This window comes from Rhinoderma darwinii, chromosome 1, assembly GCF_050947455.1.
Source record: "Rhinoderma darwinii isolate aRhiDar2 chromosome 1, aRhiDar2.hap1, whole genome shotgun sequence".
Classification (NCBI taxonomy): domain Eukaryota; kingdom Metazoa; phylum Chordata; class Amphibia; order Anura; family Rhinodermatidae; genus Rhinoderma; species Rhinoderma darwinii.
The window spans coordinates 234,499,482-234,643,660 of record NC_134687.1 but is presented as its reverse complement, the minus strand read 5'-3'; the positions used below and the strand labels follow the sequence as shown (position 1 = coordinate 234,643,660).

The following is a 144,179-nucleotide window of genomic DNA, read 5'->3' as shown; positions in this document are numbered from 1 at the left end:
GGCTGAGGACCCCATGCCTAATGCGGAACTCCACTTAGCCCATTTTCTTCGGATCCCTTCTTTGTGGCCCATACTTGAGCCGCATGGATATAGCCCTAGGCACTCCTTGCCAATAATCAAACTAGCCAGGCAGGTCTGGTCCCATGCTAAGAAAGTTCTGGAATGGGAGGACATAGTTGCAGAAATGCCACTTTGGTCTCATCAGGGTCTGTCTCATTTTGGGGGGATGCAGGATTCTGATTTTTGGATTGAATTAGGCATAACAAAGGTGCAAAACCTGATAGATGATGAGGGACATATGATATCCGCCAGAGAGATACAGGATACATTCTGGGTACCTGAGAGGGATACATTCCGATGTGTTCAGATTAGACATGCTCTACAATCCCAGTTCAGGGAAGATCAGAGATCCATTTCTTCACTTCCACTCATTGGTATTCTGAGAACACAGGGACCAAGGGGGATGGTATCGGCCCTTTATACTTACCTTCTGTCGCAGAGGGTCGCTCACGCTGAGATGTCGGTTGAGGTTGGATGGAGGGGTCTTATTCCCACATTATCCAGTGAGGACTGGGGGGAGGCCATGGGGTCTCATCTCTTGGTCTCGCCTGCAGCGAATAATAAATTGACGCAATTGTACACAGATGTTATATTACCCCTATCAGATTATATCGGATGGGAAGGGCGCCCAGCACACGATGCCCTAGATGTTCTCAAGACCAGGCTGGCTTTGATCACATGATGTGGTTATGCCCAGTCATAGCCAACTTTTGGAAAGCAGTGACGCAAATAATGTCCTCAATTATGACCAATCCAATCCCGTGTGAACCAGGTCTCTGCTTATTGGGGCTGTTGGGAGACGGGACGTGGACACACTATGAAGGTATCTTCCTGCGAGAAGTCCTGTTCTTAGCCAGAAAAGCGATAGCTATCCCGTGGATGGGGGACACTTTTCCGGATGCATCACAATGGAAAAGCCTGGTCAATGCTATTCTCCCATATGAAAATATAGTATATAAGCATAGAGGATGCCAATATAAATTCTTGAAAATTTGGGGAGAGTGGTGCTCTTCACCTCTTACTTCTTTCAGCGTGGGCGACCTTAGAGAATCCTTACCACTTCCTGTAGGGGGGAATTGAGATTTATTTGGCTAGATATTTTCTACACTAGGTGTGATACTGGAGCATGGATTTGGTAGATGATTGCGACCTGTACTTTTGCATGTTCACAAATAAGTGGGACACTGACCTGCCTGCGTGCAGTGGATATTCGGAGTCTCCTGTGACTCACCTTCATGTATAAATGTATAATGTAAAATATTGTTTCTAATGTGCATTCATGGTATGCAGGAATGTTAATGTTACTGTTTTTTTAATGATGATTTCTGTATGTACTATTACAATAAACCGAGTTAAAAAAAAAACACCCAAAAAAAAAAAAAAAAAGCTGAAACGTAAAAAAAAAGCTAATTTTTTTACTATTATTTTCAAACTTTGACAAAAAATTCTAAAATGGCAAAAAAGGTCTGTATTAAAAAAAAAAAAAAAGAAACTTGCATGGTCTACGGAAACCGTCGCAAAAATCACGTCGTTAGCCCAACAAATAAAAAAGTTAGCCATTTAACGAACACATGCTAAAAAGGGCTAAACGGTGTCTGTTCCTGAAGGCGCAAAATAGCCCAGTCCTGAACTGGTTAATTAGATGCCTTCTATGAAGGACCTTGACAGTGTTTGTAACGATCTCACCTACTGCGCTTTTTTCCCCCCTTTCTGTGAAGGTTATATGCTCTTTTATATTTTCTGGTGTTTTTAATCATGTTGAATAATAAAGTCTCTATTTGAGTTTCATGCTTAACCCGTTAGTGACCGGCCCATCGTCTTTCTACGTCGGTCACGAACGGGCTTTATTCCGATGCCATAGACTTTTTACGTCGCGGCATCGGAATAAAATAGCGCCGCCGGGGGGAGGTTTAGCTCCCTGCTCTCAGCTGCCGGAGGTAGCTGAGGGCTTGGTGCAGTGACTGGGGACCGCTGTTTGCGGTCCCCATACCGGCGACCGACGTTACAATAAATGTGCCGATGCTAATTATGATTTTATCTCCTCTCACCATGTATGTTTGGTGAGAGGAGATAAAAACAAACTGCTGCTTAGGCCCCCTGCTGCCTCCGATCGTGTCGTGTCCCCCCCCCCGTGCCCCTCCCTAACTGCCGGGAAACAAAAGAAAATAGCGCACGCATGCGCTGTGAGTCTAAGGCAGCTATTCTGCCTGTATATAGAAACTGATCAGGGACCCTGATAATTGGTCCCTGATCAGATGGTCACTGTGATATACCTATCACAGTGACCATAGTCCCATATTTACACAATACAGCACAAGATTTGTGCTCTTTCCCTCCCTCCTCTCACTGTAGTTGATCTGTGAGAGGAGAGAGAGAAATACTATAGAAATCTTGTGCTGTATTATACTCGCCAGTGTTCCGATATTGTCCGTAATCACGCCAGATTACCCGTAATCACGCCAGATTACCGGTAATTACTTGTTATCTCCGTAATTCTTTTTTTTTTTCCCGCTGAATTAGTTTTAGTTGCTGTAATTAACTGCGGTTTACCGTATTTTTTTTACGTTAGTGTTGTGTCTATATTATATTAAAAAAATAAATAAATAAATAAATAAAAAAAAAATATAAAAAAAAAAAATTTACTTGTTAGTTTAGTGTTAGAAAATAATGAACCGCAGAATGTTCTCTGCAGAGCAGGCATACGCCATGCTATGCTCTAGCGGTTCCGGCAGTGATACAGACACTGCGTCAGAAGCAGAACTTGGCTCAGAAAGCGACACAAGTTCTGCTTCTGCCACTGGACCCCCCAGCCCTATGGTGGTGGACGCAGCGGTCACCGGGGAAGCGTCAGGAGCCGGGCCTAGTACTGCAGTCCCTCCCGCAATGTGGGATCCTGCAGTTTCTTTCTCCCCCCAAATTCCGCCATTTACAGCGACTCCAGGCATCAACTCTGATGTCACAAATTTTACCCCCTATAATTTTTTTAATTTGTTTATAGGCGATCAGGTCCTGGAACTAATCGTCCAGCAGACAAATTTATACGCCAGGCAATTTGTCACCCAAAATCCCAGAGGATGGATCCCCACAACCGTCTGTGAAATGAAAAAATTTTGGGGAATTACCCTAAATATGGGGATAGTAAAAAAACCTTCTATCCGCTCTTACTAGGCTACTAGCGCTATCCATAGCACCCCTGTATTTGCTGCTGTCATGACCCGAACGCGCTATGAGACGCTAATGCACTTCTGACAACTCCCAAATCCCCCCAAGAAGTGACCCAGGCCATGATCGCCTCATCAAGTTGAGACCCCTCATCTCCCTCCTATCTGAGTCTTTTCTGAATTTGTACACCCCTGGACAAAAAATAGCGGTAGACGAGTCCCTTATGGCCTTCAAGGGCCGTCTATCGTTTCGCCAATACATCCCCTCCAAAAGAGCCCGATACGGAGTGAAACTCTATAAGGTGTGCGAGAGCACAACGGGCTACACCTGTGCCTTTTTCATTTATGAGGGCAGGGACCGCCACCTTAATCCCCCAGGATGCCCAGAGGATATTGGCATTAGTGGGAAAATTGTCTGGGAACTCATGGTGCCATTACTACAGAAAGGGTACCATGTGTACACCGACAATTATTACACCAGTGTCCCCCTGTATAAGTCCCTCCATGCTGCGAATACAGGGGCCTGTGGGACGGTACGAAAAAATAGAGTCGGCTTCCCTCAACAGCAGGCAACTAGTAAGGGGTGCGTCACTCTCATTCACCAGTGACCAGTTGCTCGCAATAAAATGGAGTGACAAAAAGGGACGTGTACATGCTCTCCACCGTGCACGCGGACACCACAGTGGCAGTGAGAGAGGGGCGCTACCTCTGATAAGAGGAAACCGGTCTGCGTGGTGGACTATAACAAGTTCATGGGGGGAGTCGATCTATTTGACCAGGTCCTACAACCGTGCCTGGTCAAGCGCAAAACTAGGGCCTGGTATAAAAAGGTAGCGATCTACCTTATCCAGATGGCCACTTACAACAGCTATGTGCTGTACAAGACCCAGGGAACGCTCAGTTTCCTCCAGTATCGGGAGAAAATTATAGAGCACCTCCTGTTTGACTCCCCCGCACCTGGAGACTCCTTTGAGTCAGAGAATGTCAAAAGGCTCACTGAGCGCCACTTCCTTCACCCCGTCCCTGCCACTGAGTAAGGAATACCCCCAAAGGAGATGCCGGGTGTGCAGTAAACACGGAAGGAGGAGCAATTCCCGGTTTTACTGCCCCATGTGCCCTTCAAATCCAGGCCTGTGCAACTACCCCTGTTTTGAGACCTACCACACCGTTTCTAATTATTAATTTTATCTATAATTTAGGGAACACCAAAAAGGGTGGGGTGGGGGGATTCTTTTTAGGGAGTAAATTTCATTTATTCATATTTTTTCATTTCTGCGCTTTCCAAGGGAGGGAGGGATTCTCACGAGGAGGTAGTAAAGTATTTATTTCAGACTGTAAAACTAAATTTCCCCTTTGATTTTTTTTATACATTTCTTGGACAATTAAATCCTGGACTTGATCACTCACAAATGAATACTGTTTATTGTGCAGGAGCCCACATCTGTCTATTCAGAACATGGACCCCACAAGTGTTCTTGAAATAAAAAATAAATGTGGGCATTGCATTTATTAGTAGATAAATCCAACACCTGCGGCCCGTGCCGCCCCTGAATTAGTGGAAGTCGTGCATTTTAGCAATGGTTACAAGAATTGGGGATATATTTCCTTTTTCTTATGACTATGTCCTGCCACATACAGCGGTTACATTCCTAATTCTGTACCGTGATACGGGCATGATATTTTTTTTTTGGAGGATCTCTAATAATCGAGCTGTTCCTTATCAATACACCATGGGCTTTGTTACGGTTCTTATGGAAATACTGACATCATTTTGGGGATTAGTGATCCTTTACTGTTCCTATAGATGGTTTTGGACACTGTTCCTTTATATATTCTGTAGGTGATTGGTTGTTTTGTGCACATAGCGGTTCCTACCTTGCCGGGCAGGGGCCTGTTATGGTGTACCACGTCACTTGGCACATTCGCCCCTCATATGGATTGATGGAGCTAAAGAGACGTTGTACAACCAGTCACTGAAGGAAAAAAAAACCCTTGTCATGACAGCCCTGCAGGTGTTCTTCTATCTAGTGAACAGACTCGAGTTTGCAACATAGTTGGATACATTTTCCTCCATTTGTTTGAAGATATTGCCCATCACTCCAGTACAGTTTATTTTTTCCTGACTGATTTTATATTAGGACAGAATTCTGTCCACAATGACATCATAATGGCACCAACTGCTTCTTCAGCAAGACAGTCATAAGTACAGGCAAATACGGCTATAGCGACATGTATCCGTTATCAATACACGGCTTCACTTCTATATGCCGCACAAATTTATTAATGTGGCATATTTCTAACAAAATAACCTTCTACCACGTCTCCTCTATTTCATGTGGAAAAGTAATAAGAGTTTGAAGAAAACATTATATACCCATAGTGTCTGAAATGAGCCATTATTTCCTCCTTTAAAAAATTTTTGGTCCGCATGCCCACTACATGAATACCTTTAGGGGTTTAGTTTTTAAAATGGTAATTTCTGCGTGTTTTTTTTTTGTTCAGGCAGCTCAATGCATGATATGGGGCCTAGAATTTATTCAATTGTGCCCTGAAAGCCAAAGGGTGCTCCCTCTCTTTTTGGCCCAGCCACACGTCTAATAAGCAGATTGGGGCAACTATGAGAGTATTTTTGAAAACAGGGTGATAGATTTGGGGTGTTTTTCTTCATTCTCATGGTCGCTTTACAAAATCAGTCTTCAAAGTGATACTTTTATGAAAAAAGTTAGATTATATTTTTTTTATGCCTGCTTTGCATGAATTCTTACAAAAAACCTGTGGGGTCAAAATACTTACAACACCCCTTAATAAATACCTTAAGGGGTGTAGTTTGCAAAGTGGGGTCACTAGTGGGGGTTTCCATCATTCTGACACCTATGAGCCTCTGAAAACCTGGCTTTGTGCAGGAAAACCAAATGTACTTCAAAATGTCTAAAATTATTACTAAACTTGCAAGTCTTCTAAATTGCTCAAAAAAATTTATTTTTCCAAAAGTGCTGCCAAAAGAGTAAAGCGATGGAAATATATATTTAATAAAGAAAAAAAAAAAAATTGTACTGTGTATATGGGACATATTGCCGTTAATAGGGAAAAGATAATTTTTACAAAAATTTTTTTTCTATTTTTTTATTAATTTCCGCAAATCGTATCAGTCTACTTTTACCACTAAAATAAAGTACAACATATGACGAAAAAACAATGTCAGAATTACTTGGATATTCAAAACTTTTGCAGAGTTATTTGCTGATAGTCACACATACCAGATTTAACAAATCTGGCTTGGTCATTAAGGCCCAAACAGGCCCAGTCATTAAGGGGTTAAAGGTAGTGTTGTCCCTCACGGTTCGGGTTTTTAAACTGCACATTGTGCCAAAAAAATAAAATCCACTATCTGGATTTGCTTCTGAGACTGGGGTATCAGTCCATTAGCACACTAGGGTTAAACATGGGATATTTCTAAACTGCAGAATCTGTGCAATAAATATTTATTTTTCTGGTTAAACCTGTGTTACAGAAAAGTCTTATACACACACAAAAATTCAATTTGTAAATTTCCCCTCTACTTTGCTTTATTTCCAGTGAAACACCGAAGGGGTTAAGAAAATTTGTTAATGCAGTTAAAGACTTTAAGGGGTGCAGTTTTTAAAATTGGCTGATTTATGGAGACTAATATAGAAAGGTCCTCAAAACCACGTCAGAACTGAACTGGTCCCTGGAAAAATATAGCCTTTGGAAAGTCTTGAAAATGAGAAATTGCTGCTAAAGTTCTAACCCTAGAGAAATGGTTTGCATGTTTTTTTTAATCTAAGAAGGAATATGGGAAACGTTAACTTGTAACTATTTTGTGCTATTACCATCTATTTTACAAGCAGACATTTAAATTTAGAAAAATGCTAATTTTAGGCAAACTATCTAAATTTATTTGTTTAACAAATAAATATTAAATTAACTGAATTTTACCACTAACCAAGCACAATGTGCTGTGAAAGGACTCAGAACCTTAGATAGGTGAAAGCATTCCAAAGTTACCACATTACTTTGCCAGATTTAAAAAAAAAATTTCTTAGAAATATATTATATATATATATATATATATATATATATATATATATATATATAGTCCACAAGGCCAAAACAGGCTGTGTCCTGAAGGGGTTAATTCCAGAGAATAGTAATGTTAATGCTACCACCTTTGTAGCAGCAGTCTGGTGAAGAACCTTTCCTTTTCTAGCATTACTGCATATCAAAAGTGTAAGCACATTGCAAGGTGTCTTCCACTTCATCTAAAGCCAGAAAAAAAAAAAAAAAAATTCACTTTGCTGAGATCGGGGAATAGAAATTCTATGGACTGATTAATTAATACATTACTTTGAGGCCGGATTTACACGCGAATGTGTTTTCCACGCGCAAAAAGGTACTGAACAGCTCCATGTGTCATAACCATATGATGCGTGGCGGCGTGATTTTTGCGCAGCTGCCATTATGACACTATGTTTGTAAACAAAAAATCACGTGGTGCTTTTCATTCACACTTTACTGCTCTTGCGCGAATCACACAGAAGTGCTTCCGTGTGATTTTCACACACCCATTGACTTCAATGGGTGCGTGATGCACGAGAAACGCACAAATATAGGACATGTTGTGAATTTTAGGCAGTGGATACCAGCTGCGTGTAAAAAACCAAAAACTAACATAGGTCCGTGCAAGGCGCGTGACAACCACGCGCGTTTCACTGATGTATAGCACGTTCGTCTAAGCCCCGAGTGTTAGGGTACCAACACAGCAATTCCTGTGGCTCAGCCACAATATGCGAGGCCAAGAGACATTTTACTGTGGTTTTACAGCTGGTACTGGTGTAGCACATTGTTCACAAAAGCCATTTTTCTGCATACGTTTAATGTAAACCAAAATACTATTTAAGCGCCAACAAGTAAAAACCACAACTGTACTGTCCAAGTGTGGTGTGAACGGAACCATTCAGACAGGCTGTGTGAGGAGTTTAGTTACTAGCCCAATGGTAGCGTAAGCCCTACCTGCAGAAGAAGCCTGGTCAGTTACACTAGAAGAAAATACAGACAAATCCAAAGTGACTGCAAAGTACATTTTATAAATTGGCATAACAGTACAAGAACAATGTGGAGTCGATACCCAAGCACTAGTTCTAAAGCAGAGCGATCAGCCAAACTGTAGAAGCCTCACAAAGACAAGTCCTACCTCAGACCAAGATTAAGTGCATACATTTGGGGCAACAGATTACTTATTGCCGCCTCTCAGGTTCTTCAGGTGTTTCTGGAAGTTCAACCAGCTGAGGGGCAAAAGGGCCTACCAGCCACGTCAAGGGAGTATTTGCCAACACATAGCTTAAAAGCTCATTCACGTGGTCATGGACTTTTGTGGCTCGTTCTCTGCTTTGTGTCAGAATTCCTGCAGAAATATCTCCAAGTGAGTGAGCAGAGGAGAAGGAAGCATGAAGGTCCTGAGCAGTTTGCCGGAGTTGTTGCATTCGGTCCTGTATGTTGGCTGGAAGACCCTGTGCCCCGGAGACCAGACTAAAGCAAGTAGTTTGTATTTGCTTGGTCAGCATACGGGTCATGGATAACACTCGAGAATCCAAAGGCTGCAAAAAATAAATAAATGGTCACCATCGTGTCTTGTACACAAACTTTGCGTAAATCAGTAGTACATGCGAATATAAGACTATGTAATTATCTCTCCACTTACTAGGCTCCTCTCATCACTCACAAGTTACTGCTTTTACCATCTCCTCAAGACAAGATGGACCATCAGCTCATTGGAGGATCATGCTGCCCATAGAGGGAGAAGATGGAGCAGGGTGAGAGCCAGAGGAACAGATGTGGCTGCAGCTTCTGGCAAGTACTACCCAACCCATTGCTGGATTCACAGCCACACGTCCTCCATGTTGCTGCAGTTTGAGGGTGTTCTGTAACCTGCTCCCCAATGTATGACAGACGTGATCGCTAGGCTCCATCCACTAGCTCAGCCAAAACATGATAATTAGCATGTGTTTTACCCATTGAACTTGATGGCGTGGGGGGGGGGGGGGGGTAAAAACCTGCAACAAACAGCAAACTGCAGCAGAAACTGCCATTTTACCACAGAACATATAATGGAAAAAAAATATATACATATTCCACACTGTCCAACCTTCAAATTCATTACCTGTTCAGGTTCAGTCTCCACATCTTCAGATGTGGTTCCCGATTGCTTGCGACTCCATTCCAGCCACAGCTGGTGCAGTTTCTCTTGGCCACCATGAACGCTCTGCTTGACTGTTTCCATCTTTGCAACAAAAAAAATATATGATATAAATCTCTTTAGAAACTACAGTAGAACAACATTTAGATTTTTCTTCTAACAATACAGAATCCTACCAGGTCAATAGTTTGGTGAAGCTGTGCTAGAGTTGCCACAGTGGTGATCTGGGCACTCCTCACCTTGCCCAGAGAATGCTGGTATGCTCGATGACGCAGACGAGAAGACAAAGAACCCAAACGAACATAGTAACTCTGCTGTTCCCTTTGTTGTTGAAGTGGAGTTACTTCAAATCCCTCTACAGTGGAGGCAAGTTGAGCTGTGGATAAATCATTCAATAGTCAGGACCTCGTGTAAAATAGGAGACTTTCCCATAGAAACAACTGTACAATGTGACGAGAGGGAGAGCGGCAATCTAATTCATTAGCATGGGCTACTGATACTTTCCATAGCCTTAGTCTTGATTGTGGTGGTTTATATCGCATTGTTAGAAGTACAGCTGCCTGGAGCAGACATGTTTGTAATGCTTGGTTTTCTGGGTTGAGGTGACATGTTAGTTACAGAATAGAGGTCAGTGTACAATGTTAGTGAGCATTATGCAGCTTCTTATGTAGAACTTACTCCACATTTGAAAACTGCAAACATTACAGGATGGGGAGAAAAAAAAAAAAAAAAATACAAAAATATATATAATTCTCAAACTAGTCCCTGATTTCCCTGCTAACAAAGATACTGCATACAAACATTACACTGCAAGCAAACAACAGAATTGGGACAAGTACGTTACACGGGAAAACCTCCAGTTACTCACACAGCTCTTCATCTGTCATAGGAAGGTAGTGATCGGCCCACTCCTCAGACTTCCCCAAGACTGTATCCAGGCTGCTGGTTACAAACTGCCCTACATGCGTGTCCATCACTGATGAGACTACAGACCGAGTCACGTCCATGCTTCCCTGTACTGCACCAGCTGCCATGCCCATTATACCAGACACTGCACTTGTGACAGTATCACGGGCACCAGTCACCGTACCAACTACAGTATCACGAGCTCCAGTCACCAGCTCCTTTGTGTCAGACACAACCTGAACAAAGACAAAGTCTCATTTAGCATATCCAGACCACTGTTGCTGAAGTTTTGATGTCGAGCGCATTGCAAGTTTAGCACTTTCTTATTGCGGTTCTGAAACCTAGAGATATCGTGGTTAAACTAGATAATAGAATGTTACTCAGATTAACCAGCCCCCCCCCCCCCCCCACTAAAGGCTAAGTTTACACTTTGTTGCATGTCAAATTTTTTTGTTTTTGATTAACTAGTTGAGGAGCATGAGTTTCTGAAAAACAAACAAACAAACAGCCACAGTAAGACAACACAAGTGTGAAGCCAGCCTAACTGACTAGTCTCCAAATAGGTCTGCTAATAGATAAATGCTTTTGTAATTACAGGAGGAGCACAAGAAGCAGTCACTGGATTGCTCACAGCATTTAAGGGGTTAAACAGGCAGAGCAATCACTGTTCCTGCCAGTTAGTCCCAGGTATCAGCTGTAATGCACAGCTGACACCCGCTGTATACAGAACAGGCTCCACAGGTGAGATCACCCCCGCACCACGACGTGCTATTATGTCGTAGTGCAGAAACACGTTAAGAACCATGCGGGAAAACAGGCCACTATAAGGCCAATTCACACATGGCAGTTTTGCCAAATCCAGGAGTTATTTCTAAGTCCACTGTGGTTGGAAAAAGCAAAACCACAATTTGGATAGTTTTTACAATGCGGTTGTAAAAATGCTGCTGCACATAAGGCACCAAATAGTGGTAAAGAAAATAAAACTGCAGTGTCAATGGACCCTAAAGGGGGGGGGGGGGGCGGAGTATAAAGAAAGTTAACTAAGTTTTTAAAACCCGCACTGTGAATATGGTTCACGACTGGTGACAAAGGGTCATTGATGCCCCTGTGGCCAGTTCAAATTTTCAATTTCAGATATGAGCTTCTTTAATGATTATATCTTTGAAACTGTTTGGAATATCACAACTATTTTTACTCTGACGACTTGAGGCTTTTAATTCTAGATTGGTTTAAACACAGTCTTCTCCCCGTCAGCCTGGATCGCTGTGACGGGAGAGTAAAGAGGGCTAGAAGGCTATATTCACACGACGTGGTAGAAAGAAAAAAACAAAATAAACTGCCATTTAGGCTGGGTTCCCTCGTAGCGTAAACTCTGCAGGATTTCTGAAGCGTTTACAGTAGCAGCAGAGTGGCTGAGATTTAGTATCACATGCCACTGCTGTGGAAACAGAAAAAAAACAAGAACTTGACTTATGGAATTTAATTCCAGAGCATGTGAATTTATGCTGATTTTACGTTGCAGGTTCTCCATTGAATTGAATGAGGATGAAAAACCTGTGACAGAAAGCCAAGCATTGCAACTTCTGCAGTGTAATCGCAGCATTTACACTGGAAAACAACACCATGCCAGAAGAATAAAACTTAGCCAGAACACCCACTTTCCTGCAGTCCGGCCTCCTGGGATGACGTTGCATCCCAATTGAATGCAGATCACAGGCTGAAGCGTCACATGGCCTGTAACGTCATCCAGGGAGGCTGGAGCGGACGTCAGAGGAGAGACGGGGTAAGCATGAAAGGCTCTTCTGTAGCAGAATTTCCATCCAAAAAAAAAGAGCTTTGTCCTAACCACCTGAAAACCCCAGAGCTGTGTAGATAGTGCCTACATAGATAGCATCGGTGTCCCCTGTTAGTGCCCATATAATGCCACAGTGAGCAAGTGCAAGGATGTGTCAGTTTTCTGCAGTTACTTTGTAACAGAAAACCTATAACCCTGAGGGCATAAGAGAATTGAGCAGTTCGCACTTACCTTCTCAGTTGGCTGGTGAAGTATAGGCAGTGTTGATTCCAGTTTGTCTAAACCTTTGCAGGCAAGTTCATTTGCAGTTGCAACTAAGAAGAAAGGCAGAGGTTTTGGCTTTATTTTTATTAATGGGGTTCTTGAAGTGGAGGTGATGTCCGATTGGACAATCCCATATCCTTACGGGGAGAAAAATAAAAAAGACCAGGGTGTTCTGCTGCCGGGATGCCACTAATGGGGACATTAAGCATTACATGGTTTCCATTGAAATTCATCAGCTGTCAGTGTAAAGCAGAGGCATGCCAGGTCCACCAAAGATCCTCGAGGGTGCTGTCCACTCCAACTAAGACACACGGCTGTAAGACTGGGTAATACCAAGAGACAGCTTTTGTTTAACGTGGATCAAAGAAATTGGTCTGTGGTTAGTGGATACTGCCACCAGCTATAGGGGCAGACTATCGGTTCAACCTCTTTCAGGGGGTAATGATTGGGCATGTGGGGTTTCAATCTGCCCTGATCCTTACTTTCCAGGAGATAAGTGGCTACGAGAAACATATCTATACACACACAAGATACCGACATAGCAGATCACAGAAAGTATTTTTATGGGGCGGGGGAGATTGTTTGGCCAACAGCTGTTGTCTGACACGGCACAATCTACTTAAAGTGGTATTCCCATCAGTTTTTCCCTGCACAGCAGTGCCCTAGCAACCCAGAATGTAGGGAAAGTGTAGAAGGAGATGCAGTTCTAAATCAGTGCTGCAGCCCCTTCATTCTCAGGATCAGTGGGGCCCCCCCAGAGGTCAGTAAGGCCCCATGCACACGACCGTATTTTTTTCCCTCCTGTAAATAGAGGTCCTTTGTCACACATTTTTAACCCGTATTTACGGACACATTTTCTCTGCTTCTCTTTATTCAAATCAGGCATGAGCCTCCAGACAGGGGAATCACCTGACGTCGCCTAGCAACGCTCCCGTAATTTAGGGTGCACACACAAAGCCACCCGTAATTACGGGAGCCCCATAGACTTCTATGGGCCTGCCTGTGCCGTAATTACGGCCTAAAATAGGACATGTTCTATATTTTGCAACGGCCCGGGCACCTTCCCGTAAGCATACGGGAAGGTACCCATGGCCGATAGAAGTCTATGGGCCCGTAATTATGGGCTTTTTTACGTTCGTGTGCATGGGGCCTTAGAGAGTGTTACTCTACAGCAGCACAACGGTAGGACAATTTCAATAGAGGTAATCACCGTTGCTTAATTTTACATATAGGTAGCACTTTTTTCTTTATTTAAAAAGTGCAAAGGGTGTTAATAGCCCATAAGACCAGGCACACGCTTAACAGGAGGGGAAAAATAAAAAGGTTTTGTTAAATATACTCACTTTGCGGCTCCAGTCGGCTTAGAAGAGGCTTTGATCCAGTTACTGCAGCATCAGTTAAGGTCTTTGCTCCTTTCTCAGCAACATCACAAACGTTGCGGATGTACGGGTGACTATCCTTAGTAGAATTGTAGGCCGCACTCACCACACTGCATGCAGAGCTGACAAGAGGTAGATGTGTAACACGTCCCACCACATTCTGCTGTAGACAAGTAGATCGTGAACACTTCTGACTAAAGGGGAAACAACCATTCCCTAGAACGCATCTCACTTATTTTATTAGAGGGAAGGGCCACTGCAGACGACCACTTGTTAGAAGGGTCCCTGACAATAAGCTGATCACAGAATGTCCACGTGTGGGCACCCCCAGAAATACAGTAATCTCTGGGCAAACTTTAAAAAGTGTTACATTTCCCTGCAGTGCCAGAGGGAAAATAAAAAGGTGTTTTCCAGCCCCTGAAAATTGATGGCCTATCCTCAAGATAGGCCATCAATAGCTGATGGGTCAGGGTCTGACTATCGGGACCCCCACCAATCAGATATTTTGAAGAGGCCGCAGCACTTGTACGAGCGCTGCTTCCCCTTAATTTCCCTTACTTGCTCACACTTCGAATCACTGACACCGCAGCCGTTCACAGTATTGCATTCCCCCATTGAACATACCGCAATACCTGGGTATCACCGCTACGTTCGTGTCAACAATTCAGTGAGTAACTAGAAATTAAAGGGAAACTGCTCGTACGAGCGCTGCAGCCCCTTCAAAACAGCTAATCGGTGGGGGTCCCAACAGCTAGACCCCAACCTATCAGCTATTGATGGCCTATCCCGAGGATAGGCTATTAATTTTTAGGGTCTGGGAAGCCCCTTTAAGCATTATACAGAATCTATCAGTGGGTCGTCTAATGCAGAACCCAGAGCAAGAGACGAGGATTCTGAACAGGGGACACAGATCACCCCAATTCTAATATCTGGAAAGGGACCTAAACTGGACAGTCCTTAACCGTAACCAGAGAGTTATATTAAAACAGGGGTCCTAATAGTTGCATCTCACCAATACCTGTTGCCAATGGCTCTTCATGCCCTGGGGGGGGGGGGGGGGCAGTTCATGCCAAGAGATACTGGAATGTGGAGTCTTGCAGTGGCACTTAGGAGGACCCCTCTCCTCAGATCAGTAAGTAATTTTATCCTCCCCCCCCCCCCCCCCCTGAAGATTTTCTTTGAACTCCTGGAGGTGTATGAATAAGTTATAAGCTGGGTGGTCTCATTGCCCTTGCCAATAGGGTGTGTGTAAAATCACTGCCCCACCGACAAGGTGAACAGCAGCTGCCACATTAGTCACATTTCCAGAAGGAATAAGAAGGCAGAGCACGATTCAGAGTAACCGGTTCTCCATCAATGACCTAATGTACACACCACAGTCTTACATAGCCCTAAGACGCAAAGGGCACGCGGTTATCGGCACAGAACATGATCACTAGTAGCGGCCAGCGGAGATAATAGAACGTCAAAGTCCAGTCACCACATGTCACCTGTTGCTCGGGAGTCTCATCCACCTGGGCAGAGGGTTCCGTTCCGTTTGTTGACATGATGCCAGGAGATTTGCAGCTGGTATTCAACCTGAGGACAGAGAGCAAGAACACGTAGAAAGTGAACGCAAGACATCAAAGCAAAGGCGCCGCTACACAGAAAACCGAACACAACGGTATATCCACCGCCATGACAGAGACACGGGGAAAACCTTCTCCACCCAGAGGCAACAAACGGAGCGGCCGCACAGGTGACCCCGTGCCCCTCAGCCCGCCCTTCACTCACCGAACAAGTGGTCCGCCTCAGTGCACTTCACCTCCCTGCACTTGGCCGCTATTTAAAGAGGCGGTGACGTCGCGCCAGCCCCATGAGGGCGGGGTTATCAGGGGGACGGACTGGGCAAACTACCACGTGCCCGGCTATGGAAAGTTTCAGTCATGAATATTTGGGAAGATTTATAAAATGTAGTTCAAGGAAAAACGCCAATCAGGTCGCACCTTATACATTGCACCAATGAGAACTGGGATTGGATTGGTTACTATTAGCAACTACTCCACTTTAGCACCAGTTTTTATATGTTACAGTTCGTCTATGACCTCCAGTCATGTTCTCCACATGAGCCCTATTTACACCAACAGATTCCACCGCACGATAATCGCTTACTGTGAATAGGTGTAGCGACTGAACGACTAGCGATAGAACGCTCCTTGAGCGTACAAATAATCGTTTATACGAACAGAAAAATAATTCTTGGTCGTTCTGACATTGTGGTTTATAAACATGAATCGTTTATTGATAGCAGATGTGTGACAGTGTTAAATAGGCGACCAAACGATACATATTAATATATATTGAGATGATAAGCTGTGTAAATACGTGTCCGTAATCGCTATATGATCGCTTACAGCAATCGTATCAAAGGTCGCTAATGCGAATATCTGCACGTGTAAATGAACCTTAAGGGCTCATGCACACGACCGTAGCCGCGTGCACGGCCGTGATTTTCGGGTCGGCCGGCTGCAGACTGTCAGCTGCGAGCCGTCCGCAAATCGCGGGACATGCACATGGCCGCGGCCATTATTTTCAATGAGCCCGGACCGCAGAACACGGCCGTAATAAGACAGGTCTGTTCTTTCTGCGGTGCGGGCTCCCGGGCCGTGCACGGACCGTAAAAACTATGGTCGTGTGCATGACCCCATAGAAATGAATGGGGCCGCAATTCACCTGGGACTATCCCTTTTAACCCCTTAACTCCAAGTAAACTATGCATGTATAGTACCAAGTCGCCATTAACTATGTTATGGTTCTGTATATATGTCCATGTTGTTAGGGCCTGTTCACATCAGTGTTTGCCTTCCGTTTGGGCTTTCTGTTCATCTGTTCCGTCAGAGGAAAAGATGAACAGATGAAAGGAAAGTATCGTTTTATTTCAATTCTATATTTTGGGTTTCAGTTTGCTTCTGTTCCGCTAGGTTTCCGTTTTTTTTCACTGAAACAATAGTGTAGTGTGCTGCGTAGGCCCTTATACAACCTACATAGGCCCCTTTCAACACATATTAGTCATACAATTAGATTTTGTTTTATTCCTTTTTCTTTGGCAAGAAAAATATGTACACTATCCTGTGCAGCAAAAACAAATGGGATTGTGGGGCATGCAGTTGAATACGTCTGCCCTTGATGTCTGTAAAAAACATATAATGTGGTGTACATGTGTATTGTTTGACAGGCAAACATAGAAAGCCATGAATTCCATAAATTATACTTCTGGATATTTTTTTTTGCTAATTATTATGCATTTCCAATCAGAAAACATTGGGGGAGATTTATTATTACTGGCATACTGTCACGGCTGTAGGGTATGTGGACCCACTCGGCAGCTCCGCCGTAGCGGAGAAGTAGCTGGCCAAACAACAGTCAATAACAGTCTCTCGGATATGAGTACCTGGGTAAATGATCAGGCAGATACTCGAAGTAGCATACACGCAGGGGTGAACCTAGCCCCTCTGCTGCCTGAGGCGAACTATAAAAAGGCGCCCCCCCCCCAATCTATCAGAGTTTTCTCATTACTACCTTTACACATCAAACACGCAATATATAAAAAAATAAATAAATAGGAAAACATTTGTTGTTTATTTGTAAAGTGCTGTTTAACTCCTTAACGCCGAAGGACGGATATATCCGTCATCAGCAGCTGCTAGTTCGCGCAGGAGGACGGATATATCCGTCCTGTGATCGCGCGGGTACTGACAGCGTACCCACGCGATCAGCGGCAGGAGCACGGCTGTTATACACAGCCTGGCTCCTGCTGCAACTGCCGTAATCGAAGCGCGCTCCGATTACGGCAGTTTAACCCATTAAATGCCGCTGTCAATAGTGACAGCGGCATTTAATGTGTTTGACAGAGGGAGGGAGCTCCCTCTGTCACCCCATCGGCGCCCCCGCAAACAAATCGCGGGTCGCCGTCGGGTTTCCATGACAGCCGGGGGTCTAACAAAGACCCCCAGGTCTGTCTTCAGCATCTGCCTGTTGGGCGATGCCGGAGGCATGACCTAATAGGTTGCCTGTCAGTTTTACACTGACAGGCAATAATGCTTTGGTATACTAAGTATACACCAAAGCATTATATATGCGATCAACAGATCGCATAGTGAAGTGTCCTGATGGGACTTAAAAAAAAAATGACAATCCGTTAAATAAAGTTTGTGAATAAAAAAAAAAAAATTACAGTCAAAGTCAAATAAAACTACTTTTTTGGCCCAAAAAGTGGTTTTATTTAGTAAAACTGTCAAAACAAATCACACATAAACATATATGGTATCCCCGCGATCGTAACAACTTGACCAATAAAATGAACACATTAATTAAACCGCCGTATGAACGGCGTCCAAAAAAACGCAAAAAACAACGGCAAAATTCTCTCTTTTCTCCCATTTCCCCCATAAAAAATAAAATAAAAGTTAATCTATAAGTCCTATATACCCCAAAATAGTACTAATGAAAACGACACATTGTCCCACAAAAATCAAGCCCCCATACGGCCACATCGACGGAAAAATACAAACGTTACGGCTCTTGGAATGCGGCGATGCAAAAACAAGTAATTTTTTTCTAAAAGGGTTTTTATTGTGCAAACGTAGGAAAAACATATAAAACCTATACATATTTGGTATCCCCGTAATCGTGCCGACCCATAGAATAAAGTTAACATGTTATTTACGCTGCATAGTAAACGGCGTAAATTTATAACGTGAAAATTAATGCTGGAATAGCTGCTTATTTTCAATTCTCTCCTAAAATAAAGTTAATAAAAGTTAATGAATATGTTATAAGCATCTAAAAATGGTGCAATTACAAATACAACTCGTCCCGCAAAAAACAAGCCCTTATACGGCTATGTTGACGGAATAAAAAAAAAGTTACGACTCTTGGAATGCGACCGTGAAAAAACAAAAAATAATCCTTGGTCATTAACGTGCAAAATGGCCCGGTCATTAAGGGGTTAATGTATAGAGAAGATTTAAAGAACTCTTTTTACTGTATTACTTTAGTATCATAGATCAGCAACGCAGCATTAACACTGAAAATGGTTTAACATCTTCTATGCCCCCTTTTTATTACCTAATTGACTTATGATTTTTAACCGAGTTCAGTGGCCCGGCGTGGTCAGCATGATGCAGTGACGTCATCGTGCCGGGCAGTTGACGTCATCAGCGTGCTCCCGATTTCTTGTAGGCCTCAGGCCTAAACCAGGCTGTGGCCTACAAGAGCAAACGGCGGAGCAGGGGTTTCTATTGTGGCAAATGAATTATTTTTTTACATTTTATACTGCTAACTTTTTTTTGGTAGGTTCCGCTGGACCGTTTGGACTACGTCGTAGATTCATTGGACTACTTCAATGATCTACTTTAAAAAAAAAAAATTGTGAAAGAGGGTTGCATGGGGGAGTTTTGATTTCAATAAAAAAAAAATCTTATGTCTGTTTTTTTTTAATACTTTATTATGGCCTTAGTAATGGCAGCGGTCTGATTCACAGCATTCAATTACTAAGGCTGGGGCTTAGCATTAGCCAGTAAAAAGGCTATCACTAACCCCTATTATTACCCCGGTTCCCACTGCCGCCAGGGATACCGGGAAGAGTCGAGTACGATTCAGTACCTGGCCATCTGAAACGACTGTTAGGCCGCAGGCTGGTATTATCAGGCTGAAAAGGGCCAAAAAAGTGGCCCTTCCCACCCTGGGGATGCTAGGCTGCAGCTGCTTTATTGTATCTGGCTGGTTATGAAAAATTGGGGAAACCCCTCGTCATTTTTTAAAAATAAATTGAAAAAAAAATTACGTGAGATCCCCTCCATTTTTCATAGCCAGCCAGATACAATAATGCAGCAGCAGCCTAGCATCACCAGGGTGGGAAGGGCCATGGTTTTTGTCCCTTCCTAGCCTGATAGTACCAGCCTGTGGCCACCCAAGTACCCTTCACTTCAGATGGTCGGGTGCTGGATCGTACCCAGCTCTTTCCGGTACTCCTGGTGGCGGTGGGTACCGGGGTAATAATAGGGGTTAGTGACGGCCTTATTACTGGCTAACACTAAGCCCCTTCTTAGTAATGGACGCTCTCGATCAGACAGCAGCCATTACTAAGGCGGTAATGAAGTATTAAAAAACAGAGACATAAAGTAATTTATTTTATTGAAATGACAACTATTCCACAAAATCCACTTTAACCATTTTATAAAAAAAAAAAAAGAAAAAAAGCTTACATCAGCGAAGTAGTCCAACGAATCTACGACGTAGTCCAAATGGTCCAGCGGAACCTGCAAAACAAAAATTAGCAGTATGAAAAATAAAAATAAAGTTGGCTGCCCCCACAGACATATGAATAAATAGCTACCTTCGGGAACATATTAAAATAATTAGAAAAATTAGGCCCATAAAATAAAACATATCAAATAAAATAAAAAAAATTATAACACCTTTCTTTTAAAGAGAACCTTTCACCTCCCCATACATGTGCAGCTGAGTGCAGCATGTAATGGGGAGGGCCGCACAAACTCTGGGGCACTTTACATATTTTTCCTAGCCACCTTCGTTATTTAGATATCGGTGCTGTAATATTTGGTGCCCGATATTTAAATAACCCCCTGAACTGTTAATGGGGAGGTAATTGGCAAGGGGGCGTGTAACATCGCTGTGACACTGTCCAATCAGCTACAGACAGTTTCAGAGCAAGAGCTGGACAGAGAGCGCGTGCGCGCGAGCGCGCAGCTCCGCCACCACTAAGGAACAGAAGAAGAGTGTGAATTCTTCTTCTTCTGTTTCATGGCATCGGAGCTGTGCGCGCACGCACGCTCTCACTCTTTAGCTCTCGGCAGACAAGGACGACAAGACTGATCTCTCACCTGAGATCACAGTCTTGTACTTGCCTGCCGAGAGCTGAAGAGTGAGAGCGTGCGTGCGCACATGCTCTCCTCTCTCCAGCTCTTGCTGTTGACATTGTCCATAGCTGATTGGACAGTGTCACAGCGATGTTACACGCCCCCTTGCCAATTACCGCCCCATTGGCAGTTCATGGGGTTATTTAAATATCGGCGCCAAACATTACGGCACCGATATCTAAGTAAGGAAAGAGGGTAGAAAAAAAAAATGTAAAGTGCCCCAGAGTTTGTGCAGCCCTCCCCATTACACGCTGCACTCAAATGCAAATCTGTGGGCAGGTGAAAGATTCTCTTTAAAGTGTAACAACTTTTTAAAAAACTTTTGACATGTCAGAAGTTTTGATCAGTGGGGTCCGAACACTGAGACCCCCCACTAGTCGCTAAAACGAAGCAACAGAAGTGCTCGGGTGAGCGGTGTGCCGCTTCAATTCTGTTTGGCTTTCCTTGGAGCAGTGTACGGGCTCAATAGAAAGTCTAGGAGTCCGTACACCGCTCACTCGGCTGAAAGTCAATCATAAATGAAGCGGCATAGCGCTCACCCGAGCACTTCTGCTGCTTCGTTTTAGCGATCGGTGGGGGCCTCAGTGCTCGGTCCCCCACCGATGAAAACTTCGGACATGTCCCTATGATATATAAAGATATCTATTACTGCGATTGGTGCAAGTTTTAATTACTTTTTATTGAAAATGATTTGTACTTTTTGAGATACAGCTGCTTTGTATCCTGTATACAGAGCAGCTGTATATAGCGCTGAGACCTGAATCCATTAGGTCGCCTATTACCGATAACATCTAAGTTATGAACTTAGATGTGATTGGTAACAGCTCGATCCTGCAGGACCCGCTGACCTGACAGATACAGGATACAGCGCTATATACATTATATAATATATTTATTTTAATTAGCGGGGGCAGGTTTATGGGGAAGGATTAGGGCCTGTTCACATCAGCGTTGGCTTTCCATTCCGGGGTTCCGTGGGAGGTTTCCGTCGGGTGAACCCCGCAACGGAAAGTCAAACTGAAACCACAGCTTTCGTAAACGTATCGATCCTCTCCCTCTGACGGAAGAGAGGTAAACGTATATTAATGCTAGTGTGAACAAAGCCCAATACAAGATATTAATATAAAAAAAAACAAAAAAAAAACCCCAGGTGGGATTTGAACCAGCAACCTTCCATGTGTAAGGCAGGCAAGCTAACCAGTACCCTATAGAAGCTGTCATAGACAATCCCTGTGAAACTGTAGTAGTTGAGGGTTTACTATTAGTCTCTCCTGTCTCTCTGCTGCGTGTGGGTGGTGTCTGGTCAGAGACTCACAGTCAGACTGGCTGCCGCAGCTGCCGCATTCAGTGTGCACTGTGAGTGACAGTGAGACTCACCAGTCACAGCCCTGTTTGTAGCTTTCCCACGCTAATTAAGCACAGGAAAGCTACAAAGCCAGGAGTATACTGCAAAGGGGGGGGGGCGTTTTACTGACAGCAGAGGGCTCCATAGGGGGGAATTATCCCCCCACCATAGAGCCCTGACTAGTTACTATACTGAAAGGTTAGGGGGGTCTGAGCATCTGACTGACTGCTCTAAAGGGGGGGGGCAGAATCCCCCCCTATAGAGCTCTCTGCAGTAAGTCAGATGCTCAGACCCTCCCCCACCCACACTAATCCTTTCATTATAGTGATGTGAGGGCTCTATGGGGTGGATTATTCCAGCCCCATAGAGCCCTCTGCTGTCGGTAAAATGCCCAAACCCCCCTTGCAGTATACTCACGTCACGGGTCCCGGTCCCAGCAAGGCAGGAATTTACCTCTGCTGCTCGTCGCTCCTCCTGCAGACTTGCTCCTCTCTGCCTGCATGTGCTGTGTGCAGCGTCAGAGGAGGAGGAGTATTACAGACGTTCGGCACGTCTCTCCCCGGTCCAGTCCGTCCCGGGCTGAAAATGCCGCCCCCCCCCCCCCATTTGGGTAGGTGGTGCCGCCTGAGGCCGTCGGCTCACCTGGCCTCATGGCAGATGCGGCACTGCATACACGTGGTAGAGCAGGCACAGATGATGCTTGGCGTAGCAGATGACACCGGACGTGGCAAATGACACCAGACGTGGCAGATGACTCCAGACGTAGCAGATGGCAACAGATGTGGCAGATGACAACAGACGTGGCAGATTGCAACAGATGTGGCAGATGGCAGCAGACGTGGCAGATTGCAACAGATGTGGCAGATGGCAACAGATGTGGCAGATGAGGCACACACCACTCCAACAATAGCCTTAGGCTCAGCAACAAACACAGCAACAGGATACGGGAACACTGGCAGCAGGATACAACTAAGGAACCATTTGCATAGACGAACACAGGAATACAAACAATGCTCAGGCAAGTTGAGGAGGGGTGGAGTCCTTTTTAAAGTCCAAGGTGTTGTTGGGTTGATTGGGAAACTTTTTAGACAGGTTCACGCTGGCCCTTTAAGGCCAGGAGTGAGCCCGCACACGCATCCTATGGGACACAGGAGAACGCAGCAGCAGTGTGTGTCGGCGTCTCTGAGGAGGGAAACGCCTACATGAAGATACAGTCCTGCGGTCATGGCTGCCGGCAAGTGGGACGTGCCAGTAGTCAGCGATCGCAGGCATAACAGTACCCCCGTTACGCCCCCTCTTCACAGGTGCAGAGTGTAAGAGTAACTTTTGGATGAGAACTGGGGCATTAATCTTCTCCTCCGGCTCCTAGGACCTCTCCTCAGGACCAAACCCTTTCTAGTCCAAAAGATAGAATGTCTTTCCTGCTACCATCTTGTAGTCCAGAATCTCATTCACGTCAAAGATGTCAGAAGAACCGCTGGGAGCAACTGCAGAATGAGGAGATTTACTGTAGGGGTTCAGAACCACAGGTTTCAGGAGGGACACATGAAATGAGTTGGGTATTCTGAGGGTAGCAGGCAGCAGAAGCTTATAGGACACAGGGTTTATTTGTTGCAAGACTTCGAAAGGTCTTAGGAACCTGGGCACAAATTTGTAAGAGGAAATTTTTAAGCGGATGTTTTTAGAAGATAACCAGACTTTGGATCCATGGGGAAACTGAGGAGGTTCTCTTCTTCACCTATCATCATTCCTCTTCATGCGGTCGACCGCCTGTAGGATAGATGACCTGGTCAGAGGCCAGATGTGAAGAAAGTCCCCAAACATTGAGTTAACTGCGGGTACCTGTGATGTAGCAGGAACTGGAAGAGGGACCGGACCTGTGGATGTTGGCTGTAAACAATGAGGAATGCAGTAGATTCACTTGTGTGGTTCTTGTAGGAGAACACTGCCCAAGGAAGACGTTACACCCAGTTGTCATGCTGAACAGAAATGAAGTGACAAAGGTAATTCTCCAATATTTGGTTAATTCTCTCGACTTGGCCGTTAGACTAAGGATGAGAGGCAGAGGAAAAGTTCAATTTAACATCAATGAGTTTACAGAGGGCTCTCCAGAATTTTGAAGTGAATTGAACCCCCCGATCGGACACGATATGGAGAGGCAAGACAAGCAGAGTAAAGATATTTTGTATGAAGAGGTTACCCAGACGAGGAGCAGAGGGAAGACCGGTTAGTGGGATGAAATGTGCCATCTTAGAAAAACTCCACCACTCAGACAGTAGTGCATCCAATTGAAGGAGGAAGGTCCATTGTAACATCTATGGCCGCGGACCGTCGTTCAGACTTACCCTCTGACGGCCCCAGCCATGGACATCTGTGTTCTCGGCGGCATCTCCCTCCAGGGAGACGCCAGCACTCACTTCCGGGTTCTGAGACTGTTTCCCGCAGGGCGCGCGCGCCCGCCCGCGCGTACAAGGCCTTAAAGGGCCAGTACGCGTCCATTTGTTAATAATCAGTAATGATCCTAGAATGCTGCTTGACTATAAAAAGGGTTCTGCCCACTTGATCCTTGCCTGAGCGTTGTTGTATACCTAAAGTTTGTCTTGCAAATGGTCTCCCAGTGTTTTCTAGTTCCCAGTGTTACCCGTACCTGCTGCCTGTACCCTGTATCCCATGCTACTGTGCCTTTGTGCCATCTACAGTGAAAGTCAAGTCGTGCCTTCTGCTGCATCTACTGTGCCATCTACAGTGAAAGTCAAGTCGTGTCTTCCGCTGCATCTACTGTGCCATCTACAGTGAAAGTCAAGTCGTGTTTTCCGCTGCATCTACTGTGCCATCTACAGTGAAAGTCAAGTCGTGTCTTCCGCTGCATCTACTGTGCCATCTACAGTGAAAGTCAAGTTGTGTCACCGCTACTGTCTACATTGCCTCAGGTACCCTTTCTGGACTATAGTCATTGTTTTGTACCAAGTTGTACCAAGTTGGCCCGCACCGTGACAGTACACTCAGGCCATGGACCCCGCTAGTCAATTCAAGGGCCTGTCACCCTCCCAAGCCATGCAGGCGGACCTGCAGGATCTACGAGCACGACTGTAAAAGATTTGCCTGACACAGCTTCTGTGTCGACGCCCGTGGTTAATCAGTCTGCATCTGTGCCTTGGTCTGGTAGAGTGACTCGATCTGCTACCATTCAGGCTGGTAGGCTCAGGAGTGGGAGAACCTATCATAGCCTGGCCAGACGGTTCTAGCTCCCGCCCTTGGTCTATGTATACCTTCATTTGCTGCTTGTCCTTTGCCTGTGATTCTCTCTGGTTCCTGGCTCTGCTGTTCCTGCTACTTACATTTGACCTGCTCCATATTGACCCTGCTTGATTTACTACTTTTCATCTGCTCTGCTTTTGTTACCACGTACTCTCCTGGTTTGACTCGGCTCGTTCACTACTCCTGTTGCTCACGGTGTTGCCGTGGGCAACTGCCCCACTTCCCTCTCTCCTGTGTACCCTGTCTTGTGTTGTCTGTCGTGCACATATTGAGTGTAGGGACCATCGCCCAGTTGTATGCCGTCGCCTAGGACGGGCCGTGCAAGTAGGCAGGGACTGGATTGTGGGTAGATTAGGGCTCACTTGTCCGTCTCCCTACTCCGTCATTACATAATCACAGGCCCAAATACCTTTTCTACCCTGGTCCCCGACACACTATGGACCCCCTTGAGGCCCTGGCTCAGAAAATGCAGGGTCTTTCCCTACAGGTCTAAGACCTGGCTCAGGGGTGCAACCAGCGTGATGCTACCCTGGTAGTGCCCCCCACCTCACCTCTAGAAACCCACCTCAAGTTGCCTGACCGGTTCTCTGGGGACCGGAAGACTTTTTTCTCCTTCCAGGAGAGTTGTAGGCTCTATTTCCGTTTAAGGCCCCACTCCTCAGTCAGCTGGTGGCCTTACGTCAGGGTAAGAGACCCATTGAGTAGTACTGTTCTGACTTTAGGAAGTGGTGTGTAGCTTCACGGTGGAATGACCCTGCCCTGAGGTGTCAGTTTAGATTGGGTCTGTCGAACGCCCTGAAAGACCTGTTAGTTAGTTATCCCTCTTCGGACTCTCTAGATCAGGTTATGGCTTTAGCAGTACGTCTTGACCGATGTCTCAGGGAACGACGACTCGAACGTCTTTGTGCCTTTTCCTCTGACTCCCCTATGATGGCTTCCACGGAAAACTCGATGCACCTATGCAACTCGGGGCCTCCGTGTCTCCCCAACAACGTAGAGAGTTCAGCAAGAAGAATGGTCTCTGCTTCTACTGTGGGGATGACAAGCATCAAGTGAACGACTGTCCTAGGCGTAAGAATAAGCAACCGGAAAACTTACGCGCCTAAGTGACCATCGGGGAGGTCGCTTGGGCGCACAGGTATTTCCCGTAAATATGAAGCCATGAGAGAATATATCCAGGAAAGCCTGGCCAAGGGTTACCACCGCCCGTCTACTTCTCCAGGGTAGGTACTGGCTTCTTCTTCGTAGGGAAGAAGGATGGTGGTCTTAGGTTATGCATCCATTACCGGAACTTGAATAAGGTCACTGTAAGGAACCAATATCCCCTTCCTTTGATTCCTGATCTCTTCAATCAGGTTCAGGGGGCCCAATGTCTCTCTAAGTTTGATCTTCGGGGGGCTTATAACCTTATCCGAATCAGGGAAGGGGATGAGTGGAAGACTGCGTTTAACACGCCCGAAGGTCATTTCTAATATCTCGCCATGCCCTTTGGGTTGTGTAATGCTCCCGCGGTCTTCCATAATTTCATAAATGAGGTTTTCAGAGACTACCTGGGGGTAGTGTACCTTGATGATATACTTGTGTTTTCCAAGGACTGGTCCTCCCACATTGAGCATGTCAGGAAGGTGCTCCAGGCCCTTAGGGAAAACAAACTCTTTGCTAAAACTGAAAAATGTGTGTTTGGGGTGCAGGAGACACCATTTTTGGGTCAAATCCTCACTCCTAACGAATTTCACATGGACCCTGCCAAGGTTCAGGCTGTGGCGGAATGGGTCCAACCTGCCTCCCTGAAGGCTTTACAGTGCTTCCTGGGGTTCGCTAATTATTACAGGAGATTTATTGCTAACTTCTCGATCATCGCTAAGCCTCTTACGGACCTTACTCGCAAGGGTGCTGATCTCCTCCACTGGCCTCCGGAGGCGGTTCAGGCTTTTGAGGTCCTTAAGAGGTGCTTTGTCTCTGCCCCAGTGCTGATTCAGCCTAACCAAATGGAGCCATTCATCGTGGAGGTTGACGCCTCCGAGGTGGGAGTGGGTGCTGTCTTGTCCCAGGATACCAGGGGTCTCACCCATCTCCGTCCCTGTGCCTACTTCTCCAGGAAGTTCTCCCCCACTGAGAGTAACTATGAAGTTGGCAACCGCAAACTCTTTTTTTTTTAAATCAATCCAATTTTATTGATACGAACACAGAAATGAAATAACACATTAACATTCACATTACAATTTTCATACATCGTATACAATAGTTACAGCATATCAGGAAATCCCCAACTTCCCCCCTTTCCCCCCTCCCCGCACAGCCCCTCACTATATCTCCGCCCTTTGTTTCTAGTACCATTCCTGGCCAGAGCACATTTCTCTTATCAAGGTTCCCCACCACCCCTTCTTTGCTCCAGACTCTATCACCCCCAGTTCCTCAGACGACTCTTGCCCTTAGTCTGCTCAGTTCAGATGACAGCACCTCAGGACAGGCCAACCATCTGCTCCATTGTTTCTCAAATTTTTTTTCCGTGCCCCTTTTAGAAAATATCTTATGCTCCATCAGGATATTATAATTCAACATTCCTACAATTTCCCTCATCCCTGGTGGCTCCGCGTCCAGCCAGTGTTTAGCAATGCATTTCCTCGTTTGATATAATATCCTGGCAATTGCCAGGCTTGCCATTCTGTCACTCTCCAATTCTCCCACCGCTCCCAACAACATAACTTTAGGGTCTGCCGCCAATTCCCGACCATACACCTGCTTTATCAGATCCAATATTTCCCCCCATAGGGTCCTCAGGGCCTCACATGACCAAAACATATGCAATATGTCCGCCTTCTCCTCCGTGCACCTAGGACATTTAGCATCCGTTCTAATACCCATCTGTTTTAATACACACGGGGTGCGGTACACTCTATGTATCAGGAAGAGTTGTGATCTCCTCTGCGCCAGACTGAGCGATAAGTGACATGTGGATGCTAATATCTCTTCCCACTCCTCCTCGGTCAATGGACCGACATCCTGTTCCCATTTCACTTTTAACAGCACCATTGGGTTTCCCAAGTGTTTGGACAGTAAGCTCCTGTACACCATTGAGATCAGGCCTTTGGTCGTGTCAGCCCGTCCCACATACTCTAGGACCCCAAGAGCACAGACCGTCAGGTCCACCACATGCGCCTGCGCCTGTAGGGCATGACGGATCTGCAAATATTGATAAAACATATTGTGCTCCAGTGGAAATAGGTCTTTCAACTGCTGAAATGATCTCAGCCCGTTGTCATCATACAGGTGTTGTAATCGCCTAACCCCTGCCGATTCCCATTTTTGCATGCCCTCTAATTGGTATAATTCCCACAAGACCGGATTATGCCATAGGGGAGTATATTTGGTACACATTCCCACTCCCAGGATCTGTTTGCATTGCCACCATATTTTATGTATCAGGAGTAACGTTGGTTTAGCACTCGCCAATCTCTTAAAGGTATGCGCTTCCAGACCCTCTAGTGGGTTAAGTCCTCCCCCCAAATATGACAATAAACGTGCACTGGAGCACCAGGTCTCTGTGTCCTCCCACCCCTTAAACTGTTGGCTCTGGGCAGCCAGGTAATATATCCAGGCATTTGGCAGCACGACCCCCCCTTCGTCTTTAGGCAATTGCAATTTCTCCAATTTAATCCTTGGAACCCCTTTTTTCCAGACCAGATGCCGAAAGAGATTGTGCAATCGTCTGAACCATTGCTTAGGTATCCATACTGGGGAGTTATGAAGAATATATAAAACTTGAGGCATAAGGATCATCTTGATTAGATTAGTCCTCCCCAGAGCAGAGAGCGGGAGCCTGTTCCAGGCATCCACCTTATGTTTCACCTTGAGCAGCAGTGGTAAAACATTCAAAGACATGTAGTCTTGGACCCTAGCCGTCACCTTAACCCCTTGGTACGTAAATTCAGAGACTATCGGAATCCGGGGTCCCACTCCAGTATCTACAATATTCACCGTGTCAAGTGGCATCAGAGCAGACTTGGTCCAGTTAATATTTAATCCCGAGAATTCCCCAAACCTTGTGATCGTATCCATTACTACCTTCAGAGTATTCTCCGTGTCCGTCATATATATTAAAATATCATCTGCATATAGTGAAATTTTTTCCTCCATTTCCCCATATTGCAAGCCTCTTATACGCTCCTCCTGTCTTATGAGGCACGCCAGTGGCTCTACGGCCAAGGCGAATAGCAATGGTGACAGTGGGCACCCCTGGCGCGTTCCCCGGGCCAGTGAAAATCTCTCGGACATTGCACCATTCACCCGTATGCGGGCTGTAGGGGCCACATACAACAACTGTATCCACTTCACGAAGTTAGGGCCGAATCCCATCTTTTCTATTACCCGCCAGAGGTACCCCAATTCTACGCAGTCGAACGCTTTTGCGGCGTCTAACGTTAGCACCGCCCTTCCTCCTTGATCATCCGGTGTCGCCTGAAGATTTAAAAACAGCCGCCTGAGGTTGACAGCCGTCGATTTGGAGGGCATGAACCCCGATTGGTCTTCATGCACAACATGCTGTACCACCCTGTTCAGCCGCAGTGCCAATATCTTTGCCAAAATCTTGACATCCGATGTCAACAAGGATATTGGTCTGTAGGACTCCGGTAATTGACTGTCTTTCCCCTCTTTTGGGAGAACCACTATCGTAGCCTCATATAGGGAGTCTGGTAGTTTACCTCTGTCAAAGCTATCCTGCAAAGTACTCAAGTATTCTGGCGCTAGTTCCGTCCCATATTCCTTATAGATTTCCCCCGGTAACCCATCTGGACCCGGGGCTTTCTCATTTGCCATATCCCTTATCGCCTGTTCCAACTCCTCCAGTGAAATAGGTGCCTCCAAGCTTTCACAGTCCTCCCGGCCCAGGGTAGGCAAATTAATGTTTCCCAAGTACTCGTCCAATTGCTGTGTGTCGTAATGCACTTTGGATGTATATAGGTCAGTATAAAACCGCTGAAATATTTGCAAGATTTGCCCCGTGTCTGTCTCCACCCTCCCCCCTAAGGCCATGAATGAAATTATTACTCCCATGCGGCTTTGCCATCCTAGCGAGTAGTCTCCCCGCTGTTTCCCCTTCTTCGTAATATTTCTGTTTAAGGAATAATCTTTTATTATCCGCCATTGTTAGTTGATGATTTTTTAAGAACGTCTGTGCCTCCACCCAATGTCTAAGTGTCTCCTCGGAGCCCTCTTCTACATGTCTCCCCTCTGTTTCTGTCACCCGATCCTCTAAACTTTCTCCCAATTGCCTAGATTTAGTTTTTATTCATTTAATATGTTGAATGAATACTCCCCTCAACCAGGCTTTCATGGCGTCCCATAACACCCCTCGCGGCGCAACCGCAAACTCTTAGCCATTAAATGGGCATTTGAAGAGTGGCGCCACTTCCTGGAGGGGGCCTAGGCACCAGGTAACGGTCCGTACCGACCACAAGAATCTGGTTTTCCTAGAATCTGCCCGGAGGCTCAACCCGAGACAAGCTCGATGGGCGTTGTTTTTTACTAGATTCAACTTTGTGGTCACCTATAGGGCTGGGTCTAAAAATATTAAAGCTGATGACGTTAAGGCCTACGTCGCCGATTGTGAAACTTGTGCTAGGTCCAAGACTCCCGACCAGTGGGCTTACTATGTTCTTTGCCCATTCCCCAGAGACCTTGGACCCATATCTCCATGGATTTTATGACCGATCTGCCTCCATCCCAAGGCAAGTCGGTGGTGTGGGTTGTAGTAGACCGCTTCAGCAAGATGTCCCACTTTGTACCCCTCAAGAAACTACCCAATGCCAAGACATTAGCTACCTTGTTTGTCAAACACATCCTGCGTCTCCATGGGGTTCCTGTCAATATTGTTTCTGACAGAGGGGTACAATTTGTTTCATTGTTTTGGAGAGCATTCTGTAAGAAGTTGGAGATTGATCTGTCCTTCTCCTCGGCCTTCCATCCTGAAACTAATGGCCAAACTGAGAGGACTAATCAGTCTCTAGAACAATATTTAAGGTGTTTTATCTCTGACTGTCAAGATGATTGGGTCTCCTTCATTCCCCTCGCCGAATTTTCCCTTAATAACCGGGTCAGTAACTTGTCGGGGGTCTCCCCCTTTTTTTGTAATTTTGGTTTTAATCCACAGTTCTCCTCCGTTTCACCTGGCGGTTCCAACAATCCCGAGGTAGATGTCGTTCATCGGGAAATGTGCACAGTCTGGGCCCAGGTTCAGAAGAACCTTGAGGCATCCCAGAGCATCCAAAAGACTCAGGCAGATAATGGACGTTCTACTAACCCCTTGTTTGTGGTCGGGGATCTGGTGTAGCTGTCTTCAAAAAATTTGCGCCTTAAAGTCCCATCCCAAAAATTTGCTCCCCGGTATATAGGGCCGTACAAGATCATTGAGGTCCTTAACCCTGTCTCCTTCCTGCCGGAGTTACCCCTGTCCTTTCAGATACACGTGTTCCATGCCTTCCTCCTGAAAAGATGCTCCCCGTCCTTGGCTACCTCGAGGAAACCTCCAGTCCCTGTTCTCACTCCTGAAGGGGTAGAATTCGAGGTGGCCAAGAGTGTGGACAGCAGGATGGTCCAAGACTCCCTCCAGTACCTGGTCCATTGGAGAGGATACGGGCCTGAGGAGAGGACTTGGGTACCCGCCCGGGATGTTGACGCCGGGTTATTGCTCAGGAAGTTCAATCTTCGGTTCCCCAACAAGCCAGGTCCACCTAGGAAGGGTCCAGTGGCCCCTCAAAAAAGGGGGGGTACTGTAAAGGATTTGCCTGACACAGCTTCTGTGTCGACGCCCGTGGTTAATCAGTCTGCATCTGTGCCTAGGTCTGGTAGAGTGACTCGATCTGCTTCCACTCAGGCTGGTAGGCTCAGGAGTGGGAGAACCTATCACTGCCTGGCCAGACGGTTATAGCTCCAGCCCTTGGTCTATGTATACCTTCATTTGCTGCTTGTCCTTTGCCTATGATTCTCTCTGGTTCCTGGCTCTGCTGTTCCTGCTACTGACATTTGACCTGCTCCATATTGACCCTGCTTGATTTACTACTATTCTTCTGCTCTGCTTTTGTTACCACGTACTCTCCTGGTTTGACTCGGCTCGTTCACTACTCCTGTTGCTCACAGTGTTGCCGTGGGCAACTGCCCCACTTCCCTCTCTCCTGTGTACCCTGTCTTGTGTTGTCTGTCGTGCACATATTGAGTGTAGGGACCGTCGCCCAGTTGTACGCCGTCGCCTAGGACGGGCCGTGCAAGTAGGCAGGGACTGGGTTGCGGGAAGATTAGGGCTCACTTGTCCGTCTCCTTACCTGTCATTACAACGACAGGATCAACTTCTTTTGGCAGTAGACTCTATGGCACAGCAGCTAGGGGCGCTAGCTACTTCCATCTCCGCTCCTCTTCAAGCTCCTCCGATCGATCCTCCTGCTAAACCTCCTAGCAGCTCCGGTTCGGATCCTCGGTTCTCGCTGCCATTGCTACCTCGGTTTCATGGAGACGCAAGTACGTGCAGGGGGTTTCTGAACCAATGCCATATCCACTTGACTCTGCATGCCCGAGCATTTCCTTCGGACGGAGCCAGGATCGCCTTCATTATGTCTCTACTTGCCGGAAAGGCGCTGGCATGGGTGAATCCAATCTGGGAACGACAGGGACCCGAGACTTCCAGGGGTTTGTGCGGTTATTCTGTTCAGGAGCTTGGACGAGTCTCGTCGGCAGCCACTGCTATCTTTAACCTTCGCCAGGAGGACGCTTCCGTGGGCGAATACACCATCCAGTTCCGGACCCTGGCAGGAAAACAGTCCTGGAACAATGAGGCCTTGGTAGCATCCTTCGGGCATGGCCTATCGCCCGAGATCAAGGACGAACTTGCTGCTCGAGATCTACCAGCTGCCTTGGACGTTGGACGACCTGATTCTACTTGCTACTCGAGTGGACATAAGACTCAGAGAGAGCTCAAGAGGTTCGACAAGAGAGACGGCTTCCTAGACTGGCCCCCAACTTCCAGCAACCCCTCTTGCCTTCTTCTACTGCTCTGCCCGAGGTTCCGATGCAGGTGGAATTGGTCCTGAAGACTAAGAAGTGGTCAGTGATAGGAGATCACTGACCAAAAACGTGGGGGGAACACAAGGAGGAAGGGTACAGGACTGGGTAGTGGATGGGATAGGTGGGATGCCGAAAAAAGTTGTTTTTTAGACTTTTTTTTATTTTTTTACTTGCTCTTCTCTCAACCGCTCTGAACGCCTCGCTATCTCCAACAGAGGCGTTCAGGGCGGGTGCGGCAGGATGTGATGTCAGGGAGAGGAAGTTTAGACGACGTCGATTGCCACTATTGGACAGTTACTCATTGATTGACCGAAAGTGGCGATCGTTGAGGTGGGACCATCGCAACAGGTCCCGGCGTATTGAGCTGTGATAGCCTGCTGTCGGAAACAGCAGCTGTCACAGCTCGTGCACGCGCCGGTGGAAAATGGCAATGCATTTTCCCTGCGACATAACATTCCATCGCTGAGCGCGAACAGGGCGGTCAGCGCGACGGAATATTACGTCGCTGAGCGTTAAAGGGTTAATGACCAGTCTATTTTAAACCTTAATGACCAAGCTATTTTTTAAGTTTTTCTATTGTCTCATTCCAAGAGCTATAACTTTTTTATTTTTTTGTCGACATACACTACCGTTCAAAAGTTTAGGGTCACTTAGAAATTTCCTTATTTTTGCAAGAAAAGCACAGTTTTTTTCAATGAAGATAACATTAAATTAGTCAGAAATACACTCTATACATTGTTAATGTGCTAAATGACTATTCTAGCTGCAAACATCTGGTTTTTAATGCAATATCTACATAGGTGTATAGAGGCCCATTTCCAGCAACCATCACTCCATTGTTCTAATGGTACATTGTGTTTGCTAACTGTGTTAGAAGGCTAATGGATGATTAGAAATCACTTGAAAACTCTTGTGCAATTATGTTAGCACCACTGTAAACAGTTTTGAGGTTTAGAGGAGCTATAAAACTGACCTTCCTTTGAGCTAGTTGAGAATCTGGAGCATTACATTTGTGGGTTCGATTAAACTCTCAAAATGGCTAGAAAAAGAGAGCTTTCATGTGAAACTCGACAGTCTATTCTTGTTCTTAGAAATGAAGGCTATTCCATGTGAGAAATTGCCAAGAAACTGAAGATTTCCTACAACGTTGTGTACTACTCCCTTCAGAGGACAGCACGAACAGGCTCTAACTGTAAAGGATCTGCCAGGCACTACGTCTGTGGATACTCCCAGGATTAATCAATCGACACCTGAGGCCGGACCTCTTAGACTGACTCCGGCTCCCACCAATCAGGGTGGCAGGCTCAGGAGTGGGAGAGCCTATCGCGGCCTGGTCAGTCGGAGTTAGCGCCGCCCCCTGTCCTTTTATACCTGCCGTTTTCTCTTCCTCATTGCTTGTGATTCTTCCTGGTTTCCTGGCCCTGCTACAGCCTTGCTCCAGTCTGCTACTGCCTTGCTTCAGCCTTGCTCCAGCTTCCGCTTATCCTGCTTCGCTCTGACCCCGGCTTGCTTCTTGCTCTGCGTTCGTATACTTCGTGCCATCCTGTTTCTGACTGGCTCGTTGACCTCTGGTTTCCTCACTGTATTCCGTGGGCTACTGCCCCTTCCCTTGCTTGTTCCCTGTTTGTATTCCCTTGCACTTAGTCAGCGTAGGGACCGCCGCCCAGTTGTACCCCGTCGCCTAGGGCGGGTCGTTGCAAGTAGGCAGGGACAGGGCGGTGGGTAGATTAGGGCTCACTTATCCCCTTCCCCTTCTTCCTGCCATAACATAGGGCTGGGTCCAAAAATATTAAGGCTGATGCACTGTCGCGTAGTTTCATGGCCAATCCTCCTTCGGAGAAGGATCCTGCTTGTATTTTACCCCCTGGTATAATCGTTTCTGCCACTGATTCTGATTTAGTCTCTGATATTGCGGCTGATCAAGGTTCAGCTCCCGGGAACCTCCCTGTGGACAAGCTGTTTGTCCCCCTGCAATACCGGCTAAGGGTACTTAGGGAAAACCATGACTCCGCACTATCTGGTCATCCTGGCATCTTGGGTACCAAACACCTCATTACCAGAAACTATTGGTGGCCTGGGTTGCCTAAAGACGTTAGGGCTTACGTCGCCGCTTGTGAGGTTTGTGCTAGGTCTAAGACCCCCAGGTCCCGACCTGCGGGCTTACTACGTTCTTTGCCCATTCCCCAGAGACCTTGGACCCATATCTCCATGGATTTTATCACCGATTTGCCTCCATCTCAAGGCAAGTCGGTGGTGTGGGTGGTAGTAGACCGCTTCAGCAAGATGTGCCACTTTGTGCCCCTTAAGAAACTACCTAACGCCAAGACGTTAGCTTCTTTGTTTGTTAAACACATTCTGCGTCTCCATGGGGTCCCAGTCAATATCGTTTCTGACAGAGGGGTACAATTTGTTTCATTATTTTGGAGAGCCTTTTGTAAAAAGTTGGAGATTGATCTGTCCTTCTCCTCCGCCTTCCATCCCGAAACTAATGGCCAAACGGAGAGGACTAATCAATCCCTGGAACAATATTTAAGGTGTTTCATCTCTGACTGTCAATTTGATTGGGTCTCATTCATTCCCCTCGCCGAATTTTCCCTGAATAACCGGGTCAGTAACTCGTCAGGGGTCTCCCCGTTTTTCTGTAATTTCGGGTTTAATCCACGGTTCTCCTCCGTTTCTCCTGGTTGTTCCAATAATCCCGAGGTAGAGGTCGTTCATCGGGAACTGTGCACAGTCTGGGCCCAGGTTCAGAAGAACCTAGAGGCGTCCCAGAGCGTACAAAAAATTCAGGCTGATAGAAGACGTTCTGTTAACCCCCGGTTTGTCGTCGGGGATCTGGTGTGGTTGTCGTCTAGGAACTTGCGCCTTAAGGTCCCGTCCAAGAAGTTTGCTCCCCGATTTATTGGGCCTTATAAGGTCATTGAAGTCCTCAACCCTGTATCCTTCCGTCTGGAGCTGCCCCCATCCTTTCGCATACACGACGTCTTTCATGCCTCCCTCCTTAAATGCTGCTCCCCGTCCTGGTCCCCCTCGAGGAAACCTCCTGTTCCCATTCTCACCCCTGAGGGGGTGGAATTCGAGGTGGCCAAGATTGTGGACAGTAGGATGATCCAGGGCTCCCTCCAGTACCTGGTCCATTGGAGAGGATACGGGCCGGAGGAGAGGACTTGGGTACCTGCTCGAGATGTTCACGCTGGGGTATTGGTCAGGAGGTTCCACCTTCTCTTCCCCACTAAACCAGATCCTCTTAGTAAGGGTCCGGTGGCCCCTCATAAAAGGGGGGTACTGTAAAGGATCTGCCAGGCACTACATCTGTGGATACTCCCAGGATTAATCAATCGACACCTGAGGCCGGACCTCTTAGACTGACTCCGGCTCCCACCAATCAGGGTGGCAGGCTCAGGAGTGGGAGAGCCTATCGCGGCCTGGTCAGTTGGAGACAGCTCCGCCCCCTGTCCATTTATACCTGCCGTTTTCTCTTCCTCATTGCTTGTGATTCTTCCTGGTTTCCTGGCCCTGCTCCAGCCTTGCTCCAGCTTCCGCTTATCCTGCTTCGCTCTGACCCCGGCTTGCTTCCTGCTCCTTGCTCTGCGTTCGTATACTTCGTGCCATCCTGTTTCTGATTGGCTCGTTGACCTCTAGTTTCCTCACTGTGTTCCGTGGGCTACTGCCCCTTCCCTTGCTTGTTCCCGGTTTGTATTCCCTTGCACTTAGTCAGCGTAGGGACGGCCGCCCAGTTGTACCCCGTCGCCTAGGGCGGGTCGTTGCAAGTAGGCAGGGACAGGGCGGTGGGTAGATTAGAGCTCACTTATCCCCTTCCCCTTCTTCCTGCCATAACACTAACCAGAGTAGAAAGATAAGTGGGAGGCCCCACTGCACAACTGAGCAACAAGACAAGTACATTAGAGTCTCTAGTTTGAGAAATAGACGGCTCACAGGTCCTGAACTGGCAGCTTCATTAAATAGTACCCACAAAACACCAGTGTCAAAGTCTACAGTGAAGAGGCGACTCGTGGATGCTGGCCTTCAGGGCAGAGTGGCAAAGAAAAAGCCATATCTGAGACTTGCTAATAAAAGGAAAAGATTAATATGGGCAAAAGCACACAGATATTGGACAGAGGAAGATTGGAAAAAAAGTGTTATGGACAGACGAATCGAAGTTTGAGGTGTTTGGATCACACAGAAGAACATTTGTGAGACACAGAACAACTGAAAAGATGCTGGAAGAGTGCCCGACGCCATCTGTCAAGCATGGTGGAGGTAATGTGATGGTCTGGGGTTGCTTTGGTGCTGGTAAAGTGGGAGATTTGTACAAGGTAAAAGGGATTTTGAATAAGGAAGGCTATCACTCCATTTTGCAATGCCATACCCTGTGGGTAGTGCTTGATTGGAGCCAATTTCATCCTACAACAGGACAATGACCCAAAGCACACCTCCAAATTATGCAAGAACTATTTAGGGAAGAAGTAGGCAGCTGGTATTCTATCTGTAATGGAGTGGCCAGCGCAGTCACCAGATCTTAACCCCATAGAGCTGTTGTGGGAGCAGCTTGACCGTATGGAACGCAAGAAGTGCTCATCAAGCCAATCCAACTTGTGGGAGGGGCTTCTGGAAGCATGGGGTGAAATTTTTCCCGATTACCTCAGCAAATTAACAGCTAGAATGCCACAGGTCTGCAATGCTGTAATTGCTGCAAATGGAGCATTCTTTGACGAAAGCAAAGTTTGAAGGAGAAAATTATTATTTCAAATAAAAATCATTATTTCTAACCTTGTCAATGTCTTGACTATATTTTCTAGTCATTTTGCAACTCATTTGATAAATATAAGTGTGAGTTTTCATGGAAAACACAAAATTGTCTGGGTGACCCCAAACTTTTGAATGGTAGTGTAGCTGTATAAGGTCTTATTGCGGGACAAGTTGTGTTTTTTTATTAGCACCATTTTGGAGTACATAGAGTTTGATTAACTTTTATTGACTTTTTTTGGGGAGTAATAGAAAAAAAACAGAAATTGCCACACTTTTTTGCGTCCTAAATTTATGACGTTTACCGTGTGGTATAAGTAACACAATAACTTTATTCAGTGGGTTGTTGCGATTTTAACGATACCAAATTTGTATCGTTTTTGTATGTTTTACTACTTTTACACCGTGACACAATTTTTTCAAAATTATTTGTATGTGTGTTTCCATATTTGAAGAGCCGTAACGTTTTTATGTTTTCGCCGATGCAATTGTAGGAGGCCTTTTTTTTTGCGGGACGACTTGTAGTTTTTATTGGTACCATTTTGGAGTAGATGCGACTTTTTGATCACATTTTTTTCAGGCAGGATTATCAGAAAGCAGCAATTTTTGCATTGTTTTTTATTTTTGCCGAGCGGGTTAAACAATGTAATAACTTTATAGTTGTGGTCGTTACGGACGCGGCGATACTAAATGTGTAACTTTTTTTTAATAAAGCAGTTTGTAAGGGGAAAAAGTTTTTTATTTTTTTCGCCACTTTTTTACTTATTAACTTTGTTAAACTTTTTGCACCGGTCCCACTAGGGGACTTAACTATGCGATCGTCCGATCGCTATTATAATACACTGCAATACTTACGTATTGTAGTGTATTACTGCCTGTCCGTGTAAAATGGACAAGCATCTGCTAGGCGTCTCAAACTCGGCCGGGTAAGTGGGCCGCATATAGAAAAAATGGGAAGTTGACGGGCCGCATTACTTTCAAATTTGATACAATACAAAATTATTGTTAATCAATTAGTTATTTGAACTACTATAACACTATATTACTATAATAATACCACTAGGATTAAAATTTGAGATATTTCTCCACGTGCTTATTTCAACAATCCAGCTTTCCAGTTTAAGTATCGCTAAATGCAGTCCGGCGGCTCAGTTAGCACACATGTCAAGATGCTGCCACAGTGCCCTCTGCAGATGCTGCCACAGTGCCCTCTGCAGATGCTGCCACAGTGCCCTCTGCAGATGCTGCCACAGTGCCCTCTGCAGATGCTGCCACAGTGCCCTCTGCAGATGCTGCCACAGTGCCCTCTGCAGATGCTGCCACAGTGCCCTCTGCAGATGCTGCCACAGTGATGTCAGGGGCTTGCCCAGAGCTGGAGTCCCGGAGCAGAGCCGCTTCTGGCACTCTGCCTGGGATTCTAGCACTGCTCCTGACATCACTGTCCATATATGGACAGAGATGTCAGGGGCAACCCCAAAGCTGGAGTCCCGGGCAGAGCGCTAGTAGGCTCTTCTTGGGACTCCAGCTGTGCTCCTGACATCACTGGGACTCCTGCTCTGGGGAAGCCCCTGACACACTGTTCATATGTGGACAGCGATGTCAGGGAATTACAGAGTCTCGGAGTAGAGCCGATTCTAACGGCTCTGTGTTCCGCGGGCCGCAGATGACAGCCCCAGGGGCCACGTGCTTGAGACCCTTGTGCTAGACCTAGCAGGCATTACTTTATTACGGACGTTAATGTGGTCGTGCGAACCCAGCCTAAGGGGTGCAGTTTTTAAAATTGGCTGATTTATGGAGACATATAGAAAGGCCCTCAAAACCAATTCAGAACTGAACTGGTCCCTGGAAAAATATAGCCTTTGGAAAGTCTTGAAAATGAGAAATTGCTGCTAAAGTTCTAACCCTAGAGAAATGGCTTGCATGTTTTTTTTAATCTAAGAAGGAATATGGGAAACGTTAACTTGTAACTATTTTGTGCTATTACTATCTATTTTACAAGCAGACATTTAAATTTAGAAAAATGCTAATTTTTTGCAAACTATCTAAATGTATTTATTTTTTAACAAATAAATATTGAATTAACTGCATTTTTCCACTAACCAAGCACAATGTGCTGTGAGAGGACTCAGAATCTTAGATAGGTGAAATCATTCCAAAGTTACCACATTACTTTGGCAGATAAAAAAAAAAATAAAGTTAAATAAAAAGTCCACAAGGCCAAAACAGGCTGTGTCCTAAAGGGGTTAATTCCAGAGAATAGTAATGTTAATGCTACATCATACAAAGCCATTAGACCATTGTATGCTTCCACCTTCGTAGCAGCAGTCTGGTGAAGAACCTTACCATTACTGCATATCAAAAGTGTAAGCACGTTGCAAGGTGTCTTATATAAAATATTCACTTTGCTGAGATCGGGGAATAGAAATTCTATGGACTGATTAAATACATTACTCTGAGGCCGGATTTACACGAGAATGTGCGTTTTGCACGCGCAAAAGGTACTGCACAACGCCGTGTGTCGTCACCATATGATGCGTGGCTGCATGATTTTTGCGCAGCCGCCATTATGACAGTTTGTAAACAGAAAATCATGTGGTGCTTCGGTTTTTCACACTTTACTGCTCTTGTGCGAATCACACGGAAGTGCTTCCGTGTGATTTTCACACACCCATTGACTTCAATGGGTGCGTGATGCATGAGAAACACAAATATAGGACATGTTGTGAATGTTACGCAGCGGATACCAGCTGCATGTAATAAAAAAAAAAACAAAGAAAAAAAAAAAAGTCTGCACAGCCCCATAGACTAACATAGGTCCGTGCGAGGCACGTGACAACCACGCGCGTTTCACTGATGTATAGCACGTTCGTCTAAGCCCCGAGTGTTAGGGTACCATCACAGCAATTCCTGTGGCTCAGCCACAATATGCAAGGCCAAGAGACAGTTTACTGTGGTTTTACAGCTGGTACTGGTGTAGCACATCGTTCACCTGTACTCTACAGAAGCCATTTTTCTGCATACACCCATTAATGTATACCAAAATACTATTTAAGCTCTAACAATTAAAAACCACAACTGTACTATCCAAATGTGGTGTGAACGGAACCATTCAGAAAGGCTGTGTGAGGAGTTTAGTTACTAGCCCAATGGTAGTGTAAGCCCTACCTGCAGAAGAAGCCTGGTCAGTTACACTAGAAGAAACTACAGACAAATCCAAAGTGACTGCAAAGTAAATTTTATAAATTGGTATAACAGTACAAGAACAATGTGGAGTCGATACCCAAGCACTAGTTCTAAAGCAGAGCGATCAGCCAAACTGTAGAAGCCTCACAAAGACAAGTCCTACCTCAGACCAAGATTAAGTGCATATATTTGGGGCAACAGATTACTTATTGCCGCCTCAGGTTCTTCAGGCGTTTCTGGATGTTCAACCAGCTGAGGGGCAAAAGGGCCTACCAGCCACGTCAAGGGAGTATTTGCCACCACATAGCTTAAAAGCTCATTCACGTGGTCATGGACTTTTGTGGCTCGTTCTCTGCTTTGTGTCAGAATTCCTGCAGAAATATCTCCAAGTGAGTGAGCAGAGGAGAAGGAAGCATGAAGGTCCTGAGCAGTTTGCCGGAGTTGTTGCATTCGGTCCTGTATGTTGGCTGGAAGACCCTGTGCCCCGGAGACTAGACTAAAGCAAGTAGTTTGTATTTGCTTGGTCAGCATACGGGTCATGGATAACACTCGAGAATCCAAAGGCTGCAAAAAATAAATAAATTGTCACCATCATGTCTTGTAGGCAAACTTTGCATAGATCAGTAGTACATGCGAATATAAGACTACGTAATGTATCTACGTAATTATCTCTCCACTTACTAGGCTCCTCTCATCACTCACAATATACTGCTTTTACCATCTCCTCAAGACAAGATGGACTATCAGCTCATTGGAGGATCATGTTGCCCACAGAGGGAGAAGATGGAGCAGGGTGAGAGCCAGAGGAACATATGTGGCTGCAGCTTCTGGCAAGTACTACCCAACCCATTGCTGGATTCACAGCCACACACGTCCTCCATGTTTATGTTGCTGCAGTTTGAGGGTGTTCTGTAACCTGCTCCCCAATGTATGACAGACGTGATCGCTAGGCTCCATCCACTAGCTCAGCCAAAACATGATAAGCATGTGTCTTACCCATTGAATGCAATGGGGCGGGGGGGGGGGGGGGGGGTAAAAACCTGCAACAAATAGCAAACTGCAGCAGAAACTGCCATTTTACCACGAAACAAATCATGGAAAAATCAAAAAAATAAATCATATACATATTCCACACTGTTCAACCTTCAAATTTATCACCTGTTCAGGTTCAGTCTCCCCATCTTCAGATGTGGTTCCCGATTGCTTGAGACTCCATTCCAGCCACAGCTGGTGCAGTTTCTCTTGGCCACCATGAACGCTCTGCTTGACTGTTTCCATCTTTGCAACAAAAAAAATATATGATATAAATCTCTTTAGAAACTACAGTAGAACAACATTTAGATTTTTCTTCTAACAATACAGAATCCTACCAGGTCAATAGTTTGGTGAAGCTGTGCTAGAGTTGCCACAGTGGTGATCTGGGCACTCCTCACCTTGCCCAGAGAATGCTGGTATGCTCGATGACGCAGACGAGAAGACAAAGAACCCAAACGAACATAGTAACTCTGCTGTTCCCTTTGTTGTTGAAGTGGAGTTACTTCAAATCCCTCTACAGTGGAGGCAAGTTGAGCTGTGGATAAATCATTCAATAGTCAGGACCTCGTGTAAAATAGGAGACTTTCCCATAGCAACAACTCTACAATGTGACGAGAGGGAGAGCGGCAATCTAATTCATTAGCATGGGCTACTGATACTTTCCATAGCCTTAGTCTTGATGGTGGTGGTTTATATCGCATTGTTAGAAGTACAGCTGCCTGGAGCAGACATGTTTGTAATGCTTGGTTTTCTGGGTTGAGGTGACATGTTAGTTACAGAATAGAGGTCAGCGTACAATGTTAGTGAGCATTATGCAGCTTCTTATGTAGAACTTACTCCACATTTGAAAACTGCAACAAACATTACAGGATGGGGAGAAAAAAATATATATAATTCTCAAACTAGTCCCTGATTTCCCTGCTAACAAAGATACTGCATACAAACATTACACTGCAAGCAAATAACAGAAATGGGACAAGTACGTTACATGGGAAAACCTCCAGTTACTCACACAGCTCTTCATCTGTCATAGGAAGGTAGTGATCGGCCCACTCCTCAGACTTCCCCAAGACTGTATCCAGGCTGCTGGTTACAAACTGCCCTACATGCGTGTCCATCACTGATGAGACTACAGACCGAGTCACGTCCATGCTTCCCTGTACTGCACCAGCTGCCATGCCCATTATACCAGACACTGCACTTGTGACAGTGTCACGGGCACCAGTCACTGTACCAACTACAGTATCACGAGCTCCAGTCACCAGCTCCTTTGTGTCAGACACAACCTGAACAAAGACAAAAAGTCTCATTTAGCATATCCAGACCACTGTTGCTGAAGTTTTGATGTCGAGCGCATTGCAAGTTTAGCACTTTCTTATTGCGGCTCTGAAACCTAGATATCTCGTGCGTAAACTAGATAATAAAATGTTACTCAGCTTAACCAGCCCCCCCCCCACTAAAGGCTATGTTTACACTTTGTTGCATTTCACATTTTTTTGGTTTTTGATTGATAAACTACTTGAGGCGCATGAGTTTCTGAAAAACAGCCACAGTAAGACAAAACAAGTGTGAACCCAGCCTAACTGACTAGTCTCCAAATAGGTCTGCTAATAGAGCGGTCATTGATAAATGCTTTTGTAATTACAGGAAGAGCACAAGAAGCAGTCACTGGATTGCTCACAGCATTTAAGGGGTTAAACAGGCAGAGCGATCACTGTTCCTGACAGTTAGTCCCAGGTATCAGCTGTAATGCACAGCTGACACCCGCTGTATCCAGAACAGGCCCCACAGGTGAGCTCACCCCATACATCACCCCCGCACCACGACGTGCTATTACGTCGTAGTGCAGAAACATGTTAAGAACCATGCAGGAAAACAGGCCACTATAAGGCCAATTCACACATGGCAGTTTTGCCAAATCCAGGAGTTATTTCTAAGTCTATTGTGGAAAAAAAAAAAAAAAAGTTAAACAATTTGGATAGTTTTTACAATGCAGTTGTAAAAATGCTGCTGCACATAAGGCACCAAATAGTGGTAAAAGAAAATGCAGTTCTGACCGCAGTGTCAATGGACCCTAAAGGGGCTGAGATTTAGCATCACATGCCACTACTGTGGAAACCGAAAAAAACCAAGAACTTGACTTGTGGCATTTAATTCCGGAGCATGTGCATTTATGCTGATTTTACGTTGCAGGTTCTCCCTATTGAATTCAATAAGGATGAAAAACCTGTGACAGAAACGCCATGCCAGAAGAATAAAACTTAGCCAGAACACCCACTTTCCGGCAGTCCGGCCTCCTGGGATGACGTTGCATCCCAATTGAATGCAGATTACAGGCTGAAGCGTCACATGGCCTGTAACATCATCCAGGGAGGCTGGAGCGGACGTCGGGACAGACGGGGTAAGCATGAAAGGCTCTTCTGTAGCAGAATGTCCATCCAAAAAAAAAAAAAAAAAAAAAGAAGAGCTTTGTCCTAACCACCTGAAAACCCCAGAGCTGTGTAGATAGTGCCTACATAGATAGCACCAGTGTGCCCTGTTAGTGCCCATATAATGCCACAGTGAGCAAGTGCAAGAGTCCGTTTTCTGCAGTTACTTTGTAACAGAAAACCTATAACCCTGAGGGCATAAGAGAATTGAGCAGTTCGCACTTACCTTCTCAGTTGGCTGGTGAAGTATAGGCAGTGTTGATTCCAGTTTGTCTAAACCTTTGCAGGCAAGTTCATTAGCAGTTGCAACTAAGAAGAAAGGCAGAGGTTTTGGCTTTATTTTTATTAATGGGGTTCTTGGAGTGGAGGTGATGTCCGATTGGACAATCCCATATCCTTACGGGGAGAAAAATAAAAAAGCAGACCAGGGTGTTCTGCTGCCGGGATGCCACTAATGGGGACATTAAGCATTACATGGTTTCCATTGAAATTCATCAGCTGTCAGTGTAAAGCAGAGGCATGCCAGGTCCACCAAAGATCCGAGGGTGCTGTCCACTCCAACTAAGACACACGGCTGTAAGACTGGGTAATACCAAGAGACAGCTTTTGTTTAACGTGGATCAAAGAAATTGGTCTATGGTTTGTGGATACTGCCACCAGCTATAGGGGCAGACTATCGGTTCAACCTCTTTCAGGGGGTAATGATTGGGAATCTGCCCTGATCCTTACTTTCCAGGAGATAAGTGGGAGATGGACACACACACTATTTTTATGGGGCAGGGAGATTGTTTGGCCAACAGCTGTTGTCTGACACTGCACAATCTACTTAAAGTGGTATTACCATCAGTTTTTCCCTGCACAGTAGTGCCCTAGCAACCCAGAAGGTAGGGAAAGTGTAGAAGGAGATGCAGTTCTAAATCAGTGCTGCAGCCCCTTCATTCTCAGGATCAGTGGGGCCCCCAGAGGTCAGCCACCATAATCAAGTAGTGGCATATCCTAGCGATATGCCATAACTTTAAAAGATAGGAATAGCCCTCTAACTTTCAGGCTGCAATAGTCATTCCTTTCTTAGACCCCCTGACATTGTTTCCAACCGGATCCTAGTTTGAGACTTTTCCCACGTGAATATATCTCTCCCAGTAACATGCTGGATGAGTACTGTGACTCCAGGATGGTGCTATCTTTACTAGTTCTCATGCAAAGGCACTGCTACCACTTCTACAGCCCTTTTCTATCCTGGCACTGAAGCGAGTCCCTGCCCCACTCTCCCTGCATGGTTGAGGGTTCTCTCCAGTTTATTTACACAGCCCGATTCCCCCTCCCTATATTCACTGACAGCCTGTGTAATCCGCACTCCCTGAACACTGAGGCCTTCCTCCCTCACTATGATCTACCACGTACATTCTCCTACCCGCTTCTCTTCAAGAGTTTACATGTCAGTCAAAATAAGCTTTGACTGACGGGGGGCGGGGTTTGGGGTCAGAGGAGAGACCCAACAGTCAGGAGTAGTTATGCCAGAATTTGCAGGACAACCAGCTAGGTGAAAGTGTTACTCTACAGCAGCACAACGGTAGGACAATTTCAATAGAGGCCATTAGCGTTGCTTAATTTTACATATATATTTTCCAATATGTAAGAGTGCACACCTTAAATAAACGCTGTATTGGTGCTATAGAGTGTCGGGCTGGAAAACCCACACTAAAGATCCAAAAAATAACCTAGAAGCACTCCAATGATCCGAGAGTAATTTTTTCAAAATGATTTTATTATGTATAATTCATAAGCGATTATATCTGGACGTTTCGACCTAGCCTAGGTCTTTATCACAATCGCTATAAATGGAGAAATTAAATTAATGTAACATATACAGCATGTGTAGTAACATAAAATATAATGAATAACTGAAGTATCTAAAGTAATACAAAATATATATGCAGATATATGAAATGTACAAAACGGACAATGTCAACAGAAACATACATATCGATCAATAATTCATCGTATAGAGTTGAAGCAATATTGCAATTTAACAACCGTAAGTATTGTGAAAATATTTATGTCATTCTAAGTAAAGATACATATGAAATGCAGTATATTAATACTATCGCATGGAAATAAAGATTAAGAATGCAATGGGACAATCACATAAGTAATGTAGATAACAAGATATTCAAGACGACGCTATGGCAGGCATGTTCATGATGGCAAGTATTCAAAAAACGATAATATCGATTGGGGGTGCAACTATGATGTCCCCTCCGACCATACCATAAAATACCAGTAATAATATATTGTGCACAGAATAGAGTAAAATGAAGGAAGAACAGAAGATGCCATGAAGTTAAATCTGAAAAGTGAGCATACCTGATTGTAGTTTAGATATAGTATGAAACGGCGTCTACCAGACGCTCTGCAGATTATAGTCTGATTAGTATCCCCGAAGAGCTGTTTAAATAAAGTGCGACACCACCGGATATCCGGTGTGTGGAACGCACACGGCATCTAGCGCAAGCGCACTATACACAGCAACGCTGTGTGCTTGGAACGCAAGCGAAATCCAGGATGTCAATATGGGCATGAGGTGACGCTGAGATAACCTAGCTATTATGGTGAGTAACTTTCTCAATTCTAGGGGAAAGAAATAGTCCTTAAACCTACAATGAGTATGATCTGACTATGTAATAGTGTTTGGAATAAAAGAATGAGCCATATAATAAAAAAATAATGTAAATGAACTAAAATGTAATTGTGAAGTGCCGATAATGGGAATAAGGAAAAAGCAATGAATAATATAACAGTGGATTATATGGATAAACTAGTATAACCAGTGTATATATCAGAGAAAGGAAAGAAGATGAAAATGAAGGAAGCGTCTTAGTATAAAAAAAAATCATATAAATGAATAATACGAAAAGGAAAGTAAGAAAAGTGAACCGGTTTTATGGTACCTGTATCTGGTCATCTACTCGATCTCAAAATTCTGTGCACAATATATTATTACTGGTATTTTATGGTATGGTCGGAGGGGACATCATAGTTGCACCCCCAATCGATATTATCGTTTTTTGAATACTTACCATCATGAACATGCCTGCTATAGCGTCGTCTTGAATATCTTGTTATCTACATTACTTATGTGATTGTCCCATTGCATTCTTAATCTTTATTTCCATGGGATAGTATTAACCCCTTAATGACCGGGCCATTTTGCACGTTAATGACCAAGGATTATTTTTTGTTTTTTCACGGTCGCATTCCAAGAGTCGTAACTTTTTTTTTATTCCGTCAACATAGCCGTATAAGGGCTTGTTTTTTGCGGGACAAGTTGTATTTTGTAATTGTACCATTTTTAGATGCTTATAACATATTGATTAACTTTTATTAACTTTATTTTAGGAGAGAATTGAAAATAAGCAGCTATTCCAGCATTAATTTTCACGTTATAAATTTACGCCGTTTACTATGCAGCAGAAATAACATGTTAACTTTATTCTATGGGTCGGCACGATTACGGGGATACCAAATATGTAAAGGTTTTATATGTTTTTTCTACGTTTGCACAATAAAAACCCTTTTAGAAAAAAAATTACTTGTTTTTGCATCGCCGCATTCCAAGAGCCGTCATTTTTTTATTTTTCCGTCGATGTGGCCGTATGTGGGCTTGATTTTTGCGGGCAATGTGTAGTTTTCATTAGTACAATTTTGGGGTACATAGGACTTAGATTAACTTTTATTTTATTTTTTATGGAGGGAATGGAAGAAAAGAAAGAATTTTGACGTTTTTAGCGTTTTCTTTGGACGCCGTTCATCCGGCGGTTTAATTAATATGTTAATTTTATTGGTCAAGTTGTTACGATCGCTGGGATACCATATATGTGTAGGTGTGATTTGTTTTGACCGTTTTACTAAATAAAACCACTTTTTGGGCCAAAAAAGTAGTTTTATTTGACTTTGACTGTAATTTATTTTTTTTTTTCACAAACTTTATTTAACTGTTTTACATTTTTTTTTTAGTCCCACCAGGGGACTTCACTATGCGATGTGCCGATCGCATATATAATGCTTTGTATACTAAAGCATTATTGCCTGTCAGTGTAAATCGCCTAACAGGCAGATGCTGAAGACAGACCTGGGGGTCTTTGTTAGACCCCCGGCTGTCATGGAAACCCGACGGCGACCCGCGATTTCTTTGCGGGGGCGCCGATCGGGTGACAGAGGGAGCTCCCTCCCTCTGTCAAACACATTAGATGACGCTGTCTCTATTGACAGCGGCATTTAATGGGTTAAACTGCCAGAATCGGAGCGCGCTTCGATTCCGGCAGTTGCAGCAGGAGCCAGGCTGTGTATAACAGCCGTGCTCCTGCCGCTGATCGCGTGGGTACAGTGGCAGTACCCGCGCCATCACAGGACGGATATATCCGTCCTCCTGCGTTAAGGAGTTAATATACTGCATTTCATATGTATCTTTACTTAGAATGACAAATATTTTCACAATACTTACGGTTGTTAAATTGCAATATTGCTTCAACTCTATACGATGAATTATTGATCGATATGTATGTTTTTGTTGACATTGTCCGTTTTGTACATTTCATATCATATCTGCATATATATTTTGTATTACTTTAGATACTTTATTCAGTTATTCATTATATTTTATTATGTTACTACACATGCTGTATATGTTACATTAATTTAATTTCTCCATTTATAGCGATTGTGATAAAGACCTAGGCTAGGTCGAAACGTCCAGATATAATCGCTTATGAATTATACATAATAAAATCATTTTGAAAAAATTACTCTCAAGGATCATTGGAGTGCTTCTAGGTTATTTTTTGGATCTTTAATTTTACATATAGGTAGCACTTTTTAAAAAAAAAAATTTAAAGTGCAAAGGGTGTTAATAGCCCATAAGACCAGGCACACGCTTAACAGGAGGGGAAAAATAAAAAGGTTTTGTTAAATATACTCACTTTGCGGCTCCAGTCGGCTTAGAAGAGGCTTTGATCCAGTTACTGCAGCATCAGTTAAGGTCTTTGCTCCTTTCTCAGCAACATCACCAACGTCGCGGATGTACGGGTGACTATCCTTAGTAGAATTGTAGGCCGCACTCACCACACTGCATGCAGAGCTGACAAGAGGTAGATGTGTAACACGTCCCACCACATTCTGCTGTAGACAAGTAGATCGTGAACACTTCTGACTAAAGGGGAAACAACCATTCCCTAGAACGCATCTCACTTATTTTATTAGAGGGAATGGCCACTGCAGACGACCCCACTTGTTAGAAGGGTCCTTGACAATAAGCTGATCATAGAATGTCCACGTGTGGGCACCCCCAGAAATACAGTAATCTCTGGGCAAACTTTAAAGTGTTACATTTCCCTGCAGTGCCAGAGGGAAAATTAAAAAGGTGTTTTCCAGCCCCTGAAAATTGATGGCCTATCCTCAAGATAGGCCATCAATAGCTGATGGGTCAGGGTCCGACTATCGGGACCCCCGCCAATCAGATGTTTTGAAGGGGCCACAGCACTCATACAAGCGCTGCTTCCCCTTCATTTCCTTACTTGCTCACACTATGAATCACTGACACCGCAGCCGTTCACAGTATTGCATTCCCACATTGAACAGGCCGCAATACCTGGGCATGGCCGGCCTTAGCTATGTTCAACCAGTGCGGTTGCACAGGTCGCCACACGGCAAGAGGGGCGCCAGCGGGTGTGTGTATCCCCGCGCCGTTGCAACTACCAGCGGGGATACACACTAATCGCAGTCGCACCCGGGCGCTTCTTCACTTAGTGGCTACCGCTGTAGCAGCCATAGCGGCTGCTAGCGGTGACACCGGGCATAAGGGCGGTGGCGCCGCTAGCAGCTGCTGTGGCTGCTATAGCGGTAGCGACGGCACTATGGCAGAGCAGGGAGATATCTCCCTGCTCTGCTGTCTACTAGCGCCACTGTAGCTCCCTTCAGCTACAGCGGCGCTAGTAGACAGCAGAGCAGGGAGATACCTCCCTTACTCGGCTATAGTGCCCCCCTGTAGATATCAACCCCCCCCCCCCCCCCTTCCAGGATAGCGCCACAGTAGCTCCCTGAAGGAGCAGAATCTGTGTGGCCAGGGATTCCGGTCCTGGAGTGCTGCTTGATGCCTCTGTCCATATATGGACAGTGACATCAGGGAAAACTCCTGAAGCAGAATCCCCGGTTACAGCATTGGAGACTATGATCGGGGATTCCATTCCAGGAGAAGCCAATGACGTCATGGACACAGACGTCAGGAGCTTCTCCTGGAGTGGAATAGACTGTCATAGCGTCTGCAACGCTGTGACCAGGGATTCCGCTTCAGGAGTTTTCCCTGATGTCACTGTCCATATATGGACAGAGGCATCAAGCAGCGCTCCAGGAGCGGAATCCCCTGCCACACAGGGATTCCGCTCCTTCAGGGAGCTACAGTGGCGCTATCTATACTGGAAGGGGGGGTTGCTATCTACAGGGGGGCTGTGGGCTGTGTGGCACTACCTACAAAGGACAACTGTGCAGGAGCACACAAAATACCCAGCTTTCCCGGGTATAAAAAAAAAAAAAGTGTGGAAATAAACTAAGATATAACTTTTATTTAATCTAGCTAAAAGGATTAATCCTTTACTCAGACTAAATAAATTATAATTTAGTTTATTTCCACACATTTATTTGATAGCTTGGAAAGCTGGGTATTGTGTGCTCCTGCACAGTTGTCCTTTTTTGAATGTATTGCCTGCCAGCTAGCGGTCATTTTGTAGTCGTTGCACTACCTACAAGGGGGCTGTGGGCAGTGTGGCGCTACCCACCAGGGGGCTGTGCGGCACTACCCACCAGGGGGCATCTGAGTGGGGGGCTGATGGTCATTTTGCTGTGAGTGGGGGGCTGATGGTCATTTTGCTGTGAGTGGGGGGCTGATGGTCATTTTGCTGTGAGTGGGGGGCTGATGGTCATTTTGCTGTGAGTGGGGGGGCTGATGGTCATTTTGCTGTGAGTGGGGGGGCTGATGGTCATTTTGCTGTGAGTGGGGGGCTGATGGTCATTTTGCTGTGAGTGGGGGGCTGATGGTCATTTTGCTGTGAGTGGGGGGCTGATGGTCATTTTGCTGTGAGTGGGGGGCTGATGGTCATTTTGCTGTGAGTGGGGGGCTGATGGTCATTTTGCTGTGAGTGGGGGGCTGATGGTCATTTTGCTGTGAGTGGGGGGCTGATGGTCATTTTGCTGTGAGTGGGGGGCTGATGGTCATTTTGCTGTGAGTGGGGGGCTGATGGTCATTTTGCTGTGAGTGGGGGGCTGATGGTCATTTTGCTGTGAGTGGGGGGCTGATGGTCATTTTGCTGTGAGTGGGGGGCTGATGGTCATTTTGCTGTGAGTGGGGGGCTGATGGTCATTTTGCTGTGAGTGGGGGGCTGATGGTCATTTTGCTGTGAGTGGGGGGCTGATGGTCATTTTGCTGTGAGTGGGGGGCTGATGGTCATTTTGCTGTGAGTGGGGGGCTGATGGTCATTTTGCTGTGAGTGGGGGGCTGATGGTCATTTTGCTGTGAGTGGGGGGCTGATGGTCATTTTGCTGTGAGTGGGGGGCTGATGGTCATTTTGCTGTGAGTGGGGGGCTGATGGTCATTTTGCTGTGAGTGGGGGGCTGATGGTCATTTTGCTGTGAGTGGGGGGCTGATGGTCATTTTGCTGTGAGTGGGGGGCTGATGGTCATTTTGCTGTGAGTGGGGGGCTGATGGTCATTTTGCTGTGAGTGGGGGGCTGATGGTCATTTTGCTGTGAGTGGGGGGCTGATGGTCATTTTGCTGTGAGTGGGGGGCTGATGGTCATTTTGCTGTGAGTGGGGGGCTGATGGTCATTTTGCTGTGAGTGGGGGGCTGATGGTCATTTTGCTGTGAGTGGGGGGCTGATGGTCATTTTGCTGTGAGTGGGGGGCTGATGGTCATTTTGCTGTGAGTGGGGGGCTGATGGTCATTTTGCTGTGAGTGGGGGGCTGATGGTCATTTTGCTGTGAGTGGGGGGCTGATGGTCATTTTGCTGTGAGTGGGGGGCTGATGGTCATTTTGCTGTGAGTGGGGGGCTGATGGTCATTTTGCTGTGAGTGGGGGGCTGATGGTCATTTTGCTGTGAGTGGGGGGCTGATGGTCATTTTGCTGTGAGTGGGGGGCTGATGGTCATTTTGCTGTGAGTGGGGGGCTGATTGTCTACAAGTGGTTTCCACCTCTGACCTCCAATTGAAATTAATAGGAAGATACCTGCGGCGCTCGTTTGGAGCTTTTTTTCCTGCGTCTTTTGCATTCGCTTCAACAGCTTAAGAAAAAACACAAAAAAAAAAAAAAGTCACACAACGCTGTCAGTTGCTGAAGGAATTTTGAGGCAGATTTTTTTTTGCCTTACAAAAAACGTGTGAACATGCCCTACGAGTGGAGTGCTTGTCCTTAGCAGTTTTCGGTCTTTCTCAAAACCATTTTTGGTAGGGGGGCCCCTGAGGAAATTTTGTTTTTCCAGTGCTGCCTCGAGTCCGAAAAGGTTGGGAAACTCTGTACTAGGGTACCGTCATGGAGCAGCTCAGTTCATCGTGGGAACGGGGCATAGGGGAGTACAATTTGTTTTTGTTTGGAGGCACTGTCTACAAGGGGTAGGTGGGGGACTGTATGGCACGATCTACAAGGGGGAGGTGGGGGACTGTATGGCACTGTCTACAAGGGGGAGGTGGGGGACTGTATGGCACTGTCTACAAGGAGGCTGTATGGCAAAATCTACAGGGGGCACTATACTGTGTGGGGGCCACTAAGCGGACATTATACTGTGTATGGGTACTACAGGTGGCATAATACGAGGACAAAATACTGTGTCCTTGAAGGGGTTGTAATATATTATATTATACAGTATGGGGGCACTAATTTTTTTATGGGGCATTTTTTTTTTTTTTAATGATGGGGTGCAGCACCGAAAGATCATTTCACACAGGGCGCCATCTATCCTAGGGCCGGCCCTGTACCTGGGTATCACCGCTACATCCGTGTCAACAATTCAATGAGTAACTAGAAATGAAGGGGAAACAGCGCTCGTACGACCCCAACCTATCAGCTATTGATGGCCTATCCTGAGGATAGGCTATCAATTTTTAGGGTCTGGGAAGCACCTTTAAGCATTATACAGCATCTATCAGTGGGTCGTCTAATGCAGAACCCAGAGCAAGAGACCCCTAGACCACTCTGGCCAAGAGATGAGGATTCTGAACAGAGGACACAGATCACCCCAATATCTGGAAAGGGACCTAAACTGGACAGTCCTTAACCGTAACCAGAGAGTTATATTAAAACAGGGGTCTTAATAGCTGCAAGAGGGGCATCTCACCAACACTTGTTGCCAATGGATCTTCATGCCCTGAGGGGGGGGGGGCAGTTCATGCCAAGAGATACTGGAATGTGGAGTCTTGCAGTGACACATAGAGGACCCCTCTCCTCAGATCAGTTTCAGTAAGTAATTTCATTCCCCCAGAAGATTTTCTTTGAACTCCTGGAGGTGGATGAATAAGTTATAAACTGGGTGGTCTCATTCCCCTTGCCAATAGGGTGTGTGTAAAATCACTGCCCCACCGACAAGGTGAACAGCAGCTGCCACATTAGCCACATTTCCAGACGGAATAAGAAGGCAGAGCACGATTCAGAGTAACCGGTTCTCCATCAATGACCTAATGTACACACCACAGTCTTACATAGCCCTAAGACGCAAAGGGCACGCGGTTATCGGCACAGAACAGATCGCTAGTAGCTGCCAGCGGAGATAATAGAACGTCAAAGTCCAGTCACCACATGTCACCTGTTGCTCGGGAGTCTCATCCACCTGGGCAGAGGGTTCCGTTCCGTTTGTTGACATGATGCCAGGAGATTTGCAGCTGGTATTTAACCTGAGGACAGAGAGCAAGAACACGTAGAAAGTGAACGCAAGACATCAGACAAAGCAGAGGCGCCGCTACACAGAAAACCGAACACAACGGTATATCCACCGCCATGACAGAGACACGGGAAAAACCTTCTCCATCCAGAGGCAACAAACTTAGCGCCCGCACAGGTGACCCCGTGCCCCTCAGCCCGCCCTTCACTCACCGAACAAGTGGTCCGCCTCAGTGCGCTTCACCTCCCTGCACTTGGCCGCTATTTAAAGAGGCGGTGACGTCGCGCCAGCCCCATGAGGGCGGGGTTATCAGGGGGACGGACTGGGCAAACTACCACGTGCTCGGCTATGGAAAGTTTCTGTCGTGAATATTTGGGAAGATTTATAAAATGTAGTTCAAGGAAAAAACTGGGCAGTTTCTGCCAATCAGGTCGCACCTTATACATTTCACCTATGAGAACTGGGATTGGATTGGTTACTATTAGCAACTACTCCACTTTAGCACCAGTTTTTATGTTACAGTTTGTCTATGACCTCCAGTCATGTTCTCCACATGAGCCCTATTTACACCAACAGATTCCACCGCACGATAATCGCTTACTGTGAATAGGTGTAGCGACAAAAGACTAGCGATAGAACGCTCCTTGAGCGTACAAATAATCGTTTATACGCACAGAAAAATAATTGTTGGTCGTTCTGACATTGTGGTTTATAAACATGAATCGTTTATTGATAGCAGATGTGTGACAGTGTTAAATAGGCGACCAAACGATACATATTAATATATATTGAGATGATAAACTGTGTAAATACGTGTCCGTAATCGCTATATGATCGCTTACAGCAATCGTATCAAAGGTCGCTAATGCGAATATCTGCACGTGTAAATGAACCTTAAGGCTTTGTTTACACAGCATTTTGTTGGCGCTAATTTTGTTGGAATCAGCGCCAAAAACTGTCCCAAATCTCCCTTCATTGATTTTAATGGAAGGTAGAGGTGTTTTTTTCAGAGCAGTTTTTGTCCGCTTGCAAAGAAAAAAGCGTCATGCCCTATTTTGGAGGAGTTTCCGCTTCTAAACCTGCATTGAAATCAATGGGAGGCAGGAAAAAAACACGCCATACGTTTGGAGCGGTACATTTGCTAAATTAAAAAAACACGTCAAATAATTTTTTTTCTCCCTGACTAAAGAACGCAGTGTGAACATACCCTTATGCTCCCTTCTGATTTCACGGTAGAAGCAGCAAAGAAAAAACAAAAAAAAACGGAAAATGACTGATCGGTCTAAATATACCCTAAGGGTACGTCCGCACGTGGAAATGTGTTACATGTGGACTGCTCTGAAGGAGTGAAATCCGCGGTGAAAATCGGACACATTTCCGCAACATAAGGGCTGATTCAGACGGCCGTGGCGTTTTTGCGCACGCAAAACACGCAGCGTTTTGCCTGCGCAAAAGCCACTTACGTGCTCCGTGAGGCAGCATCATATGATGCGCGGCTGCGTGATTTTCACGCAGCCGCCATCATTATGACACGCCATTCGGATGTTTGTAAACAGAAAAGCACGTGGTGCTTTTCTGTTTACATTTATCCTTTTGACAGCAGGTGCGCGAAACAGGCAGTTCGCACGGAAGTGCTTCCGTGCGACCTGCGTGGTTTTCACGCACCCATTGACTTCAATGGGTGCGTGATGCGCAAAATACGCGGAGATATTGACCGTGTCGCGCTTTTTGCGCAGCAGACAAACGCTGCGCAAAAAGCACGGACTGTCTGTACTGCCCCATAGACTTGTATTGGTCTGTGCGTGGCGCGTGAAAACCACGCGGCCCGCACGGACGCAATTCACGTTCGTGTGAATCCAGCCTAATAAGCATGCTGCGGATTTGCAAAGCACGCTCATTTTTATCATGCATATTATTTCCACTACATGTGGATGGGGTTCCAGCGGCCCCCTCTTCATTCATTCTACACCTGGATGCAGCACCCACCTCACCCGGTCGGATCTATCACACATTTATCAAACATCCAATGGATATGCCATAAATGTTTCACCTGGGACTATCCCTTTTAACCCCTTAACTCCAAGTAAACTATGCATGTATAGTACCAAGTCGCCATTAACTATGTTATGGTTCTGTATATATGTCCATGTTGTTAGGGCCTGTTCACATCAGTGTTTGCCTTCCGTTTGGGCTTTCTGTTCATCTGTTCCGTCAGAGGAAAAGATGAACAGATGAAAGGAAAGTATCGTTTTATTTCAATTCTATTTTTTGGGTTTCAGTTTGCTTCTGTTCCGCTAGGTTTCCGTTTTTTTTCACTGAAACAATAGTGTAGTGTGCTGCGTAGGCCCTTATACAACCTACATAGGCCCCTTTCAACACATATTAGTCATACAATTAGATTTTGTTTTATTCCTTTTTCTTTGGCAAGAAAAATATGTACACTATCCTGTGCAGCAAAAACAAATGGGATTGTGGGGCATGCAGTTGAATACGTCTGCCATTGATGTCTGTAAAAAACATATAATGTGGTGTACATGTGTATTGTTTGACAGGCAAACATAGAAAGCCATGAATTCCATAAATTATACTTCTGGATATTTTTTTTTTTCTAATTATGATGCATTTCTAATCAGAAAACATTGGGGGAGATTTATTATTACTGGCATACTGTCACGGTTGTAGGGTATGTGGACCCACTCGGCAGCTCCGCCGTAGCGGAGAAGTAGCTGGCCAAACAACAGTCAATAACAGTCTCTCGGATATGAGTACCTGGGTAAATGATCAGGCAGATACTCGAAGTAGCATACACGTGGTAGAGCAGGCACAGATGATGCTTGGCGTAGCAGATGACACTGGACGTGGCAGATGACACCAGACATGGCAGATGACTCCAGACGTAGCAGATGGCAACAGACGTGGCAGATGACAACAGACGTGGCAGATTGCAACAGACGTGGCAGATTGCAACAGATGTGGCAGATGGCAACAGATGTGGCAGATGAGGCACACACCACTCCAACAATAGGCTTAGGCTCAGCAACAAACACAGCAACAGGATACGGGAACACTGGCAGCAGGATACAACTAAAGGACCATTTGCATAGATGAACACAGGAATACAAACAATGCTCAGGCAAGTTGAGGAAGGGCGGAGCCCTTTTTAAAGTCCAAGGTGTTGCTGGGTTGATTGGATAAACATTTTAGACAGGTTCACGCTGCCCCTTTAAGGCCAGGAGTGAGCCCGCACGAGCATCCTACGGCACACAGGAGAACGCTTCCGCAGTGTGTGTCGGCGTCTCTGAGGAGGGAGACGCCTATATGAAGATACAGTCCTGCGGTCATGGCTGCCGGCAAGTGGGACGTGCCAGTAGTCAGCGACCGCAGGCATAACAGTACCCCCGTTACGCCCCCTCTTCACAGGTGCAGAGCGTAAGAGTAACTTTTGGATGAGAACTGGGACATTAATGTTCTCCTCCGGTTCCTAGGACCTCTCCTCAGGAACAAACCCTTTCCAGTCCAACAGAATGTCTTTCCTGCTACCGTCTTGTAGTCCAGAATCTCATTCACGTCAAAGATGTCAGAAGAACCGCTGGGAGCAACTGCAGAATGAGGAGATTTACTGTAGGGGTTCAGAAACACAGGTTTCAGGAGGGACACATGAAATGAGTTGGATATTCTGAGGGTAGCAGGCAGCCGAAGCTTATAGGACACAGGGTTTATTTGTTGCAGGACTTCGAAAGGTCTTAGGAACCTGGGCACAAATTTGTAAGAGGAAATTTTTAAGCGGATGTTTTTAGAAGATAACCAGACTTTGGATCCATGGGGAAACTGAGGAGGTTCTTTTCTTCACCTATCATCATTCCTCTTCATGCGGTCGACCGCCTGTAGGATAGATGACCTGGTCAGAGGCCAGATGTGAAGAAAGTCCCCAAACATTGAGTTAACTGCGGGTACCTGTGATGTAGCAGGAACTGGAAGAGGGACCGGACCTGTGGATGTTGGCTGTAAACAATGAGGAATGGAGTAGAGGCAGTAGATTCACTTGTGTGATTCTTGTAGGAGAACACGGCCCAAGGAAAAAGTTACACCCAGTTGTCATGCTGAACAGAAATGAAGTGACAAAGGTAATTCTCCAATTTTTGGTTAATTCTCTCGACTTGGCCGTTAGACTAAGGATGAGAGGCAGAGGAACTGTTCAATTTAACATCAATGAGTTTACAGAGGGCTCTCCAGAATTTTGAAGTGAATTGAACCCCCCGATCGGACACGATATGGAGAGGCAAGACAAGCAGAGTAAAGATATTTTGTATGAAGAGGTTACCCAGACGAGGAGCAGAGGGAAGACTGGTTAGTGGGATGAAATGTGCCATCTTAGAAAAACTCCACCACTCAGTCAGTAGTGCATCCAATTGAAGGAGGAAGGTCCGTTGCAACATCTATGGCCATGGACCGTCGTTCAGACTTACCCTCTGACGGCCCCAGCCATGGACATATGTGTTCTCGGTGGCATCTACATCCAGGGAGACGCCAGCACTCACTTACGGGTTCTGAGACTGTTTCCCGCAGGGCGCGCCCACGCGTGCAAGGCCTTAAAGGGCCAGTACGCATCTAGTTTTTAATAATCAGTAATTAGCCTAGAATGCTGCTGGACTATAAAAAGGGCTCTGCCCACTTGATCCTTGCCTGAGCGTTGTTGTATACCTAAAGTGTAATGACGGGGGTGGGGAGACAGACAAGTGAGCCCTAATCTACCCACCACTCAGTCCCTGCCTACTTGCAATGACCCGCCCTAGGCGACGGGGTACAACTGGGCGACGGTCCCTATGCTCAATAAGTGCACGACAGACAAACACACAAGGGTACACAGAGATAGGGGGAGAAAGGGGCAGTTGCCCAAGGCAACACCGTGAGCAACAAGAGAAGTGAACAAGCCGAGTAAAACCAGGAGAGTACGAGGTGCCAAACGCAGAGCAGAAGAGTAGAAAACAAGCCGAGTCAAACCAGGAGTGTACGAGGTACCAAACGCAGAGCAGGAGAGTAGTCAGCAAGCTGGGGTCAATATGAAGCAAGGACATTGGTACAAAAAGCTGCAGCAGGGCCAGGAAACCAAACGAGAAGAATCACAAGCAAAGGAGGAACAGGAAAGGCAGGTATAAATAGACAGAGGGTGGGAGCTAGCTCCGTCTGGCCAGGCTGTGATAGGTTCTCCCACTCCTAAGCCTGGCACCCTGAGTGGTGGAAGATGGAGTCAGTCTCACAGACATAGAAGCAGGTGCAGACTGATTATCTATGGGCGTTAACTCCGAAGCTGTACCTGGCAGATCCTTTAAAGTACCCCCCCTTTTATGAGGGGCCACCGGACCCTTTCTAAGTGGACCTGGTTTACTGGGGAAACGAAGGTGAAATCTCCTGACCAATATCCCAGCGTGAAAATCCCGAGCGGGTACCCAAGTCCTCTCCTCAGGCCCGTATCCTCTCCAATTGACCAGGTACTGGAGGGAGCCTTGGACCATCCTGCTGTCCACAATCTTGGCCACCTCGAATTCTGCCCCCTCAGGGGTGAGAACAGGGACCGGAGGTTTCCTCGAGGGAAACAAGGACGGGGAGCAGCGTTTAAGGAGGGAGGCATGGAACACGTCGTGTACTCGAAAAGATGGGGGCAACTCCAGTCGGAAGGAGACAGGATTGAGGACTTCAATGACCTTGTATGGCCCTATAAACCGGGGAGCAAACTTCTTGGATGGGACCTTAAGGCGCAAATTTTTAGACGATAGCCACACCAGATCCCCGACCATAAACAAGGGGTTAGCAGAACGTTTTCTATCTGCCTGAGTTTTTTGTATTCTCTGGGACGCCTCTAGGTTCTTCTGAACCTGAGCCCAGACTGTGCACAGTTCTCGATGAACGACCTCTACCTCGGGATTGTTGGAACTACCAGGTGAAACGGAAGAGAACCGTGGATTAAACCCAAAATTACAGAAAAAGGGGGAGACCCCTGACAAGTTACTGACCCAGTTATTAAGGGAAAATTCGGCGAGGGGAATGAATGAGACCCAATCATATTGACAGTCAGAGATAAAACACCTTAAATATTGTTCTAGAGACTGATTAGTCCTCTCAGTTTGGCAATTAGTTTCAGGATGGAAGGCAGAGAAGAAGGACAGATCAATCTCCAACTTTTTACAGAAGGCTCTCCAAAACAATGAAACAAATTGTACCCCTCTATCAGAAACAATATTGACAGGGACCCCATGGAGACGCAGGATGTGATTGACAAACAAGGTAGCTAACGTCTTAGCATTGGGTAGTTTTTTGAGGGGCACAAAGTGGCACATCTTACTAAAGCGGTCTACTACAACCCACACCACTGACTTGCCTTGAGATGGAGGCAAATCGGTGATAAAATCCATGGAGATATGGGTCCAAGGTCTCTGGGGAATGGGCAAAGAACATAGTAAGCCCGCTGGTCGGGACCTGGGAGTCTTGGACCTAGCACAAACTTCACAAGCGGCGACGTAGGCCTTAACGTCTTTAGGCAACCCAGGCCACCAATAGTTTCTGGCAATGAGGTGCTTGGTACCCAGGATGCCTGGATGGCCAGATAGTGCAGAGTCATGATTTTCCCTAAGTACCCTTAGCCGGAATTGCAGGGGAACAAACAGCTTGTTCTCAGGAAGGCTCCCGGGAGCTGAACCTTGATCAGCCGCAATTTCAGAGACTAAATCAGAATCAATAGTGGAAATGATTATACCTGGAGGCAAAATACAAGCAGGATCTTCCTCCGAAGGAGGGCTGGCCATGAAGCTACATGACAGTGCATCAGCCTTAACATTTTTAGACCCAGCCCTATAGGTAACCACAAAGTTGAATCTGGTAAAAAATAACGCCCAACGAGCTTGTCTCGGGTTTAGCCTCCGGGCAGATTCTAGGAAAACCAGATTCTTGTGGTCGGTAAGGACCGTTACCTGGTGCCTAGCCCCCTCCAGGAAGTGGCGCCACTCTTCAAATGCCCATTTAATGGCTAAGAGTTCGCGGTTGCCAATATCATAGTTACTCTCAGTGGGTGAAAACTTCCTGGAGAAGTAGGCACAGGGACGGAGATGGGTGAGGGACCTGGTACCCTGGGACAAGACAGCCCCCACTCCCACCTCGGACGCGTCAACCTCCATGATAAATGGCTCCATTTGGTTGGGCTGAACCAGCACCGGGGCCGAGATAAAGCACTTCTTAAGGACCTCAAAAGCCTGGACAGCCTCAGGAGGCCAGTGGAGGAGATCAGCACCTTTGCGAGTGAGATCCGTAAGACGCTTAGCGATGACCGAGAAGTTAGCAATAAACCTCCTGTAATAATTAGCGAACCCCAGGAAGCACTGTAACGCCTTCAGGGAGGCAGGTTGGACCCATTCCGCCACAGCCTGGGCCTTGGCGGGGTCCATGCGGAATTCATGAGGAGTGAAGATTTGGCCCAAAAATTGTATCTCCTGCACCCCAAACACACATTTTTCGGTCTTTGCAAACAGTTTGTTTTCTCGAAGGACCTGGAGCACCTTCCTGACATGCTCAATGTGGGAGGACCAGTCCTTGGAAAACACAAGTATGTCATTAAGGTACACTACAAGAAATAACCCCAGGTAGTCTCTTAAAATCTCATTTATGAAATTCTGGAAGACCGCGGGAGCATTACACAACCCAAAGGGCATGACGAGGTATTCGAAATGACCTTCGGGCGTGTTACACGCAGTCTTCCACTCATCCCCCTCTTTGATGCGGATAAGGTTATACGCCCCCCGTAGATCAAACTTAGAGAACCATTGGGCCCCCTGAACCTGATTAAAGAGATCAGGAATCAGAGGAAGGGGATACTGGTTCCTTACAGTGACCTTATTCAAGCTTAGGTAGTCAATGCATGGCCTAAGACCACCATCCTTCTTCCCTACGAAGAAGAAGCCAGCACCTACCGGAGAAGTAGAGGGGCGAATGTAACCCTTGGCCAGGCATTCCTGGATATACTCTCTCATGGCTTCACGTTCGGGACAAGAGAGATTAAATATCCTACCCTTAGGGAGCTTAGCTCCTGGTACCAAATTGATTGCGCAATCATATTCTCTATGAGGAGGTAACACTTCGGAGGCCTCCTTAGAGAAAACATCGGCGAAGTCCTGAACAAACTCAGGTAGCGTGTTCACCTCCTCAGGGGGAGAAATAGAATTAACAGAAAAACATGACGTCAAGCATTCATTACCCCACTTGGTAAGGTCCCCAGAATTCCAGTCAAACGTGGGATTATGCAACTGCAACCAGGGAAGGCCTAAAACCAAATCGGACGATAATCCCTGCATTAACAGTACAGAGCACTGCTCCAAATGCATGGAGCCAACAAGGAGTTCAAAAACAGGGGTATGCTGTGTAAAATAACCATTAGCAAGAGGAGTGGAGTCGATACCCACTACCGGGACAGGTTTAGGCAAATCAATCAAAGGCATAGCTAGAGACATAGCAAATTCCACAGACATGATATTAGCAGAAGACCCTGAATCCACGAAGGCACTTCCGGTAGCAGACCTAACACCAAAAGAGACCTGAAAGGGAAGCAAGATTTTATTAAGTTTCATATTTACGGGAAATACCTGTGCGCCCAAGTGACCTCCCCGATGATCACTTAGGCGCGGAAGTTCTCCGGCTGCATTCTTACGCTTAGGACAGTTGTTCACTTGATGCTTGTCATCCCCACAGTAGAAGCAGAGACCATTCTTCCTGCGGAAATCTCTACGTTGTTGGGGGGATACAGAGGCCCCGAGTTGCATAGGTACCTCTGAGTCTTCCGGGGAGGAACGAAGCAACGGAACCTCGGGAGGCATCATGGGGGAGTCAGAGGAGAAAACATCAAGACGTTCAAGTCGTCGTTCCCTGAGACGTCGGTCAAGTCATACCACTAAAGCCATAACCTGGTCTAGGGAGTCAGAAGAGGGATAACTAACTAGCAGATCTTTCAGGGCGTTCGACAGACCCAACCTAAACTGGCACCTTAAGGCAGGGTCATTCCACCGAGAAGCTACGCACCACTTCCTAAAGTCAGAGCAATACTCCTCAACAGGTCTCTTACCCTGACGTAAGGTCACCAGCTGACTCTCGGCAAAAGCAGTCTTGTCAGTCTCGTCATAGATGAGTCCGAGAGCAGAAAAGAAAAGATCAACGGAGGAAAGTTCAGGGGCGTCAGGAGCCAAGGAGAAGGCCCATTCTTGGGGCCCTTCCTGGAGCCGGGACATAATTATACCCACCCGCTGGCTCTCAGAACCTGAGGAGTGGGGCTTTAAACGAAAATAGAGCCTACAACTCTCCCGAAAGGAGAGAAAAGTCTTCCGGTCCCCTGAGAACCGGTCGGGCAACTTGAGGTGGGGTTCAAGAGGTGAGGTGAGGGGGACTACCATGGTAGCATCAGGCTGGTTGACCCTCTGAGCCAGGGCCTGGACCTGTAGGGAGAGACCCTGCATTTGCTGAGCCAGGGTCTCAAGGGGGTCCATAGTGGTGTCAGGGACCAGGGTAGAATAGGTATGGGCTTGTGATTATGTATTGACGGGGGTGGGGAGACAGACAAGTGAGCCCTAATCTACCCACCACTCAGTCCCTGCCTACTTGCAACGACCCGCCCTAGGCAACGGGGTACAACTGGGTGACGGTCCCTACGCTCAATAAGTGCACGACAGACAAACACACAAGGGTACACAGAGCTAGGGGGAGAAAGGGGCAGTTGCCCACGGCAACAATGTGAGCAACAAGAGAAGTGAACAAGCCGAGTCAAACCAGGAGTGTACGAGGTACCAAACGCAGAGCAGGAGAGTAGTCAGCAAGCCGGGGTCAATATGAAGCAAGGACAATGGTACAAGAAGCTGCAGCAGGGCCAGGAAACCAAACGAGAAGAATCACAAGCAAAGGAGAAACAGGAAAGGCAGGTATAAATAGACAGAGGGCGGGAGCTAGCTCCGTCTGGCCAGGCTGTGATAGGTTCTCCCACTCCTAAGCCTGCCACCCTGAGTGGTGGAAGATGGAGTCAGTCTCACAGACATAGAAGCAGGTGCAGACTGATTATCTATGGACGTTAACCCCGAAGCTGTGCCTGGCAGATCCTTTACATAAAGTTTGTCTTGCAAATGGTCTCCCAGTGTTTTCCAGTTCCCAGTGTTACCCGTTCCTGCTGCCTGTACCCTGTATCCCGTGCTACAGTGAAAGTCAATTCGTCCCTTCTGCTGCATCTACTGTGCCATCTACAGTGAAAGTCGAGTCGTGTCTTCCGCTGCATCTACTGTGCCATCTACAGTGAAAGTCAAGTCGTGTCTTCCGCTGCATCTACTGTGCCATCTACAGTGAAAGTCAAGTTGTGTCACTGCTACTGTCTACATTGCCTCAGGTACCCTTTCTGGACTATAGATATTGTTTTGTACCAAGTTTTACCAAGTTGGCCCGCACCGTGACAGTACACTCAGGCCATGGACCCCGCTGGTCAATTCAAGGGCCTGTCACCCTCCCAAGCCATGCAGGCGGAACTGCAAGATCTGCGAGCATGACAGGATCAACTTCTTTTGGCAGTAGACTCCATGGCACAGCTGCTAGGGGCGCTAGCTACTTCCTTCTCTGCTCCTCTTCAAGCTCCTCCGATTGATCCTCCTGCTACACCTCCTGGCAGCTCCGGTTCGGATCCTCGGTTCTCGCTGTCGTTGCCACCTCGGTTCCATGGAGACGCAAGTACATGCAGGGGGTTTCTGAACCAATGCCATATCCACTTCACTCTGCATGCCCGAGCATTTCCTTCGGACGGAGCCAGGATCGCCTTCATTATGTCTCTACTTGCCGGCAAGGCCCTGGCGTGGGCGAATCCAATCTGGGAACGACAGGGACCCGAGACTTCCAGGGGTTCGTGCGGTTATTCCGTTCAGGAGCCTGGACGAGTCGGCAGCCACTGCTATCTTTAATCTTCACCAGGAGGACGCCTCCGTGGGCGAATACACCATCCAGTTCCGGACCCTGGCAGGAAAACAGTCCTGGAACAATGAGGCCTTGGTAGCATCCTTCTGGCATGGCCTATCGCCCGAGATCAAGGATGAACTTGCTGCTTGAGATCTACCAGCTGCCTTGGACGACCTGATTCTACTTGCTACTCGAGTGGACATAAGACTCAGAGAGAGCTCAAGAGGTTCGACAAGAGAGACGGCTTCCTAGACTGGCGCCCAACTTCCAGCAACCCCTCTTGCCTTCTTCTACTGCTCCGCCCGAGGTTCCGATGCAGGTGGAATTGGTCCTGAAGACTAAGAAGTGGTCAGTGATAGGAGATCACTGACCAAAAATGTGGGGGGAACACAAGGAGGAAGGGTACAGGACTGGATAGTGGATGGGAGAGGTGGGATGCCGAAAAAAGTTGTTTTTTAGACTGTTTTTTAACTTGCTCTTCTCTCTCTCTCTCTTCTCACAACCGCTCTGAACGCCTCGCTATCTCCAACAGAGGCGTTCAGGGCGGATGCGGCAGGATGTGATGTCAGGGAGAGGAAGTTTAGACGTCGATCGCCACTATTGGACAGTTACTCACTGACTGACCGATAGTGGCGATCGTTGAGGCGGGACCATCGCAATAGGTCCTGGCGTATTGAGCTGTGATAGCCTGCTGTCGGAAACAACAGCTGTCACAGCTCATGCACGCGCCGGTGGAAAATGACGATGCATTTTCCCTGCGACATAATATTCCATCGCTGAGCGCGAAGAGGGCGGTCAGCGCGACAGAATATTATGTCGCTGAGCGTTAAGGGGTTAATGACCAGCCTATTTTAAACCTTAATGACCAAGCTATTTTTTAAGTTTTTCCATTGTCTCATTCCAAGAGCTATAACTTTTTTATTTTTGCATCGACATAGCTGTATAATGTCTTGTTTTTTTATTAGCACCATTTTGGGGTACATAGAATTTATTGATTAACTTTTATTAACTTTTTTTGGGGAGTAATAGAAAAAAAACAGCAATTTCGCCACACTTTTTTGCGTCCTAAATTTATGACGTTTACCGTGTGGTATAAATAACACAATAACTTTATTCAGTGGGTTGTTGCGATTGCAACGATACCAAATTTGTATAGTTTTTGTATGTTTTTCAAAATTATTTGTATTTGTGTCTCCATATTTGAAGAGCCGTAACGTTTTTATTTTTTCGCCGATGCAATTGTAGGAGGCCTTTTTTTTTGCGGGACGACTTTTTGATCACATTTTTTTCAGGCAGGATTATCAGAAAACAGCAATTTTTGCATTGTTTTTTATTTTTGCCGAGCGGGTTAAAATGTAATAACTTTATACAAGAAAAAGTAGAAAAATCCTCCAGCTCACCTGACACACTCCTGTGTGTCGTTGATAGCGCCCGGATCCTCGTGTCGGCACACGGAGTATCACGTAGAAAACAGGGGAAGAAGGTAGGATCCAGCGCTGGATCCTACCTTCTTCCCCTGTTTTCTACGTAATAACTTTATAGTTGTGGTCGTTACGGACGCGGCGATACCAAATATGTGTAACTTTTTTTTTTTAATAATAATAAAGCAGTTTGTAAGGGGTAAAAGTGTTTTTTTTTCTTTTTTTCCCCACTTTTTTACTTTTTAACTTTGTTAAACCTTTTTTTTTAACTTTTTGTACCAGTCCCACTAGGGGACTTAACTATGCGATCGTCCGATCGCTATTATAATACACTGCAATACTTACGTATTGTAGTGTATTACGGCCTGTCCGTGTAAAATGGACAGGCATCTGCTAGACCATGCCTCTGGCATGGTCTAGCAGGCATTACTTTATTACTGTGACGCGATCAAAGCCCACAACTCGTATGGCCAGACAGCCCAGGGTCCATTGAAGGACCCCAGGGCTGTCTGAACATATTTCCTGTTGTTAGGGCATACTGAGGTATGCCCTAACAACTGCCTGTGTATAATCAGTAACAGGCTAATGTACTGGCATATAGATCTATGCCAGTACATTACAGTTACAAAATCAAAATCAAAATGATAAATCGCTTTATGGGATTAAAAAAAAAAGTTAAATGAATGTAAAAAAAAATGAATGATAAATCAATAAATAAAAAGTAAAAAAAATACACAGAAACACACATTTTTTATAATACATAAACTTTTTAAAATAGAAGTCCCAAAACATGAAATAATATAGACATATTTGGTATCGCCACGACCGTAACAACCTGTACAACAAATGTATTACATTATTTATGATGATCGGTGTATGGTGTAAAAAAAAAATATTAAAACTGCAGCGGAACTGCTTTTTTTCTGCATTTTCGCCAAGATAAAAATGTATAGAAATTAAAAGATAATGTATTTGTACCAAAAAATGGTACCTACATAAAGTACAACTCGTCCTGCAAAAAACAAAGTCTCATACAACTACGTCGTACAAAAAATAAAAGAGTTATGAGCGTCGGGATGCAAAGAGGGGAAATGTAAAAAAAATTGCTGTGTCCTCAAGGCCAAAATTGGCCGTGTCCTTAAGGGGTTAATGGCTCCCTGCTCTATTTATTTATTCTGATCCAGCGCCGTAAAAAGGCGTATGCATCGGAATAAAGCCCTTTAGTGGCCGACGTAAAACCACTATGGGGCGCTCTCTAATGGGTTACTTCTCTGCAATCAGGGATAAATTCTATATCTTACCTAGCATGTTTAATTGATCTAAACTATTCATATTTTATAACTAGTTAGGATTCTATTACATGATCCTGATTGGACTATGTTGATAAATTTAAAATAATGCACCTAGGATACAATAGTATTAATGCACATACATTAAATAGAATAAAACTGGGGATAACAGAACAGGAGAAGGACCTGGGTTCTCTGGTAACAAATAAGCTAAGCAGCAGCACTCAATGTCAAGCAGCAGCTGCAAAAGCAAATAGGATTTCAGGGTGTATAAAGAGAGATAAAGACCTGTGATTCAAGCATATTACCCCTCTATAAATCCCTTGGAAGGCCACATCTTGAATATGTAATTCAGTTTTGGGGTCCACATTGTAAAGAGCTCAAAAGGCCGGCAGCTAGATTAAATGGGATGGGAGGTGTCGCTTACAATGAAAGGCTAGAAAAATTGGGCTTGTTCAGCTTGGAAAAAAAGATATTTTAGAGGTGTTCTTATTAGCATGTATAAATATATGTGTGGTCAATACAGTGAACTAGCACATGATCTGTTCCCTCCAAGGACTCTACAAAGGACCAGGGGACATCCATTGCATGTGGAAGCAAGACATTTCACACATCAATATAGGATAGGGTTCTTAACAGTTAGTCAGCAAGCTATGGAATGTCAGACGCCAAAAGTTAGTGATGGCAGATACTATGTCAGCATTTAAAAACAGGCTAGATGCTTATTTATTGGAGGGCATTGAGAGTTAGAATTAATCAAGCAAGGAATGATGGGTAATTTATTGGGAAACATTGAACGCGATGGACTGTCTTTTCAACCTATGTAACTTAACGCCAACTAGCCATATTTGATTTTGGCTATTTAGTACTATTAGTGATATATTGCATATTGTCTTTGTCTCTGCTCATACATATACAGTCATCTATTCTCACACAACATGCAAGGGTTATTCATACTGGGTGTTTTCCTCAAGTGCTCTGACTCTACAGATGTATGTAACAAGCATGTTTGCATTCATGCCTTAGGCCTCATGCACACGAACGTATTTTTTCCCTCCCGTAAATACTGGCATAAATACGGGTCTGGTGTCACACGTATTCGACCCGTATTGCACCAGTATTTAAGGACCCGTGCCCGTAAATACGGGTCCGGTGTCAACAGTATTCCACCCGTATTTACGGGCACGTTTTCGCTGCAAAATTGCACTGCACAAATCGGCAGCCCGTTCTCTCTATCAGTGCAGGATAGAGAGTAGGGGCAGCCCTTTCCGAGGTAAAAGTAAAAAAAAATCATACTTACCCGGCCGTTGCCTTGGTGACGCGTCCCTCTCTTGACATCCAGCCCGACCTCCCTGGATGACGCGGCAGTCCATGTGACCGCTGCAGCCTGTGATTGGCTGCAGTGGTCACATGGGCTGAAACGTCATCCCGGGAGGCCGGACTGGAGGAAGAAGCAGGGAGTTCTGGGTAAGTATGAACTTCTATTTTTTTTACACATTGATCTATATTGTGATCGGAAGTCACTGTCCAGGGTGCTGAAACAGTTACTGCCGATCGCCTAACTCTTTCAGCACCCTGGACAGTGACTACTGACGTCGCCTAGCAACGCTCCCGTAATTACGGGTGCACACACGTAGTCACTGATTACGGCCTAAAATAGGACATGTTCTTTATTTTTCAACGGCCCGGGCACCTTCCCGTAAGCATACGGGGAGGTACCCGTGGCCAATAGAAGTCTATGGGCCCGTAATTACGGGCCGTATTTCTCCAGCGGACGTTTTTTACATTTGTTTCAATACATTTTGAGGCAAGTTAGTTCAGACATTGCGGAAAACTCTGCTGCAGACCATAGGCTGTGGTGCGGAATTTTCCCTCTGCAGCATGCACTGTCTGTTGCGGAGAAGAAGTGGAATTTCACAGCTGATTTCAGACTTTGCAATGCAAAAACTGAAATCTGGGGCAAGTCCGCTGTCTTTTCTGCAACGTCTGAATTACCTGTCAAATATACAAATGTTAGTGCAGATTCATTGCGTAATTGCCCCAAATCTGCACCAACATTTGCAGCGGAAAAACTCTGCAACGTGTGAACATGCCTTTAGTGTAGCGAAATAAACATCTTAGTTTATCACACTTTATCAATGAACTGCTGGATTTTTCAATTGCCTTTCTTGAGGAAGCTCCAGCCTATCATAGAGCTAAGTAGGACCTTAGCAGGGTAATTTGTGAAGGTCTGCTATCCATATCAAGTAGAAGTAAATCAACAGAGTGAGAGATGCATGCAGGGCGTCCCGGAAATATTGATGAACTGAGATTTGCAGAGCGGAATGGTTTAAAATCTCAGCCTTGTGAGAATCTTCTATTGCAACTACAGGAAACATTTGGTGGAAATGACGTTGCTTGAGTGGCATAACCTATAAAATACACCAGGGATGTGTTCTACTCGATAAATCCCATTTCACTATCTAATGGCCGAATCTCGGTTTAGTGGATACCAGGACAACGCTACTACCAGAATGCATGGTGCCTACTTAAATATTTGTTGGAGGCATAATTGTTTGGGGGTGCTTTCAATGTTTGGGATAGGCCCCTTTAATCCCTAGCTGCACCACTCAGTAACTATACGTCGTCACAGGAGGCTACTTCCAGGGCCGCATCTACCATGAGGCGAGTTAAGCCTCTGGCCTCAGGTGGCACACTGCAGTGTCTCAGAGGGGGCGGCATTACAGAGCCGATGGCTGAGGTTTCCTCCACTTAGCAGCTGCAGGATGTGCTGCCTCCTTAAGAACAGCATATCTCTCCTGGGCCACCTTAATAACCCCTCCCTGACCCCCCTCCCTTGCTCTTCACTCTCCTGTCGCCATTGTAATGCGATCCTGCTCAGTGTCGGGACAGAGAGGGAGGCGCGCAGAGTGTCTGCTCTGCAACTGAAGGGAAATCCTGTGATGGACTCACCAACACTTGCTAGTAGTTTACTCCGGAGTCTCCGTACACAGCAAGCGAAGATCCATATAGGCAGCTGCCTGCACAAAAGGTAAGTGTGTGTAATGTATGTACTGTATGTGTATAGTGTATGTCTAGTGTGTAATGTGTTTATTGTAGTGTGTAATATATATACTGAATGTGTATAGTGTATGTCTAGTGTGTAATGTATGTACTTAATGTGTATAGTGTATGTCTAGCGTGTAATGTATGTACTGAATGTGTATAGTGTATGTGTAGTGTGTAATGTATGTACTGAATGTGTATAGAGTATGTCTAGTGTGTAATGTATGTATTGTAGTGTGTAATGTCTGTACTGTAGTGTATAGTGTGTAATGTATGTAGTGTAGTGTGTATTGTAGTGTATAGTGCATGTTTAATGTGTATATTGTAGTGTATGTGTAGCGTATAAATGTATGTACTGTGTATGTCTAGTGCGTAATGTATGTACTGTAGTGTGTATTGTAGTGTATAGTGCATGTGTATATTGTAGTGTATGTGTAGCGTGTAATGTATGTACTGTGTATGTGTAGTGCGTAATGTATGTACTGTAGTGTAGTGTATAGTGCATGGGTAGCGTGTAATGTATGTATGTACTGAATGTGTATAGCCTATGTCTAGTGTGTAATGTATGTATTGTAGTGTATATGTAGTGTGTAATGTATGAACTGAATGTGTCCAGTGTGTAATGTATGTATTGTAGTGTAGTGTAGTGTAGTGTATAGAGCATGTGTAGCGTTTAATGTATGTACTGTACATTCGTTTCTTGCCCTGCAATTCAGCTCTTTTCAATAACGCAGGTGGTGCGGTGACGTCATCATGCTGCTTGCATCATTCAGCTCCAGCAGACCTGCTCATTAGAGAGCAGGCCTGCGTTGTCAGAGGACGTTGCGGGAACAGGATCAGGTGCGCATGTAACGTTTGTTTGTTTTATTTAAAGGGGTTGTCGACTACCGGACAACTGATGACCTATGCACCAGATAGGTTATCAGTATATCATCGGTGCAGGTCCGACACCCGAAACCCTGCACCGATCAGGCGCTCCGGTGGCCTGCGAGCAGCGGATGTTATTGCCCATTATGCGATGTACAGAGCCGGAAGCAGTTGCCTCCGTACATAGCAGCGGAGCTGCAGAACTGCAGCTCTGCTCCTATTCACTTGAATACTGCAGCTTGGCCGCTATTCCGTGGCCGGAGCCAACTGATTCCGGCATGTACGGAGGCAGCCAGAGTGGCTTAACGGTAGTGGACAATCCCTTTAACAGTGTGAGTGGCTTTATCTACAGGGGGCTCTATCGGGCAATATCTACAGTGTACAACCAATCTCTATAACTATAGTTCCAAATATCAAATGATAACAAAATGAGAATATAAATATCTTTATTAATAATCCATTAAAAACAAGAACAGCTGTAAACAGACAATTAAAATCAACAGAGTAGTAGGACAATGGGGGACACAGCAGGTTTGATATGTATGAATACAATGCCTGGGAGCAGTATATACGGACACAAATACAAAAATAGATATATAGCCCAAATATTATAGTACAAAAAAGAAGAGTCGAATTTAGGCTATACACGTATATATAATAATATTCCAAAATTAATCATCACTAACAATGTGTGCGTTTTTAGGTAGGTCACTAAAGATAGGGTATGCACAATTAGTGTCAAATTTCCCAAACAATGGTGATCGGTCCAAATAATGTATATACTATGATTTGAAACCCCTATCTATATGTAAGGCCTCATGCACACGACCGTAGCCATGTGCACGGCCGTGATTTTCGGGTCGGCAAATCGCAGGCTGTGCCCATGGCCGCAGCCATTATTTTCAATGAGCCCGGGCTCCGGGGCCATGCTCGGACCGTGAAAACCACGGTCATGTGCATGGCCCCATAGGAATGAATGGGGCCGCAATTCTCCTGTGGATATTCGGGGGAATTGCGGCCGCAAATTCACGTTCGTGTGCATGGGGCCTTAGGCGTCTTTAACACTAGCATTAGTATCAGTTTACCTTTCTTTCGTCAGTGGAAGAGAGGATTAAAACATTAAACGGAAAGCACCGGTTCCGTTAGAATTACCATTGATTTCAATGGTAATTCTTTTGTTTCAGTTGCTTTCCATTTGTCTCCGTTCGCTAGGTTTTAGTTTTTTTTTTCGGCGGATGCAAAAGTGCAGTCTGCAGAACTTTTGTTTCCAGGAAAAAATTCATTTAGTGACCTACCTAAAAACGTACACATTTATGAGTGATGATTAATTTTGGAGTATTATATACATGTGTATAGCCTAAATCCTACTCTTATTTGTACTATAATATTTGGGATATTTATCTCTTTTTGTATTTGTGTCAGTATATACTGCTCCCAGGCATTGTATTCATACATATCAAACATGCTGTGTCCCCCATTGTCCTAATACCCTGTTGATTTTAATTGTCTGTGTACAACTGCTCTGGTTTTTAATGGATTATTAATAAATAGATATGGATTCTCATTTTGTTATCCTTTGATTTTTAGAGATTGGTTGTATATTTAAGTAGTACCTAGTATCCATATCACGTTACTAATGGTTATGTACCTTCTGTTATTTATAGTTTGTCACTATCTAAAGGGGGCCCTATTTACAGGGGGCACTGTGCGTGCGCGCGTGCGTGCGACACAGCATTTGGCAACATGAGAATTTTATCTTCGTTTATAGGTGCGGAACGGTTTGAAAAGCTGAAGAAATCTGAGCGACAAATTGCAGAAACGGGCCGTGGCCGGGAGAAGTCATCATAGTGATCTGGACCGGATGGATAAGGTAAGAGAAAAAGAACGTCTAGAATCTGAGAAGTCACCACCTGTGAGTCACTCAATGTAAATGTTTATTCTTCCCCTAATCAGTACTGTAGTCGCTGTTAAATCTGGTGAAACTGCATCTACCAGCATATCCTTACCATTGTTTGGGCCATGCTGGGAGCTGTAATTTTACGCCATACAAACCTATACGGCAGGGATTAAACTGAATTTGCAAACGATCTCTGTACTGAGCTGTATTTATGCTGAGAAATTATATATATATATATATATATATATATATATATATATATATATTGACCTCGGTTCTGTTGCTGTATATCTGCACAGAGCTCGGGTCTGGTGCTGTATATCTGTACTGAGCTCGGGTCTGGTGCTGTATATCTGTACTGAGCTCGGGTCTGGTGCTGTATATCTGTACTGAGCTCGGGTCTGGTGCTGTATATCTGTACTGAGCTCGGGTCTGGTGCTGTATATCTGTACTGAGCTCCGGTCTGGTGCTGTATATATGTACTGAGCTCGGGTCTGGTGCTGTATATCTGTACTGAGCTCGGGTCTGGTGCTGTATATCTGTACTGAGCTCCGGTCTGGTGCTGTATATCTGTACTGAGCTCGGGTCTGGTGCTGTATATCTGTACTGAGCTCCGGTCTGGTGCTGTATATCTGTACTGAGCTCGGGTCTGGTGCTGTATATCTGTACTGAGCTCGGGTCTGGTGCTGTATATCTGTACTGAGCTCGGGTCTGGTGCTGTATATCTGTACTGAGCTCGGGTCTGGTGCTGTATATATGTACTGAGCTCGGGTCTGGTGCTGTATATCTGTACTGAGCTCGGGTCTGGTGCTGTATATCTGTACTGAGCTCGGGTCTGGTGCTGTATATCTGTACTGAGCTCGGGTCTGGTGCTGTATATCTGTACTGAGCTCGGGTCTGGTGCTGTATATGTGTACTGAGCTCGGTTCTGGAGCTGTAATTATATAGGATATATTTATAACAGCAAAATTGTAGGGCAGATGGAATGGTTTTCAATTTGTTGTATATTGAATGGGAACCTGTCAGATCGGTTTAACCCCTTGAACCGCCACCATGCAGTAATACATGACCTCACAATATTTCCAAACATTCCCCTGTATGTTTTTTTTTCAGATGCAGCTAAACATATCAAATCAACTGATTAAAACAGCACACGCTATATGCTAATTACTCTATAAAGGGTCATGGGTCGGTGCCACTATCCTGAAGAGTCATAGTCCTGACTCCAAACCCATCTTTCCATGCTTAAAGAGGCTCTGTCACCAGATTTTGCAGCCCCTATCTGCTATTGCAGCAGATAGGCGCTGCAATGTAGATTACAGTAACGTTTTTATTTTTTAAAAACGAGCATTTTTGGCCAAGTTATGACCATTTTCGTATTTATGCAAATGAGGCTTGCAAAAGTACAACTGGGCGTGTTGAAAAGTAAAAGTACAACTGGGCGTGTATTATGTGCGTACATCGGGGCGTGTTTACTACTTTTACTAGCTGGGCGTTGTGTATAGAAGTGTCATCCACTTCTCTTCACAACGCCCAGCTTCTGGCAGTGCAGCACTGTGACGTCACTCACAGGTCCTGCATCGTGTCGGCACCAGAGGCTACAGATGATTCTGCAGCAGCATCGGCGTTTGCAGGTAAGTCGATGTAGCTACTTACCTGCAAATGCTGATGCTGCTGCAGAATCAAGTGTAGCCTCTGGTGCCGACACGATGCAGGACCTGTGAGTGACGTCACAGATCTGCACTGCCAGAAGCTGGGCGTTCTGAAGAGAAGAGGATGTTACTTCTCTTCAGAAAGCCCAGCTAGTAAAAGTAGTAAACACGCCCCGATGTACGCACATAATACACGCCCAGTTGTACTTTTACTTTTCAACACGCCCAGTTGTACTTTTGCAAGCCTCATTTGCATAAATACGAAAATGGTCATAACTTGGCCAAAAATGCTCGTTTTTAAAAAATAAAAACGTTACTGTAATCTACATTGCAGCGCCTATCTGCTGCAATAGCAGATAGGGGCTGCAAAATCTGGTGACAGAGCCTCTTTAAGTGACATCCTCCTGGCTGTTCCACATCACTACCAGTCTCCTCCAACTTTCCCCAGATGCACCATTGCATGGGCACGCATTGTGTAGCGAGGCATTTTTTGCCCGACTTCATTGCTGCACCGTGTATGCCAGGGAAGTATAACACAATGGCGCATCCGAATGCATTGGAGGAGGCTAGTGATGTACCACAGCTTTGGGCCCTGACTACTTCCCACACGAGGATGTATAGTGGTAGTTCCCAGTGCACTGTTGGCGACTGGGTGTACCGTGAGATCATGTCCTCAACAGCTGACGCTCCACATTGGCATTTTTCAGTCAAAGTGGTTTTATTATGCAAAACAAATCTACATACGGTATCGCTGCAATTGTATCAATCTGCTGAAGTAAAATGTAGTTTATAGTGCATGCCGCAAGGGGGGAAAAAAAAAAAAATTAAACCGCCCACTCAGACGAAGCTTCAGCAAAACGTCAGGTGCGAGGCGGTGTAGGAGTGTCTGGTCCTTCCATGGTGCTAATGTTTTGTGTATGTCCCACACAGGGTTAGCTATATGTATGCATTGTACCATGACACTGTTACTATCCTGTTTGTGTAGGTTTATCATGAATTACCTGTGCTGGGATGCTTTAACTGGTTCCGGACCGCTGGCTGTGTTTTTACAACCAGCGGTCAGGGTCCTTAAAACCCGAGCCATAGACTTTTTACGGCTCGGATTTTAGCTTGCTGCCCGTGCGATCGGGCAGCTGAATCTCAGGTCTACGGCTGTCAGTGACCGCCGGGGACCCTGAGGAGAAGATGAAAGCAACTTTCACTGCTTCTGTCTTCTCTGATGACTTGTACACAGCGCTCAACGAACGCTGTGTATAGGAATAGACAGCAGCAGCGGCGCTGTCTCTATTCCTTCCGGTGTTCATGTGACTGGTCACATGATCGCCAGGTGCCGTTACTGAGAGACTGCTGCTGGGTCTTACAAGACCCAGCACAGCCCTATTAGTGACAATCGTCACTATGAGAGGGCTGATTTCCCCTGTAACTGGGGAAAAACATGGTGTAAAAGAAAAAAAATTATATAAAGTTCCCCAAAGGTCTTTTTAGACCTTTGAGGGACAGACCATAGTAATAAAAAAAAATAAGTAAAGATAAGTGCAAAAAAAATAAAATTTAAATACACAAAATATCCACCGCAAAAACAGTTGTCGCCCCCCCCCCTGCTGCCAATCATTTTTGTAACTCTAGCGCTGACCCAGTTACCCTAATATATTAACAATACGGTAGACACTGACGATGACAAATAAAAGGTCTATTTTAGGGTAAAACTATTACCAAAGGGGGGCGTGGCCAGGCACGGATGTGAGCGGTCACACTGAACCTTAGCTCCGTGTGCTGAACCCTGTATTTCATCCTGTGGAGAAAGTATTTCAGCCAAAATTCCTTACCTGTTGAGAAAGAAGGGTAGGAAACCTACTCGGCACACTATGGGACCCTCCAAGACTTCGGGAGCAGTGGAAAAACTGAGAGAGTTCGCCAGGAACTCGGGACAAGATGGCGCCCGGGGGGAGAAGTCCTCGTCGGCACATGTTCAGGAGGGACAGCCTGCTATACTCACCGCTGCAGGGGAGGCTGTGCCCCCCGAGTTAACGCTGAAGCAGGTGACGGAGACGCTCCTGGCGGCAATCCTGGAGACACGTACCTCGGTTACAACGAAAGTGGAGGAGGTGAAGGTGGATGTCGGTCTGATGCGGCAGGACCTCCATAATCTGAGGGACCGGGTAACTCGGACCTGGAGGACGTAACGGCAGCTGTGCCACGCACGCTGAGGGACCTGTCGGGGAAAGTGGAGCTGTGGCGCCAAAAGGCAGACGATCTGGAGAATCGGCTGAGGAGGAATAATCTGAGGATCATAGGCCTCCCTGAAAGGTCGGACGGACCCAGGCCAGATGAATTTGTGGAGAAGTGGCTGAAAGACCTATTCCCGGATACAGTATTTTCAATGGCTTTTGCTGTGGAAAGGGCGCACAGAGTGCCGGCGAAACCACCACCACCCGGGGCGAACCCCAGGCCATTGCTGGCGAGATTGCTAAATTGCAAGGACCGAGATATGGTGCTGCAGGCTGCGAGGTGCAAAGGAGAGATCAGAGTGGAGAATACGACGGTGTCCATCTTCCCGGATTTCTCCCCGGAGTTACAACGACAGAGGGCCTCGTATATGCACGTCAAGAGACGACTTCGGGAGCGTCAGATCCCATATTCTATGGCGTTTCCCGCGCGACTGAGAGTAGTGGATGGAGAGAGATCCGTGTTTTTCACTACCCCAGAGGCGGCAGATGAGTGGCTCACCAGACATGGACGGTCTCCTCGACGCTGACTTGAAGACCATGTTTTATACGCAGGGGACAGTGAGTTTACATGAATGTAATGTGCATTTTATGAGGGGTCCCTATGCAGTTGATATCTGTTCATGCACAAATATGGGTTATATCCTTGGAAGTATTCCTGATGTACTGAGTATATGTATGTACTAAGCCTTGAAGAAGATAAGGGGAGAGGGGCAGACATATTGATGTGTCATTGGAGTATAAGTGTTATCGTTTAAATAAGTGGATTAACTGCCCTCACATTTATGTAAGCTATGAGTAAGGGAACATGGAATCTTATATGGCTGAAATACAGCTTAAAGGGAATGTGTTGCCAGAAAAACATGTTTTGTTTTTTTTTAATTAAACATTTAGTGTGTAGGTGATTAAACATTGTTCACATTTTTTTTATTTTTTTCACGAGTCAGGAAATATTATAAATTAGATTCTAATTTATAATATTTCCCATTGCTGGTCACTAGATGGAGCTATTCCCAAAATTGCAGCATTGCAAAATTGGGTAAAAAGCCCTCGCTCTAGTGAGCTCTCAGCATCCCCCCCTCCTTTATCCTGGCTAGTGCCGGGATAAACGAGGGGTTTGAACGGTCTAACCTCCTACACTGTGTGTCGCCATTTTTTGAGCTAACACACAGTGTAGTAGGTTTACATACAGTAGTAAACGTACACAAACACGAACATACATTGAAATCTCTTACCTGCTCCTGCCGCCGCGGCTCCCTCCGGCCCGTCCGCTCCGTCTGCTGCCGCTGGTCCAAGTGCACAAGTCCGGAAGCCGCGACCGGAAGTAGTAATCTTACTGTCCGGCCGCGACTTCCGGTCCACAGGAAAATGGCGCCGGACGGCGCCAATTTCAAATTGGACTGTGTGGGAGCGGCGCATGCGCAGTTCCCACACAGACGGCGTACACAAAAGTGGATGGGACGGGACCCGTTCGCAGTCCCTATGGGACTGTGGCTGCCGTATTCCATGTCTGTGTGTGTCGTTAATCGACACATACAGAAATGGAACAAAAAATGGCAGCCCCCATAGGGAAGAAAAAGTGTAAAAATAAGAAAAAGTAAAACACAAACACACAAATAAATATAAACGTTTTTAATAAAGCACTAACATCTTTAACATATGAAAAAAAAAATTGTGATGACACTGTTCCTTTAACAAAGGGTGAAGCCATTGAAAGGTACTATTGTTTATCTTGATTCCTCTGTGTCACTAACCTCAACAGTGGAAACTTCCCCTTTTTTTGCATTCTTATGCCTTGTAGGCTTAAAGGAACAGTGTCACGACCAACTTTTTTTTTAATATGTTATGTGTTTTAGTGTGATAGATCAATAAATTTTATTAATGTATGTTGCTGTGTTGTACTTTTTACGTTTTTAATTGATTTACTTCTCTATGGGGGCTGCCATTTTTGTTTCCATTACTGTGTGTGTCGATTAACGACACACACAGACATGGAATACGGCAGCCACAGTCCCATAGGGACTGCGAACGGCTCCCGTCCCATTGACTGCCGTGTACGGCGTCTGTGTGGGAACTGCGCATGCGCCGCTCCCACACAGTCCTATTCGAAATTGGCGCCGTCCGGCGCCATTTTCCTGTGGACCGGAAGTCGCGGCCGGACAGTAATATTACTACTTCCGGTCGCGGCTTCCGGACTTGTGCACATGGAACAGCGGCAGCAAACGGAGCGGACGGGCCGGAGGGAGCCGCGGCGGCAGGAGCAGGTAAGAGATTTCAATGTATGTTCGTGTTTACTACTGTATGTAAACCTACTACGCTGTGTGTTAGCTCAAAAAATGGCGACACACAGTGTAGGAGGTTACACCGTTCAAACCCCTCGTTTATCCCGGCACTAGCCAGGATAAAGGAGGGGGGGATGCTGAGAGCTCACTAGAGCGAGAGCTTTTAACCCAATGTTGCAATGCTGCAATTTTGGGAAATAGCTCCATCTAGTGACCAAAAATGGGTAGTATTATAAATTAGAATTAATTTATAATATTTCCTGACTATTTCCTGACTCGTGAAAAAAATAAAAAAAATTTGAACAATGTTTAATCACCCACACACTAAATGTTTAATTAAAAAAAAACAAACATGTTTTTCGGGCAACACCATGCCTTTAAGCAGCTCCTGATGAGCTTAGTTGTTCAAAGTTATTGGTTTATGGTTATATACGGTTTTTCATGCCTGCTACATGATGACATGGGAACAGGGCCCCATTATCACTGCTCGCTGATTGTGGTGGGATGGTGCCTCCACATAGAGATATGGTATAGAAAGGAATATGGCGACACTTAAATTTATGTCCTGGAATGTGAGGGGGATGGGAACGCCGGGTAAGAGAAATATGATCTTTTCTGTACTACGGAGTCACATGCCTCATATTATTTGCCTTCAGGAAACGCATCTTACAGCAGATAGGGTGCATATGCTGAGTAAATCTTGGATTCAATGGGGGCAGCATGCCACTAGATCCTCAGCATCACGGGGAGTGTCACTGCTGGTACATAGGAATCTACGCTGGGAGGCATTACATACAAGAATAGATGCTGATGGCAGATATGTGCTAGTTCATGCTAATGTAAACTCTATCCCTTATGTTATAATTGGTATCTACAACACGCCACAGGGCTCAATAAATATAATCAGTGAGGCCATCTCATTTGCATCCACTTATCAGGATGCACGAGTTATATTAATGGGGGACCTGAACCTCACCATAGAGCCTCTGTTGGATCGCTTCACTGCCAGGACTGGCCCCCGGGACCCCATGAGTCCCACGCCGCTAGCATCTCTGATAGAGGAGATAGGATGGTTGGATCTATGGAGAGTGAGCCACCCGGGAATAAGGGAATAAACGTGCCATACTCCGCAGTTTAACGCATTGTCTCACATTGACTACGTGTTTGGATCTCCCGCCATTTTCTCAAGCATGGATTCTATAGAGCACCTGCCCAGGGGGGTGTCAGACCATAGCCCGATTCTTTTACAGTTAAATCAGCGGGCAGAGGGAATGAGGGGAGCTCTTAAAATACACCCATTTTGGTTGCAATTGTTTACGGGGAGTGACAGAATACCTGACCAACTAAATGTCTTTTTAGGGGCTCATTCACAAGAACAAAATAGTGCATTGGTATGGGATACACTAGAGGCATACCTGAGAGGGTGCTTGAGATCCTCTATATCCTATGTTAAACGCTCCTCAGCCAGACAAGAAGTGGATTTAGCACAACAATGCAGGGAATTAGAGGATACTTTTGTACGGGACCCAACCCAGGTTAATAGAGAAGCTTGGCTGGCAGCGGGTAGACAATATTTGCTTCTAGTCAAGGAGAAGGCAGCGAGAAGGATATTCTTCTCCAAACAATCCTTTTTTGAGCACGGTAACCAGTCGAGTAAGCTGCTTGCACAAATAGCGAAACAGAACACCATGTCTCCCCCAGTGCTACGTATATCCCAACCAAATCAGGGTACGGCTACTACGCCATTAGACATACTGAACAGATTCGCAGATTTTTATGGAGAGCTCTACACTTCGCAGGCACAGTACTCTATGGAGGAATTGAACACCTATTTAGATGGGGCAAACTTTCCAGTGTTGTCAGAGGAGAATAGAGTAAAGTTAGAGGCCCCTTTCTCGATACAGGAGATTGAAGAATGCTTATCTTCCATGACAAAAGGGAAAGCGTCGGTCCGGATGGACTCCCCCTAGAGGTGTATATTAAATATGCAGATGTTCTAACACCCCAGTTGTTAAATGTATTTGAGGACGCCTTTCAGAGGGGTGAGCTACCTGACTCGCTGAAAGATGCCACTATAGTGGTCATTTTGAAACCAGGGAAAAGTTCAGAGGAATGAGGGTCGTACCGCCCGATATCCCTACTCAATGTGGATTATAAAATTCTAACCAAACTTTTAGCTAATAGACTCAGCGGCGCTATCACAGACATTATTCATCCGGATCAATCCGGTTTTATCCCAGGCAAATCAACATCGGATAATATCCGCAGAGCTCAGGTGGTGACTCAGATAGGGTGGTGGGAGCAGCAGGATTGGGCGTTGGCCTCGTTGGATGCGGCTAAGGCCTTTGATTCAGTGGAGTAGCCCTTTTTGTTTGAGGTCCTCCGCAGATTTGGATTTGCAGAGAGCTTCCTTAAATGGATTAAAATCCTTTACAAAGATCCAAGAGCATCGGTGGTGGTCAATGGGATTTTGTCCCCCTCCTTCCGTCTCCATAGAGGCACGAGGCAGGGATGTCCCCCGTCCCCCCTTCTGTTCGCGGTGGCTATCGAGCCCCTGGCTATCCGCATCCGTCGTGATGCGGCTTTTCAGGGTATCCGCATAGGACCACGGGAGGATCGGATCGGTCTCTATGCTGATGACATGATTTTGTATATGGCTAATCCAAACGCCTCCTTACCTAGAGCAATGACAATACTGGAAGAGTTCGGACGGTTCTCGGGCCTATATATTAATTGGAGTAAGTAATTTCTTATGCCCCTTAGAACCGATAACTGTGGGTGGGACACGGATTTCCAGGGCCTGCAGGTGGTCTCCTGTTTTAAATACTTAGGAGTCTTTATAGTTAGGGATAGTGTCACTTCATATGATCTTAATATATATCCCCTGTTGACATATCTGAGAGATAAATTTGCTATCTGGAAGGCGCTCCCTATATTGACCGCAGGTAGAATAAATTTAATTAAAATGATAGTGCTGCCCAAAATGTTATATCTCCTAGAACACGCGGACTCCCTGGTCCCTAAACGCTTTTTCAGCCTGGTGGGCTCTTTATTTTCCTCATTTGTATGGGGGGCGAGTCGCCCCAAGCTTAAACATAGCACGCTCCAACGCCCCAAGGAACAGGCTGGGGCCGCTCTACCCGACATGTTCCTGTACTACTTGGCAGGCCAGCTAAGATATATTAAGGCATGGGTGGCTGAGGACCCCATGCCTAATGCGGAACTCCACTTAGCCCATTTTCTTCGGATCCCTTCTTTGTGGCCCATACTTGAGCCGCATGGATATAGCCCTAGGCACTCCTTGCAAATAATCAAACTAGCCAGGCAGGTCTGGTCCCATGCTAAGAAAGTTCTGGAATGGGAGGACATAGTTGCAGAAATGCCACTTTGGTCTCATCAGGGTCTGTCTCATTTTGGGGGGATGCAGGATTCAGATTTTTGGATTGAATTAGGCATAACAAAGGTGCAAAACCTGATAGATGATGAGGGACATATGATATCCGCCAGAGAGATACAGGATACATTCTGGGTACCTGAGAGGGATACATTCCGATGTGTTCAGATTAGACATGCTCTACAATCCCAGTTCAGGGAAGATCAGAGATCCATTTCTTCACTTCCACTCATTGGTATTCTGAGAACACAGGTACCAAGGGGGATGGTATCGGCCCTTTATACTTACCTTCTGTCGCAGAGGGTCGCTCACGCTGAGATGTCGGTTGAGGTTGGATAGAGGGGTCTTATTCCCACATTATCCAGTGAGGACTGGGGGGAGGCCATGGGGTCTCATCTCTTGGTCTCGCCTGCAGCGAATAATAAATTGACGCAATTGTACACAGATGTTATATTACCCCTATCAGATTATATCGGATGGGAAGGGCGCCCAGCACACGATGCCCTAGATGTTCTCAAGACCAGGCTGGCTTTGATCACATGATGTGGTTATGCCCAGTCATAGCCAACTTTTGGAAAGCAGTGACGCAAATAATGTCCTCAATTATGACCAATCCAATCCAATCCCGTGTGAACCAGGTCTCTGCTTATTGGGGCTGTTGGGAGACGGGACGTGGACACACTATGAAGGTATCTTCCTGCGAGAAGTCCTGTTCTTAGCCAGAAAAGCGATAGCTATCCCGTGGATGGGGGACACTTTTCCGGATGCATCACAATGGAAAAGCCTGGTCAATGCTATTCTCCCATATGAAAATATAGTATATAAGCATAGAGGATGCCAATATAAATTCTTGAAAATTTGGGGAGAGTGGTGCTCTTCACCTCTTACTTCTTTCAGCGTGGGCGACCTTAGGCTATGTTCACACGGAGTATTTTGGGGGAGGAATATCTGCCTCAAAATTCCGTTTGGAACTTTGAGGCAGATATTCCTCTCCCTGCACGCCGATTTTCGCGGCGATTATCGCGCCGTTTTCCGCCCGCGGCCATTGAGGGCCGCGGGCATAAAACAGCAAGAAATACGCTTTCTCCTGCCTCCCATTGAAGTCAATGGGAGGTCAGAGGCGGAAGCGCCCGAAGATAGGGCATGTCGCTTCTTTTTCCCGCGAGGCAGTTTTACTGCTCGCGGGAAAAAGACGCCGACGCCTCCCATTGAAATCAATGGGAGGCGTTCTCGGGCCGTTTTTGCCGAGTCTTGCGTCGCGGTTTCCGCGTCAAAAAACTCGGCAAAATACCCCGTGTGAACATAGCCTTAGAGAATCCTTACCACTTCCTGTAGGGGGGAATTGAGATTTATTTGGCTAGATATTTTCTACCCTAGGTGTGATACTGGAGCATGGATTTGGTAGATGATTGCGACCTGTACTTTTGCATGTTCACAAATAAGTGGGACACTGACCTGCCTGCGTGCGTGCAGTGGATATTCGGAGTCTCCTGTGACTCACCTTCATGTATAAATGTATAATGTAAAATATTGTCTCTAATGTGCATTCATGGTATGCAGGAATGTTAATGTTACTGTTTTTTTAATGATGATTTCTGTATGTACTATTACAATAAACCGAGTAAAAAAAAAAAACACACAAAAAAAAAAAAAAAGAAACTTGCATGGTCTACGGAAACAGTCGCAAAAATCACGTCGTTAGCCCAACAAATAAAAAAGTTAGCCATTTAACGAACACATGCTAAAAAGGGGTGTCTGTTCCTGAAGACGCAAAATAGCCCAGTCCTGAACTGGTTAATTAGATGCCTTCTATGAAGGACCTTGACAGTGTTTGTAACGATCTCACCTACTGCGCTTTTTTCCCCCCTTTCTGTGAAGGTTATATGCTCTTTTATATTTTCTGGTGTTTTTAATCATGTTGAATAATAAAGTCTCTATTTGAGTTTCATGCTTAACCCGTTAGTGACCGGCCCATCGTCTTTCTACGTCGGTCACGAACGGGCTTTATTCCGATGCCATAGACTTTTTAAGTCGCGGCATCGGAATAAAATAGCGCCGCCGGGGGGAGGTTTAGCTCCCTGCTCTCAGCTGCCGGAGGTAGCTGAGGGCTTGGTGCAGTGACTGGGGACCGCTGTTTGCGGTCCCCATACCGGCGACCGACGTTACAATAAATGTGCCGATGCTAATTATGATTTTATCTCCTCTCACCATGTATGTTTGGTGAGAGGAGATAAAAAAAAAAAACTGCTGCTTAGGCCCCTTGCTGCCTCCGATCGTGTCGTGTCCCCCCCCCGTGCCCCCCCCTAACTGCCGGGAAACAAAAGAAAATGGCGCACGCATGCGCTGTGAGTCTAAGGCAGCTATTCTGCCTGTATATAGAAACTGATCAGGGACCCTGATAATTGGTCCCTGATCAGATGGTCACTGTGATATACCTATCACAGTGACCATAGTCCCATATTTACACAATACAGCACAAGATTTGTGCTCTTTCCCTCCCTCCTCTCACTGTAGTTGATCTGTGAGAGGAGAGAGAGAAATACTATAGAAATCTTGTGCTGTATTATACTCGCCAGTGTTCCGATATTGTCCGTAATCACGCCAGATTACCCGTAATCACGCCAGATTACCGGTAATTACTTGTTATCTCCGTAATTCTTTTTTTTTTCCCCGCTGAATTAGTTTTAGTTGCTGTAATTAACTGCGGTTTACCGTATTTTTTTACGTTAGTGTTGTGTCTATATTATATTAAAAAAAAAAAAATACATTTTAAATACAAAATAAAAAAAAAAATCAAAAAAAAATTTACTTGTTAGTTTAGTGTTCGAAAATAATGAACCGCAGAAGCCGCAGAATGTTCTCTGCAGAGCAGGCATACGCCATGCTGTGCTCTAGCGGTTCCGGCAGTGATACAGACACTGCGTCAGAAGCAGAACTTGGCTCAGAAAGAGACACAAGTTCTGCTTCTGCCACTGGACCCCCCAGCCCTATGGTGGTGGACGCAGCGGTCACCGGTTAAGCGTCAGGAGCCGGGCCTAGTACTGCAGTCCCTCTCGCAATGTGGGATCCTGCAGTTTCTTTCTCCCCCCAAATTCCGCCATTTACAGCGACTCCAGGCATCAACTCTGATGTCACAAATTTTACCCCCTATAATTTTTTTAATTTGTTTATAGGCGATCAGGTCCTGGAACTAATCGTCCAGCAGACAAATTTATACGCCAGGCAATTTGTCACCCAAAATCCCAGTTCTTACTATTCCAGAGGATGGATCCCCACAACCATCTGTGAAATAAAAAAATTTTGGGGAATTACCCTAAATATGGGGATAGTAAAAAAACCTTCTATCCGCTCTTACTGGGCTACTAGCGCTATCCATAGCACCCCTGTATTTGCTGCTGTCATGACCCGAACGCGCTATGAGACGCTAATGCGCTTCATGCACTTCTCGGACAACTCCCAAATCCCCCCAAGTTGTGACCCAGGCCATGATCGCCTCAACAAGTTGAGACCCCTCATCTCCCTCCTATCTGAGTCTTTTCTAAATTTGTACACCCCTGGACAAAAAATAGCGGTAGACGAGTCCCTTATGGCCTTTAAGGGCCGTCTATCGTTTCGCCAATATATCCCCTCCAAAAGAGCCCGATACGGAGTGAAACTCTATAAGGTGTGCGAGAGCACAACGGGCTACACCTGTGCCTTTTTCATTTATGAGGGCAGGGACCGCCACCTTAATCCCCCAGGATGCCCAGAGGATATTGGCATTAGTGGGAAAATTGTCTGGGAACTCATGGTGCCATTCCTACAGAAAGGGTACCATGTGTACACTGACAATTATTACACCAGTGTCCCCCTGTATAAGTCTCTCCATGCTGCGAATACAGGGGCCTGTGGGACGGTACGAAAAAATAGAGTTGGCTTCCCTCAACAGCTGGTGTCCAGGCGACTAGTAAGGGGTGCGTCACTCTCATTCACCAGTGACCAGTTGCTCGCAATAAAATTGAGTGACAAAAAGGACATGTACATGCTCTCCACCGTGCACGAGGACACCACAGTGGCAGTGAGAGAGAGGGGCGCTACCTCTGATAAGAGGAAACCGGTCTGCGTGGTGGACTATAACAAGTTCATGGGGGGGAGTTGATCTATCTGACCAGGTCCTACAACCGTACCTGGTCAAGCGCAAAACTAGGGCCTGGTAAAAAAAGGTAGCGATCTACCTTATCCAGATGGCCACTTACAACAGCTATGTGCTGTACAAGACCCAGGGAACGCTCAGTTTCCTCCAGTATCGGGAGAAAATTATAGAGCACCTCCTGTTTGCCTCCCCCGCACCTGGAGACTCCTTTGAGTCAGAGAATGTCAAAAGGCTCACTGAGCGCCACTTCCTTCACCCCGTCCCTGCCACTGAGTAAGGAATACCCCCAAAGGCGATGCCGGGTGTGCAGTAAACACGGAAGGAGGAGGGAATGTGCCCTTCAAATCCAGGCCTGTGCAACTACCCCTGTTTTGAGACCTACCACACCGTTTCTAATTATTAATTTTATCTATCATTTAGGGAACACCAAAAAGGGTGGGGTGGGGGGGGGGGGGGATTCTTTTTAGGGAGTCAATTTCATTTATTCATATTTTATTTTCATTTCTGAGCTTTCCAAGGGAGGGAGGGATTCTCACGGGGAGGTGTATTTATTTCAGACTGTAAAACTAAATTTCCCCTTTGATTTTTTTTATACATTTCTTGGACAATTAAATCCAGGACTTGATCACTCACAAATGAATACTGTTTATTGTGCAGGAGCCCACATCTGTCTATTCAGAACATGGACCCCACAAGTGCTCTTGAAATAAAAAATAAATGTACTGTGTATGTGACATATTGCCGTTAAAAATAGGGATAAATGATAATTTACAAAAAAAAATTTCTATTTTTTTATTAATTTCCGCAAATCGTATCAGTCTACTTTTACCACTAAAATAAAGTACAACATATGACGAAAAAACAACGTCAGAATTACTTGGATATTCAAAACTTTATCAGAGTTATTTGCTGATAGTCACACATACCAGATTTAACAAATCTGGCTTGGTCATTAAGGCCCAAACAGGCCCAGTCATTAAGGGGTTAAAGGTAGTGTTGTCCCTCACGGTTCGGGTTTTTAAACTGCACATGGTGCCAAAAAAATAAAATCCACTATCTGGATTTGCTTCTGAGACTGGGGTATCAGTCCATTAGCACACTAGGGTTAAACATGGGATATTTCTAAACTGCAGAATCTGTGCAATAAATATTTAATATTTTTCTGGTTAAACCTGTGTTACAGAAAATTCTTATACACAAATTCAATTTGTAAATTTCCCCTCTACTTTGCTTTATTTCCAGTGAAACACCGAAGGGGTTAAGAAAATTTGTTAATGCAGTTAAAGACTTTAAGGGGTGCAGTTTTTAAAATTGGCTGATTTATGGAGACTTTAATATAGAAAGGTCCTCAAAAACCACGTCAGAACTGAACTGGTCCCTGGAAAAATATAGCCTTTGGAAAGTCTTGAAAATGAGAAATTGCTGCTAAAGTTCTAACCCTAGAGAAATGGTTTGCATGTTTTTTTTAATCTAAGAAGGAATATGGGAAACGTTAACTTGTAACTATTTTGTGCTATTACCATCTATTTTACAAGCAGACATTTAAATTTAGAAAAATGCTAATTTTTGGCAAACTATCTAAATTTATTTTTTAACAAATATTGAATTAACTGCATTTTTCCACTAACCAAGCACAATGTGCTGTGAGAGGACTCAGAATCTTAGATAGGTGAAATCATTCCAAAGTTACCACATTACTCGGCCAGATAAAAAAAATAATAAAGTTAAATAAAAAGTCCACAAGGCCAAAACAGGCTGTGTCCTAAAGGGGTTAATTCCAGAGAATAGTAATGTTAATGCTTCCACCTTCGTAGCAGCAGTCTGGTGAAGAACCTTACCATTACTGCATATCAAAAGTGTAAGCACATTGCAAGGTGTCTTCCACTTCATCTAAAGCCAGAAAAAAAAAAATAATTCACTTTGCTGAGATCGGGGAATAGAAATTCTATGGACTGATTAATTAATACATTACTTTGAGGCCGGATTTACACGAGACTGTTTTGCACGCGCAAAAAGGTACTGAACAGCTCCATGTGTCATAACCATATGATGCGTGGCTGCGTGATTTTTGCGCAGCTGCCATTATGACACTATGTTTGTGAACAGAAAATCACGTGGTGCTTTTCATTCACACTTTACTGCTCTTGCGCGAATCACACAGAAGTGCTTCCGTGTGATTTTCACACACCCATTGACTTCAATGGGTGCGTGATGCACGAGAAACGCACAAATATAGGACATGTTGTCAATTTCAGGCAGTGGCTACCAGCTGCGTGTAAAAAACCAAAAACTAACATAGGTCCGTGCAAGGCGCGTGACAACCACGCGCGTTTCACTGATGTATAGCACGTTCGTCTAAGCCCCGAGTGTTAGGGTACCCTCACAGCAATTCCTGTGGCTCAGCCACAATATGCGAGGCCAAGAGACAGTTTACTGTGGTTTTACAGCTGGTACTGGTGTAGCACATTGTTCACAAAAGCCATTTTTCTGCATACGTTTAATGTATACCAAAATACTATTTAAGCGCCAACAAGTAAAAACCACAACTGTACTGTCCAAGTGTGGTGTGAACGGAACCATTCAGAAAGGCTGTGTGAGGAGTTTAGTTACTAGCCCAATGGTAGTGTAAGCCCTACCTGCAGAATAAGCCTGGTCAGTTACACTAGAAGAAACTACAGACAAATCCAAAGTGACTGCAAAGTACATTTTATAAATTGGCATAACAGTACAAGAACAATGTGGAGTCGATACCCAAGCACTAGTTCTAAAGCAGAGCGATCAGCCATACTGTAGAAGCCTCACAAAGACAAGTCCTACCTCAGACCAAGATTAAGTGCATACATTTGGGGCAACAGATTACTTATTGCCGCCTCTCAGGTTCTTCAGGTGTTTCTGGAAGTTCAACCAGCTGAGGGGCAAAAGGGCCTACCAGCCACGTCAAGGGAGTATTTGCCACCACATAGCTTAAAAGCTCATTCACGTGGTCATGGACTTTTGCGGCTCGTTCTCTGCTTTGTGTCAGAATTCCTGCAGAAATATCTCCAAGTGAGTGAGCAGAGGAGAAGGAAGCATGAAGGTCCTGAGCAGTTTGCCGGAGTTGTTGCATTCGGTCCTGTATGTTGGCTGGAAGACCCTGTGCCCCGGAGACCAGACTAAAGCAAGTAGTTTGTATTTGCTTGGTCAGCATACGGGTCATGGATAACACTCGAGAATCCAAAGGCTGCAAAAAAAAATAAATGGTCACCATCATGTCTTGTACACAAACTTTGCGTAAATCAGTAGTACATGCGAATATAAGACTATGTAATTATCTCTCCACTTACTAGGCTCCTCTCATCACTCACAAGTTACTGCTTTTACTATCTCCTCAAAACAAGATGGGCCATCAGCTCATTGGAGGATCATGCTGCCCATAGAGGGAGAAGATGGAGCAGGGTGAGAGCCAGAGGAACATATGTGGCTGCAGCTTCTGGCAAGTACTACCCAACCCATTGCTGGAGTCACAGCCACACACGTCCTCCATGTTGCTGCAGTTTGAGGGTGTTCTGTAACCTGCTCCCCAACGTATGGCAGACGTGATCGCTAGGCTCCATCCACTAGCTCAGCCAAAACATGATAATTAGCATGTGTTTTACCCATTGAACTTGATGGGGTGGGGGGGGGGTAAAAACCTGCAACAAACAGCAAACTGCAGCAGAAACTGGCATTTTACCACAGAACATATAATGGAAAAAAAATATATACATATTCCACACTGTTCAACCTTCAAATTCATCACCTGTTCAGGTTCAGTCTCCCCATCTTCAGATGTGGTTCCCGATTGCTTGAGACTCCATTCCAGCCACAGCTGGTGCAGTTTCTCTTGGCCACCATGAACGCTCTGCTTGACTGTTTCCATCTTTGCAACAAAAAAAATATATGATATAAATCTCTTTAGAAACTACAGTAGAACAACATTTAGATTTTTCTTCTAACAATACAGAATCCTACCAGGTCAATAGTTTGGTGAAGCTGTGCTAGAGTTGCCACAGTGGTGATCTGGGCACTCCTCACCTTGCCCAGAGAATGCTGGTATGCTCGATGACGCAGACGAGAAGACAAAGAACCCAAACGAACATAGTAACTCTGCTGTTCCCTTTGTTGTTGAAGTGGAGTTACTTCAAATCCCTCTACAGTGGAGGCAAGTTCAGCTGTGGATAAATCATTCAATAGTCAGGACCTCGTGTAAAATAGGAGACTTTCCCATAGAAACAACTGTACAATGTGACGAGAGGGAGAGCGGCAATCTAATTCATTAGCATGGGCTACTGATACTTTCCATAGCCTTAGTCTTGATTGTGGTGGTTTATATCGCATTGTTAGAAGTACAGCTGCCTGGAGCAGACATGTTTGTAATGCTTGGTTTTCTGGGTTGAGGTGACATGTTAGTTACAGAATAGAGGTCAGCGTACAATGTTAGTGAGCATTATGCAGCTTCTTATGTAGAACTTACTCCACATTTGAAAACTGCAACAAACATTACAGGATGGGGAGAAAAAAATATATATAATTCTCAAACTAGTCCCTGATTTCCCTGCTAACAAAGATACTGCATACAAACATTACACTGCAAGCAAATAACAGAAATGGGACAAGTACGTTACATGGGAAAACCTCCAGTTACTCACACAGCTCTTCATCTGTCATAGGAAGGTAGTGATCGGCCCACTCCTCAGACTTCCCCAAGACTGTATCCAGGCTGCTGGTTACAAACTGCCCTACATGCGTGTCCATCACTGATGAGACTACAGACCGAGTCACGTCCATGCTTCCCTGTACTGCACCAGCTGCCATGCCCATTATACCAGACACTGCACTTGTGACAGTATCACGGGCACCAGTCACCGTACCAACTACAGTATCACGAGCTCCAGTCACCAGCTCCTTTGTGTCAGACACAACCTGAACAAAGACAAAGTCTCATTTAGCATATCCAGACCACTGTTGCTGAAGTTATTATGTCGAGCGCATTGCAAGTTTAGCACTTTCTTATTGCGGCTCTGAAACCTAGAGATATCGTGGTTAAACTCGATAATAGAATGTTACTCAGATTAACCAGCCCCCCCCCCCCCCAACTAAAGGCTAAGTTTACACTTTGTTGCATGTCAAAATTTTTTGTTTTTGATTGATAAACTAGTTGAGGAGCATGAGTTTCTGAAAAAAAAAAAAAAACAGCCACAGTAAGACAAAACAAGGGGGGGGGATTCACACGAGCGTGTATTCGGTCCGTGCGGGCCGCGTGGTTTTCACGCGGCACGCATGGACCAATACAAGTCTATGGGGCAGTACAGACAGTCCGTGCTTTTTGCGCAGCGTTTGTCTGCTGCGCAAAAAGTTCAATAACTCTGCGTATTTCGCGCATCACGCACCCATTGAAGTCAATGGGTACGTGAAAACCACGCAGGTTGCACAGAAGAACTTCCGTGCGAACCGACTGAAACAGCGCACCAGCTGTCAAATTGATGAATGTAAACAGAAAAGCACCACGTGCTTTTCTGTTTCCGACCATCCAAACGGAGTGTCTTTGAGATGAGCGAAGCCGGACAAGCGAACCGAACTTCACCGGGTTCGGACGAACTCGGCAAAAAAAATTATCGGTACGCGACGTCAGGAGATAGTCACTGTCCATGGTGCTGAGAGAGTTAAACTGTTTCAGCACCATGGACAGTGACTTCGATCCCAATATACATGAACCTGTAGAAAAAAAACTAAGTTCTGACTTACCGCTAACTCCCGGCTTCTTCCTCCAGTCTGACCTCCCGGGATGACAATTCAGTCCAAGTGACAGCTCCAGCCAATCACAGGCTGCAGCGGTCACATGGACTGGCGCGTCATCCAGGGAGGTGGGGCCCGATGTCCAGAGGCGCGTCACCAAGGCAACGGCCGGGAAGTTCTCGGTAAGTACGAACTTTCTTTTTTTCTAACAGGTTTTTCGATAGGATGTGTTCGGCATTCACTGTCAAGGGTGCTGAGTTAGCTCTTTCAGCACCTTGGACAGTGACGGCCGTCGACTAGCCTCATCTCTGATGGCGGCTACGCGAAAATCACGCAGCCGCGCATCAGACACGGATGACACGCAGCTGTCAATGGTTTTTGCGCGCGCAAAACGCAGCGTGGTTTGCGCGCGCAAAAACGCAACGTCCGTCTGTATTTCCCCTAAGTGTGAAGCCAGCCTAACTGACTAGTCTCCAAATAGGTCTGCTAATAGAGCGGTCATTGATAAATGCTTTTGTAATTACAGGAAGAGCACAAGAAGCAGTCACTGGATTGCTCACAGCATTTAAGGGGTTAAACAGGCAGAGCGATCACTGTTCCTGCCAGTTAGTCCCAGGTATCAGCTGTAATGCACAGCTGACACCCGCTGTATACAGAACAGGCTCCACAGGTGAGATCACCCCCGCACCACGACGTGCTATTATGTCGTAGTGCAGAAACACGTTAAGAACCATGCGGGAAAACAGGCCACTATAAGGCCAATTCACACATGGCAGTTTTGCCAAATCCAGGAGTTATTTCTAAGTCCACTGTGGTTGGAAAAAGAAAAACCACAATTTGGTGAGTTTTTGCAATGCTGTTGTAAAAATGCTGCTGCACATAAGGCACCAAATAGTGGTAAAGAAAATAAAACTGCAGTGTCAATGGACCCTAAAGGGGGGGGCGGAGTATAAAGAAAGTTAACTAAGTTTTTAAAACCCGCACTGTGAATATGGTTCACGACTGGTGACAAAGGGTCATTGATGCCCCTGTGGCCAGTTCAAATTTTCAATTTCAGATATGAGCTTCTTTAATGATTATATCTTTGAAACTGTTTGGAATATCACAACTATTTTTACTCTGACGACTTGAGGCTTTTAATTCTAGATTGGCTTAAACACAATTAGTCTTCTCCCAGTCAGCCTGGATCGCTGTGACGGGAGAGTAAAGAGGGCTAGAAGGCTATATTCACACGACGTGGTAGAAAGAAAAAAAACAAAATAAACTGCCATTTAGGCTGGGTTCCCTCGTAGCGTAAACTCTGCAGGATTTCTGAAGCGTTTACAGTAGCAGCAGAGTGGCTGAGATTTAGTATCACATGCCACTGCTGTGGAAACAGAAAAAAAACAAGAACTTGACTTGTGGAATTTAATTCCGGAGCATGTGAATTTATGCTGATTTTACGTTGCAGGTTCTCCATTGAATTCAATGAGGATGAAAGACCTGTGACAGAAAGCCAAGCATTGCAACTTCTGCAGCGTAATCGCAGCATTTACACTGGAAAACAACACCATGCCAGAAGAATAAAACTTAGCCAGAACACCCACTTTCCGGCAGTCCGGCCTCCTGGGATGACGTTGCATCCCAATTGAATGCAGATCACAGGCTGAAGCGTCACATGGCCTGTAACGTCATCCAGGGAGGCTGGAGCGGACGTCGGGAGAGACGGGGTAAGCATGAAAGGCTCTTCTGTAGCAGAATGTCCATCCAAAAAAAAAAAAAAGAGCTTTGTCCTAACCACCTGAAAACCCCAGAGCTGTGTAGATAGTGCCTACATAGATAGCACCAGTGTGCCCTGTTAGTGCCCATACAATGCCACTGTGAGCAAGTGCAAGGATGAGTCCGTTTTCTGCAGTTACTTTGTAACAGAAAACCTATAACCCTGAGGGCATAAGAGAATTGAGCAGTTCGCACTTACCTTCTCAGTTGGCTGGTGAAGTATAGGCAGTGTTGATTCCAGTTTGTCTAAACCTTTGCAGGCAAGTTCATTAGCAGTTGCAACTAAGAAGAAAGGCAGAGGTTTTGGCTTTATTTTTATTAATGGGGTTCTTGAAGTGGAGGTGATGTCCGATTGGACAATCCCATATCCTTACGGGGAGAAAAATAAAAAAGACCAGGGTGTCCTGCTGCCGGGATGCCACTAATTGGGAAATTAAGAATTACATGGTTTCCATTGAAATTCATCAGCTGTCAGTGTAAAGCAGAGGCATGCCAGGTCCACCAAAGATCCTCTTGAGGGTGCTGTCCACTCCAACTAAGACACACGGCTGTAAGACTGGGTAATACCAAGAGACAGCTTTTGTTTAACGTGGATCGAAGCAATTGGTCTGTGGTTAGTGGATACTGCCACCAGCTATAGGGGCAGACTATCGGTTCAGCCTCTTTCAGGGGGTAATGATTGGGCATGTGGGGTTTCAATCTGCCCTGATCCTTACTTTCCAGGAGATAAGTGGCTGCGAGAAACATATCTATACACACACAAGATACCGACATAGCAGATCACAGAAAGTATTTTTATGGGGCAGGGAGATTGTTTGGCCAACAGCTGTTGTCTGACACTGCACAATCTACAAAGTGGTATTCCCATCAGTTTTTCCCTGCACAGCAGTGCCCTAGCAACCCAGAATGTAGGGAAAGTGTAGAAGGAGATGCAGTTCTAAATCAGTGCTGCAGCCCCTTCATTCTCAGGATCAGTGGGGCCCCCCCCAGAGGTCAGTAAGGCCCCATGCACACGACCGTATTTTTTTTCCCTCCCGTAAATACAGGTCCTTTGTCACACATTTTTAACCCGTATTTACGGACCAATTTTCTCTTTATTCAAAAATTCAAATCAGGCATGAGCCTCCAGACAGGGGAATCCCTTGACGTCGCCTAGCAACGCTCCCGTAATTTAGGGTGCACACACAAAGCCACCCGTAATTACGGGAGCCCCATAGACTTCTATGGGCCTGCCTGTGCCGTAATTACGGCCTAAAATAGGACATGTTCTATATTTTTCAACAGCCCGGGCACCTTCCCGTAAGCATACGGGAAGGTACCCATGGCCGATAGAAGTCTATGGGCCCGTAATTACGGGCTTTTTTACGTTCGTGTGCATGGGGCCTTAGAGAGTGTTACTCTACAGCAGCACAACGGTAGGACAATTTCAATAGAGGTAATTACCGTTGCTTAATTTTACATCTAGGTAGCACTTGTTTCTTTTTTTAAAAAGTGCAAAGGGTGTTAATAGCCCATAAGACCAGGCACACGCTTAACAGGAGGGGAAAAATAAAAAGGTTTTGTTAAATATACTCACTTTGCGGCTCCAGTCGGCTTAGAAGAGGCTTTGATCCAGTTACTGCAGCATCAGTTAAGGTCTTTGCTCCTTTCTCAGCAACATGACAAACGTCGCGGATGTACGGGTGACTATCCTTAGTAGAATTGTAGGCCGCACTCACCACACTGCATGCAGAGCTGACAAGAGGTAGATGTGTAACACGTCCCACCACATTCTGCTGTAGACAAGTAGATCGTGAACACTTCTGACTAAAGGGGAAACAACCATTCCCTAGAACGCATCTCACTTATTTTATTAGAGGGAAGGGCCACTGCAGACGACCCCACTTGTTAGAAGGGTCCCTGACAATAAGCTGATCACAGAATGTCCACGTGTGGGCACCCCCAGAAATACAGTAATCTCTGGGCAAACTTTAAAGTGTTACATTTCCCTGCAGTGCCAGAGGGAAAATAAAAAGGTGTTTTCCAGCCCCTGAAAATTGATGGCCTATCCTCAAGATAGGCCATCAATAGCTGATGGGTCAGGGTCCGACTATCGGGACCCCCGCCAATCAGATGTTTTGAAGGGGCCACAGCACTCATACAAGCGCTGCTTCCCCTTCATTTCCCTTACTTGCTCACACTATGAATCACCGACACCGCACCCGTTCACAGTATTGCATTCCCACATTGAACAGGCCGCAATACCTGGGTATCACCGCTACGTTCGTGTCAACAATTCAGTGAGTAACTAGAAATGAAAGGGAAACTGTGCTCGTACGAGCGCTGCAGCCCCTTCAAAACAGCTAATCGGTGGGGTCCAACAGTTAGACCCCAACCTATCAGCTATTGATGGCCTATCCCGAGGATAGGCTATCAATTTTTAGGGTCTGGGAAGCCCCTTTAAGCATTATACAGCATCTATCAGTGGGTCGTCTAATGCAGAACCCAGAGCAAGAGACGCCTAGACCACTCTGGCCAAGAGATGAGGATTCTGAACAGGGGACACAGATCACCCAAATATCTGGAAAGGGACCTGAACTGGACAGTCCTTAACCATACCCAGAGAGTTATATTAAATCAGGGGTCCTAATAGTTGCAAGAGGGGCATCTCACCAACACCTGTTTCCAATGGCTCTTCATGCCCTGAGGGGGGGCAGTTCATGCCAAGAGATACTGGAATGTGGGGCAGTAATTTTATTCCCCCCCTGAAGATTTTCTTTGAACTCCTGGAGGTGGATGAATAAGTTATAAACTGGGTGGTCTCATTCCCCTTGCCAATAGGGTGTGTGTAAAATTACTTCCCCACCGACAAGGTGAACAGCAGCTGCCACATTAGCCACATTTCCAGACGGAATAAGAAGGCAGAGCACGATTCAGAGTAACCGGTTCTCCATCAATGACCTAATGTACACACCACAGTCTTACATAGCCCTAAGACGCAAAGGGCACGCGGTTATCGGCACAGAACAGATCGCTAGTAGCTGCCAGCGGAGATAATAGAACGTCAAAGTCCAGTCACCACATGTCACCTGTTGCTCGGGAGTCTCATCCACCTGGGCAGAGGGTTCCGTTCCGTTTGTTGACATGATGCCAGGAGATTTGCAGCTGGTATTTAACCTGAGGACACAGAGCAAGAACACGTAGAAAGTGAACGCAAGACATCAAAGCAAAGGCGCCGCTACACAGAAAACCGAACACAACGGTATATCCACCGCCATGACAGAGACACGGGAAAAACCTTCTCCATCCAGAGGCAACAAACTTAGCGCCCGCACAGGTGACCCCGTGCCCCTCAGCCCGCCCTTCACTCACCGAACAAGTGGTCCGCCTCAGTGCGCTTCACCTCCCTGCACTTGGCCGCTATTTAAAGAGGCGGTGACGTCGCGCCAGCCCCATGAGGGCGGGGTTATCAGGGGGACGGACTGGGCAAACTACCACGTGCTCGGCTATGGAAAGTTTCTGTCGTGAATATTTGGGAAGATTTATAAAATGTAGTTCAAGGAAAAACGCCAATCAGGTCGCACCTTATACATTGCACCAATGAGAACTGGGATTGGATTGGTTACTATTAGCAACTACTCCACTTTAGCACCAGTTTTTATGTTACAGTTTGTCTATGACCTCCAGTCATGTTCTCCACATGAGCCCTATTTACACCAACAGATTCCACCGCACGATAATCGCTTACTGCGAATAGGTGTAGCGACTGAACGACTAGCGATAGAACGCTCCTTGAGCGTACAAATAATCGTTTATACGAACAGAAAAATAATTCTTGGTCGTTCTGACATTGTGGTTTATAAACATGAATCGTTTATTGATAGCAGATGTGTGACAGTGTTAAATAGGCGACCAAACGATACATATTAATATATATTGAGATGATAAGCTGTGTAAATACGTGTCCGTAATCGCTATATGATCGCTTACAGCAATCGTATCAAAGGTCGCTAATGCGAATATCTGCACGTGTAAATGAACCTTAAGGGCTCATGCACACGACCGTAGCCGCGTGCACGGCCGTGATTTTCGGGTCGGCCGGCTGCAGACTGTCAGCTGCGAGCCGTCCGCAAATCGCGGGACATGGCCGCGGCCATTATTTTCAATGAGCCCGGACCGCAGAACACGGCCGTAATAAGACAGGTCTGTTCTTTCTGCGGTGCGGGCTCCCGGGCCGTGCACGGACCGTAAAAACTATGGTCGTGTGAATGACCCCATAGAAATGAATGGGGCCGCAATTCACCTGGGACTATCCCTTTTAACCCCTTAACTCCAAGTAAACTATGCATGTATAGTACCAAGTCGCCATTAACTATGTTATGGTTCTGTATATATGTCCATGTTGTTAGGGCCTGTTCACATCAGTGTTTGCCTTCCGTTTGGGCTTTCTGTTCATCTGTTCCGTCAGTGGAAAAGATGAACAGATGAAAGGAAAGTATCGTTTTATTTCAATTCTATATTTTGGGTTTCAGTTTGCTTCTGTTCCGCTAGGTTTCCGTTTTTTTTCACTGAAACAATAGTGTAGTGTGCTGCGTAGGCCCTTATACAACCTACATAGGCCCCTTTCAACACATATTAGTCATACAATTAGATTTTGTTTTATTAATTTTTCTTTGGCAAGAAAAATATGTACACTATCCTGTGCAGCAAAAACAAATGGGATTGTGGGGCATGCAGTTGAATACGTCTGCCATTGATGTCTGTAAAAAACATATAATGTGGTGTACATGTGTATTGTTTGACAGGCAAACATAGAAAGCCATGAATTCCCTAAATTATACTTCTGGATATTTTTTTTTGCTAATTATTATGCATTTCCAATCAGAAAACATTGGGGGAGATTTATTATTACTGGCATACTGTCACGGCTGTAGGGTATGTGGACCCACTCGGCAGCTCCGCCGTAGCGGAGAAGTAACTGGCCAAACAACAGTCAATAACAGTCTCTCGGATATGAGTACCTGGGTAAATGATCAGGCAGATACTCGAAGTAGCATACACGCAGGGGTGAACCTAGCCCCTCTGCTGCCTGAGGCGAACTATAAAAAGGCGCCCCCCCCCCCAATCTATCAGAGTTTTCTCATTACTACCTTTACACATCAAACACGCAATATATAAAAAAATAAATAAATAGGAAAACATTTGTTGTTTATTTGTAAAGTGCTGTTTAACTCCTTAACGCCGAAGGACGGATATATCCGTCCTCAGCAGCTGCTAGTTCGCGCAGGAGGACGGATATATCCGTCCTGTGATCGCGCGGGTACTGACAGCGTACCCACGCGATCAGCGGCAGGAGCACGGCTGTTATACACAGCCTGGCTCCTGCTGCAACTGCCGGAATCGAAGCGCGCTCCGATTACGGCAGTTTAACCCATTAAATGCCGCTGTCAATAGTGACAGCGGCATTTAATGTGTTTGACAGAGGGAGGGAGCTCCCTCTGTCACCCCATCGGCGCCCCCGCAAACAAATCGCGGGTCGCCGTCGGGTTTCCATGACAGCCGGGGGTCTAACAAAGACCCCCAGGTCTGTCTTCAGCATCTGCCTGTTAGGCGATGCCGGAGGCATGACCTAATAGGTTGCCTGTCAGTTTTACACTGACAGGCAATAATGCTTTGGTATACTAAGTATACCAAAGCATTATATATGCGATCAACAGATCGCATAGTGAAGTGTCCTGATGGGACTTAAAAAAAAAATGACAATCCGTTAAATAAAGTTTGTGAATAAAAAAAAAAAAAATTACAGTCAAAGTCAAATAAAACTACTTTTTTGGCCCAAAAAGTGGTTTTATTTAGTAAAACTGTCAAAACAAATCACACATAAACATATATGGTATCCCCGCGATCGTAACAACTTGACCAATAAAATGAACACATTAATTAAACCGCCGGATGAACGGCGTCCAAAAAAACGCAAAAAACAACGGCAAAATTCTCTCTTTTCTCCCATTTCCCCCATAAAAAATAAAATAAAAGTTAATCTATAAGTCCTATATACCCCAAAATAGTACTAATGAAAACGACACATTGTCCCGCAAAAATCAAGCCCCCATACGGCCACATCGACGGAAAAATACAAACGTTACGGCTCTTGGAATGCGGCGATGCAAAAACAAGTAATTTTTTTCTAAAAGGGTTTTTATTGTGCAAACGTAGGAAAAACATATAAAACCTATACATATTTGGTATCCCCGTAATCGTGCCGACCCATAGAATAAAGTTAACATGTTATTTACGCTGCATAGTAAACGGCGTAAATTTATAACGTGAAAATTAATGCTGGAATAGCTGCTTATTTTCAATTCTCTCCTAAAATAAAGTTAATAAAAGTTAATGAATATGTTATAAGCATCTAAAAATGGTGCAATTACAAATACAACTCGTCCCGCAAAAAACAAGCCCTTATACGGCTATGTTGACGGAATAAAAAAAAAGTTACGACTCTTGGAATGCGACCGTGAAAAAACAAAAAATAATCCTTGGTCATTAACGTGCAAAATGGCCCGGTCATTAAGGGGTTAATGTATAGAGAAGATTTAAAGAACTCTTTTTACTGTATTAATTTAGTATCATAGATCAGCAACGCAGCATTAACATTGAAAATGGTTTAACATCTTCTATGCCCCCTTTTTATTACCTAATTGACTTATGATTTTTAACCGAGTTCAGTGGCCCGGCGTGGTCAGCATGATGCAGTGACGTCATCGTGCCGGGCAGTTGACGTCATCAGCGTGCTCCCGATTTCTTGTAGGCCTCAGGCCTAAACCAGGCTGTGGCCTACAAGAGCAAACGGCGGAGCAGGGGTTTCTATTGTGGCAAATTAATTATTTTTTTACATTTTATACTGCTAACTTTTTTTTGGTAGGTTCCGCTGGACCGTTTGGACTACGTCGTAGATTCATTGGACTACTTCAATGATCTACTTTAAAAAAAAAAAATTGTGAAAGAGGGTTGCATGGGGGAGTTTTGATTTCAATAAAAAAAAATCTTATGTCTGTTTTTTTTTAATACTTTATTATGGCCTTAGTAATGGCAGCGGTCTGATTCACAGCATTCAATTACTAAGGCTGGGGCTTAGCATTAGCCAGTAAAAAGGCTATCACTAACCCCTATTATTACCCCGGTTCCCACTGCCGCCAGGGATACCGGGAAGAGTCGAGTACGATTCAGTACCTGGCCATCTGAAACGACTGTTAGGCCGCAGGCTGGTATTATCAGGCTGAGAAGGGCCAAAAAAGTGGCCCTTCCCACCCTGGGGATGCTAGGCTGCAGCTGCTTTATTGTATCTGGCTGGTTATGAAAAATTGGGGAAACCCCTCGTCATTTTTTAAAAATAAATTGAAAAAAATTTACGTGAGATCCCCTCCATTTTTCATAGCCAGCCAGATACAATAATGCAGCAGCAGCCTAGCATCACCAGGGTGGGAAGGGCCATGGTTTTCGTCCCTTCCTAGCCTGATAGTACCAGCCTGCGGCCACCCAAGTACCCTTCACTTCAGATGGTCGGGTGCTGGATCGTACCCAGCTCTTTCCGGTACTCCTGGTGGCGGTGGGTACCGGGGTAATAATAGGGGTTAGTGACGGCCTTATTACTGGCTAACACTAAGCCCCTTCTTAGTAATGGACGCTCTCGATCAGACAGCAGCCATTACTAAGGCGGTAATGAAGTATTAAAAAACAGAGATAAAGTAATTTATTTTATTGAAATGACAACTATTCCACAAAATCCACTTTAACCATTTTATTAAAAAAAAAAAAGAAAAAAAGCTTACATCAGCGAAGTAGTCCAACGAATCTACGACGTAGTCCAAATGGTCCAGCGGAACCTGCAAAACAAAAATTAGCAGTATGAAAAATAAAAATAAAGTTGGCTGCCCCCACAGACATATGAATAAATAGCTACCTTCGGGAACATATTAAAATAATTAGAAAAATTAGGCCCATAAAATAAAACATATCAAATAAAATAAAAAAAATTATAACACCTTTCTTTTAAAGAGAACCTTTCACCTCCCCATACATGTGCAGCTGAGTGCAGCATGTAATGGGGAGGGCCGCACAAACTCTGGGGCACTTTACATATTTTTCCTAGCCACCTTCGTTATTTAGATATCGGTGCTGTAATATTTGGTGCCCGATATTTAAATAACCCCCTGAACTGTCAATGGGGAGGTAATTGGCAAGGGGGCGTGTAACATCGCTGTGACACTGTCCAATCAGCTACAGACAGTTTCAGAGCAAGAGCTGGACAGACAGCGCGTGCGCGCGAGCGCGCAGCTCCGCCACCACTAAGGAACAGAAGAAGAGTGTGAATTCTTCTTCTTCTGTTTCATGGCATCGGAGCTGTGCGCGCACGCACGCTCTCACTCTTTAGCTCTCGGCAGACAAGGACGACAAGACTGATCTCTCACCTGAGATCACAGTCTTGTACTTGCCTGCCGAGAGCTGAAGAGTGAGAGCGTGCGTGCGCACATGCTCTCCTCTCTCCAGCTCTTGCTGTTGACATTGTCCATAGCTGATTGGACAGTGTCACAGCGATGTTACACGCCCCCTTGTCAATTACCGCCCCATTGGCAGTTCATGGGGTTATTTAAATATCGGCGCCAAACATTACGGCACCGATATCTAAGTAAGGAAAGAGGGTAGAAAAAAAAATGTAAAGTGCCCCAGAGTTTGTGCAGCCCTCCCCATTACACGCTGCACTCAAATGCAAATCTGTGGGCAGGTGAAAGATTCTCTTTAAAGTGTAACAACTTTTTAAAAAACTTTTGACATGTCAGAAGTTTTGATCAGTGGGGTCCGAACACTGAGACCCCCCACTAGTCGCTAAAACGAAGCAACAGAAGTGCTCGGGTGAGCGGTGTGCCGCTTCAATTCTGTTTGGCTTTCCTTGGAGCAGTGTACGGGCTCAATAGAAAGTCTAGGAGTCCGTACACCGCTCACTCGGCTGAAAGTCAATCATAAATGAAGCGGCATAGCGCTCACCCGAGCACTTCTGCTGCTTCGTTTTAGCGATCGGTGGGGGCCTCAGTGCTCGGTCCCCCACCGATGAAAACTTCGGACATGTCCCTATGATATATAAAGATATCTATTACTGCGATTGGTGCAAGTTTTAATTACTTTTTATTGAAAATGATTTGTACTTTTTGAGATACAGCTGCTTTGTATCCTGTATACAGAGCAGCTGTATATAGCGCTGAGACCTGAATCCATTAGGTCGCCTATTACCGATCACATCTAAGTTATGAACTTAGATGTGATTGGTAACAGCTCGATTCTGCAGGACTCGCTGACCTGACAGATACAGGATACAGCGCTATATACATTATATAATATATTTATTTTAATTAGCGGGGGCAGGTTTATGGGGAAGGATTAGGGCCTGTTCACATCAGCGTTGGCTTTCCATTCCGGGGTTCCGTGGGAGGTTTCCGTCGGGTGAACCCCGCAACGGAAAGTCAAACTGAAACCACAGCTTTCGTAAACGTATCGATCCTCTCCCTCTGACGGAAGTTCTCCCACTCCTGAGCCTACCAGCCTATCACTGCCTGGCCAGAAGGTTATAGCTCCAGCCCTTGGTCTATGTATACCTTCATTTGCTGCTTGTCCTTTGCCTGTGATTCTCTCTGGTTCCTGGCTCTGCTGTTCCTGCTACTTACATTTGACCTGCTCCATATTGACCCTGCTTGATTTACTACTATTCTTCTGCTCTGCTTTTGTTACCACGTACTCTCCTGGTTTGACTCGGCTCGTTCACTACTCCTGTTGCTCACAGTGTTGCCGTGGGCAACTGCCCCACTTCCCTCTCTCCTGTGTACCCTGTCTTGTGTTGTCTGTCGTGCACATATTGAGTGTAGGGACCGTCGCCCAGTTGTACGCCGTCGCCTAGGACGGGCCGTGCAAGTAGGCAGGGACTGGGTTGCGGGAAGATTAGGGCTCACTTGTCCGTCTCCTTACCCGTCATTACAACGACAGGATCAACTTCTTTTGGCAGTAGACTCTATGGCACAGCAGCTAGGGGCGCTAGCTACTTCCATCTCCGCTCCTCTTCAAGCTCCTCCGATCGATCCTCCTGCTAAACCTCCTAGCAGCTCCGGTTCGGATCCTCGGTTCTCGCTGCCATTGCTACCTCGGTTTCATGGAGACGCAAGTACGTGCAGGGGGTTTCTGAACCAATGCCATATCCACTTGACTCTGCATGCCCGAGCATTTCCTTCGGACGGAGCCAGGATCGCCTTCATTATGTCTCTACTTGCCGGAAAGGCGCTGGCGTGGGTGAATCCAATCTGGGAACGACAGGGACCCGAGACTTCCAGGGGTTTGTGCGGTTATTCTGTTCAGGAGCTTGGATGAGTCTCGTCGGCAGCCACTGCTATCTTTAACCTTCGCCAGGAGGACGCTTCCGTGGGCGAATACACCATCCAGTTCCGGACCCTGGCAGGAAAACAGTCCTGGAACAATGAGGCCTTGGTAGCATCCTTCTGGCATGGCCTATCGCCCGAGATCAAGGACGAACTTGCTGCTCGAGATCTACCAGCTGCCTTGGACGTTGGACGACCTGATTCTACTTGCTACTCGAGTGGACATAAGACTCAGAGAGAGCTCAAGAGGTTCGACAAGAGAGACGGCTTCCTAGACTGGCCCCCAACTTCCAGCAACCCCTCTTGCCTTCTTCTACTGCTCTGCCCGAGGTTCCGATGCAGGTGGAATTGGTCCTGAAGACTAAGAAGTGGTCAGTGATAGGAGATCACTGACCAAAAACGTGGGGGGAACACAAGGAGGAAGGGTACAGGACTGGGTAGTGGATGGGATAGGTGGGATGCCGAAAAAAGTTGTTTTTTAGACTTTTTTTATTTTTTTTTATTTTTTACTTGCTCTTCTCTCTCTCTCTTCTCACAACCGCTCTGAACGCCTCGCTATCTCCAACAGAGGCGTTCAGGGCGGGTGCGGCAGGATGTGATGTCAGGGAGAGGAAGTTTAGACGACGTCGATTGCCACTATTGGACAGTTACTCATTGATTGACCGAAAGTGGCGATCGTTGAGGTGGGACCATCGCAACAGGTCCCGACGTATTGAGCTGTGATAGCCTGCTGTCGGAAACAGCAGCTGTCACAGCTCGTGCACGCGCCGGTGGGAAATGGCAATGCATTTTCCCTGCGACATAATATTCCATCGCTGAGCGCGAACAGGGCGGTCAGCGCGACGGAATATTACGTCGCTGAGCGTTAAAGGGTTAATGACCAGCCTATTTTAAACCTTAATGACCAAGCTATTTTTTAAGTTTTTCTATTGTCTCATTCTAAGAGCTATAACTTTTTTATTTTTGCGTCGACATACACTACCGTTCAAAAGTTTAGGGTCACTTAGAAATTTCCTTATTTTTGCAAGAAAAGCACAGTTTTTTTCAATGAAGATAACATTAAATTAGTCAGAAATACACTCTATACATTGTTAATGTGCTAAATGACTATTCTAGCTGCAAACATCTGGTTTTTAATGCAATATCTACATAGGTGTATAGAGGCCCATTTCCAGCAACCATCACTCCATTGTTCTAATGGTACATTGTGTTTGCTAACTGTGTTAGAAGGCTAATGGATGATTAGAAAACACTTGAAAACTCTTGTGCAATTATGTTAGCACCACTGTAAACAGTTTTGAGGTTTAGAGGAGCTATAAAACTGACCTTCCTTTGAGCTAGTTGAGAATCTGGAGCATTACATTTGTGGGTTCGATTAAACTCTCAAAATGGCTAGAAAAAGAGAGCTTTCATGTGAAACTCGACAGTCTATTCTTGTTCTTAGAAATGAAGGCTATTCCATGTGAGAAATTGCCAAGAAACTGAAGATTTCCTACAACGGTGTGTACTGCTCCCTTCAGAGGACAGCACGAACAGGCTCTAACTGTAAAGGATCTGCCAGGCACTACGTCTGTGGATACTCCCAGGATTAATCAATCGACACCTGAGGCCGGACCTCTTAGACTGACTCCGGCTCCCACCAATCAGGGTGGCAGGCTCAGGAGTGGGAGAGCCTATCGCGGCCTGGTCAGTCGGAGTTAGCGCCGCCCCCTGTCCATTTATACCTGCCGTTTTCTCTTCCTCATTGCTTGTGATTCTTCCTGGTTTCCTGGCCCTGCTACAGCCTTGCTCCAGTCTGCTACTGCCTTGCTTCAGCTTCCGCTTATCCTGCTTCGCTCTGACCCCGGCTTGCTTCTTGCTCTGCGTTCGTATACTTCGTGCCATCCTGTTTCTGACTGGCTCGTTGACCTCTGGTTTCCTCACTGTATTCCGTGGGCTACTGCCCCTTCCCTTGCTTGTTCCCTGTTTGTATTCCCTTGCACTTAGTCAGCGTAGGGACCGCCACCCAGTTGTACCCCGTCGCCTAGGGCGGGTCGTTGCAAGTAGGCAGGGACAGGGCGGTGGGTAGATTAGGGCTCACTTATCCCCTTCCCCTTCTTCCTGCCATAACATAGGGCTGGGTCCAAAAATATTAAGGCTGATGCACTGTCGCGTAGTTTCATGGCCAATCCTCCTTCGGAGAAGGATCCTGCTTGTATTTTACCCCCTGGTATAATCGTTTCTGCCACTGATTCTGATTTAGTCTCTGATATTGCGGCTGATCAAGGTTCAGCTCCCGGGAACCTCACTGTGGACAAGCTGTTTGTCCCCCTGCAATACCGGCTAAGGGTACTTAGGGAAAACCATGACTCCGCACTATCTGGTCATCCTGGCATCTTGGGTACCAAACACCTCATTACCAGAAACTATTGGTGGCCTGGGTTGCCTAAAGACGTTAGGGCTTACGTCGCCGCTTGTGAGGTTTGTGCTAGGTCTAAGACCCCCAGGTCCCGACCTGCGGGCTTACTACGTTCTTTGCCCATTCCCCAGAGACCTTGGACCCATATCTCCATGGATTTTATCACCGATTTGCCTCCATCTCAAGGCAAGTCGGTGGTGTGGGTGGTAGTAGACCGCTTCAGCAAGATGTGCCACTTTGTGCCCCTTAAGAAACTACCTAACGCCAAGACGTTAGCTTCTTTGTTTGTTAAACACATTCTGCGTCTCCATGGGGTCCCAGTCAATATCGTTTCTGACAGAGGGGTACAATTTGTTTCATTATTTTGGAGAGCCTTTTGTAAAAAGTTGGAGATTGATCTGTCCTTCTCCGCCTTCCATCCCGAAACTAATGGCCAAACGGAGAGGACTAATCAATCCCTGGAACAATATTTAAGGTGTTTCATCTCTGACTGTCAATTTGATTGGGTCTCATTCATTCCCCTCGCCGAATTTTCCCTGAATAACCGGGTCAGTAACTCGTCAGGGGTCTCCCCGTTTTTCTGTAATTTCGGGTTTAATCCACGGTTCTCCTCCGTTTCTCCTGGTTGTTCCAATAATCCCGAGGTAGAGGTCGTTCATCGGGAACTGTGCACAGTCTGGGCCCAGGTTCAGAAGAACCTAGAGGCGTCCCAGAGCGTACAAAAAATTCAGGCTGATAGAAGACGTTCTGCTAACCCCCGGTTTGTCGTCGGGGATCTGGTGTGGTTGTCGTCTAGGAACTTGCGCCTTAAGGTCCCGTCCAAGAAGTTTGCTCCCCGATTTATTGGGCCTTATAAGGTCATTGAAGTCCTCAACCCTGTATCCTTCCGTCTGGAGCTGCCCCCATCCTTTCGCATACACGACGTCTTTCATGCCTCCCTCCTTAAATGCTGCTCCCCGTCCTGGTCCCCCTCGAGGAAACCTCCTGTTCCCATTCTCACCCCTGAGGGGGTGGAATTCGAGGTGGCCAAGATTGTGGACAGTAGGATGATCCAGGGCTCTCTCCAGTACCTGGTCCATTGGAGAGGATACGGGCCGGAGGAGAGGACTTGGGTACCTGCTCGAGATGTTCACGCTGGGGTATTGGTCAGGAGGTTCCACCTTCTCTTCCCCACTAAACCAGGTCCTCTTAGTAAGGGTCCGGTGGCCCCTCATAAAAGGGGGGTACTGTAAAGGATCTGCCAGGCACTACGTCTGTGGATACTACCAGGATTAATCAATCGACACCTGAGGCCGGACCTCTTAGACTGACTCCGGCTCCCACCAATCAGGGTGGCAGGCTCAGGAGTGGGAGAGCCTATCGCGGCCTGGTCAGTCGGAGACAGCTCCGCCCCCTGTCCATTTATACCTGCCGTTTTCTCTTCTTCATTGCTTGTGATTCTTCCTGGTTTCCTGGCCCTGCTCCAGCCTGCTACTGCCTTGCTTCAGCCTTGCTCCAGCTTTCGCTTATCCTGCTTCGCTCTGACCCCGGCTTGCTTCCTGCTCCTTGCTCTGCGTTCGTATACTTCGTGCCATCCTGTTTCTGATTGGCTCGTTGACCTCTGGTTTCCTCACTGTGTTCCGTGGGCTACTGCCCCTTCCCTTGCTTGTTCCCTGTTTGTATTCCCTTGCACTTAGTCAGCGTAGGGACCGCCACCCAGTTGTACCCCGTCGCCTAGGGCGGGTCGTTGCAAGTAGGCAGGGACAGGGCGGTGGGTAGATTAGGGCTCACTTATCCCCTTCCCCTTCTTCCTGCCATAACACTAACCAGAGTAGAAAGATAAGTGGGAGACCCCGCTGCACAACTGAGCAACAAGACAAGTACATTAGAGTCTCTAGTTTGAGAAAGACGGCTCACAGGTCCTGAACTGGCAGCTTCATTAAATAGTACCCACAAAACGCCAGTGTCAACGTCTACAGTGAAGAGGCGACTCGTGGATGCTGGCCTTCAGGGCAGAGTGGCAAAGAAAAAGCCATATCTGAGACTGGCTAATAAAAGGAAAAGATTAATATGGGCAAAAGCACACAGATATTGGACAGAGGAAGATTGGAAAAAAAGTGTTATGGACAGACGAATCGAAGTTTGAGGTGTTTGGATCACACAGAAGAACATTCGTGAGACGCAGAACAACTGAAAAGATGCTGGAAGAGTGCCTGACGCCATCTGTCAAGCATGGTGGAGGTAATGTGATGGTCTGGGGTTGCTTTGGTGCTGGTAAAGTGGGAGATTTGTACAAGGTAAAAGGGATTTTGAATAAGTAAGGCTATCACTCCATTTTGCAATGCCATACCCTGTGGATAGTGCTTGATTGGAGCCAATTTCATCCTACAACAGGACAATGACCCAAAGCACACCTCCAAATTATGCAAGAACTATTTAGGGAAGAAGTAGGCAGCTGGTATTCTATCTGTAATGGAGTGGCCAGCGCAGTCACCAGATCTTAACCCCATAGAGCTGTTGTGGGAGCAGCTTGACCGTATGGAACGCAAGAAGTGCCCATCAAGCCAATCCAACTTGTGGGAGGGGCTTCTGGAAGCATGGGGTGAAATTTTTTCCGATTACCTCAGCAAATGAACAGCTAGAATGCCACAGGTCTGCAATGCTGTAATTGCTGCAAATGGAGCATTCTTTGACGAAAGCAAAGTGAAGGAGAAAATTATTATTTCAAATAAAAATCATTATTTCTAACCTTGTCAATGTCTTGACTATATTTTCTAGTCATTTTGCAACTCATTTGATAAATATAAGTGTGAGTTTTCATGGAAAACACAAAATTGTCTGGGTGACCCCAAACTTTTGAATGGTAGTGTAGCTGTATAAGGTCTTATTGCGGGACAAGTTGTGTTTTTTTATTAGCACCATTTTGGAGTACATAGAATTTATTGATTAACTTTTATTAACTTTTTTTGGGGAGTAATAGAAAAAACCAGAAATTTCGCCACACTGTTGTGCGTCCTAAATTTATGACGTTTACCGTGTGGTATAAGTAACACAATAACTTTATTCAGTGGGTTGTTGCGATTTTAACGATACCAAATTTGTATCGTTTTTGTATGTTTTACTACTTTTACACCGTGACACAATTTTCTCAAAATTATTTGTATGTGTGTCTCCATATTTGAAGAGCCGTAACGTTTTTATGTTTGCCGATTCAATTGTAGGAGGCCTTTTTTTTGCGTGACGACTTGTAGTTTTTATTGGTACCATTTTGGAGTAGATGCGACTTTTTGATCACATTTTTTTCAGGCAGGATTATCAGAAAGCAGCAATTTTTGCATTGTTTTTTATTTTTGCCGAGCGGGTTAAACAATGTAATAACTTTATAGTTGTGGTCGTTACGGACGCGGCGATACTAAATATGTGTAACCTTTTTTTAAATAAAGCAGTTTGTAAGGGGAAAAAGGTTTTTTTTATTTTTTGCCACTTTTTTACTTATTAACTTTGTTAAACTTTCTTTTTTTACTTTTTGCACCGGTCCCACTAGGGGACTTAACTATGCGATCGTCCGATCGCTATTATAATACACTGCAATACTTACGTATTGTAGTGTATTACTGCCTGTCCGTGTAAAATGGACAAGCATCTGCTAGGCGTCTCAAACTCGGCCGGGTAAGTGGGCCGCATATAGAAAAAATGGGAAGTTGATGGGCCGCATTACTTTCAAATTTGATACAATACAAAATTATTGTTAATCAATTAGTTATTTGAACTACTATAACACTATATTACTATAATACCACTAGGATTAAAATGAGATATTTCTCCACTTGCTTATTTCAACAATCCAGCTTTCCAGTTTAAGTATCGCTAAATGCAGTCCGGCAGCTCAGTTAGCACACATGTCAAGATTGGGCAGCCCCTTTCTAGATGCTGCCACAGTGCCCTCTGCAGATGCTGCCACAGTGCCCTCTGCAGATGCTGCCACAGTGCCCTCTGCAGATGTTGCCACAGTGCCCTCTGCAGATGTTGCCACAGTGCCCTCTGCAGATGTTGCCACAGTGCCCTCTGCAGATGTTGCCACAGTGCCCTCTGCAGATGCTGCCACAGTGCCCTCTGCAGATGCTGCCACAGTGCCCTCTGCAGATGCTGCCACAGTGCCCTCTGCAGATGCTGCCACAGTGCCCTCTGCAGATGCTGCCACAGTGCCCTCTGCAGATGCTGCCACAGTGATGTCAGGGGCTTGCCCAGAGCTGGAGTCCCGGAGCAGAGCCGCTTCTGGCACTCTGCCTGGGATTCTAGCACTGCTGACATCACTGTCCATATATGGACAGAGATGTCAGGGGCAACCCCAAAGCTGGAGTCCCGGGCAGAGCGCTAGTAGGCTCTTCCTCGGACTCCAGCTGTGCTCCTGACATCACTGGGACTCCTGCTCTGGGGAAGCCCCTGACACACTGTCCATATGTGGACAGCGATGTCAGGGAATTACAGAGTCTCGGAGTAGAGCCGATTCTAACGGCTCTGTGTTCCGCGGGCCGCAGATGACAGCCCCAGGGGCCACGTGCTTGAGACCCTTGTGCTAGACCTAGCAGGCATTACTTTATTACGGACGTTAATGTGGTCGTGCGAACCCAGCCTAAGGGGTGCAGTTTTTAAAATTGGCTGATTTATGGAGACATAGAAAGGCCCTCAAAACCAATTCAGAACTGAACTGGTCCCTGGAAAAATATAGCCTTTGGAAAGTCTTGAAAATGAGAAATTGCTGCTAAAGTTCTAACCCTAGAGAAATGGTTTGCATGTTTTTTTTAATCTAAGAAGGAATATGGGAAACGTTAACTTGTAACTATTTTGTGCTATTACTATCTATTTTACAAGCAGACATTTAAATTTAGAAAAATGCTAATTTTTTGCAAACTATCTAAATGTATTTATTTTTTAACAAATAAATATTGAATTAACTGCATTTTTCCACTAACCAAGCACAATGTGCTGTGAGAGGACTCAGAATCTTAGATAGGTGAAATCATTCCAAAGTTACCACATTACTTTGGCAGATAAAAAAAAAATAAAGTTAAATAAAAAGTCCACAAGGCCAAAACAGGCTGTGTCCTAAAGGGGTTAATTCCAGAGAATAGTAATGTTAATGCTACATCATACAAAGCCATTAGACCATTGTATGCTTCCACCTTCGTAGCAGCAGTCTGGTGAAGAACCTTACCATTACTGCATATCAAAAGTGTAAGCACATTGCAAGGTGTCTTATATAAAATATTCACTTTGAGATCGGGGAATAGAAATTCTATGGACTGATTAAATACATTACTCTGAGGCCGGATTTACACGAGAATGTGCGTTTTGCACGCGCAAAAGGTACTGCACAACGCCGTGTGTCGTCACCATATGATGCGTGGCTGCATGATTTTTGCGCAGCCGCCATTATGACAGTTTGTAAACAGAAAATCACGTGGTGCTTCTGTTTTTCACACTTTACTGCTCTTGTGCGAATCACACGGAAGTGCTTCCGTGTGATTTTCACACACCCATTGACTTCAATGGGTGCGTGATGCATGAGAAACAAATATAGGACATGTTGTGAATGTTACGCAGCGGATACCAGCTGCATGTAATAAAAAAAAAAACAAAGAAAAAAAAAAAAAAAGTCTGCACAGCCCCATAGACTAACATAGGTCCGTGCGAGGCACGTGACAACCACGCGCGTTTCACTGATGTATAGCACGTTCGTCTAAGCCCCGAGTGTTAGGGTACCATCACAGCAATTCCTGTGGCTCAGCCACAATATGCGAGGCCAAGAGACAGTTTACTGTGGTTTTACAGCTGGTACTGGTGTAGCACATCGTTCACCTGTACTCTACAGAAGCCATTTTTCTGCATACACCCTTTAATGTATACCAAAATACTATTTAAGCTCTAACAATTAAAAACCACAACTGTACTGTCCAAGTGTGGTGTGAACGGAACCATTCAGAAAGGCTGTGTGAGGAGTTTAGTTACTAGCCCAATGGTAGTGTAAGCCCTACCTGCAGAATAAGCCTGGTCAGTTACACTAGAAGAAAATACAGACAAATCCAAAGTGACTGCAAAGTAAATTTTATAAATTGGCATAACAGTACAAGAACAATGTGGAGTCGATACCCAAGCACTAGTTCTAAAGCAGAGCGATCAGCCAAACTGTAGAAGCCTCACAAAGACAAGTCCTACCTCAGACCAAGATTAATTGCATACATTTGGGGCAACAGATTACTTATTGCCGCCTCTCAGGTTCTTCAGGTGTTACTGGAAGTTCAACCAGCTGAGGGGCAAAAGGGCCTACCAGCCACGTCAAGGGAGTATTTGCCACCACATAGCTTAAAAGCTCATTCACGTGGTCATGGACTTTTGCGGCTCGTTCTCTGCTTTGTATCAGAATTCCTGCAGAAATATCTCCAAGTGAGTGAGCAGAGGAGAAGGAAGCATGAAGGTCCTGAGCAGTTTGCCGGAGTTGCTGCATTCGGTCCTGTATGTTGGCTGGAAGACCCTGTGCACCGGACACCAGACTAAAGCAAGTAGTTTGTATTTGCTTGGTCAGCATACGGGTCATGGATAACACTCGAGAATCCAAAGGCTGCAAAATAATAAAAAAAGTCACCATTGTATCTTGTAAGCAAACTCTGCATAAATCAGCAGTACATGCGAAGACTACGTAATGTATCTACGTAATTATCTCTCCACTTACTAGGCTCCTCTCATCACTCACAATATAGTGCTTTTACCATCTCCTCAAGACAAGATGGACCATCAGCTCATTGGAGGATCATGCTGCCCATAGAGGGAGAAGATGGAGCAGGGTGAGAGCCAGAGGAACATATGTGGCTGCAGCTTCTGGCAAGTACTACCCAACCCATTGCTGGAGTCACAGCCACACACGTCCTCCATGTTGCTGCAGTTTGAGGGTGTTCTGTAACCTGCTCCCCAACGTATGGCAGACGTGATCGCTAGGCTCCATCCACTAGCTCAGCCAAAACATGATAATTAGCATGTGTTTTACCCATTGAACTTGATGGGGTGGGTGGGGGGGGGGTAAAAACCTGCAACAAACAGCAAACTGCAGCAGAAACTGCCATTTTACCACAGAACATATAATGGAAAAAAAATATATACATATTCCACACTGTTCAACCTTCAAATTCATTACCTGTTCAGGTTCAGTCTCCACATCTTCAGATGTGGTTCCCGATTGCTTGAGACTCCATTCCAGCCACAGCTGGTGCAGTTTCTCTTGGCCACCATGAACGCTCTGCTTGACTGTTTCCATCTTTGCAACAAAAAAAATATATGTTATAAATCTCTTTAGAAACTACAGTAGAACAACATTTAGATTTTTCTTCTAACAGTACAGAATCCTACCAGGTCAATAGTTTGGTGAAGCTGTGCTAGAGTTGCCACAGTGGTGATCTGGGCACTCCTCACCTTGCCCAGAGAATGCTGGTATGCTCGATGATGCAGACGAGAAGACAAAGAACCCAAACGAACATAGTAACTCTGCTGTTCCCTTTGTTGTTGAAGTGGAGTTACTTCAAATCCCTCTACAGTGGAGGCAAGTTCAGCTGTGGATAAATCATTCAATAGTCAGGACCTCGTGTAAAATAGGAGACTTTCCCATAGAAACAACTGTACAATGTGAGCAGTGACGAGAGGGAGAGCGGCAATCTAATTCATTAGCATGGGCTACTGATACTTTCCATAGCCTTAGTCTTGATTGTGGTGGTTTATATCGCATTGTTAGAAGTACAGCTGCCTGGAGCAGACATGTTTGTAATGCTTGGTTTTCTGGGTTGAGGTGACATGTTAGTTACAGAATAGAGGTCAGCGTACAATGTTAGTGAGCATTATGCAGCTTCTTATGTAGAACTTACTCCACATTTGAAAACTGCAACAAACATTACAGGATGGGGAGAAAAAACTATATATATAATTCTCAAACTAGTCTCCCATTTCCCTGCTAACAAAGATACTGCATACAAACATTACACTGCAAGCAAATAACAGAAATGGGACAAGTACGTTACACACGGGAAAACCTCCAGTTACTCACACAGCTCTTCATCTGTCATAGGAAGGTAGTGATCGGCCCACTCCTCAGACTTCCCCAAGACTGTATCCAGGCTGCTGGTTACAAACTGCCCTACATGCGTGTCCATCACTGATGAGACTACAGACCGAGTCATGTCCATGCTTCCCTGTACTGCACCAGCTGCCATGCCCATTATACCAGACACTGCACTTGTGACAGTATCACGGGCACCAGTCACCGTACCAACTACAGTATCACGAGCTCCAGTCACCAGCTCCTTTGTGTCAGACACAACCTGAACAAAGACAAAAAGTCTCATTTAGCATATCCAGACCACTGTTGCTGAAGTTTTGATGTCGAGCGCATTGCAAGTTTAGCACTTTCTTATTCCGGCTCTGAAACCTAGATATCTCGTGCGTAAACTAGAGAATAAAATGTTATTCAGCTTAACCAGCCCCCCCCACTAAAGGCTATGTTTACACTTTGTTGCATTTCACATTTTTTTGGTTTTTGATTGATAAACTACTTGATGCATGAGTTTCTGAAAAAACAGCCACAGTAAAACAAGTGTGAACCCAGCCTAACTGACTAGTCTCCAAATAGGTCTGCTAATAGAGCGGTCATTGATAAATGCTTTTGTAATTACAGGAAGAGCACAAGAAGCAGTCACTGGATTGCTCACAGCATTTAAGGGGTTAAACAGGCAGAGCGATCACTGTTCCTGCCAGTTAGTCCCAGGTATCAGCTGTAATGCACAGCTGACACCTGCTGTATACAGAACAGGCCCCACAGGTGAGCTCACCCCATACATCATCCCCACACCACGACGTGCTATTACGTCGTAGTGCAGAAACACGTTAAGAACCATGCAGGAAAACAGGCCACTATAAGGCCAATTCACACATGGCAGTTCTGCCAAATCCAGGAGTTTTCTAAGTCTATTGTGGGGGGAAAAAAAAAAAAAAAAAAAAAAGAAAGTTAAACAATTTGGATAGTTTTTACAATGCAGTTGTAAAAATGCTGCTGCACATAAGGCACCAAATAGTGGTAAAAGAAAATACAGTTCTGACCGCAGTGTCAATGGACCCTAAAGGGGGGGGGGGGGGGGGGGGGAATAAAATAAATTTAGGCTGGGTTCCCACATAGCATAAACTCTGCTGCTACTGTAAACACTTCAGAAATCCTGCAAAGTGGCTGAGATTTAGTATCACATGCCACTGCTGTGGAAACCGAAAAAAACCAAGAACTTGACTTGTGGAATTTAATTCCGGAGCATGTGAATTTATGCTGATTTTACGTTGCAGGTTCTCCCTATTGAATTCAATAAGGATGAAAAACCCGTGACAGAAACGCCATGCCAGAAGAATAAAACTTAGCCAGAACACCCACTTTCCGGCAGTCCGGCCTCCTGGGATGACGTTGCATCCCAATTGAATGCAGATCACAGGCTGAAGAGTCACATGGCCTGTAACATCATCCAGGGAGGCTGGAGCGGATGTCAGAGGAGAGACGGGGTAAGCATGAAAGGCTCTTCTGTAGCAGAATTTCCATCCAAAAAAAAAAAGAGCTTTGTCCTAACCACCTGAAAACCCCAGAGCTGTGTAGATAGTGCCTACATAGATAGCACCGGTGTCCCGTTAGTGCCCATATAATGCCACAGTGAGCAAGTGCAAGAGTCCGTTTTCTGCAGTTACTTTGTAACAGAAAACCTATAACCCTGAGGGCATAAGAGCATTGAGCAGTTCGCACTTACCTTCTCAGTTGGCTGGTGAAGTATAGGCAGTGTTGATTCCAGTTTGTCTAAACCTTTGCAGGCAAGTTCATTAGCAGTTGCAACTAAGAAGAAAGGCAGAGGTTTTGGCTTTATTTTTATTAATGGGGTTCTTGAAGTGGAGGTGATGTCCGATTGGACAATCCCATATCCTTACGGGGAGAAAAATAAAAAAGCAGACCAGGGTGTTCTGCTGCCGGGATGCCACTAATGGGGACATTAAGCATTACATGGTTTCCATTGAAATTCATCAGCTATCAGTGTAAAGCAGAGGCATGCCAGGTCCACCAAAGATCAGAGGGTGCTGTCCACTCCAACTAAGACACACGGCTGTAAGACTGGGTAATACCAAGAGACAGCTTTTGTTTAACATGGATCAAAGAAATTGGTCTATGGTTTGTGGATACTGCCACCAGCTATAGGGGCAGACTATCGGTTCAACCTCTTTCAGGGGGTAATGATTGGGAATCTGCCCTGATCCTTACTTTCCAGGAGATAAGTGGGAGATGGACACACACTATTTTTATGGGGCAGGGAGATTGTTTGGCCAACAGCTGTTGTCTGACACTGCACAATCTACAAAGTGGTATTCCCATCAGTTTTTCCCTGCACAGCAGTGCCCTAGCAACCCAGAAGGTAGGGAAAGTGTAGAAGGAGATGCAGTTCTAAATCAGTGCTGCAGCCCCTTCATTCTCAGGATCAGTGGGGCCCCCAGAGGTCAGCCACCATAATCAAGTAGTGGCATATCCTAGCGATATGCCATAACTTTAAAAGATAGGAATAGCCCTCTAACTTTCAGGCTGCAATAGTCATTCCTTTCTTAGACCCCCTGACATTCAGTTTCCAACCGGATCCTAGTTTGAGACTTTTCCCACGTGAATATATCTCTCCCAGTAACATGCTGGATGAGTACTGTGACTCCAGGATGGTGCTATCTTTACTAGTTCTCATGCAAAGGCACTGCTACCACTTCTACAGCCCTTTTCTATCCTGGCACTGAAGCGAGTCCCTGCCCCACTCTCCCTGCATGGTTGAGGGTTCTCTCCAGTTTATTTACACAGCCCGATTCCCCCTCCCTATCTTCACTGACAGCCTGTGTAATCCGCACTCCCTGAACACTGTTATTTTATTTTTTATAGAGGGAATGGGAGAAAAGAGAGAATTTTGACGGTTTTTGCGTTTTCTTTGGACGCCGTTCATCCGGCGGTTTAATTAATATGTTAATTTTATTAGTCAAGTTGTTACGATCGCTGGGATACCATATATGTGTAGGTGTGATTTGTTTTGACCGTTTTACTAAATAAAACCACTTTTTGGGCCAAAAAAGTAGTTTTATTTGACTTTGACTGTAATTTTTTTTTTTTTTTTTCACAAACTTTATTTAACTGTTTTACATTTTTTTTTTAGTCCCACCAGGGGACTTCACTATGCGATGTGCCGATCGCATATATAATGCTTTGTATACCAAAGCATTATTGCCTGTCAGTGTAAAACTGACAGGCAACCTGTTAGGTCATGCCTCCGGCATCGCCTAACAGGCAGATGCTGAAGACAGACCTGGGGGTCTTTGTTAGACCCCCGGCTGTCATGGAAACCCGACGGCGACCCGCGATTTCTTTGCGGGGGCGCCGATCGGGTGACAGAGGGAGCTCCCTCCCTCTGTCAAACACATTAGATGCCGCTGTCTCTATTGACAGCAGCATTTAATGGGTTAAACTGCCAGAATCGGAGCGCGCTTCGATTCCGGCAGTTGCAGCAGGAGCCAGGCTGTGTATAACAGCCGTGCTCCTGCCTCTGATCGCGTGGGTACAGTGGCAGTACCCGCGCCATCACAGGACGGATATATCCGTCCTCCTGCGTTAAGGAGTTAATATACTGCATTTCATATGTGTCTTTACTTAGAATGACATAAATATTTTCACAATACTTATGGTTGTTAAATTGCAATATTGCTTCAACTCTATACGATGAATTATTGATCGATATGTATGTTTTTGTTGACATTGTCCGTTTTGTACATTTCATATCATATCTGGATATATATTTTGTATTACTTTAGATACTTTATTCAGTTATTCATTATATTTTATTATGTTACTACACATGCTGTATATGTTACATTAATTTAATTTCTCCATTTATAGCGATTGTGATAAAGACCTAGGCTAGGTCGAAACGTCCAGATATAATCGCTTATGAATTATACATAATAAAATCATTTTGAAAAAATTACTCTCAAGGATCATTGGAGTGCTTCTAGGTTATTTTTTGGATCTTTAATTTTACATATAGGTAGCACTTTTTTAAAAAAAAAATTTAAAGTGCAAAGGGTGTTCATAGCCCATAAGACCAGGCACACGCTTAACAGGAGGGGAAAAATAAAAAGGTTTTGTTAAATATACTCACTTTGCGGCTCCAGTCGGCTTAGAAGAGGCTTTGATCCAGTTACTGCAGCATCAGTTAAGGTCTTTGCTCCTTTCTCAGCAACATCACAAACGTTGCGGATGTACGGGTGACTATCCTTAGTAGAATTGTAGGCCGCACTCACCACACTGCATGCAGAGCTGACAAGAGGTAGATGTGTAACACGTCCCACCACATTCTGCTGTAGACAAGTAGATCGTGAACACTTCTGACTAAAGGGGAAACAACCATTCCCTAGAACGCATCTCACTTATTTTATTAGAGGGAATGGCCACTGCAGACGACCCCACTTGTTAGAAGGGTCCTTGACAATAAGCGGATCACAGAATGTCCACGTGTGGGCACCCCCAGAAATACAGTAATCTCTGGGCAAACTTTAAAGTGTTACATTTCCCTGCAGTGCCAGAGGGAAAATTAAAAAGGTGTTTTCCAGCCCCTGAAAATTGATGGCCTATCCTCAAGATAGGCCATCAATAGCTGATGGGTCAGGGTCCGACTATCGGGACCCCCGCCAATCAGATGTTTTGAAGGGGCCACAGCACTCATACAAGCGCTGCTTCCCCTTCATTTCCCTTACTTGCTCACACTATGAATCACTGACACCGCAGCCGTTCATAGTATTGCATTCCCACAATGAACAGGCCGCAATACCTGGGCATGGCCGGCCTTAGCTATGTTCAACCAGTGCAGTTGCACAGGTCGCCACACGGCAAGAGGGGCGCCAGCGGGTGTGTGTATCCCCGCGCCGTTGCAACTACCAGCGGGGATACACACTAATTGCAGTCGCACCCGGGCGCTTCTTCACTTAGTGGCTACCGCTGTAGCAGCTGCTAGCGGTGACACCGGGCATAAGGGCGGTGGCGCCGCTAGCAGCTGCTGTGGCTGCTATAGCGGTAGCGACGGCACTATAGCAGAGCAGGGAGATATCTCCCTGCTCTGCTGGCTACTAGCGCCACTGTAGCTCCCTTCAGCTACAGCGGCGCTAGTAGACAGCAGAGCAGGGAGATACCTCCCTTGCTCGGCTATAGTGCCCCCCTGTAGATATCAACCCCCCCCCCCTTCCAGGATAGCGCCACAGTAGCTCCCTGAAGGAGCAGAATCTCTGTGTGGCCGGGGATTCCGGTCCTGGAGTGCTGCTTGATGCCTCTGTCCATATATGGACAGTGACATCAGGGAAAACTCCTGAAGCAGAATCCCCGGTTACAGCATTGGAGACTATGATCGGGGATTCCATTCCAGGAGAAGCCAATGACGTCATGGACACAGACGTCAGGAGCTTCTCCTGGAGTGGCATCGACGGTCATAGCGTCTGCAACGCTGTGACCAGGGATTCCGCTTCAGGAGTTTTCCCTGATGTCACTGTCCATATATGGACAGAGGCATCAAGCAGCGCTCCAGGAGCGGAATCCCCTGCCACACAGGGATTCCGCTCCTTCAGGGAGCTACAGTGGCGCTATCTATACTGGAAGGGGGGGTTGCTATCTACAGGGGGGCTGTGGGCTGTGTGGCACTACCTACAAAGGACAACTGTGCAGGAGCACACAAAATACCCAGCTTTCCCGGGTATAAAAAAAAAGTGTGGAAATAAACTAAGATATAACTTTTATTTAATCTAGCTAAAAGGATTAATCCTTTACTCAGACTAAATAAATTATAATTTAGTTTATTTCCACACATTTATTTGATAGCTTGGAAAGCTGGGTATTTTGTGTGCTCCTGCACAGTTGTCCTTTTTTTAATGTATTGCCTGCCAGCTAGCGGTCATTTTGTAGTCCTTGCACTACCTACAAGGGGGCTGTGGGCAGTGTGGCGCTACCTACAAGGGGGCTGTGGGCAGTGTGGCGCTACCCACCAGGGGGCTGTGCGGCGCTACCCACCAGGGGGCATCTGAGTGGGGGGGCTGATGGTCATTTTGCTGTGAGTGGGGGGGCTGATGGTCATTTTGCTGTGAGTGGGGGGGCTGATGGTCATTTTGCTGTGAGTGGGGGGGCTGATGGTCATTTTGCTGTGAGTGGGGGGGCTGATGGTCATTTTGCTGTGAGTGGGGGGCTGATGGTCATTCTGCTGTGAGTGGGGGGGCTGATGGTCATTCTGCTGTGAGTGGGGGGCTGATGGTCATTCTGCTGTGAGTGGGGGGCTGATGGTCATTCTGCTGTGAGTGGGGGGCTGATGGTCATTCTGCTGTGAGTGGGGGGCTGATGGTCATTCTGCTGTGAGTGGGGGGCTGATGGTCATTCTGCTGTGAGTGGGGGGCTGATGGTCATTCTGCTGTGAGTGGGGGGCTGATGGTCATTCTGCTGTGAGTGGGGGGCTGATGGTCATTCTGCTGTGAGTGGGGGGCTGATGGTCATTCTGCTGTGAGTGGGGGGCTGATGGTCATTCTGCTGTGAGTGGGGGGCTGATGGTCATTCTGCTGTGAGTGGGGGGCTGATGGTCATTCTGCTGTGAGTGGGGGGCTGATGGTCATTCTGCTGTGAGTGGGGGGCTGATGGTCATTCTGCTGTGAGTGGGGGGCTGATGGTCATTCTGCTGTGAGTGGGGGGCTGATGGTCATTCTGCTGTGAGTGGGGGGCTGATGGTCATTCTGCTGTGAGTGGGGGGCTGATGGTCATTCTGCTGTGAGTGGGGGGCTGATGGTCATTCTGCTGTGAGTGGGGGGCTGATGGTCATTCTGCTGTGAGTGGGGGGCTGATGGTCATTCTGCTGTGAGTGGGGGGCTGATGGTCATTCTGCTGTGAGTGGGGGGCTGATGGTCATTCTGCTGTGAGTGGGGGGCTGATGGTCATTCTGCTGTGAGTGGGGGGCTGATGGTCATTTTGCTGTGAGTGGGGGGCTGATGGTCTACAAGTGGTTTCCACCTCTGACCTCCAATTGAAATTAATAGGAAGATACCTGCGGCGCTCGTTTGGAGCTTTTTTTCCTGCGTCTTTTGCATTCGCTTCAACAGCTTAAGAAAAAACACAAAAAAAAAAAAATCACACAACGCTGTCAGTTGCTGAAGGAATTTTGAGGCAGATTTTTTTTGCCTTACAAAAAACGTGTGAACATGCCCTACGAGTGGAGTGCTTGTCCTTAGCAGTTTTCGGTCTTTCTCAAAACCATTTTTGGTAGGGGGGCCCCTGAGGAAATTTTGTTTTTCCAGTGCTGCCTCGAGTCCGAAAAGGTTGGGAAACTCTGTACTAGGGTACCGTCATGGAGCAGCTCAGTTCATCGTGGGAACGGGGCATAGGGGAGTACAATTTTTGTTTTTGTTTGGAGGCACTGTCTACAAGGGGTAGGTGGGGGACTGTATGGCACTGTCTACAAGGAGGAGGTGGGGGACTGTATGGCACTGTCTACAAGGAGGCTGTATGGCAAAATCTACAGGGGGCACTATACTGTGTGGGGGCCACTAAGCGGACATTATACTGTGTAGGGGTACTACAGGTGGCATAATACGACGACAAAATACTGTGTCCTTGAAGGGGTTGTAATATATTATATTATACTGAATGGGGGCACTAATTTTTTTATGGGGCATTTTTTTTTTTGATGGGGTGGGGCGCCGAAAGATCATTTCACACAGGGCGCCATCTATCCTAGGGCCGGCCCTGTACCTGGGTATCACCGCTACATCCGTGTCAACAATTCAATGAGTAACTAGAAATGAAGGGGAAACAGCGCTCGTACGACCCCAACCTATCAGCTATTGATGGCCTATCCTGAGGATAGGCTATCAATTTTTAGGGTCTGGAAAGCCCCTTTAAGCATTATACAGCATCTATCAGTGGGTCGTCTAATGCAGAACCCAGAGCAAGAGACCCCTAGACCACTCTGGCCAAGAGATGAGGATTCTGAACAGAGGACACCCCAATTCTAATATCTGTAAAGGGACCTAAACTGGACAGTCCTTAACCATAACCAGAGAGTTATATTAAAACAGGGGTCTTAATAGCTGCAAGAGGGGCATCTCACCAACACTTGTTGCCAATGGATCTTCATGCCCTGAGGGGGGGGGGGGGGGCAGTTCATGGCAAGATATACTGGAATGTGGAGTCTTGCAGTGACACACAGAGGACCCCTCTCCTCAGATCAGTTTCAGTAAGTAATTTCATTCCCCCAGAAGATTTTCTTTGAACAAGTTAAATACTGGGTGGTCTCATTCCCCTTGCCAATAGGGTGTGTGTAAAATCACTGCCCCACCGACAAGGTGAACAGCAGCTGCCACATTAGCCACATTTCCAGACGGAATAAGAAGGCAGAGCACGATTCAGAGTAACCGGTTCTCCATCAATGACCTAATGTACACACCACAGTCTTACATAGCCCTAAGATGCAAAGGGCACGCGGTTATCGGCACAGAACAGATCGCTAGTAGCTGCCAGCGGAGATAATAGAACGTCAAAGTCCAGTCACCACATGTCACCTGTTGCTCGGGAGTCTCATCCACCTGGGCAGAGGGTTCCGTTCCGTTTGTTGACATGATGCCAGGAGATTTGCAGCTGGTATTCAACCTGAGGACAGAGAGCAAGAACACGCAGAAAGTGAACGCAAGACATCAGACAAAGCAGAGGCGCCGCTACACAGAAAACCGAACACAACGGTATATCCACCGCCATGACAGAGACACGGGAAAAAACCTTCTCCATCCAGAGGCAACAAACTTAGCGCCCGCACAGGTGACCCCGTGCCCCTCAGCCCGCCCTTCACTCACCGAACAAGTGGTCCGCCTCAGTGCACTTCACCTCCCTGCACTTGGCCGCTATTTAAAGAGGCGGTGACGTCGCGCCAGCCCCATGAGGGCGGGGTTATCAGGGGGACGGACTGGGCAAACTACCACGTGCTCGGCTATGGAAAGTTTCTGTCGTGAATATTTGGGAAGATTTATAAAATGTAGTTCAAGGAAAAAACTGGGCAGTTTCTGCAAATCAGGTCGCACCTTATACATTGCACCTCTGAGAACTGGGATTGGATTGGTTACTATTAGCAACTACTCCACTTTAGCGCCAGTTTTTATGTTACAGTTTGTCTATGACCTCCAGTCATGTTCTCCACATGAGCCCTATTTACACCAACAGATTCCACCGCATGATAATCGCTTACTGTGAATAGGTGTAGCGACTGAACGACTAGCGATAGAACGCTCCTTGAGCGTACAAATAATCGTTTATACGAACAGAAAAATAATTCTTGGTCGTTCTGACATTGTGGTTTATAAACATGAATCGTTTATTGATAGCAGATGTGTGACAGTGTTAAATAGGCGACCAAACGATACATATTAACAGGGGCGTAGCTAGAGGCTCATGGGCCCCGATGCAAAAATTCTTACTGGGCCCCCCCCCCCCGCAAACTTCTCATGGCCGACGGTCCGCAGCTTTCAGCTGCATCGCTGGGTCTCCTAAGTGACCCAACAATGCAGCACTAGCAGCCGGGGGCGTCACTAAGGCTGGGTTCACACACCCTATTTACGGACGTAATTCGGGCGTTTTAGCATTGAATTACGTCCGAAAATGCGGCTCAAAAGCGTTGGCAAACATCTGCCCATTCATTTGAATGGGTCTTACGATGTTCTGTGTCGACGGTCTTTTTTTTTTACGCGCCGCTGTCAAAAGGCGGGGCGTAAAAAGGACTCCATGGAAAAACAGCTCCAATTACGTCCGTAATGGACAAAGCAAAAGACGCCTGCACATGCCATTACGGCTGAAATTACGGTGCAGTTTTCTCCTGAAAACAGCACCGTAATTTCAGCCGTAACAGACGCTGCCGTGTGAACATACCCTCAGGGCTTAAAATGTCAGGGAAATAGCCCCAATACATATGTGTCCGCCCCAAAAAAAATGTGTATATGAGACAGCATAGCATATCTATAGCACTACAACCCTATAAACTATGGATAGGATTAGATACAGTGGCTCAGCAGACAGTATCACACATGATAGGATTAGATACAGTGGCTGAGCAGACAGTATCACACATGATAGGATTAGATACAGTGGCTGGGCAGACAGTATCACACATGATAGGATTAGATACAGTGGCTGAGCAGACAGTATCACACATGATAGGATTAGTTAGATACAGTGGCCCAGCAGACAGTATCACACATGATAGGATTAGATACACAACTCAGCAGACAGTATCACACATGATAGGATTAGATACAGTGGCCCAGCAGACAGTATCACACATGATAGGATTAGATACAGTGGCTCAACAGACAGTATCACACATGATAGGATTAGATACAGTGGCTCAGCAGACAGTATCACACATGATAGGATTAGATACACAGCTCAGCAGACAGTATCACACATGATCGGATTAGATATAGGGCCCAGCAGACAGTATCACACATGATAGGATTAGATACAGGGTCCAGCAGACAGTATCACACATGATTGGATTAGATACACAGCTCAGCAGACAGTATCACACATGATAGGATTAGATACAGTGGCTCAGCGGACAGTATCACACATGATTGGATTAGATACAGGGCCCAGCTCGCTGACATTGCGGCTCCAGCGCTGGACCCAGGATAGGTAAGAATAATAATTTTGCTTCTTTATGTGTTACTGATTATTTTGTGTGTGTGTGTGTGTGTTTTTTACAGGTTCGGTTTTCGGACTTCGGATTCGAGGACTTCAATGACGGCGTTTTTTTTATTCTCAATAAAATGGTTAATGAGGGTTGTGTTTTTTGATCTCAATGAAATATTTTTTCTATGTGCTTGTATCTTTTTAAACTTTATTATCACCGCATTAGTAATGGCCGCTGGCTGATTGACAAACTCCATTACTAAGGCGGGGCTTAATGTTAGCCGGCGCAGAGGCTACACTAACCCCCATTATTACCCCGGTACCCACCGCCACCAGGAGCACTGGGAAGAGCCGGGTACGAACCAGTATCCGACCATCTGTAGTGACGGGCAGGCACCGGGGTGGCCGCAGGCTGGTAGTATTAGGCTGGGAAAGGCCAAAAACAGTGTCCCTTCCCACCCTTGTAATGCTGCCTGCGGCTGCTGTGTTGCATCTGGCTGGTTATGAAAATTGGGGGGGACCCCACATTGTTCTTTCCAATTATTTTTTATTTTTTTAAATGACGTGGGGTCCCCCCCATTTTTCATAACCAGCCAGATACAATAAAGCAGCAGCAGGCAGCATCACCAGGGTAGGAAGGGCCACTGTATCTGGCCTTTCCCCTCCTGATAATACCAGCCTGCGGCCACCCCAGTGGCCTACCATCACTACAGATGGTCAGGTACTGGATCGTACCCGGCTCTTCCCAGCACCCCTGGTGGCGGTGGGTACCGGGGTAATAAAGGGGGTTAGTGTTAGCCTCTGCACCGGCTAACACTAAGCCCCGCCTTAGCAATGGACGCTGTCAATCAGCCGGCGGCCATTACTAAGGCGGTAGTAATATAGTTTAAAAAAAAAACACAAAGACATAGAAAAAATATTTTATTTAAATAAAAAAAAAACCCACACAACCCTCATTAACCATTTTACTGATAACAAAAAAAAAAGCCGTCATCGAAGTAGCCCTGGAATCCAACGTAGTCCAACGACCGAACCTGTAAGAAAACACACAAGAAAAATGATTAGTAACACGTGTGTTAGGCTTCATGTGTGATACTGTCTGTGGGACCCTGTATCTAAGCCTACCACAACGTAGGCTTAGATACAGGGTTCAGCAGACAGTAATCTTATACAGTATAAGATTACTGTGTGCTGGGGCCCTGTATCTAAACCGACAGTGTGGTAGGCTTAGATACAGGGTCCCACAGACAGGATCACACATGGGCCATGTATCTAAGCCTACCATGTGATTGTCTTAGATACAGGGCCCAGCAGACAGGATCACACAATCTGTGATCCTGTCTCATGGGCCCTCTAAGCCTGCTACATCGTAGGCTTAAAGGGGTTGTCCAGTCCCTAAACATTGATGGCCTTTCCTCAGGATAGGCCATGAATAGCTGATGTGTCTGGGTCCGACTTCCGGGACTTTCCTGGTTCTGGATCGCAGCGGAGGTCCTGATGTCACAGCGCTATGCGCCGCGCACAACATCGAGAGGACAGAACTTCCGCCGCGGCTGAAGAGGAAGGTAAGATTAGTTGCCCTGACTGGCGGGGTCCGACTCCCGGGACCCGCCAATCAGCTGTTTTGAAGGGGCCGCAGCACTCGTACGAGAGCTGCTCCCCTTCATTTCACTACTCGCTCACACTGTGAATCGCCGACACCGATTCACAGTGTGACCGGAATGAAGGGGAGCAGCTCTCGTACGAGTGCTGCGGCCCCTTCAAAACAGCTGATTGGCGGGTCCCGGGAGTCGGACCCCGCCAGTCAGGGCAACTAATCTTACCTTCCTCTTCAGCCGCGGCGGAAGTTCTGTCCTCTCGATGTTGTGCGCGGTACATAGCGCTGTGACGTCAGGACCTCCGCTGCGATCCGGAACCAGGAAGGTAAGGTCAGTCTGTTACTATAGTAACAGGGGCCCGCGGCCCGAGTTACTATAGTAACTTTTTATTGATGTGGTGCGGGGGGCTGTGGGCCCCCCTGGCTTCGGGGCCCGGTCGCAATTGCGACCCCTATAGCTACGCCAGTGTAGATATGAGATAGATAGATAGATAGATAGATAGATAGATAGATAGATAGATAGATAGATAGATAGATAGATAGATAGGAGATAGATAGATAGATAGATAGATAGATAGATAGATAGATAGATAGATAGATAGATAGATAGATAGATAGATAGATAGATAGATAGATATGAGATAGATAGATAGATAGATAGATAGATAGATAGATAGATAGATATGAGATAGATAGATATGAGATAGATAGATAGATAGATAGATAGATAGATAGATAGATAGATAGATAGATAGATAGATAGATAGATAGATAGATAGATGATAGATAGATAGATAGATAGATAGATAGATAGATAGATAGATAGATAGATAGATAGATAGGAGATAGATAGATAGATAGATAGATAGATAGATAGATAGATAGATAGATAGATAGATATGAGATAGATAGATAGATATGAGATAGATAGATAGATAGATAGATAGATAGATAGATAGATAGATAGATAGATAGATAGATAGATAGATAGATAGATATGAGATAGATAGATATGAGATAGATAGATAGATAGATAGATAGATAGATAGATAGATAGATAGATAGATAGATAGATAGATAGATAGATACTTTGTCTGTTATGCTAAACTGTCAGCCCTGAGGTGTGACTGCTCAGCATGACAGACATACACACACATAGTGAAGGGGTTAAGAGCTGGATTACAAGTTGCTACTTACATCTGCTGTGGGGTCAGAGAGCAGCTGGTACTGCAGGGGAGCAGCAGACACGCACACCATCTTCTTGCTGTAGCCATTCCTTTGCCTCTGAACAGGTCACGAGGAAGAGGGAAACAGCAAGAAGTGAGCTGATTGGGTGGACAGTACAGTGGGCGGGGCTGGGTCCCGTAAGATGAGTGGATTCATCTGTCATTCATTTTCCACCGTCTTGTTCCCCCTCCACGCAATGACTCTCTGACAGCTGAGCTGCCACCAATGCTTTAAGCTACATTACTGGGTCTCTTTTGTACCACAGCAGGGACCCTGCAATGTAGAGTAATCATTGCAGCGCTAGTGTGGTGAGGGGGGCCTGCGGGCCCCCCTAGCTACGGGGCCCGGTCGCAGTTGCGACCGCTGCGACCCCTATAGCTACGCCACTGCATATTAATATATATTGAGATGATAAACTGTGTAAATACGTGTCCGTAATCGCTATATGATCGCTTACAGCAATCGTATCAAAGGTCGCTAATGCGAATATCTGCACGTGTAAATGAACCTTAAGGCTTTGTTTACACAGCATTTTGTTGGCGCTAATTTTGTTGGAATCAGCGCCAAAAACTGTCCCAAATCTCCCTTCATTGATTTTAATGGAAGGTAGAGGCATTTTTTTCAGAGCAGTTTTTGTCCGCTTGCAAAGAAAAAAGCGTCATGCCCTATTTTGGAGGAGTTTCCGCTTCTAAACCTGCATTGAAATCAATGGGAGGCAGGAAAAAAACACGCCATACGTTTGGAGCGGTACATTTGCTAAATTAAAAAAACACGTCAAATAATTTTTTTTCTCCCTGACTAAAGAACGCAGTGTGAACATACCCTTATGCTCCCTTCTGATTTCACGGTAGAAGCAGCAAAAAACCCCCCAAAAAACGGAAAATGACTGATCGGTCTAAATATACCCTAAGGGTACGTCCGCACGTGGAAATGTGTTACATGTGGACTGCTCTGAAGGAGTGAAATCCGCGGTGAAAATCGGAGACATTTCCGCAACATAAGGGCTGATTCAGACGGCCGTGGCGTTTTTGCGCACGCAAAACACGCAGCGTTTTGCCTGCGCAAAAGCCACTTACCTGCTCCGTGAGGCAGCATCATATGATGCGCGGCTGCGTGATTTTCACGCAGCCGCCATCATTATGACACGCCATTCGGATGTTTGTAAACAGAAAAGCACGTGGTGCTTTTCTGTTTACATTTATCCTTTTGACAGCTGGTGCGCGAAACAGGCAGTTCGCACGGAAGTGCTTCCGTGCGACCTGCGTGGTTTTCACGCACCCATTGACTTCAATGGGTGCGTGATGCGCAAAATACGCGGAGATATTGACCGTGTCGCGCTTTTTGCGCAGCAGACAAACGCTGCGCAAAAAGCACGGACTGTCTGTACTGCCCCATAGACTTGTATTGGTCTGTGCGTGGCGCGTGAAAACCACGCGGCCCGCACGGACGCAATTCACGTTCGTGTGAATCCAGCCTAATAAGCATGCTGCGGATTTGCAAAGCACGCTCATTTTTATCATGCATATTATTTCCACTACATGTGGATGGGGTTCCAGCGGCCCCCTCTCCATTCATTGTACACCTGGATGCAGCACCCACCTCACCCGGTCGGATCTATCACACATTTATCAAACATCCAATGGATATGCCATAAATGTTTCACCTGGGACTATCCCTTTTAACCCCTTAACTCCAAGTAAACTATGCATGTATAGTACCAAGTCGCCATTAACTATGTTATGGTTCTGTATATATGTCCATGTTGTTAGGGCCTGTTCACATCAGTGTTTGCCTTCCGTTTGGGCTTTCTGTTCATCTGTTCCGTCAGAGGAAAAGATGAACAGATGAAAGGAAAGTATCGTTTTATTTCAATTCTATTTTTTGGGTTTCAGTTTGCTTCTGTTCCGCTAGGTTTCCGTTTTTTTTCACTGAAACAATAGTGTAGTGTGCTGCGTAGGCCCTTATACAACCTACATAGGCCCCTTTCAACACATATTAGTCATACAATTAGATTTTGTTTTATTCCTTTTTCTTTGGCAAGAAAAATATGTACACTATCCTGTGCAGCAAAAACAAATGGGATTGTGGGGCATGCAGTTGAATACGTCTGCCATTGATGTCTGTAAAAAACATATAATGTGGTGTACATGTGTATTGTTTGACAGGCAAACATAGAAAGCCATGAATTCCATAAATTATACTTCTGGATATTTTTTTTTTTCTAATTATGATGCATTTCTAATCAGAAAACATTGGGGGACATTTTTTATTACTGGCATACTGTCACGGTTGTAGGGTATGTGGACCCACTCGGCAGCTCCGCCGTAGCGGAGAAGTAACTGGCCAAACAACAGTCAATAACAGTCTCTCGGATATGAGTACCTGGGTAAATGATCAGGCAGATACTCGAAGTAGCATACACGTGGTAGAGCAGGCACAGATGATGCTTGGCGTAGCAGATGACACTGGACGTGGCAGATGACACCAGACATGGCAGATGACTCCAGACGTAGCAGATGGCAACAGACGTGGCAGATGACAACAGACGTGGCAGATTGCAACAGACGTGGCAGATTGCAACAGATGTGGCAGATGGCAACAGATGTGGCAGATGAGGCACACACCACTCCAACAATAGGCTTAGGCTCAGCAACAAACACAGCAACAGGATACGGGAACACTGGCAGCAGGATACAACTAAAGGACCATTTGCATAGATGAACACAGGAATACAAACAACGCTCAGGCAAGTTGAGGAAGGGTGGAGCCCTTTTTAAAGTCCAAGGTGTTGCTGGGTTGATTGGATAAACATTTTAGACAGGTTCACGCTGCCCCTTTAAGGCCAGGAGTGAGCCCGCACGAGCATCCTACGGCACACAGGAGAACGCTTCCGCAGTGTGTGTCGGCGTCTCTGAGGAGGGAGACGCCTATATGAAGATACAGTCCTGCGGTCATGGCTGCCGGCAAGTGGGACGTGCCAGTAGTCAGCGACCGCAGGCATAACAGTACCCCCGTTACGCCCCCTCTTCACAGGTGCAGAGCGTAAGAGTAACTTTTGGATGAGAACTGGGACATTAATGTTCTCCTCCGGTTCCTAGGACCTCTCCTCAGGAACAAACCCTTTCCAGTCCAACAGAATGTCTTTCCTGCTACCGTCTTGTAGTCCAGAATCTCATTCACGTCAAAGATGTCAGAAGAACCGCTGGGAGCAACTGCAGAATGAGGAGATTTACTGTAGGGGTTCAGAACCACAGGTTTCAGGAGGGACACATGAAATGAGTTGGATATTCTGAGGGTAGCAGGCAGCCGAAGCTTATAGGACACAGGGTTTATTTGTTGCAGGACTTCGAAAGGTCTTAGGAACCTGGGCACAAATTTGTAAGGCCTCATGCACACGACCGTAAAAACTCCCGTTATTACGGGTCGTGATTACGACCCCTAATAACGGGCTCATAGACTTCTATTGGCGACGGGTGCCTTCCCGTTTTCTCACGGGAAGGTGCCCGTGCCGTTGAAAAAGATAGAACATGTCCTATTTCAGGCCGTAATAACGGCACGGACAGTCCATAGAAGTCTATGGAGCTCTCGTAATGACGGGTGGCTACATGTGTGCACCCGTCATTACGGCAGCGTTGCTAAGCGACGTCAGTAAATAGTCACTGTCCAGGGAGCTGAAAGAGTTAACTGATCGGCAGTAACTCTTTCAGCACCCTGGACAGTGACTACCGATCAGTATAAACCTGTAAAAAATAAAAATAAAAGACGTTCATACTTACCGACAACTTCCTGCTTCCTCCAGTCCGGTCTCCCGCCCGTTGCCTTGGTGACACGTCTCTCTCGACATCCAGCCCGACGTCCTGGATGACGTTTCAGGCCATGTGACCGCTGCAGCCAATCACAGGTCAATCACATGCTGCAGCGGTCACATGGACTGCCGCGTCATCCAGGGATGTCGGGCTGGATGTGAAGAGAGGGACGCGTCACCAAGACAACGGCCGGGTAAGTATGAATTTCTTTAACTTTTATTACAGAAAAGGCTGTCCCTTCTCTCTATCCTGCACTGATAGAGAGAAGGGGCTGCCGATTAGTGCAGTGCTATTTTGCCGCCAAAAACGTGCTCGTAAATACGGGTGGAATACGTGTGACACCGGACCCATATTTACGAGCACGGGTTCGTAAATACTGGTGCAAAACGGGTGGAATACGTGTGACACCGGACCCGTATTTACGCCAGTATTTACGGGTGGGAAAAAATACGGTCGTGTGCATGAGGCCTAAGAGGAAATTTTTAAGCGGATGTTTTTAGAAGATAACCAGACTTTGGATCCATGGGGAAACTGAGGAGGTTCTTTTCTTCACCTATCATCATTCCTCTTCATGCGGTCGACCGCCTGTAGGATAGATGACCTGGTCAGAGGCCAGATGTGAAGAAAGTCCCCAAACATTGAGTTAACTGCGGGTACCTGTGATGTAGCAGGAACTGGAAGAGGGACCGGACCTGTGGATGTTGGCTGTAAACAATGAGGAATGGAGTAGAGGCAGTAGATTCACTTGTGTGATTCTTGTAGGAGAACACGGCCCAAGGAAAAAGTTACACCCAGTTGTCATGCTGAACAGAAATGAAGTGACAAAGGTAATTCTCCAATTTTTGGTTAATTCTCTCGACTTGGCCGTTAGACTAAGGATGAGAGGCAGAGGAACTGTTCAATTTAACATCAATGAGTTTACAGAGGGCTCTCCAGAATTTTGAAGTGAATTGAACCCCCCGATCGGACACGATATGGAGAGGCAAGACAAGCAGAGTAAAGATATTTTGTATGAAGAGGTTACCCAGACGAGGAGCAGAGGGAAGACTGGTTAGTGGGATGAAATGTGCCATCTTAGAAAAACTCCACCACTCAGTCAGTAGTGCATCCAATTGAAGGAGGAAGGTCCGTTGCAACATCTATGGCCATGGACCGTCGTTCAGACTTACCCTCTGACGGCCCCAGCCATGGACATATGTGTTCTCGGCGGCATCTACATCCAGGGAGACGCCAGCACTCACTTCCGGGTTCTGAGACTGTTTCCCGCAGGGCACGCCCACGCGTGCAAGGCCTTAAAGGGCCAGTACGCATCTAGTTTTTAATAATCAGTAATTAGCCTAGAATGCTGCTGGACTATAAAAAGGGCTCTGCCCACTTGATCCTTGCCTGAGCGTTGTTGTATACCTAAAGTGTAATGACGGGGGTGGGGAGACAGACAAGTGAGCCCTAATCTACCCACCACTCAGTCCCTGCCTACTTGCAATGACCCGCCCTAGGCGACGGGGTACAACTGGGGCGACGGTCCCTATGCTCAATAAGTGCACGACAGACAAACACACAAGGGTACACAGAGATAGGGGGAGAAAGGGGCAGTTGCCCAAGGCAACACCGTGAGCAACAAGAGAAGTGAACAAGCCGAGTAAAACCAGGAGAGTACGAGGTGCCAAACGCAGAACAGAAGAGTAGAAAACAAGCCGAGTCAAACCAGGAGTGTACGAGGTACCAAACGCAGAGCAGGAGAGTAGTCAGCAAGCTGGGGTCAATATGAAGCAAGGACATTGGTACAAAAAGCTGCAGCAGGGCCAGGAAACCAAACGAGAAGAATCACAAGCAAAGGAGGAACAGGAAAGGCAGGTATAAATAGACAGAGGGTGGGAGCTAGCTCCGTCTGGCCAGGCTGTGATAGGTTCTCCCACTCCTAAGCCTGGCACCCTGAGTGGTGGAAGATGGAGTCAGTCTCACAGACATAGAAGCAGGTGCAGACTGATTATCTATGGGCGTTAACTCCGAAGCTGTACCTGGCAGATCCTTTAAAGTACCCCCCCTTTTATGAGGGGCCACCGGACCCTTTCTAAGTGGACCTGGTTTACTGGGGAAACGAAGGTGAAATCTCCTGACCAATATCCCAGCGTGAAAATCCCGAGCGGGTACCCAAGTCCTCTCCTCAGGCCCGTATCTTCTCCAATTGACCAGGTACTAGAGGGAGCCTTGGACCATCCTGCTGTCCACAATCTTGGCCACCTCGAATTCTGCCCCCTCAGGGGTGAGAACAGGGACCGGAGGTTTCCTCGAGGGAAACAAGGACGGGGAGCAGCGTTTAAGGAGGGAGGCATGGAACACGTCGTGTACTCGAAAAGATGGGGGCAACTCCAGTCGGAAGGAGACAGGATTGAGGACTTCAATGACCTTGTATGGCCCTATAAACCGGGGAGCAAACTTCTTGGATGGGACCTTAAGGCGCAAATTTTTAGACGATAGCCACACCAGATCCCCGACCATAAACAAGGGGTTAGCAGAACGTTTTCTATCTGCCTGAGTTTTTTGTATTCTCTGGGACGCCTCTAGGTTCTTCTGAACCTGAGCCCAGACTGTGCACAGTTCTCGATGAACGACCTCTACCTCGGGATTGTTGGAACTACCAGGTGAAACGGAAGAGAACCGTGGATTAAACCCAAAATTACAGAAAAAGGGGGAGACCCCTGACAAGTTACTGACCCAGTTATTAAGGGAAAATTCGGCGAGGGGAATGAATGAGACCCAATCATATTGACAGTCAGAGATAAAACACCTTAAATATTGTTCTAGAGACTGATTAGTCCTCTCAGTTTGGCCATTAGTTTCAGGATGGAAGGCAGAGAAGAAGGACAGATCAATCTCCAACTTTTTACAGAAGGCTCTCCAAAACAATGAAACAAATTGTACCCCTCTATCAGAAACAATATTGACAGGGACCCCATGGAGACGCAGGATGTGATTGACAAACAAGGTAGCTAACGTCTTAGCATTGGGTAGTTTTTTGAGGGGCACAAAGTGGCACATCTTACTAAAGCGGTCTACTACAACCCACACCACCGACTTGCCTTGAGATGGAGGCAAATTGGTGATAAAATCCATGGAGATATGGGTCCAAGGTCTCTGGGGAATGGGCAAAGAACATAGTAAGCCCGCTGGTCGGGACCTGGGAGTCTTGGACCTAGCACAAACTTCACAAGCGGCGACGTAGGCCTTAACGTCTTTAGGCAACCCAGGCCACCAATAGATTCTGGCAATGAGGTGCTTGGTACCCAGGATGCCTGGATGGCCAGATAGTGCAGAGTCATGATTTTCCCTAAGTACCCTTAGCTGGAATTGCAGGGGAACAAACAGCTTGTTCTCAGGAAGGCTCCCGGGAGCTGAACCTTGATCAGCCGCAATTTCAGAGACTAAATCAGAATCAATAGTGGAAATGATTATACCTGGAGGAAAAATACAAGCAGGATCTTCCTCCGAAGGAGGGCTGGCCATGAAGCTACATGACAGTGCATCAGCCTTAACATTTTTAGACCCAGCCCTATAGGTAACCACAAAGTTGAATCTGGTAAAAAATAACGCCCAACGAGCTTGTCTCGGGTTTAGCCTCCGGGCAGATTCTAGGAAAACCAGATTCTTGTGGTCGGTAAGGACCGTTACCTGGTGCCTAGCCCCCTCCAGGAAGTGGCGCCACTCTTCAAATGCCCATTTAATGGCTAAGAGTTCGCGGTTGCCAATATCATAGTTACTCTCAGTGGGTGAAAACTTCCTGGAGAAGTAGGCACAGGGACGGAGATGGGTGAGGGACCTGGTACCCTGGGACAAGACAGCCCCACTCCCACCTCGGACGCGTCAACCTCCATGATAAATGGCTCCATTTGGTTGGGCTGAACCAGCACCGGGGCCGAGATAAAGCACTTCTTAAGGACCTCAAAAGCCTGGACAGCCTCAGGAGGCCAGTGGAGGAGATCAGCACCTTTGCGAGTGAGATCCGTAAGACGCTTAGCGATGACTGAGAAGTTAGCAATAAACCTCCTGTAATAATTAGCGAACCCCAGGAAGCACTGTAACGCCTTCAGGGAGGCAGGTTGGACCCATTCCGCCACAGCCTGGGCCTTGGCGGGGTCCATGCGGAATTCATGAGGAGTGAAGATTTGGCCCAAAAATTGTATCTCCTGCACCCCAAACACACATTTTTCGGTCTTTGCAAACAGTTTGTTTTCTCGAAGGACCTGGAGCACCTTCCTGACATGCTCAATGTGGGAGGACCAGTCCTTGGAAAACACAAGTATGTCATCAAGGTACACTACAAGAAATAACCCCAGGTAGTCTCTTAAAATCTCATTTATGAAATTCTGGAAGACCGCGGGAGCATTACACAACCCAAAGGGCATGACGAGGTATTCGAAATGACCTTCGGGCGTGTTACACGCAGTCTTCCACTCATCCCCCTCTTTGATGCGGATAAGGTTATACGCCCCCCGTAGATCAAACTTAGAGAACCATTGGGCCCCCTGAACCTGATTAAAGAGATCAGGAATCAGAGGAAGGGGATACTGGTTCCTTACAGTGACCTTATTCAAGCTTCGGTAGTCAATGCATGGCCTAAGACCACCATCCTTCTTCCCTACGAAGAAGAAGCCAGCACCTACCGGAGAAGTAGAGGGGCGAATGTAACCCTTGGCCAGGCATTCCTGGATATACTCTCTCATGGCTTCACGTTCGGGACAAGAGAGATTAAATATCCTACCCTTAGGGAGCTTAGCTCCTGGTACCAAATTGATTGCGCAATCATATTCTCTATGAGGAGGTAACACTTCGGAGGCCTCCTTAGAGAAAACATCGGCGAAGTCCTGAACAAACTCAGGTAGCGTGTTCACCTCCTCAGGGGGAGAAATAGAATTAACAGAAAAACATGACGTCAAGCATTCATTACCCCACTTGGTAAGGTCCCCAGAATTCCAGTCAAACGTGGGATTATGCAACTGCAACCAGGGAAGGCCTAAAACCAAATCGGACGATAATCCCTGCATTAACAGTACAGAGCACTGCTCCAAATGCATGGAGCCAACAAGGAGTTCAAAAACAGGGGTATGCTGTGTAAAATAACCATTAGCAAGAGGAGTGGAGTCGATACCCACTACCGGGACAGGTTTAGGCAAATCAATCAAAGGCATAGCTAGAGACATAGCAAATTCCACAGACATGATATTAGCAGAAGACCCTGAATCCACGAAGGCACTGCCGGTAGCAGACCTACCACCAAAAGAGACCTGAAAGGGAAGCAAGATTTTATTAAGTTTCATATTTACGGGAAATACCTGTGCGCCCAAGTGACCTCCCCGATGATCACTTAGGCGCGGAAGTTCTCAGGCTGCATTCTTACGCTTAGGACAGTTGTTCACTTGATGCTTGTCATCCCCACAGTAGAAGCAGAGACCATTCTTCCTGCGGAAATCTCTACGTTGTTGGGGGGACACAGAGGCCCCGAGTTGCATAGGTACCTCTGAGTCTTCCGGGGAGGAACGAAGCAACGGAACCTCGGGAGGCATCATGGGGGAGTCAGAGGAGAAAACATCAAGACGTTCAAGTCGTCGTTCCCTGAGACGTCGGTCAAGTCATACCACTAAAGCCATAACCTGGTCTAGGGAGTCAGAAGAGGGATAACTAACTAGCAGATCTTTCAGGGCGTTCGACAGACCCAACCTAAACTGGCACCTTAAGGCAGGGTCATTCCACCGAGAAGCTACGCACCACTTCCTAAAGTCAGAGCAATACTCCTCAACAGGTCTCTTACCCTGACGTAAGGTCACCAGCTGACTCTCGGCAAAAGCAGTCTTGTCAGTCTCGTCATAGATGAGTCCGAGAGCAGAAAAGAAAAGATCAACGGAGGAAAATTCAGGGGCGTCAGGAGCCAAGGAGAAGGCCCATTCTTGGGGCCCTTCCTGGAGCCGGGATATAATTATACCCACCCGCTGGCTCTCAGAACCTGAGGAGTGGGGCTTTAAACGAAAATAGAGCCTACAACTCTCCCGAAAGGAGAGAAAAGTCTTCCGGTCCCCTGAGAACCGGTCGGGCAACTTGAGGTGGGGTTCAAGAGGTGAGGTGAGGGGGACTACCATGGTAGCATCAGGCTGGTTGACCCTCTGAGCCAGGGCCTGGACCTGTAGGGAGAGACCCTGCATTTGCTGAGCCAGGGTCTCAAGGGGGTCCATAGTGGTGTCAGGGACCAGGGTAGAATAGGTATGGGCTTGTGATTATGTATTGACGGGGGTGGGGAGACAGACAAGTGAGCCCTAATCTACCCACCACTCAGTCCCTGCCTACTTGCAACGACCCGCCCTAGGCAACGGGGTACAACTGGGTGACGGTCCCTACGCTCAATAAGTGCACGACAGACAAACACACAAGGGTACACAGAGCTAGGGGGAGAAAGGGGCAGTTGCCCACGGCAACAATGTGAGCAACAAGAGAAGTGAACAAGCCGAGTCAAACCAGGAGTGTACGAGGTACCAAACGCAGAGCAGGAGAGTAGTCAGCAAGCCGGGGTCAATATGAAGCAAGGACAATGGTACAAGAAGCTGCAGCAGGGCCAGGAAACCAAACGAGAAGAATCACAAGCAAAGGAGAAACAGGAAAGGCAGGTATAAATAGACAGAGGGCGGGAGCTAGCTCCGTCTGGCCAGGCTGTGATAGGTTCTCCCACTCCTAAGCCTGCCACCCTGAGTGTTGGAAGATGGAGTCAGTCTCACAGACATAGAAGCAGGTGCAGACTGATTATCTATGGACGTTAACCCCGAAGCTGTGCCTGGCAGATCCTTTACATAAAGTTTGTCTTGCAAATGGTCTCCCAGTGTTTTCCAGTTCCCAGTGTTACCCGTTCCTGCTGCCTGTACCCTGTATCCCGTGCTACAGTGAAAGTCAATTCGTCCCTTCTGCTGCATCTACTGTGCCATCTACAGTGAAAGTCGAGTCGTGTCTTCCGCTGCATCTACTGTGCCATCTACAGTGAAAGTCAAGTCGTGTCTTCCGCTGCATCTACTGTGCCATCTACAGTGAAAGTCAAGTTGTGTCACTGCTACTGTCTACATTGCCTCAGGTACCCTTTCTGGACTATAGATATTGTTTTGTACCAAGTTTTACCAAGTTGGCCCGCACCGTGACAGTACACTCAGGCCATGGACCCCGCTGGTCAATTCAAGGGCCTGTCACCCTCCCAAGCCATGCAGGCGGACCTGCAAGATCTGCGAGCATGACAGGATCAACTTCTTTTGGCAGTAGACTCCATGGCACAGCTGCTAGGGGCGCTAGCTACTTCCTTCTCTGCTCCTCTTCAAGCTCCTCCGATTGATCCTCCTGCTACACCTCCTGGCAGCTCCGGTTCGGATCCTCGGTTCCATGGAGACGCAAGTACATGCAGGGGGTTTCTGAACCAATGCCATATCCACTTCACTCTGCATGCCCGAGCATTTCCTTCGGACGGAGCCAGGATCGCCTTCATTATGTCTCTACTTGCCGGCAAGGCCCTGGCGTGGGCGAATCCAATCTGGGAACGACAGGGACCCGAGACTTCCAGGGGTTCGTGCGGTTATTCCGTTCAGGAGCCTGGACGAGTCGGCAGCCACTGCTATCTTTAATCTTCACCAGGAGGACGCCTCCGTGGGCGAATACACCATCCAGTTCCGGACCCTGGCAGGAGAACTGTCCTGCAACAATGAGGCCTTGGTAGCATCCTTCTGGCATGGCCTATCGCCCGAGATCAAGGATGAACTTGCTGCTTGAGATCTACCAGCTGCCTTGGACGACCTGATTCTACTTGCTACTCGAGTGGACATAAGACTCAGAGAGAGCTCAAGAGGTTCGACAAGAGAGACGGCTTCCTAGACTGGCGTCCAACTTCCAGCAACCCCTCTTGCCTTCTTCTACTGCTCCGCCCGAGGTTCCGATGCAGGTGGAATTGGTCCTGAAGACTAAGAAGTGGTCAGTGATAGGAGATCACTGACCAAAAATGTGGGGGGAACACAAGGAGGAAGGGTACAGGACTGGGTAGTGGATGGGAGAGGTGGGATGCCGAAAAAAGTTGTTTTTTAGACTGTTTTTTAACTTGCTCTTCTCTCTCTTCTCACAACCGCTCTGAACGCCTCGCTATCTCCAACAGAGGCGTTCAGGGCGGGTGCGGCAGGATGTGATGTCAGGGAGAGGAAGTTTAGACGTCGATCGCCACTATTGGACAGTTACTCACTGACTGACCGATAGTGGCGATCGTTGAGGCGGGACCATCGCAACAGGTCCTGGCGTATTGAGCTGTGATAGCCTGCTGTCGGAAACAACAGCTGTCACAGCTCATGCACGCGCCGGTGGAAAATGACGATGCATTTTCCCTGCGACATAATATTCCATCGCTGAGCGCGAACAGGGCGGTCAGCGCGACAGAATATTATGTCGCTGAGCGTTAAGGGGTTAATGACCAGCCTATTTTAAACCTTAATGACCAAGCTATTTTTTACGTTTTTCCATTGTCTCATTCCAAGAGCTATAACTTTTTTATTTTTGCATCGACATAGCTGTATAATGTCTTGTTTTTTTATTAGCACCATTTTGGGGTACATAGAATTTATTGATTAACTTTTATTAACTTTTTTTGGGGAGTAATAGAAAAAAACCAGCAATTTCGCCACACTTTTTTGCGTCCTAAATTTATGACGTTTACCGTGTGGTATAAATAACACAATAACTTTATTCAGTGGGTTGTTGCGATTGCAACGATACCAAATTTGTATAGTTTTTGTATGTTTTTCAAAATTATTTGTATTTGTGTCTCCATATTTGAAGAGCCGTAACGTTTTTATTTTTTCGCCGATGCAATTGTAGGAGGCCTTTTTTTTTTGCGGGACGACTTTTTGATCACATTTTTTTCAGGCAGGATTATCAGAAAACAGCAATTTTTGCATTGTTTTTTATTTTTGCCGAGTGGGTTAAACAATGTAATAACTTTATAGTTGTGGTCGTTACGGACGTGGCGATACCAAATATGTGTAACTTTTTTTTTTTAATAATAATAAAGCAGTTTGTAAGGGGTAAAAGTGTTTTTTTTTCTTTTTTTCCCCACTTTTTTACTTTTTAACTTTGTTAAACTTTTTTTTTAAACTTTTTGTACCAGTCCCACTAGGGGACTTAACTATGCGATCGTCCGATCGCTATTATAATACACTGCAAAACTTACGTATTGTAGTGTATTACTGCCTGTCCGTGTAAAATGGACAGGCATCTGCTAGACCATGCCTCTGGCATGGTCTAGCAGGCATTACTTTATTACTGTGACGCGATCAAAGCCCACAACTCGTATGGCCAGACAGCCCAGGGTCCATTGAAGGACCCCAGGGCTGTCTGAACATATTTCCTGTTGTTAGGGCATACTGAGGTATGCCCTAACAACTGCCTGTGTATAATCAGTAACAGGCTAATGTACTGGCATATAGATCTATGTCAGTACATTACAGTTACAAAATCAAAATGATAAATCGCTTTATGGGATTAAAAAAAAAAGTTAAATGAATGTAAAAAAAAATGAATGATAAATCAATAAATAAAAAGTAAAAAAAATACACAGAAACACATTTTTTATAATACATAAACTTTTTCAAATAGAAGTCCCAAAACATGAAATAATATAGACATATTTGGTATCGCCACGACCGTAACAACCTGTACAACAAATGTATTACATTATTTATGATTATCGGTGTATGGTGTAAAAAAAAAATATTAAAACTGCAGCGGAACTGCTTTTTTTCTGCATTTTCGCCAAGATATAAATGTATAGAAATTAAAAGATAATGTATTTGTACCAAAAAATGGTACCTACATAAAGTACAACTCGTCCTGCAAAAAACAAAGTCTCATACAACTACGTCGTACAAAAAATAAAAGAGTTATGAGCGTCGGGATGCAAAGAGGGGAAATGTAAAAAAAATTGCTGTGTCCTCAAGGCCAAAATTGGCCGTGTCCTTAAGGGGTTAATGGCTCCCTGCTCTATTTATTTATTCTGATCCAGCGCCGTAAAAAGGCGTATGCATCGGAATAAAGCCTTTTAGTGGCCGACGTAAAACCACTATGGGGCGCTCTCTAATGGGTTACTTCTCTGCAATCAGGGATAAATTCTATATCTTACCTAGCATGTTTAATTGATCTAAACTATTCATATTTTATAACTAGTTAGGATTCTATTACATGATCCTGATTGGACTATGTTGATAAATTTAAAATAATGCACCTAGGATACAATAGTATTAATGCACATACATTAAATAGAATAAAACTGGGGATAACAGAACAGGAGAAGGACCTGGGTTCTCTGGTAACAAATAAGCTAAGCAGCAGCACTCAATGTCAAGCAGCAGCTGCAAAAGCAAATAGGATTTCAGGGTGTATAAAGAGAGATAAAGACCTGTGATTCAAGCATATTACCCCTCTATAAATCCCTTGGAAGGCCACATCTTGAATATGTAATTCAGTTTTGGGGTCCACATTGTAAAGAGCTCAAAAGGCCGGCAGCTAGATTAAATGGGATGGGAAGTGTCGCTTACAATGAAAGGCTAGAAAAATTGGGCTTGTTCAGCTTGGAAAAAAAGATATTT

The 144,179-nt window shown here is 45.9% G+C and overlaps 4 protein-coding genes across 9 annotated transcripts; all 4 read right to left on the bottom strand.

Moving 5' to 3' along the window:
- Positions 1-8,306: 8,306 nt before the first annotated feature.
- Positions 8,307-15,651, bottom strand: LOC142759901 (perilipin-3-like). 2 transcript variants are annotated; one of them, XM_075862646.1, is made up of 8 exons: positions 15,553-15,651; positions 15,270-15,357; positions 13,744-13,942; positions 12,368-12,450; positions 10,304-10,577; positions 9,612-9,811; positions 9,400-9,519; positions 8,307-8,836 (listed from the first exon to the last, which is right to left on the bottom strand). In XM_075862646.1, the coding sequence occupies exons 2-8, from the start codon at positions 15,324-15,326 to the stop codon at positions 8,477-8,479; spliced, it is 1,293 nt and encodes a 430-aa protein (XP_075718761.1). In that variant the 5' UTR covers positions 15,327-15,357; positions 15,553-15,651; the 3' UTR covers positions 8,307-8,476. The 2 variants fall into 2 exon arrangements, with proteins under 2 accessions (XP_075718761.1, XP_075718773.1); XM_075862658.1 differs by having other exon boundaries at positions 13,744-13,939.
- A 25,671-nt stretch (positions 15,652-41,322) lies between these two features.
- LOC142759895 (perilipin-3-like) lies at positions 41,323-55,017 on the bottom strand. 3 transcript variants are annotated; one of them, XM_075862621.1, is made up of 8 exons: positions 54,877-55,017; positions 54,590-54,677; positions 49,727-49,925; positions 44,977-45,059; positions 43,334-43,607; positions 42,657-42,856; positions 42,445-42,564; positions 41,323-41,850 (listed from the first exon to the last, which is right to left on the bottom strand). In XM_075862621.1, exons 2-8 carry the CDS (start codon positions 54,644-54,646, stop codon positions 41,446-41,448), a joined length of 1,338 nt encoding a protein of 445 aa, XP_075718736.1. In that variant the 5' UTR covers positions 54,647-54,677; positions 54,877-55,017; the 3' UTR covers positions 41,323-41,445. The 3 variants fall into 3 exon arrangements, with proteins under 3 accessions (XP_075718736.1, XP_075718747.1, XP_075718726.1); XM_075862632.1 differs by having other exon boundaries at positions 49,727-49,922; XM_075862611.1 differs by lacking the exon at positions 54,877-55,017 and adding an exon at positions 54,125-54,286 and having other exon boundaries at positions 54,590-54,678.
- Positions 55,018-90,520: 35,503 nt separating this feature from the next.
- LOC142759883 (perilipin-3-like) lies at positions 90,521-103,174 on the bottom strand. 3 transcript variants are annotated; one of them, XM_075862598.1, is made up of 8 exons: positions 103,154-103,174; positions 98,411-98,498; positions 96,919-97,117; positions 95,542-95,624; positions 92,498-92,771; positions 91,884-92,020; positions 91,609-91,728; positions 90,521-91,050 (listed from the first exon to the last, which is right to left on the bottom strand). In XM_075862598.1, coding segments are annotated over exons 1-8 (1,263 nt in total). In that variant the 5' UTR covers positions 103,156-103,174; the 3' UTR covers positions 90,521-90,690. The 3 variants fall into 3 exon arrangements, with proteins under 3 accessions (XP_075718713.1, XP_075718703.1, XP_075718693.1); XM_075862588.1 differs by lacking the exon at positions 103,154-103,174 and adding an exon at positions 98,694-98,817 and having other exon boundaries at positions 91,821-92,020; XM_075862578.1 differs by lacking the exon at positions 103,154-103,174 and having other exon boundaries at positions 91,821-92,020; positions 96,919-97,114.
- Positions 103,175-114,207: 11,033 nt separating this feature from the next.
- Positions 114,208-125,217, bottom strand: LOC142759877 (perilipin-3-like). The gene is made up of 8 exons (XM_075862566.1): positions 125,076-125,217; positions 124,788-124,875; positions 120,365-120,560; positions 117,941-118,023; positions 116,209-116,482; positions 115,521-115,720; positions 115,309-115,428; positions 114,208-114,738 (listed from the first exon to the last, which is right to left on the bottom strand). Exons 2-8 carry the CDS (start codon positions 124,842-124,844, stop codon positions 114,379-114,381), a joined length of 1,290 nt encoding a protein of 429 aa, XP_075718681.1. The 5' UTR covers positions 124,845-124,875; positions 125,076-125,217; the 3' UTR covers positions 114,208-114,378.
- Between the last annotated feature and the right edge of the window lie 18,962 nt (positions 125,218-144,179).

Coding starts and splice junctions, on each gene's coding strand:
- LOC142759901 (XM_075862646.1), bottom strand. CDS start 15,326: ATGTCAACAAACGGAACGGAACCCTCTGCCCAGGTGGATGAGACTCCC. Junction 12,451..13,743: donor AAGCCGACTGGAGCCGCAAA/GTGAGTATATTT, acceptor CTTTCTTCTTAG/TTGCAACTGCAAATGAACTT. Junction 9,812..10,303: donor TATGACAGATGAAGAGCTGT/GTGAGTAACTGG, acceptor ATTTATCCACAG/CTCAACTTGCCTCCACTGTA.
- LOC142759895 (XM_075862611.1), bottom strand. CDS start 54,217: ATGTGTCACTGCAAGACTCCACATTCCAGTATCTCTTGGCATGAACTG. Junction 49,926..54,124: donor TCCATTGGCAACAAGTGTTG/GTGAGATGCCCC, acceptor ACTTGTCTACAG/CAGAATGTGGTGGGACGTGT. Junction 41,851..42,444: donor GGGAGACTGAACCTGAACAG/GTGATAAATTTG, acceptor TATTTTTTGCAG/CCTTTGGATTCTCGAGTGTT.
- LOC142759883 (XM_075862588.1), bottom strand. CDS start 98,467: ATGTCAACAAACGGAACGGAACCCTCTGCCCAGGTGGATGAGACTCCC. Junction 92,021..92,497: donor TATGACAGATGAAGAGCTGT/GTGAGTAACTGG, acceptor ATTTATCCACAG/CTGAACTTGCCTCCACTGTA. Junction 91,051..91,608: donor GGGAGACTGAACCTGAACAG/GTGATGAATTTG, acceptor TTTTTTTTGCAG/CCTTTGGATTCTCGAGTGTT.
- LOC142759877 (XM_075862566.1), bottom strand. CDS start 124,844: ATGTCAACAAACGGAACGGAACCCTCTGCCCAGGTGGATGAGACTCCC. Junction 116,483..117,940: donor TTCACCAGCCAACTGAGAAG/GTAAGTGCGAAC, acceptor GTCTTTGTTCAG/GTTGTGTCTGACACAAAGGA. Junction 114,739..115,308: donor TGGAGACTGAACCTGAACAG/GTAATGAATTTG, acceptor ATTATTTTGCAG/CCTTTGGATTCTCGAGTGTT.